Source organism: Diadema antillarum, unplaced genomic scaffold (assembly GCF_040938485.1).
Source record: "Diadema antillarum isolate AM-2024a unplaced genomic scaffold, OU_Dant_1.0 scf00000099, whole genome shotgun sequence".
Taxonomy (NCBI): domain Eukaryota; kingdom Metazoa; phylum Echinodermata; class Echinoidea; order Diadematoida; family Diadematidae; genus Diadema; species Diadema antillarum.
In genome coordinates, this window is record NW_027270988.1 from 1,188,118 (window position 1) to 1,304,674 (window position 116,557).

The window sequence follows — 116,557 nt, forward strand, 5'->3', positions numbered from 1 at the left end:
CGGTTTGCCGGAATGATGAGTCGGTTTGGAGTATTTTGAGAAAAATAATAATAGTAGGAAAACCGACTTTTATTCCAGAAGGCTCCAGACTAGCTCGGTCTCGGGAAAAAGTCGACCCTACTTCAGACAATTCACACGCAGTTCGTGATCGCCATCTACTGGCCACTGCATCATACCAAATGAGGCCTAAATGAATGGACAGGAAAGTGCGTGCTAACGTAATCCTGTACAAACAAAACAAAAATGACAGCGCGCGGTCCTCAGTTGCTGAGACGCGCGGTCTTTGGAGATTTTGTTGTTGTTTATCAAGCGCCTTTGATTGTTTTAGAGGTGCTTGATCGGCGCACACTAATTTTGCATGCGCGCAAAAGAGGTTTTTGATGCGCGCGTTGTAACAACTCGGACCATTACTGCGAGTAGCCAGAACACGAAGCGCTAGTTTATACAGGGCGCTCCCATCGATAGGACAACACTGTACACAGAGGGACAACCATTACAACTCATCCCGCCGTCATCAAAGCGAAGCCGAGTTATCCTCGAGTCCGAGTTTAGCCTGACCCCGTTCGGGTAAGTAGGGTTGACTGAACCTTTTTGGTTAATATTTCGCATTTTCGTCGTTACCCATCGAATATCTTGTTATAACATCGTTATCCTGCACATTTCCTAAGCATACGTTCACATTTGGGAGCGAAATTTGACAACTTTTGCAGTCGTACCAGAACTTTGTTTGGGCTTTAAACACTGTTGTTCTTGGAGGCCCTGCATAAATACATACATACAAGTAGACACATGATAATTATACAATACCAACATCAAAATCAAGTTTGCAGTATCAAATCTGTATATATCTTAAGATATATACAGCTTTGCGTTCCATGATTAAGATTATTTCTTCTTTGTACGTGATATTGCATTTGTATGTCATATCTAGGGGTCAATTTGTTAACTAGCACAAGTCATACATAACCAACATCCAAGCCTGCATCATTTATCAAAATTTAATGAATTGCATTCAATCACACCACTGAGTACACGAGTACACATAATAAAGCTGCAGTCAACTTTCAAACAATTTATCAAGTGTCTGTTGCAATGATGAGCATTATTTCGTGTGCAGTCTAAACCATTTCCATCACGAACAACACAACATTCATGTAACCACTATTTTTCACCCATGGTCTCTTGTGCTGGAATTTGACTCCTACTTACATTGTACTTTTCAATCTCTCAAGATTTTTGTAATCAATACATTTCTTGGCTGAAATCATCTGAAGGGGAAAAAAAGGATGCAGAGCAAAAGTGCACACAACAACTGGAAAGCTGCACTTGGAAGAAAAATCTCATTTAACTCATCCTAATGCAGAGAAGTCACATTTATCAGTTTATTACACATTGCATATACTGTTGAAGGGTATAGCTTTCTTGACAGTAATAATAACAATAGTATTAATAATTATAATCATTGTAATCACTTGATTGATAACCATGATGAAATAATTGAATTCTTAATCATTCATAGTATTATTAGCATTATGATGATCATCATAAAAAAAAGAAGAAGAAAGAGACAATTTAATTTTCCTTCCTTTCATGACACAACACCTCAGTACCTTTAGATCATAATACAGTACAACTTGTACAATATTAAGATGTTAGTATGGCAGGCAATATTACAGTATGTTAATAGTGCATGGCCAACAGACCAAAAAGTAAGAACTTTTTCTTCCTACACAAGGTGTTGCATAACACCCATTTGTCTGTTTTTCATTTTTCTGAAAACTTTTATTCTCAGTAAATCTTGGAGTAACAGATTGAAGCTCTGACTTTTTGATCAGATTATACAGTTACTGTAAAAGTGGAAATTTTTGCGTTGTTGAAATTTTCGCGCATTTCGCTCAACCAGAAACTAGCGCGAAAATAAAAGCACGCGAATATTTTTGCTTGCCATATGTCCCTGTGCGTGATGTCTTGATTCCGCAGAATTAAAAACACGCGAAACTCTTCTTACCCTGCGAAGCGCGAAAAATTAGTCGCACGAAAATATCCACTTTTACAGTAAACAGCAGGAGGGCATTCAGTTGCCAGTACTCTGTATATTCAATTTCACAATAGAACAATTAACAAACTTGCAGTAACACTGAACAGGAAAATGGACAAGATAGCTCCCTCTTGTGGCAAGTACAATGCTTTGAATTTCATCAACTGATTACGGTACATGCATCAAACTTCTTGTGTCCCTATCAATATCAAAACGTGTCTCTATCATCCTTTGTATGTCACATGTTAAGCAGTCTTACACTGCTGCTTGAATATTTATTGCAATGTCTTGCAATCTACAGCACAGGAGCAAGCTACTGTAAAACAAAGAATGTTCGTGGGCATTTTAATTTCCCGAATTTTATGAGAGCCAGGTTTTGTTAAATTAAAATACACGCTAAAGATCTTGTCTACACTATATGCATAGAATGTTCGAGGCAACACGCAAAAATTTCATGCTGCGAATAAGGCCGTCGGCTCCCATTTGCGAAAATTTTGTGCTGCGAAAATATTGTGTTTTACAGTATACAGCATGGATGAATATTGTGTCTTCTGCAAACAGTACTGTGTCTTGAAAGCCAGCAAGTAACAATTGCAGCAGAAGGAATATTCAATTTCTCCTCAGTCCCACACATAGTCACATCTCACGTCTCCACTACGGCAAACACACACATTCTCACATACACTCACACAAACATTTGACGGTACGCATGGATTTTCTCTGTAGACAGCTATAAAAAAATGTTATTCTTCACCTTCAAAATACCTGGAGGGAAAAGACTGAAAGAATTGCTCCATCAGAACTTCAGCTGTGAAATCATTGATTATAACAAACATTCTACAGGCAATAGGAAGATCTAACTGCCTTGCAACATACACTTGGAGTAACTGGATGGATTGATTGTGAAGTGGCAAAGTTGGCATATAAATTAATGAGTGGACAAGATGATGTCACATGACCAATGATGACACATGACAATTGATGTCACATGACGAATGATATCACATGACGAATGATATCACATGACAGATGATGTCACATGACAGATGATGTCAGCATTTTGTGTCTCGGAATCCATTCCTCTTGAAAGTGAGTGGAAAGCCGCGTTGGTGTAGCACGCTGTGGGGTATAGGCTCAAAGTGGACTTCCCCTGTGTGATAATACCTGTAGGAGGCATGGAAATAACCAAAGGAGACCGATACATATACAACATGTACTACAACAAATGTATTATCCTGAGGGCACTATAATTCAGATATTGCCTTTTTAGAGGCATGATTATAACACTTGACATCCCCACAGGATACATTTTTTCCAAAATAGTGTGTTGAGGAGAAAATATGAATCCCAAGGGACTGTCCAGTGTAATAGTACAAAGGCAATTTTGTAAAAACCAAACACATGTAACTGGTACACATCACTTCAGTCTAACCCCATCGGCAACCAGTCAGATTCTTAAATATTACATGTACCAACTGTCTGACAGGACATCACAGCACACAATATAATGAATTTGATTCTCCCTATGTTAGTTATCCAAAATGGATTATGACCAAACACTGACCAATATCTATGTAGATTATTAATGTATACACATAAAATCATTTCCATGATGAAGTGAAAATTGTAGATAAAAGTGTTATATTCATGCCTGAAGCACAATCTAGAGAAAATATGTTGTAATCTAACCCATTTTCTTACACAAGTGAGTCCTTACATTGTAGGTTGGGTTAAGGAGAGGACGTGTAGAGAATTGGCCCTATGATGTGGGAACCACACCCTGTGCAATGCTCACCTGTAGATAAATACACCAGCAATGATGGCAGCTAGTATCACTACACCCACACAGACTGCCACAACAATCCATTTCCATGTGCCTACAGAAAAAAGGACATAAACAAGCCCAGAGAAATAAATGGTTACATTCACATGTATGTCAATTATTTGAATTGTCACTGTCAATAATCACTATCATCTCAACAGTAACACTTTTCACATGATCTGCATATAATTGGGATTCCTACATGACACAATCATCAACGCAATCAACAACAACACCATCAATACCAACAACATCATCATCACTATCAAAGGTAGCAACCCGATCCTAACCATCACTTGTATTAAATTTTGTCATTGTATGTTAAACAGTCACACTGCATTAAACAGTCTAATGAACAATCTGATCACAAGGAAAATGTTTTGAACTTTGACATATGGGAACACTGAATCAATTAGGTTCTGTGAGAGGTGCATGCAAGATCATTCAGACGTTTAGTCTTACCAGTCAAACCCGAGCCAAACAACCTTTACAAGATAAATTGTGTCCTTGTCAGACAGGATACTGAAACAGATAAGCAGCCATAATATGCTATGACATGATACACGTGTAAAGTATGTCACAAGTATGTCTCACATTAAACTATACATACTCATGCTCCATGGCATAGGTACCATCAAATGCCAAGATATTATCTCACAAATGAGGAAGAGTTTGATAATTCTACATATAATCCTCCTACTCACCATCATTATGAGATCACAAACCTCTGATCATGTGTCTTTAAGGAGCATGACGTGATAGAACACACCCTCTTATAACCCGTTGAGGACGAGTCCCGAGTATACTCGGGCAGGGGTCTATGGGAAATGCGTGCAATTGTAGCAAAATCAGTCTGTCCTCAACGGGTTAATCCACCGAGGATGAGCTGATAATGCTATAACACACATTTTCCGTACAAACCTGCCCGCATACAACGTATGCTCTGAACTAGTCTCAGTGAAGTATTGTTCTCACAATTCTACTATTACAGTTTCCCATGGCGAGCAAAGTGCACACAACAGCACAAATAAAACACCATAACTGAGTTCTGTTGACATACTGGTTCTTTCTCACCTTTTCTCCCCAGGAAGGGGCTTGCATTGGAGTCATGTTGGTCCGTGATCAGCCCGTCACTGCTGGTAGAAGTGGGTGTGTTGACCGGAACACATTTTAGCATCCCTGAGAGAAGAAGGGTGGGCATAAAACAAGAACAGGTGTGGCAGGGCTGGTATCACAACTAAAAGTTAAGCAGGATTCAGCAGGTGAGATGGTACCACATACACCATAGTGGCTGGGTATTTCCCTCATCAGTAACTGCATACCCCCTCCCCTTCCCCTTGGGTGTGCCCATTGACATGGCTGGCACAGTACCCCTTGGTGTGTCTGTTACTATTTTCATATGGCATGCAGTACTCCTGCATGCACTCCTGAGGTGTGTTATCTTGAATGGTGAAGTACCCATTCCTACACCCCTCAGTGTCCCTTATCATCTGAAAAGGTGCATTGCCCCTTCCTACACCCCCTGGGCATGTCCATTACCAATAATGGCATAGTACCCAAAGCATCACTTCTTACACACCTGGGTGTCTCTTACCACCAAAGGCACATTACCCTTTCCTACACCCCTGGTGGGTGTGTCCCTTACCATCAATGACATAGTACATGTACCCCTTCCTAAGTCCCTGGGTGTATCCTTCACCATCACTGGCACAGTACGTACCTCTTCTTACACCTCTGGGCATATCCCATACCGTCAATGGCATTGTACCCCTTCCTATACCCCTTGGTGCTATCCCTTTACTGTCAATGGCATAGTACACATCTCTTCCTACATTCCGGGCACACTCCTAACTATCACTGGCATAGTACCCCTTCCTACCAATCTGGGTGTGTCCCTTATCATCAATGGCATAGTACCCCTTCCTACAAATCTGGGTGTGTCCCTTCATCAATGGCATAGTACCCCTTCCTACCAATCTGGGTGTTTCCCTTATCATCACTGGCATAGTACCCCTTCCTACCAATCTGGGTGTGTCCCTTATCATCAATGGCATAGTACCCCTTCCTACCAATCTGGGTGTGTCCCTTATCATCAATGGCATAGTACCCCTTCCTACCAATCTGGGTGTGTCCCTTACCATCGATGGCATAGTACCCCTTCCTACAAATCTGGGTGTGTCCCTTATCATCAATGGCATAGTACCCCTTCCTACCAATCTGGGTGTGTCCCTTATCATCAATGGCATAGTACCCCTTCCTACCAATCTGGGTGTTTCCCTTATCATCACTGGCATAGTACCCCTTCCTACCAATCTGGGTGTGTCCCTTATCATCAATGGCATAGTACCCCTTCCTACCAATCTGGGTGTGTCCCTTATCATCAATGGCATAGTACCCCTTCCTACCAATCTGAGTGTTTCCCTTATCATCGATGGCATAGTACCCCTTCCTACCAATCTGGGTGTGTCCCTTACCATCAATGGCATAGTACCCCTTCCTACACGTGCACTCTCTTTCCTTGCTGCACACAGTGTGTGGGAATGGACAGTGGGAATCCATCACACATCCTACAGCTGGGTAACACGTCCGTCCAGTGCCTGGGGAAAAATATACAAGAATTTCCTTTCTATTCAAAAGATTACGCTCGAGGTACAGTTCACAAGATTTCATGTCATTGTCAACAATAGAATAATCACTCAACAACATGTGCTCTTACTTTGAAAATATGAAATAAGAAAAAGAGTGATCACAATACAGAGAATCTTGATATGTACAGTGTTACTCTGCTTGGGAATATTCTTAGCCAAAGCATGCCTGCTTCACAGTCATATTGAATTCTGCATAGTCATATTGTGAGCAGGGCCTTAACATGTTGAGGACAGGCTGATTTTACTACCACACACATTTCCCATAGATACTTGTCCGAGTATACTACGGACTCGTCCTCAAAAGGTTAATACAAAAAAAAATTAATTGCTGCCCCCCCCCCCCAAAAAAAAAAAGAAGAAAAGAAACAGACAGAAATATGAAAATGCAATTTTATTTTAAGTCATAGTCAATATAAAAATGTGATTAAGTACAGTACAATGAGTTCATAATTAAATTCACTGTCTTTAAAAAAACATATAATTTGATCTGATCTGATCTGATCTGATTTGATATGATTTGTCTTGTTGTTGTTTTTTCTTTAAGTTGTTGTTGATGTATGTGGCCACTTCAAGGATGTAACAAATGCTTGCAAGGAAGCAACAACAGAAAAGACAGCTTTCAAGTTCCTTCCGAAGGGCCAGGCACTGAGGATACAGTGAATGGCCTAGGAAGACAACATCTGCTGCCAGGGGACTTGAACCATAAACCTTGTGATTGATAGTTCGTCGTCATGACCACTGAGCCACTAAGAGCTCCATATCAAAGTCCAGCCTTTGCCGATTCACAGATTCTGCACTTTACCTGTGAAACCGTTGGCACAATGGCATCTCCCATCGTCACAGTAACTTCCCACTGAGGAGCAGTCTGGTACACAGTCCATGGACGATGGCGGCCGAAGTGACTCGTCACAGCCCCCCTGTACAATGAGTACATCAGTCCTCCCTTCAAAGCCTGGAAACACAGATGGACATTGTAGGAAGGGTGCATTAATGACTCCTTTAGCATTTCTTTTTTCTTAAATTACTTTATAACAGTTTACTGATTTCATAATTTCTTCTCTGCCAGGCTTTTCCTGAAGTACTTTTTTTTTACGTTAACGGCTTGATTGTAGACTAAAAGTATTCCGTTTGCATACTATTTTATATAATGTGAACACGCAAGAATATAATACAATGAACACTGTTGAGGCAAAAAGAACTAGAAATGTCGCTATGGCGACTGATGCCTCCGCCATAATGCATGATTCTCCCAATAGGTGTATAGTACAATGTCTTCACAATGTGTGATGACAGTTTCACATAACTGGCAAAATATTGATATGACAGGTTTGTCAGAAATGTCTTGAGTGTTCACTTTCCTCAAACTGGGTTTGCTATAATTGTCTAAGAGTGCAGGTACACATACATGTATTTGGGGAATTGAGGATTTTTACTTGACTTCTGACCAACCCTGTTATCAGTTTATGCATTGTGTAATTTTCAAAGCATGAAGAAAGAGTGTAATTACAGTACAAAATATTTTTTTTTTCATTTAAACCTGACCTTTGATCCTTAACCTTTGACCTCTGACCTTCTGGCTGGAAATTTCCCAGAGAATCTCCATTAGGTATATTAAGTTTTAAAACTAATAATGCAAGCATTGTATATACTAGTATATGAGGGAAACAGTAAAGTTTTGAAGAGTTGACCTTCACCTTTGACCCCCTGACTATTGACCCATGACCCCTAAATTCCCTAGATAATCTCTGCCAGTCAGTACATGCATATGTACCAAGGTCCATGAAGATATATTGAACCATTTGCGAGAAAAGTGAAATTGCAACATCTTCACCTAACCTTTGACCTTTTGACTTTTTGACCTTTGACCTTATGACATGAAACTCTCTCTGGAGAATCTTTACACAGTAGTACATGTCTACACTAAGTTTCAATAAAATACCTTCTGGCATTGCATAGATATGGGGGAAATAGCAAAATTTTTAGCATTTGACCTTGACCTTTTGACCTTTGACCTCTTGCCAATGTCACTAAAATCTCCTCAACTAATTGCCCCATCATACATCATCCTTGGACCAAGTTTGGTGAAAGCTGCTTCATCCAGTTTTGAGTTATCACGTAAACAGATAAATTTTAGGATTTGACCTTGATCTTTGACCTTTGACCTCAGTCCGATTTCACTAAAAAACTAATCATGTAATTGTCCCATCATACATCATCCTCGGACAAAGTTTGGTGAAATTTGCTCGATCCAGTCTTGAGTTATCGCGTAAACAGATACAATTTCATGATTTGACCTTGACCTTTGACCTTTGGCCGATTTCACCCAAAATCTAATCAAGTAATTGCTCCATCATACTTTATACTTGGACCAAGTTTGGTAAAATTCCAGTCAATATTTCTCAAGTTATCGCGTAAACGAATGCGGACGGACGTACGTACGGACGGACGGACAACCCGAAAACATAATGCCTCCGGCACCACTTCGTGGCGGAGGCATAAAAATTACTACGAAACTACTATTACCAGGTACTATTGTTACTGCTACTATTACTACACATACTGCTACTACAACAACAACACCAGCAGCAGCGCCAACAACTACTACTATTAATACTTCCATTACTACTACTACTACTACTACTACTACTACTAGCACTACTACTACTACTACTACTACTACTACTACTACTACTACTACTACTACTAGCACTACTACTACTACTACTACTACTACTACTACCACTACTACTAGTACTACTACCACTACCACTACTACACTACTACTACAGTACATATACCACTACTAATGATGATAACTCTTTTGTAAATCCTGCCTCTGCTGTTACTGGCATGCACACTGGAGTGCTTTCTTTACCAACTGCCACAGATGTTTGGAAGCTACATGTAATTGGTAATAAACCCTTAGCGGACAGGCTGACTTTACTACAACACGCAGTTCCCAAAGACACTTACACAACTACATGTATGTTCAGGACTCGTCCTCAACAGGTTAACTGAGATTTAATAGAGATCTCTCTCATTCCTACTGTGTCACCATGGCCTTCCTGCTAGACTAAGGCACATTGCTATTACATTCAACATACATCTGAATAGACTTGATAAACCATCAACATGGTCAAATTGGGGTGGATTACTGGATGCTGATGAAAAACTTTGGCAGGTTGAACCAATTTCCTGGGCACATCACAATGGGTTATATAGGCTCAGACGTATACTTGTAATACAAAGTTGCTGATTTCAGAGAATTGCTTTGGAAAACAGAAGAAGAAAAAAAAAGATGTTCTTTCCATTCCTTTCTCCTTGTAGAGCGGAAGAAGATGCACCACTTACCTTCCATCTCACACCCCTTACCTTCCATCTCACACCCCTTACCTTCCATTTCACACCCCTTAACTTCCATCTCACACCCCTTACCTTCCATTTCACACCCCTTACCTTCCATCTCACACCCCTTACCTTCCATTTCACACCCCTCACCTTCCATCTCACACCCCTTACCTTCCATTTCACACCCCTTACCTTCCATCTCACACCCCTTACCTTTCATCTCACACTCCTTACCTTCCATCTCACACCACACATCTCTGCTACGGGTGCTGGAGTCCCACTCTCCTGTCATCCATCTAAAGAGGGGGCACTTCGCCTCCTGAGCAGGGCAAGGTCTAAGGGTATGAAGAAAAACCAAAACATTTTTGTTTTTTTCTTTTTGAAGATTGAAAGCAATTCACAAACAAATAAAACAAATGCAGAGCAAATCAAGCAGCAATCCATGCCATGAACAAATCTGAAGTAATTTCCTTGAGACTACACTACCCTGCCTATACGGAAGAAGAAGACATCTCAACTACGTTGATGGCAGTACTGAGTACCCCAGGATGAGATATTGGCCATGAAATGTCCAACACACAACACTAAATGATGGACAGATAAGAGTCTCCCATTAGCTGAGAGGTCCAGGAGGAAGAATCTCCCATTTAACTCTATCAGTGCTACAGTGTAATTTCCCTGTGTTCCCATACTTGTGTTGACCTTTGACCGCTTTCAAATGACATAATTATATATTCTACATGAAAACAATAAGAACAGTAAAGCATAAATAATAAAAACGTGAACAAGTGGTTGTGGGTGGTATAGGGAGCAATCTGACAGACAGTTTTGGGCGGTTCAGTTACTAATGGGTTAAAGACACAATAATTATATACTATAGCTTTTTACTGAGACTTTTATGCTACACATGCTACAAGGGGAATTGGAGGAAAAATTCCAGTAATGTAAATGCTGTGATGTCAATTTTCTGTCAAAGCTATGATTATATATGAAATGTATTTCTTGCAAATGGACAGTAGCTACGCTATTATCCAGGTAAGGGAGGTATGACTTCTGCAGATAATATTGCAACAGACTTTTAGAATTCACTCCCAAAATCTTATCACTGCTGTTCAATGACAAGGATACGCAAGCTCTTGTCATGTGTAAGAGATGGATTCATGAGAGAAGTTTTCATTGGACTATGGCATTTACCGATTTATCTATCAATCAGTTTGGGTGGGCTTTTGTGTTTCATAATAATATGTGAACTTGTATATACACATTGTAAGACCCATATTCTTTGTGCTCATCACAAATGATATCCCAAAGTGTCTGGATGGCAGCCTTAGAACCTCACACTGCACTTGTATCATCGAAGGGAAACTTATCATTCAAAATCTAAAATCATAATAACCCCCTACTCCCACATAAGCAACATACACTCACAAAGGCCAGGCACTATTTGTGCAGCTGTAAACATATACATGTACTTACTAGCAAAATTATGAGGACGGAAAGATGCAAGTACTTTAACCATTTGAGGACGGACTGATTTTGCTACAATACACATTTTCCATAGACACCTGCCCAAGTACACTCGGGACTCATCCTCAACGGGTTAACCCAATGAGGATGAGCTGATTTTGTTATAACACATGTTTCCCATAGCCATCTACTGGAGTATACTTGGAACTACAATGTAGTCATCAACAGCTTTAATAACAGTTTTTGGCATGGCAGGGAATAGTGTGGCTTACTCAACTCACCTACTGTCTATGAGATGTGTAGTACATGGCTTCCCACCCAAGACTGGTGGACTGATCACAACTCTGGTCCTTGTTCTCTGGCCTCCCAGTGTGTCATTGAAGCAATTTTTAAGGCAAGGTGTGAACTGCGACCACTCTGACACCTGGTAGGAAGGGACAACAATACCATGTCAAGTATGACGTGACAGAAAATCTCTCCCAACAAAATAATTCCTTCTGTGCGTCTCTGGTTGAAATATAAAAAAAAAAATTGAGTGTTTCAGGTCGTAATACCATTTTCATGATAATTGCTTTTTTTTAATAAACTGTTACAACAGACTCATTTATTAGCCATTCCCAAGAAAAAACATCAAACAAACAAACAAACAAACAAATAAACAACGTAAAAAAAGTAATACTAACGTCATGTTAACAATATACTGTAAAACAAGGAATGTTTGCATGCATTTTAAGTTCATTTCGCGAGCGCCAAGATTTGCGAAATCAAAATGCACGCGGAAGTTCTTGTCTACACTGTATGCATTGAATGCTAGTGGCAATTCGCGAAAATTTCATGCCGCGAAAAAGGCCGTCGGCTCCAATTCACGAAAATTTCATGCCTCGCATATATCATGTTTTACAGTAACTGACACCAAAAGAAATATTCACACAAGATCATTTGGTATAGTCCACATCTGCATGAATAATGAACTTTGGCCCAGTATGAATGGGGTGCTGTACTGACACACTTACCACACAGTCCCCGGGGCACCAAACTTCACAGCGGCGGTGAGTGTCCAGGTCCAGGGATGTCTGGTTGGGGTGTAGCCCCAGCTGGTTCCACCCCTCTAGAGAGCCCTCATTCCCTTGGGCTGAGGGGTAATATGTACACCCCAGGATGGGGACATAAAGAGGATGAGAGAGACTCCATTACAATGTCAAACACTGTCTTTCCCCCCTTCTGCCCCTTTCTACTTCCCCAACCCTGTCTTTTGTCCTCATCCCTCCCCTCTCCTCTCCTTCTTACTTTACATACCACTTATTGTCCTCATTTATACTAATACTAATTATGATAATTAAATGGTAAGGTTTTATCTATCCAGGGTAGCCTCTTCAGTGTTGTCACTGCTCTACCAGAGGGCCCTGGCTTTATTATCACCCCAGCATTGCCAGGTACCCATTTATACTCCTGGGTCGACAGGGACATTGTGGGTAACTGTTTATTCTTGCCCAAACGAATGCAGTACTGAGTAGATCTCTTGAACCGAATGAGAAACATGGAGATTGTACACCTCCAGTCCAGGACTTGGTTTACACTATTGCACAGGGAAGACAATGATAAGGGTTTCAATTAACTAGTCTAGTTATGTCTTCTTCTTTTTTTACCTTCCTTTTTTTTTTTATTCCAGTGGGTGATTTTTTTCTTCTTTTCTTTTGTTTATTTTTTTGCTTTTAATTTTGTGTGTGTGTGTGTGTGTCTTGGTATTTTCATTTGACTTTTTCCACCTCCTTATCATTCCCTTGTTTTATGCTGTATATGATTCAAAATTGTATTGCTGTTTGTACATATGTTTTATTGTATATGTAATGCAAATTGTGAAAAGGAGAATGCTACTGTTCATCTGAATGATACAATCCAAAAATTTAAAAAAAATAAACATACTGTGGGATGCTGTAAACGTCATCATACATTTTCATTATCACATAGGAATTCTTATGACTCTCACAAGAGTACTGACTAATCAGTGTGATAGTCCATACGTACCTTCCATTTGTATCATCTGCTGTCATGAGCAAGTACAACTACAGTATCCAGTATGACCTCATTACAATACCAGAATTATCCAGACATAACAAGAACTACGTGTATTCTTACTAGAAATCAATATATCATTTGCCATTCATTGTCACAATAAAACATATTTCATACCTTTATCTGAATTGCTTTCCTGAATTTTGAAGAAAAAAGAGATCGAAAAAAAAAGAAAGAAAGCAAAAAAGAGGAAGAGACTATCAAACATTTTGTGATTTAAAATGTAAATGAAAAAGGAAGGATGCCATAGAATGCATAATTCTGTATCAAGTCACTGTATAGAAAACAAGATCATAAGACTTTAAAAGTGATCACTGAGAATGGGAATCAGGGGGACCACGAAAGAATGAAAAGTGAAGCAAAATGATAACTTAGCTATGTGCTAAATAGCTGGGAAGATGATTTTTGTCACACACCATTTAAGTAGCAGTACTCCCAGTCCACAGTGAGTCCGTCACTTCGCTGGCACTCCACCAGACGGGTCTGCTCTCCGACACCGCAGCCTGCCTTGCTGTCAAACTGACAACTGCTCCAGTTGCCTCGGAACCAGCGGTATGTGTAACAGGGTTTGACGTTACACGGCTTGGTCTGGAATGGACAGGACATACACAGATATATCAATTGGATTAAACCTCAGCATTTTTTTTTTCCCTAAAGATCCTACTTGGGTCCCCAAATCCTGATTCTTTGATTCAAGTTGGAATTCTTGATTGTTCAACTTCATTAATGTTAGCACCTTTCCTGCACTAAGCAGTACTGGTAAGCAAGTGTACTTTAATACTTACTAGCTCTACACTTAAAAATATTATTTAGGAAGGTAAAGGATCTAATATTGTTAATCTTGATTTTAATCTGTGGCTTTTATATGCTCTTGTTGTTTTAGACATAAATCTTGACAGAAAATCTTACATTTGCATACACTACAACTGGCATTGTGTTTAACATGATCATACTTGCAAAATGATAATTATCAGAGGTTATATCAAGACTGCCAACTTCTGTGACCCCCAACAATAAAACAAATACATAGAAACACATTGCAGTGACTCAAACCGAAAAACTTCTTTTGAGTGCCAAAATGGGAAAAAAAATAACAGTATATTTTGGTTTAAAAGAAATAGAAAATGTTGTACACAAAGACAATCAAAAGAGATCACAAAAAACTTTTTCTTTCCAAACAGTACATCCTATACTTGGATAATCCAAAAGGAGACTAAACATACAACAAACATAAAATGTACTTGCCAGCACCTCTGTTATATTACCAAATGAACACTCAGTATTAACACCATTCTGTCTCAAAGAAGACAACACTTTAGCCATTAATTCTGATAATTTTGTCTTGATTTGTCTGACCTCATTCAAATTGTGGACTTCTTGGCAGCGACGACCCGTTCCCGACGAGTGGGTGACGATCTTCCTCGTGCGCACCACGATGCCGCTGGTCCCACACGTCTGGCTGCACTCCGACCACGGTGTGAACTCACCCAGCTGGCAGTCCACGGGACACTCCACGAGGCAGGACTCATGGGTCGTGACATTCTCGTGCTGACACTGGTCCATGCCCACGATCTCTCCCGCCAAGTTGACGCAGTTCAGCGTCCGGTGGCGAGTACCTTTGACCAAAGAATAATGTGAAAAAGAAAATCACAAAGGGGAAATGACTACACATTTGAACAATTGATACTGCCGACAGGCAGGTATTACAGGAACAATATCATATGTTATCATCATCACCTTCAACTCACAAAAGTCACAGTAAAAAAAGTGCAAGTTTCAGAACTGACATTGTTGCAAAAGTTTTGAAACATTTTCCAAAGGTAGATGCAGTGTGGATATAAGAAAAGAAAGGCAAAAAGAAAGGTGAAGGGGAAGGAAGATTACATAGTCATGTAGCTGAATAAGGTAGAGAAACAAATTTCATCAGTGAAAAAGCATTGAAGCTGCATGTGTCCACATTCATTGCTATCCAGTGTACATAATAACGAGTTCTTCTAATCACCTGAATTCATGCTGAATAAGTTTTTATTTGAAAATAACATGATATTGTCAGAATATAATTCTTTTCCCATCCATCTCTGTCTCTGACCAATTTACTACATGAATGACCCAGAAAAGTGGTATATAATTCATTAATTGTGGAATGCAGAGAAAAATGTAAAATATTTTTCAGTCAGACCCAAAACTTACCTCTTCCACAGTCCCCTACCACTGCCCTACACTGGCTCCACTCCCCAAGCCTCAGGCGATACGTAGCCCCAGCACAGTCCACTTCAGTGCAGGGAACTGTCTGTCGAAGTGGCAGGCAGGGTTGCAGCTCGGCGTTGGGTCTGACCACGATGCGCGTCCTGGATTTCTGGCCTGACGAACACGGACTGCTGCAGGTCGTGAAGGCTGACCACTCACTGAATACACAATCCCCTGAGATCAGGAAAAATGGTCAAGCGGTCAAGGGAGTTAGAATGGGGTAACGTTTTGATTACTGCCTTCAGTGGTATGAGGATGATGATAATGATGATAATGACACACATAAAGATGATGACCATTAATGATAATGAGAGTGAGAAGAGGAAGAAGAAGGAGAAGCTATTTCTACGGTTTATGAATCTTTTTTTTTTTTTCATGGTAACATATGCATTGGCATGCAGAACATGCAATTGGTATACAAAGTACAGTCCATTCACAATCATGGTTGTCTTCATGGTTTGCTGCTCTGCAACATTTTTTGTAGACATGTACATCTTATTTGCTTATACTCAAGCCAAGACTTGTCAAAAAACCATTGTCACTTATTGCGCTGAAACCATGAATTCACTGTCTAATTATATAAGTATAGAACTGATTGCAATTTGCAGGGCTACGGTGACAAAAGTTTACAGAAAATTGAAGAATCTGACAAATTCCATATCTTTCTGCCTCTACAAGAAATCTTGACTGGGATATGCAGACCTTGGCAGGGTAGAGGGCAGGATTGGCTGTCAGCAGGCTTTGGCGCCCTCTGTTGGCAGAGTGCGTCATTCCCAGCAGGGCAGGTGACGGTTCGTGTCTGTTTTCCTGTGCCACAGTTTGTCTGCAGGTCGGTGGGTACGCAGGGGTTCCACTGATGTGAAGAAGAAACGTGACAAGATAATTAATGTCAATTAATTAAAATGACACGTGAAATATGCTACTAAACCAATAGAAAGAGGTACTTCCATCTGATATTGGTACTGATGAGATAAACAAGGTAAATTATAGTAATGATAAAAATGATAATAATCATTAACATAATAATAATAATAATATTAACAATAATAATAATAATAATAATAACAATGATAATAATGATACAGGATACTCATAATGCACTAATTCAACATGACTAATGTGCTCAAGGTACAGAAACTAGTACTTAGCAAGTTTTACAAGTACAAGCATATAGATTATTATTACTACAAAATGTATAGTAGTAAGAAGAAATGAATTCAAATGCAGCTTACCTCTATTAATGGAATTCAATTTTTCTTTCCTTATACATATTATAACAAAATAAAGCAAGAAGAGTAATCAATTTTGCCTATATGTGTATCACATCTTTGCTTTTCTTTTTGTGACTATTCTTCTTTCAGCCATTTTTGTATTTCCAGTTTAAAAAAAAAAATGGTTCTTGAATATCAACTTACAAGTATCAAAAACATATCAAGATCAGGAATTACAGGGTATCTTCTAATGTCTTACTGCACTTTTATGTCTCCTATCAGCCTATTGCTAAATCTTGCAAAGTGCACAAAGCAATTATGTGTTCATATCTATATATGTCTGCCAATATGTAACTAGGTCAAAGAGATCACATCCAACTTTAAATCATCTAAGATCACAGTCAGCAGATTGCTAAAAACCACAGAGATGACTCTACCTCGGATAGATCCCACTCCAGCTGGTCACATGACCTCTCAAAGCACATCTGTGTCTCGGCCAACAGAGGGCAGGCTCTTCCTCCCTGAATCGGACTGACAGTGCTGGTTCGAGTTCTCGTCCTCTCACCTACAAAAACAAAAGACAAAAACAAAAACAAAAACAGGTGGAAGGGGGGAGAATTAAAGAAAGAGTGATAAAAAAGAGCTCTTGAAAAATCAAGTAAAATGAGATGCAGGAACAGCAAAAAGAAGGTTTTGAATCTAAGACTTCCTGGATGAAGAGCAAAGCATTGTTGTTGTTATTGTTCTTGTTCTTGTTATTGCAGGTGGTGGAGGTGGTGGTATTGCTTAAGAGGTGCATCATTTACATTTGAACAATTTGCACCTTTACCTTATTTTAACCATGTGAAGGAAACAAACCTTAGCCTTTGTTCAAGGCTCTCTTGCAGTAGTGATTGCAAGAGAGAAAAGCATTTCTTGTCACTGAAGAAGTCAAGCCACCAGCATGAGACTTTTTATTTTGAATCATACACCTTTGAAATAAAGAATTAATTTGCTATCAGTGTTTGGGAGCAAAACTTGTGACCAATCAGCACAGCTCTGCTCAAATAAGCTGACAAAAAGCATGGCTTCTTACAGGTACGTCAATAAAGATTTGAATGTGATATGCATCAATGGATTATACACCTGTAACATCAAGTACAGCCTTCTGTACTGGCAGCCAATTGGCTATTCTAGCAATTCCATTTGACAAAATTCAGTAATTGAGCCAATTGGTAGGAACTAAGCTTTGTATTGATTGATTTGTTTGCTGATGGTATCAGGGAATCTGAAAAGAGCTAAACAGACCTAGATAGCTACCATCAGTATTAATCTCAATCAACGGAAAAGATTAAAAATGAGATGTGAATGAAAACCTTGACCACAGGGCTCAGAGCAGGATGACCAATTGGACCAGATGGTCACTTCACAGTCCACAGAGCACTGGACTTTGCAGGCTCTGGTCTCGGTGGGTAGGACCTGGTCAGTTTCTCCGGCCAGACAGAAGAGATCCGCCACCTGGGTGCCATCATTCCGCTCACAGAGGGCGCCGCGATTTTGTCTCCCATTTCCACATTTCAAGCCTGGATAATAACATGAAAGTCAAAAATTTGCAAATTATAATAATTCATAACACTTGATAGCAACTGCAAATTCATTCATTAGCTAACAAGCAATCAAATCTTAATTCAGACTACTGGGATAATACATGTGTCAGCAGATAAACATAATACTTTCAAACTTTTTAGAGTTGTAAACGTGTAGGTATAATCTCTCTTTTGAGCACACCAGGGCCCCGTCAGTGACAACTGCCACATATCTATGACAAATTTGCTCTCAGCCAATCAGATGCAAGGATTTCAGTAGCTTGTCACAACTATGGCAACTTGTCACTGATAACAATTTTATATGAAATGGGGCCTGGATCTGAGTTTGATTTTTAAAAAAAAACAAGACGAACAAACAAACAAACAAACATCCCTTTCAAATGCACCTGTACTGAACTGAAATATGTTTGTGATATTGCTGAACATCAAACCTGAATAACATTAAATATTTTGTCCAGGTTACAGAATCATTTTTCACTTCCCAATTGCTGCCATACCAATTAACCTCTTGTAAATTACATTGTACAACTGTATTCCTAAGACTAATAAAAAATTTGATACAACAGCCCCCTCGGTCCAACCCACTTGTACTTTGTGCGTCTATCATGGTAGGAATTTTCTCTTGGCCTGCCTACCTGCAGGAAGAACACAGGAGGTCCAGGGCCCATAGGACCAGGAGTAGATAGCCTTGTTTGAGTTGCAGGACTGGAACTCATGGAGGTCACTGTCTGCGATGTGAGGACACAGCTGACGTGGATTGTCCCTGGGACCTTGGGTGTACAGGAAAGGATAAGCATAGCATTCACAATCAAACAGGAATATCACTTTAAATTGCCTGAATGCTGATTTCCATGCCAAGTAAAACAATGCACTGTTGGTGGTGACACAGAAAAATTGTTCCGATTGAAAGACATTTGGAGTTTGGTTGGGCACTTTCCTCTTTCTTTTTTTTTTTTTGTATTTCCAGTTAATGAAATAGTTTACACCGTATTACAGAACACATTTACAACACAAATATCATAAATTTAGCAATAAATAACCAGTAAAACAAAAATTTCACTTTTTAGATAACAACATAATTATATCAAAAACATAACTTTAAACACTGTCTCACAAGTCAGCATTATGTATCCAATGTGTTGCTTTATTTTTCTTATCCTTTATTTTTTGTTAAATTCTATTATAGCAATACATTGCAGTTTTGTTCTTCTTCAAAACAATTAAGTAGTATTTTGAATGAATATGAGCATATTTATCTAGAATATATGTGACCCGCTACAACAAAATAGTCCTAAAGTCGGGCGAGGCCGATTATTTGAAAATTGCATGACACGATTCCCTAATCTTTCTGCTTTAAATTGATGTATAACACATCTTCTAAAAATAATCGGCTGTGGAGATATCGATGTTTAAAAGAGAGCATGACGAGACGTCTTGGAAATCACTGTTTCGAGAAAAGCGCCCTAAAAGATCTCCTTGCGACGCAATCACGATCAAGGGACACGCAAGTCAGTATTCACCTCCGGACAATAGAAGGTAAGCCCTAGCAACCCCCGAAATGCTCATTCAAACACAGCGTCGGCGGTCTCCTCACCGACCAATCAGTGACCAGGATGCCAGGAGAAGCGGCTGGGCATAGCGCACCCTGCCAGCACGCACCAGTCGACTGGGCAGTGTGCGAGCTTCACGCTTCGGTTAGCGGCAAGCAGCAAACTGACCAATGAGATCACTCTGGTCGTTGTTAGGGGCGGAGCCTATCTGTGGCGCTCAATCCAAATGTTCGAACCCGTTTCTGCTTCGTTGAAACGCCAAAAAACATGGCCCAGAAAAACGCTATTTTTTGGTCTTTCCTTTCATCATTTTGCTTCAAAATTTCGACAGACGATAGAAGACATGTCAGACTCTAATAATATGTCAAATTCAGAAAATCGTAAGTTTTGACCAATTTTGATGCTCTGACTTCAAACTCGATTTTCACGGCTTTGACCGTGCGCGACTTTAGGACCATTTTGTTGTAGCGGGTCACATATTATGAAGCATAAGAGTGATATGGTGCCAAGAATCAAACACATCTATAAAGTTTTCCATCATAAAGGTGGTGCAGATGTGTGACATAGGGTTTTGCCGATTGCTTGATTGATAGGTTGATTGCTTGATTGATTGCTTGATTGATTGATTGATTGATTGATTGATTGATTGATTATTTCCTGTTTGCAATGGAAATTCTTCACACACTGGATAGTACAACAAAATAAACCTACATTACATATACACCAAAGACTAACAGGGAAATACTGAAACTGAAACATAAACGTATTAACACACAATATCATACACTGTAATAGTGGAAAAATTCGCGGTGTTGAAATTTTTGCGCATTTTGGGCAACAAGAAACTAGCACGAAAATAAAAGCATTCCAATTTTTTTGGGTGCCATATGTTCCAGTAGTTGACATCTTAATTCCATGGAATTAAAAACACGCGAAACTCTTCTTATCCGGCCGAGCGCGAAAAATTAGTCAGGCGAAAATATCCACTTTTTACAGTACACCATATGTGACCGGCGACAACGGTTTCAGGCAAAAGTCGGGAATTTTGAAAATTCATTTTTTCACTGAATCACATTGCCCATTTCCTAAGCTTTGCATTGATATAAAACACTTGTATTCTTCGGCACCATAAGTGGGCATAGCAAGAGAAATAAAATGCACTTTTTAAGTTGTTAGCCTGACAAAATTGCGAGAAAACAGGCTTTGAAGATTCACCTCTTTCTCAAAGACTATGTCCGAGCGTCGATGCGAAGGGTGAATCACCCATCCGTACGATGGTGCCAATCGATGATAAGCTCCGCCTCTAGCAACCACATCGCCTTCTGATTGGCTCACTGAGAGAGTCAAATTTCCCGGGCACCTTCCTCGGAGCTCAGCGCATGGAGCCGAAAAACAATGCGTTTCGCTCGGGTTTGTTTACAGTACGTCTTTCAAGATGGCGAATACGATAATTGCACGTATGTTGTACATGTGTGTGGTGCACGCATTACGCAATGGCATCCACACGCCATGACCGTGTGCACGTAACAGGAGCGGTGGCGAATCCTCACATTTACAAATCGCGTTTTCATTGTGGTTGATTTGTCTATATCATTGGCAACCCTTTTGAAAGCAGAAAATTGCTTGTGCTGGCAAGGGTCACGCTTCTTGTTTGTGTTGTTTTTACAAGACACGCATATGTTGCTTTGTTCGGTGGTGCTAATTAAATCAAAACAAACAAACAAACTCGACTCGTTAGTTTGGTGCGATCTTGACGTGTAGTATTTGAATATAATTAGTCACATGTGACCGCTCCTTTCCTCACATCTACTCCAGTACCTTCATGCTGTCATAATTTCTACTACTTGTACAAGTAGACAAGTTTGAGAATATCTAGTTTTCTTTTCACACGGTTATGTCATGCTACATGATTTTTGTTTCACTTCCGTTGTAGAACATTGCGGTAGATTAGTTTGGATAGAAAGCCAAACGAAGAGCACGCACTAGAGCGAGCGTATATAAACCACTATAGCAAGAACAATGGAGCATGTGCACGCGAGGACAAAGCATTCCCCAAACGCTGCAACTGGTGTCTCGAAAGCCGAATTATGTAAATGTATGCGACGCACCAGCCAATCGCATGCGAGACCCCGCGCCGTAGCAACGCTGGGGATATTGGCGCGGAGTTCGAAAGAAGCTCGAAACTGACGAGTGCGATCCAACATAGGGTGTTTAAAATTCCATTTTCGATAGGAAAAACTTAGTCTTATGCTATGAAATTTAGTGTAGATGTAGAAAACATATCAAAGATTCTATTTCTGCAAAAAACCTAAATCGACAAAAATAATGGTCAAAATCTTTGTACCCCGCCTAGGAGGGAATTTGCTCTTGCGACTTTTGCCTGAAACCGTTGTCGCGGGTCACATATGTAACAATGTGATGTACTAGCCAAACATTTACAACTAACACAAACTCTATTAATATAAATAACTTTTATACGATTATTGAACTTAAAAATATATTCATAGATATCCTTTCCTACTTCATCTTATCCACAATGAATAATAATCAAATACTCAGCACCTTTTTCAGCTATAAATTAACTAAGATACGTTTGAAATACAAATCTTACCAACGCCTACGATCTCCCGCTTTCTCATGCGGCAGTAGCCCCGACCAGACTCCGCCCCACAGTTGGCCTGGCAGGGTCCATACTCAGACCAGGCAGAGAGCAGACAGTCCCCACCGCAGGGGATGTAGCACCTCTGGGTGGGGGAGGGTGGGGGCTGGGTGAAGTCCTGTAAGCACAGACCTAGGGGAGGGGGAGGGGGAAATGAGAGACTCGTAGAACAAGTACTAAGGAGAACAAAAATGAAGCTATGGACACAGCAACCATCACGGATTACTAGCTTACATTGTATACCCATTTTCTGAGCTAATACAATGATGTCTCTTTCACACATACAGAAGTTTGCAATTCTTTGGAAACGATACACAATTGTCATGAGATTTTTACAACTGTGACAAAAATTGTTCTGAAAGGGCAAAAATGAAAAAAAAAAGCTTGAAGTAATAACAGAAAGTAATTAAGTAGCTACATTACAGCTTCCTACCACCAGTCATGTGGTTAGAAAGAATGAATAAAGAGAAATTGAACTAATGCACACACTTATGCTTGGATTCATCACATCATACAACTGTATTTCAAAGAGTTGTTAATACCAGGTGATTCATTTATCAAAGTAATGCTGGTCCTCCCTGGGGATCCACGCAACTATTCATGATGGATACTGGTGCATAGAAGTGTTCATTTCATCATTATCATCATAATCATTATCATTATTATCATCATCATAATCATCATCATCATCACCATTATCATCATCACTACATACTACATACTACTACTGCTACTACTATTGCTGCTATTACTATTTTTTTTTTAATCATTGTTAGTATAATAATCATTACCATCATCATTATCACTATCATCATCATTATTGTCATCATAATCATTATCATCATCATCATCTTCTTCATCATCAACATCATCATCATCATCATCACTACTACTACATACTACTACTGCTACTACTACTGCTGCTATTACTATAATTTTTTGAAATCATTGTTAGTATAATAATCATTATCACCATCATTATCACCATCATCATCATCTTCATCACCCTCATCATCTTACCATCCTCAGCCTCCAGACCATCGCTACGCCCACAGTAGACCTCCCTGGTCTGCAGTCCCCTCCCACAGTTTGAACCCACGACACTACACCCTGTCCACGACGTAGTAACCCACTGGTAGGCATAGCAGGGATCTATGTCTGGGCACGGTGAGTACTCCATGATCAGACCTAGGGAGGAAAGATATGTGTGACCAATAAGTCAGTTTAGCTCAACCATTACTACACTATTTATTATCATAATGCTGATATTGATATTAATGTATAATACACTCTAAAAGTGGACATTTTTGCACAAGTTAATTTTCCTGCTCTGCCTGGTAAGATGAATTTTGTGCGTTTTAAATTCCCAGGAATCAGAACATGAAATAGTAGTATAGAACTTCTACAATTTGTAAGTTTTCTAGAATTTGACATCATGAAAATAGGGTGCTGAATCATAAAAACTTTAGTGATTTTATAACACAGCAATTGCCTTACGAGTTGTCAGCACATTATTGAACTAACAGAGGACAAAACATCAAAATGAAATGAAAATTCACACCTTGGAGGATTTTCAATGCTTCGGGAGAAGGGAAAACAGACGACACTTTCCTGGCAATTTAAGAGATGACAGCCTCAGATATCTACACTCTCTCATTTAATGTATTTCTAACATGCCATGGTTTCTTACTTCTTTTCTATACCTACTTTCTGTGTTCAACTCAAAGTTTTACAACTTGTTTTGATACTATTGCGCACATCAATATCAAAGTCAAAATGAAGTTAAAACACATATGTGAAAAACAAAAGAACTTTTCACATTTGCAACACACACATAACAAAAATGGTTATCTACAATGTATGTAGCTTCTGTATATGAAGCAAAACCATTAAATGTTCTGACAAACTGTAAATTTGGACATAATTTACTTTCATTTTTTTAAAAGAAACTTTGCAATAGTGAGTTTTCACATACACGTGTATAACCAAATTATGCTGCACTGATAAAACATGTGCAATCATACAGTCAGACTGCCAAGAACATATTTATTAACCCTCATATACTTTGAGTGTTAATTGGCATAGAAAATATCATAGCATTGTGTACACTGTCCTAAGTCCCTTGTTCAGAAAGGGTTAAGTCTTGCTCTAGAGTTCTGGTACCGTTAGCATCAGCTTCAGGAGGACAAGGCCTTCCACCGTTGACAGACAGGGTCAGTACATGCTTGGTCCTGGTCCTGCGTGCATGAAGACCACAGGAGGCACTGCAAGAGGACCAGGAACTCCAGGGACTGAGCTGGCAGTCTGTGGGACAGGGCCAGTCGCATACCCGTTCCAGGTCTGGCTTGGAGCCAGCGTCACACTGCTGCTCACTGACAACCTCACCTGAATGGAAAACGAAACAATTAGAACAAGGATGGGCATGGAGGAGTGAGAACAGAGAGATAGATAAGAGAATGTGGTCTGCCATTTATAAGTGAGGTGCACTGAGATCAACGTAACTGTTTTAGAGGTCCTTCAAAATTTTTAAGGTCTTTGCTATGGAGTACTGCAATAACTGTTGATATCGCAGAGAACAACACACAGGAATTATGAAATAAATTTCACAAATCTGTCTTTTTTGTATAGAATGTACACATTAATTTCACCATCTTACCGAGATATGTTAACCCATTGAGGACAAGTCCCGAGTATACTCGGGCACGTGTCTATGGGAAATGCATGTTGGAGCAAATTCAGCCCGTCCTCAACGGGTTAAAGGTACACATCACTTCTCTCCATATGCCGTCATGATAAGACAGGTCAACTTTGTTCTTTATAATGTCATGGAAACATCCAATTCTCTGAAACTTTTTTCACACCTTCTACATCTACTACTTTGGTACCTTTAATTGCAGATTTCCCATCTCAAGAGCCACTTAACCAAATTTAGGATCTGTAGCTTTTGATCATATAGTTTGTAAGATATCTATATAGAACTCTCATCTCATTTTTCATCCGTCTTTCAGCCTTCACTGAATCTACATGAAACATTATGTTCATTTAAACTTAGCTAAGCCTTAACTTAACTTTAAAGAACACTGCACAGAATAAAATTTAGAGTGATTTTTCAATGGATATAATTTGTGACCATGCATCACAAAACGAACAAAAAGTCGCACACACTGGTCTTGCGTGAGGACTGAAAATAGGTGAAATGGGTCAACCCAGCCAATGTTGACTTTTTCATATTTTCTGAAAGAGCAAGTCTTCTTCTACATTATGCTAAAATTTGGGATCATAAAACGGTCAGGAAAGTGTGTTTATTAGCAGTTTATCTCGAACATTTTTGATTGAATACTGTGATTAGATGTGTCTTTAGAGTCCAATTTCCATTTCTACTCTAATAACTTTTGAAAGGATCATGCTCCTGCTTTGAATGTTTGCATTAATTTTGGAAAGAATGTGTTGATAAGGCATGCTCAATTTAAGTTCAATTTGATAATCTCTTCATTATTGTTACTCCAGTGGTTTACTTCCTGTTTTTCGTCCCTTCCATCACACAGGCAGCACGGCTAGGTAAAGATTAAGCGCTTGAATACACACTCTACTTCAGAGCCTCTTTTCTCAGTTCACACTTTTCCTGAGTGTGTGCTTTCTTTCCACTATTTTTATAGGTTAGGGGAATCCATTTGTATTGAGTTATACATCATTTTAAAGCTTAGAGTCTGCTCTTTCGGAATCTGTCCTTAACTAAAAATCCATTGGCGACTTTTTGAGTGTTCTGTGGTGCAGGGTCACATATTACTCTTCCTATGCTCCAAAGATTCTGCATTTTACTTAACTTGTCGAGGATGAGCTAATTTTGCATCAACACACATTTGCCACACACAACTGCCAGAGTATACTCCAAGCTAGTCTTCAATGGGTGAAAACCAAGCCCACACTACACAATCCAACCAGTCACATGACTCTGGAGGTAAGCCATGTCATGTGACCAGTCATGTGACTCAACAGTGAACACCACAGAAGTATGCCATCAGACCACATGGCTGGGCTTGCAACTCTGCTAGCGTCAGTACAGTGTACATGCTGTACTGCAATTTGATTGGCTGAAAGTTCCTCAACCGTTCTTGAAAATTTAATATGCCAAATCTTTATGACTGGCATTGTGACCCTGGCGTGTGACTGCAAACTGGTAAGGCCTGAGACATCACACTTACGGTAACTAGGGGTTGTAACAATGGTGGATTGCGGCGAAATTGTGTGTTGTGTTTGGCGGCATTTGTGGACATAATGGTATCCGCGGATACCAAATGAAAATCAGCCACTTTGTTGAATTATTTTTTTTTAAAAGGTTGTACCCTGGGTTGCCAAAGAGTGGATATTATTTTGGTGGGGGAGCTTGCGGCACTAGCCACTACGCTGCAGTGCACTGAAGCACACACTATTGCTCGCACAGCGTGCCATGCATGCATCGTATAACATGCAGTGGCATGGGAGTGACTGAGTCACACACAGTGCATGCATTTCTCTGCAGCTGTCCTCAAGTGGACGTGAGGTGGCGCTACACAACGCGGTAACCCGGGGTACTACAGTACCCCGGGGTTACGCGTGATGCATCATTTACTCACCTGTCTCCATCTCGCAAACCACTTCCCGCCTCTGGGTCCCCGCCCCCTCCCCACAGACCAACGTGCCATTGGTGGAGCAGTCCGACCAGGGCGTGGCCTGCCAGGAGTAGGTGTGGCAAGAGACGTACAGGTTGCAGGGTTTGGTCTGGGTCAGCTGATCTTCTGGCAGACATGGGTTTAGCTGCCGGTTGAATGGGTAGGCTGTTTGATAGACCAATCACAGAGAGGATGGGAAACCATTAATGCAATGAAAAGGTTACAATTACAAGCACACTGTAAACAAATATAAGTGTCACAATTTAGACAGTAAAGGCAGATATACAACATACATTGACTCTTGACCCTTCATTGCCCTCCCCACAAACCTTCAACAAAAAGAACAACAGGCAACCCTGTTAACCCGTTGAGGATGAGCCTCGAGTATATTCGGGCAAGCGTCTATGGGAAATGCATGTTGTAGAAAATTAGACCGTCCTCAACGGGTTAACAATTGCATTCCTGTGGAATACAAAATGTATACATTTATGAACCATCATGATTGCTATTTCAATTTAAAAACGAGGAGAGAAAGGGGTAAAATAGTCCCTGTCTTACCCACAATCCTGCGACTCCTCTTCTGCACTCCACCGCTCGTCCCACACGACACAGAGCAGGAGCCCCAGTCTGACCACTCGGAGACGACGCACTCCTCGGCGCAAGGCACTCGGCAGGTGCCCTGGCGTACTGGCTTGGGATTGCCAGCGCAGTAGGACGCCGTGAGGTGCTCGTTGCGGGCGCTGATGCAGTACACGGCCCGGTTGCGGGTCCCAGGGCCACAGTCATCATAGCCAAAGTCAAGGAAACAGGTAGACCAGCGACCTGAAATGTAATAAATCAAATCAAATTTCATACCACACTAGCTCACAAATATGTGGATCAACATCACCATCTAAGACACATAAAACTTTTAACTGTAAAGTGCAACCTATACACACAGGAGGCAAACTACATTTTAATACCATGGTGATAACAGGGCACCATTCTGTTCAATTGCCAGGTGACTTCATTCTTCAGCAATGTGTGAAGAACTTGGATGGCACTGTGTACTGTGCTCTTCAGTTTGACGATGAACGATCACTTACTACTAACATTAAAATACCATACACACGTAGGATCATGTACTGTAAAAGTGGATATTTTTGTGTGACTAATTTTTTGCGCTCAGCGAGCTGAGAAGAGTTTATGAGATAACATTTTTAATACACAAACACACGATTGATGTGTTTCTTCATAATCCCCCTGCCTTTTCTGGTTATCTGATTGAGGAGTAATACATTGTATCTGAACAGTCCCACCCAGTAGCATTTTCGGATGAGACTTCGCAGCAACTGGGGAGGCTCATGAAACTTAGATGTACCCTAAATGAAAGTTACCAGGGTATGTGGCAAATATCATGCTCTGTGAATTCTGTTCAGTATTTTAGATGATGATTGGAAGCATTGTTGTTTGTGATAATAGACATACAACTCTTTTATTTTTTACAGATGTTTTATTCATGAAAATGTTTTCAAACTATGATGTGTTAAAAAAAAAACCTCTATTTTTCTGAGAGTGCAGCTCATACTAGTTGATGAAGGTATTTCTGAGGAAGTAAAAAATAGATTTGAGTTCTCCAATAATCTTCTATACTTTCTTTAATCATCCACAGCCTGAATATTTGTTCACATTTCTGTGAAATAAACCTTGATAATGCCTACAGTGTACATCTTATTTTAGGAGAATGCATGAAGATGTATAAAATGGCAATCCAGTGGCATATCATGTGAATTCTAACTCTCACTCTACTCTTTGTCTTGAAATGAAATAATCATCTACCTGTATAAACTAATACATCAAAGATGTATGTTGGCTTCATTACACTGGCATTCATCAATGCCAAAGCTATTTGTACCTGAAGATAATTTCTTCTCAACATTTTTTTTCAAATATAAACACAGAAGAAAGGAATTAATTCAAACTCAATTGAAAGAAAAGGTTGGAGAAAAAGCTATTAAAGGTCCAAGGAAAACTACGTTTTTAGCAAAACCATAAAAACTTTAGATCTGGAGGGCATTCCTAAGAATGAGATCCCCCCCAAAAAAAAAAAAAAATCAAAAATCACAGGTCAATTTCAACTGTTCTCATTTTCTTTTAATTACACTGACAACACAAACATTAAAAATAGATGAAAACAGGAACCATTTTGTCTTGTTCCTATGTTTTTCACAAAGTTGCCTGTATGAAAAGTGTGCAGTTAATTACCCTTTTTTGGTGGTCATACTTATGTGGTTGTTATCTACAGAAAGCGAGGGTGCTAGGGTTACATAAGAGGTGTGACTCAACCCCATGTGGAGTGGTAGGAGAGCTTCCTCTTTTAATGCCATCCTTCAACCTGTAATGACTCCCCCTTTCCTCTCATCATTTCCTTGATAATTGGATGGCAGCAACTCTCAGATAAAACGGCTGGGTTCAGCCACAGCATGATGGCGTCCTTTCTATCATTGTGCATTTGATCTAACCCACATTATTAAACACTGATAATGGCTTTAATTGCGTAAAGAAAACGAACAGAAAGAAAAATACTGTTGAGTTTACATTGAGTTACTAATCACGACTAAAGACTGATGATGGCGTGTTGGAGTTTCCTTTAAGTTATAACCATAAAAAAGGACAGCAAATGGAAAATCTACATGCATTTGGGACATCATATATCTAATCAGTATTTTTATCACGGATTGGTATTTTGTTAACTACTAGTATTTTTGCAGACTATTGGTCTTGATTTGCAAATTTTCAAATGCAGGGCATTCTGCACATATACCAGGGACCCACTTCATAAAGAGTTTATTTGATGACAACTCTTTGCTGGAATGACTATTGTCATGGTAACGACAAGAATACAGCTTCCTAATTGGCTGTTTGCTGTGGAAAGTAGTCATTCCAGCAAGAGTTGTCATCCTAACATCTTTTATGAAATGGGGCCCAGGTCTTGAGAAGAATAGTTACAATATGATTGTATGTTGTTGCATTCCATGTATAAAATATAAACATTTGTTTGCAATCATTATTGCTAAAACCTTGCATGCACTGCCCCCCCCCCCTCCCAAAAAAAAAGGTAGTAAAAAAGTCTCATTATGCACATACCATTGTACATGTATGCGACTGCACTCCCTTCATTTTTTGATAACAAATAATTTGTTCAATATCAGGGGCAAATTATCATCATAACACCAAGTCTTACAATGCAATATATTGTGTTGACACACTCACTCATGTTTTGATGTGAAAAATGCCCATGACAGGTGATAAAGGAAAAAAAAGAAGAAACATCCACAAAGATTTACATAATCCTTTCATTGGCAACAGGACATACTTTGATCCGCTATTTGAAAAAAAAGAGAGAAAAAGATTACATGATCACATGGCATACAATCTCAATTTAAGAATAAGTAAAAAGTTTAACAAAGAAATGAAATCAAACAAACCATTTACATGTCCAAGGATGTTATTATGCCAATCTGAGGGCATAATATGAGCTAAGATTCTTGGATTTGATAAATCCTGACTTTGGGCACAACAGCAGAAAATTAAACAGCCTCAGGTACAGTGCTGTGTTTTGCTGAATATTCTATAACGTGTGATAAAAATCAGTAAGCTAAGATGATACATGAAAGGAAGATTACAACTTCAGGCTAACTACTTGTTACTTTAATTAGTACTGAGAAGTTTTTTATGTTTAGTTAGTCCAGTACCCTGCAAATGTGTTGTGTATGCTGAACTCACCTTTATGCCAACGGGCACACTCAATGTTCTCACACTCGCGAACCTCCACCAGCGACGGACACTCTGCCCCTCCAAACACAGTCTCCACCAGGACCTCCCGACTTCGGATCTGAACAGCGCCCTCACCGCAGCTCTTGGTGCAGGGTGACCAATGGGACCAGTGACCGACTTCGCAGTCCACGGGGCAGTCTTTGTAGCAGGCCCGGCTGGCCACCGGTTTGAAGCGACTGGCTGAACCTGGAGATAGGACACATGTGGTGGGAAAAGAAATCTTGACTAGCAGAGACTGTCTGCAAATTGCTGTGACATCTATAGATAAGATGTTCTTACACTCAGGACTGCCACCGCTCACATATTAAATGCAGGGAGGTTCCTATAAGAAAAAAAAATCTTCTTGAAAGCAAACATAATGTATTTCCTTTTTGAAGATCAGCAGCATTTGATATCTCACTTGTCTGGAAGATTCCAGCAAAATTGGGAACACTTGGTAGCTACATACATTTATATGTACAGTACACAGCACGGAACATCATCATACTGGGATTCTTTTATTCATCTTTCATTTCTGTAAATACCTTTGTTTTTACTTTCGTTTTTGTTTGCGGGTACCATACTTAAAAGGAGCCCTTTTCTTCTTAACCTGTTGAGGATGAGTCCCTAGTATACTAGGGCAGGGGTCTTAGAGAAATGTGTGTTGTAGCAAAATCAATCCATCCTTAATGAGACAAACATGTCTAAGACGATAAAACATTAACATATATGTGCCAAGGAAGGGTGTATGTATTAAAAATGCAACATATAATAATATGAACACTTGTAATGCGCCGGTATCCAACATGAATAGATGCTCATGGCGCAAGAAAGAGAGGTAGAGAGAAAATACCAGTGAAAAGATGTATGAGAAAAAGAATAGAGGAAATGTTACAAAAAAAGGTTGTCTAAATAACCAGGTTTTAAGTGAGCTCTTAAACTCACTTAGAGAAGACAGATTACGAATGTTTTGTGGGAGTCTATTCCATAAGAATATAAAGCTACATTGTACAAGGTATAAAATGAACTGTGTGCTTGACTTTCAGTTTCTTTTTTTGAACATTTGGAAAGGCTTATCTTTTGTTTAATTAAGTTGAGTGGTATTTGATCACATACAAGACAGCATGTACATGTAAGGATCATTCACACATACCTGAAATTTAACGTTTTTCATGATTGAGTTTTGTATGAACATTATGCAGTTGCGTTTGCACAAGAGCATATCCACAGGGTTACACAATGGCCAATAAGTTAGATAGGCATTTAAGCAATTTGTAGATTCAAAACACTTCATTTTAGTTATTGGTTTGGGTTTTTTTTTTGGGGGGGGGGGTGTGAAGGTTGCCATTTGTGAATGGTGGCAAATGATATTCATTTACATAACAATCTAAAAACTGATAACTCCTGCATGTAAATGCAGCTTCAGTGTATACACATGAATGACAAGCTTGTAAACAACCTTGTTTAGCAACACACTGAGGGCTGAAACTTCGGCATATTTTTGCTGAAAAAAAAAAGTATTTCTATCATTCCTGCAATGGATAAGTGTAGTACAGAAATTAGAAACAAAACAGTATTTTCCAAGAGCCCTGCATTATTTTTTGGGGAAAAAGAGATACAAAACACTGCAAAAATGTAACAGTTGTCATGTCTGTATACAAGAATCCTACATAATAGGGTTGCCTAACAGGCATTACCAGGCAGACTGCTAATGGGTATAGGAAGGTATCAATTTGTGGAGGAGTGTTGATCCATAACTTCTTGCTGCTAATCGAGTAATCCGCTGGGAGAGAGGTAAGGTGTCAGCAATAAGTCAATTACCTTTCCCCTCAATGAGTGCCTGAGATGCACCCAGCGCAGTCCGTCGACAAGTTTTGCGGTGAGTGATATGAGTCACATGATTGGTCGTTTGTTCGCGCTGTTAACACGTCAGTAGTCTGCAACGGCTGTGCACCGAAGCACTAGCATTTCTCATCAGTCAATATTTTATGAATGCAGTGCCCTGTCTTATAAAACTTGCGATCGAAATCAATCAATCACAAATCTCTTGAAAGCTGCAATCAGTCGCAACCTGTGATTGATTGATTGCAGTTCTCCGTCTTAATTTCAATCATAACTTTTTATAAGATGAATTTGCAGTCAATCATAAAGTTGTTATCGATTTGAACCAATTACAAGTCTTTACAAGACAGGGCACAGGAGTCTAGCGGGTTATTAATGCTATGACATGTAGAAAGTTTTGATGTGCTATATGGTATTAACCTCACACATAACATAATAAAAACCCTGGTTGACATAATGACCTTGTTGTACATACTCGTCTTGGATGTATCATACTGGGGGATACAGGAAGTGTGGCATGAACAGTATGGGTATTGCTCTACGTATAACAAACAATAACAATACAAAGGACAGGCTCAGTAATGATATTCAAAACAGAAATCAATTTCAATAAACATGTTGCTACGTCCATCTCAGTGGCTGTCTAGAAATTATAACTTGTTGCAAGCTGACAAAAGCAGTGACAAATGTATGCCATGATACTGTTTAAAGTAGCTTCCCGCTTCTGTGTTTTATGCACAACTGTGTCACTTAATGTCTGTGATGTACTCGGGACTCGTCCTCAACAGGTTAATCGATAAATTTCAAGTTTCTTTTTTTTTATACTCAGTATTTCTCCCTGACCCACATCAAATTTATGCTTTAACACTCCAGCACATCTGTCAACAAAGTGTCCATAAATCTTTTATTTTCTTTTTACTTTTGCAGTTTTCCCTTCAGTAGGCAAATCACTGTAACTCTTCTCCCACCGATCTGACCTCCACACAGCCTACCCTCATCATTGGGACTGGAGATAACGATGATGCTATAATTAGAGAGAGCCTGACATGCCCAGGAGAAAGTGTGACAGACATATGGAACAGCTTTGGGCTGTATCTGATTGAAGCCAAGACACAGTGGAGACTGCTCCCATTTATCACTCACTACGTAGCGACCGCCTCCTCAACGAATGCCACTCAAACACCGCATCCCTGCACCAAGGCTACATACATGTATCAACCCTCCTCTTAAAGAATGCCAGTGGGTAGGCCTACTTTGTTAACCCATCTGCTCGAAAACCTGCTGCCTGCTACATAAAGTCTATGGAAATGTCAGAATCTCATATGAAATGGGTTATGTATGCAAAAAACAGGCGAAGTGCAAATGTCTGAGAGTGAATTTCTGCTTTCGCAATCTTCATCATTCTGGATTTTTGGAAGAGCTAGTCTCGACTCCAGGACGTTTCTCATTCTCTGCAAATTTCACAGGCAATCGGGCCTGATGACCATGAGAAAAAAAATTCTACTCATTTGACAACTGAATATATAGCTGATGTACAGGGAAGTAAAATATTAAAGAAATCAAGAAAAGATAAAAGAAATTCAACATATTTTCACTTTTATCACATGATAATAGAGCACTTGGCTTGCCTCTTTCAGAAGGTAGGGAGAATAATATTACTCTTGAAATATATGTCAGTAGCGAGTCAAGGGAATGTGTACTTTTTTTCAAAAAATAACATTTTGTGGAATTCTCTCTAAATTTTCCTTATAATTGTTCTACACATGTGACATCATACACTGTAGTAGTCTTCTCATCCGGCAGTGACTGTGTAGAAACTTTAAAAATTCATAACTTTTGAATGGATTGTCTAATTTTCCTCAAACTTCTGCTGATGTGTTCTACTGATGTTGCTGCATTCTCTCAATCCTAATCCATGTAATATCAAGGTGAAAATTTCCTTTAATGTGCTGTGAAATGAATCTGGTCAAAGATAGATCATACATTAAAGAAATGACTGTCCAGACTTAAGTTTCCATCATGGTATTTTATACAAATGATGCACAGGATAGAGTGTGTTAGTGAAGGTGCGGCGCGCTCGAGAGTATTGACAATGGTGCGACATGCACGAGGCGCAGCCGAGTGCATGTAGCACTCGCTCAAAAGTCAAGATTTCCGAAGATATTCGTCCCAAACATTTACGCACGTCGCACTCGGAAATCCCGCACATAAGTACTGTACAACGTACGTATAAGAGTACGCTACGTGTTATGCACAAGAAAGGCCGCCGGCTGTTGGGGCAGCCTGAACTAGAAGTTGTTTACAGGATTGACAGCGCGTATAGTAGCGCGTGACGCACTTGTAACAACTGATTGAGTGCGCACTGCTAGTGTAAACATTGTGACGTACGTCAGGCCCCGGCCGTGCATTTACTAAGAAATTAATGCACGCACACGTGACTCATTTCAGCGCTTTCAATTGGCTACATTCTTGAACCCATTTTATAATTCACTTTATAGACTCATGAGATTTGAATTAGATCTGTGGCAAAATCTTTTCACATAGTTTTGATTCACAAACAAGAAGAAACACATGAAGTTCAAGAAAATAAAAGTCTGTTGCAAATGACACTTTATACAAAATGAGATGTAAAGGCATTTTTCTACCATTCCTCATACTTCAGACTGGAAGAATGGGCAAAGGAATGAACCACAAAATACTGACAAGCTATGTATCAACCCTTTGTGTGCTTGTGAGATTCTATTGGCACAGAAAACCCCATAGCATTGTAAACACTGTTCAAAAGTCCCTCAGCTGGTCCACAAAGGGTTAAACATACCAGACTCTTGGCAGGTGGAGTCCTCATGTAGTGAGAGGGGTGAGCTGCCGTTCTCCATGCAGAAGACTTGTCTCGTGGCGATTCCGGCACCGCACGCCTCGCTGGAATTCCCCGTCAGATGACATTCTTGCCAGTCCTGGACATAGTGTGAGAGAAACGTGATGACGTGAAAAGCTGTTTAAGAAAATATGTATGGAAAGTTCTTGAAGTGGAGCTTTCTGCAGGTGGGGTTACAAAATTCATGCAAAGTTGAAAGGATTGCCCTCTGGTATGCAAATTTCCTGGTGATGATTAAGGTGTTTTTATTTGTTTTTAGTTTTTTGTTTTTACAGCTGCCCAGTAATCTGTTAGTGTGTACATGATAGTAAGGTTACATTTTTTTCACTGCACCTGTAAAAAGGACCCAACAGCAATTTTTGTTATAATTTCATCACAATTACCATCATTGAAAAAACAGAACACAATCCTCAATTTGACCCATGTCAGGAGCTCATGCAACCTTTCCTATCATGGAGTAAAAGCAATTCACCATTGTTCGATACTCAAAGCCATATAGTCCGTGCATGCTGTATGGGGAAAAATACCTTTAGTATATTCATATAAAACACATTTTGACTGTTGAAAATTCAGAAAGCACTTCTGCTAAAATGGAAGTGAAACAAACAGTGAAAAAAGAAATAGAGTATATGCAAGTGCTCAGTAGAGAGGGACAAGTTCGAAAGGTAGGGAGCAAGGGATAACTTTGACGGGGGGGACAAGATGGGGAATAAAGGGGAGAAAGTGGCAAAGGAAGAAAGAAATCAGAGTTGAAATTTTTTGCTGTGAACTTACATCAGTAATTTGAACAGCATATCATATTGAAACAAAAAAGAGCTTCATCTAATAGGGAAAGCAAATGTCTGCTAATCCCCTGTGGCAGCAGACCTCACCTGCAGAAACCACACATACTGTGGGCAGATTGTCATATTCCGGTCCTCGCACGGCTGGTGGTCTGTGAGGGGCGGACAGGGCACCCCTCCATTGGAAGCCGCCCGAATCACCCTCCTAGATCGTGTCCTTTTCAGAGAACAAAACACACATTTTCAAGACAGTTGATTCTGGACTGATTAACAAATTGCCCTTCATCAAATGTATTACGTAAAATAGACACTGATTGTGTTTTAGTGGTAGCCATGATAAAAAAAAAAAAAAAAAATGGGCATACATATTCAAGTTGGACTCAAAAGCGATGACCTCTAGATTGCTAGACAGGCATCCACCAAAACTTGCCTTGTTCTCAAATAACAATTAACAAATTGCCCTTCATCGATGTATTACGTAAAAATAGACACTGATTGTGTTTTAGTGGTAGCCATAATAAAAAAAAAACATGGGCATACATATTCAAGTTGGACTCAAAAGTGCTGACCTCTAGATTGCTAGACAGGCATCCACCAAAACTTGCCTTGTTCTCAAATAACAATTAACAAATTGCACTTCATCGATGTATTACGTAAAAATAGACACTGATTGTGTTTTAGTGGTAGCCATAATAAAAAAGAAACATGGGCATACATATTCAAGTTGGACTCAAAAGCGCTGACCTCTAGATTGCTAGACAGGCATCCACCAAATCTTGCCTTGTTCTCAAATACATCTTGAATATCTACACTCACATGGTTTATTAATGTTCCTAAACCTGCAATTGTAACCAGATCTGATCTGAATCTATCTCAACTGTGGGTTGCTATTTTGGCTTAATATAGTTCCCATGTTAATGAAACAGGACCCCAATGTCCCCAAAGAGTTAATTCAATTCTTCTTTGCTTTAATTAAGCCACCACCACTGTTCTGATTAACCACTTTCATGTATTAATTAAAGACACCAGCACTCTCCAAAGAGTTGGTCATCTCTTTCATTAGCATATCAACTAGGTGATATTCCAAAACACACAAGTTTGGTCTGAAATCAGAGACTGTCCTAAATTCCTTCGTACAGTGTATAATTTAGATTCTATGACAGCTAAAAGATTATTCCGCATTATAAAATGGCATCACTTTTGTATTAAATCTAACAATTTATTCTCCTTTGATAAGAAAAGTTTTTAACTGTGATTTTGCTGGATAAATTTCTCGCAAAAATGGTTTTCCAGTTTAAAGGGTGTGTACAGTTCTGGTCGAGATGAGGAATTAGCTTTTAACGTTTTGCGAGATATTCAGAAATCACTCTATGAGATGTCAAAGAGCATGCAATTCTAAGGGGTATCAAAAGTTTATTTGATGAAAATCGGTTTTGAAATGGCTGAGATATCCAAAAACAAGGTGAATCAAAGAGATCCTAATAAAAAGCGTGGCCTGTCGCCTTTTATTATTATCACGTTTTTGGATATCTCAGCCATTTGAAAACCAATTTTATCAAGTAACTGTTGAATCTTTCTTAAAATTACATGCTCTTTCATATTTCATTAGAGGTTTCTCATTATCTCACTTAGGAATGTTCAAAACATAAATCCCCACCTCAACCAGTACTGTAAAGTCCCTTTAAATACCTTTCCTTTTCTTTTTTCTCTGCTTTGTTTTGTTGATATTTTGTTTTGTTTTGGTTTTTTTGCTTTGCTTTGTTTTGTTTTGTTTTGGGTGGGTGGGGGTGCTACAGCAGTACCAATGCATGGAGACACAAATGATCTGTAAATGACATACACTTACCTATGACCTCTGACCTCTGGCTGGCTGGTGTCATGGCAGGTCATTGAACACTCGCTCCAGTCAGACCAGAGTGAGACCAGACAGTCACAGGGCACTGTGCAGATCTCACGGCTGGCGGGCCGGAAGTTTGCTGTCTGTAGACTGTTTTCTGAAACTGTGGAGCAGGTGATGAGAAAAAGATTACGATACGAAAATGGAAAGGTACTGGCAAAGACGGAACAGATATCATCAATTTACTATCTTGCTACAGCTTTATGTCTATGACTGCAACAACCTGTTATGAAGTCATTGAATCACAGTAGGTCCAAATAATTGCAACCATCTTGTGACTTATATGTGAGCCATTGACTAACATGTAAACCCAATAAAATTGCAGACATTTGATCCGGATGCAAAAAAAAAAAAAAACAACAACAACCACAAAAGCAACAAAAACAAACTGAAAATTGGAAAATTTGCCTGAAAAAGAGAAGTATTACATAAATATTAAATTCTTGGAAATGTCTTGACTTTTCCAAGAATATACAAAAATGTGTTTTATTGTTGTTGTTGTTTTTTTATGCAACGTGATGGAATGGCATATTGAAAAAGATAATGTGTGTCTAATGGCTGATCTCCAGTAAATTTGACTGCATCTGAACTTCATAGCATATTATTTTCTGAAACTTTGTGAGCTCTTGACTGGATTTCTTTATACCACTTCTGTCTTTTAATAGGCCTTTTTTTAATGAGTAGTAAAAATGGGAAATTCTTGTTTCACTGTAAAGCTGATGGCCTGGAAATTCAGATAAAACATTTCTGAAAGATTATTGTTCTAAATAAACTGCAAGAAATACAATCTGCCATTCACTTTAATGGTCCCAAACTTTAAGAAAAATGTAGAAGAAGAATTGCTCTTTCAGAGAGTAAAAAAAAACTTAAGATTGACTACAAAATAAAAGTTGACCTGTTTCACCTGTTTTGAGTCCTCACATACAGTAATTTGGCGGAGAGTGCGAATTTTTGTTTACTATACTATAACAGCACTAAATGCTTGAGCCAGAAACACATATTTGTGTATGTTAGTGGCAGATCCAGGGGGAGCACACCGGGCGCGTGCCCCCCCCCCTTTATTTTTCGTTAAAACACAAGAAATGAAAGGAAAAAATGGGGAGGGGTGCGCATGCTCCCCCCCCCCTTCATTTTTGTAAACGCACCCCCTCTTTACATAATTCCTGGATCCGCCCCTGTATGTGACAATGATAGAGGATATGTATGACTCATGAGAAGAGAAGATTGTTTACTGACCAGGTGTCCCACTCTGAAGGCAGTGGTCCTCATCTGATATCTCCCCATTCACATCCACACAGTCCACCCTCCTGTACCTCTGTCCCACCATGCAAGACTCTGGAGCTGCTGAGGATGGCTGGAATAGGGACAAGAACAGAGCTTCATTTTAATACCCATTCACATTCACAACTTCAATCTATCTTGAAGATTGGTTGAAAGTGTTTCACTGCCAGTTGTATTTCTATATATGCCTGCAGCTTTGCAAACTACATGTCAGATCTTTAAAAGTATGGCAGAAGCATATATGAAGAGAAATTAAAATGTCACATTTCTGTGTCTGCTGATTCTATACACACTTCTGTCATTACAACTAAAGCCTGGTAGTGGGTAGAATCTTCACACGGTATTTCTGATCACCAATGGCTGATTTCACACTGGCTGAAAAAAAGAAGTAATTAATAATAAAACTTGCTATGGAACATGTTTCATGCTAATCTCAAGTAATTGTGGTCAAATATTCCAATTTGCTTTTTCTATTATTAATCATGTTTCTGAACTCAAGGTTCAGCCTTGCATAGGTCAGAACTGTATTTTGAATAGGTTTTGCTGGATTTTTCAGGCAATTTGACAGTCAAATTGCATTACACATGATGATCAGCTCTGCTTTTGCTGTGATACTCACTTCCAGTAGGGTAAATCCACGTTTAATCATCCAATTTTCAGAAAAGTTGTCACCCAACCCCCTCCGATTTTCTTTAAAATCGCACCAAATTTTCCCCAAAGTGTCTGACAGAAAATCCCACGATATTTTGCCCCAAGGTCAATTATTTGCTAAGATACAGCCTCACATAGCAACCAATGTGCATTCCAAAATATTAGTTAAAAGAAAATTATGCATTTTTGATCGATTGTGGTAGCATGGATATTTATGCAAAAGTGTTCATTATCTGGAAATTGAGAGAACTTTATAGTCTTTGCAACAAAAAGTGACTGTGACGCGAAATTGACTTTTCGTTAACGTGCACGAGGTCACCGAAAATGGTGTTAAATGTTAATTTTGAAAATTTCAATGCATATTTAGAGGCTAATATCTTCCACATTTCATCACCTCAGGTTCTAAGATATTATGCTGTTGAAGGCTTTGACTTGCTCAGTAATCTTGAAAAAAAATCAGCGGATTCGTGCTCACCGTTTTTACGGAGAGCGCCCTCAAAGTTGACAAAAATGAAAAATGTGTCAAATTCAAGGTCACGGATCACCCTTCGTCCCACCTAGGAATGGCATCAATTTTTGTGTATTGATAGACATTTACCTATATTATCTTGGGTTACCAATGAAATTTTGCTACCGAAATGTTAAATGGTAAATTTGCCCCACTGAAAATGGTCGTAAACGGCCAAATTTCTATGTAATATCACATATTGGGTTTAGAGGACATTTCAAATGTCCATGCTTTCAAGATGAAAAGCCGTAGCCCTGTGATATTTGCTGTAGGGGTAGTCTGTAATACATATTTTAGTAATATATACCACACAACATCATTACATAATAATGACCTTGAAATTTAATCCAAAATTTGATAAAAACAATAAGTCGCTCTATTTTCCTCATTGCATTGTATGTAATATGTGTTTTGAATGACTTTTCACAGAGCAATATTTCAAGAATTATGAAAGCTGACAGCCTGCCATATCAAGGTTCTAAACTATTTGCGCTCTTCTTTCTGATTTAGTGTCAATTTGATCATGAATATCATACCCTTGACCTTAAAGTGCTTCTAAAAATAGCTGTAAATTTGTTAACTACGAATTACACACACAACAGGTGTTTTATGGCATAACATACTAGTGATTCTTTCGCAAACACAAAAGTTTTTATGGTGTAAATGTTATCTAGTGGAATAAATCTATAGGTTCTTGTAAGATATGTTCGATTAATTACTTTGTTCTGACAATGACCCTGAATTTATGACCTTCAAAATCAGGAGAAATGTCTATTCCTGCCCATAAAGACCTGTATTTACACTGTAAGTACATAATATACAATGTATATGGACATTGCTCCCAACACATAAGATTCTTATTCTAGCCTGTGAAAAGCAAATTAAAAGCACTGAGAGTCTTCTTTTTGGGGGGATTTGTTCTGTAACTTATGACAATTCAAAAATCATTTCCATTCCTATATATTTTCTTGTTTTTGGTAAATTTGTTATGTATTTCTTTGTTTTTTTAATTTTCTACAGCATTTTTTTTTTATTGGAAATTGTCACAGCCCACTTTTTCTACCATAATTTGAATAGAATTAATCAATCAAAGTGATAGATAGTAAAAATGGTCGAGTTTTTATGACTTTTACCACAAAGCACTGTTTTCCATAGGAAATGCACACGAAATCACAAAATATTACTGTCCCCTTTTGTGATTGAAATTGAGGGTCATTGTCAGAACAAAGTAATTAATTGTAACATATCTTGCAAGCACATATAGATTAATTCCAGTATATAACATTTACACCATAAAAACTTTTGTGTTTGTGAAAGAATCACTAGTATGTTATGCCATAAAACACCTGTTGTGTACGTGTAATTTGTAGTTAACAAATTTACAGCTATTTTTAGAAGCACTTCAAGGTCAAGGGTATAACATTCATGATCAAATTGACACTAACTCTGAAAGAAGAGCACAAATAGTTTAGAACCTTAATATGATAGGCTGTCAGCTTTCATAGTTCTTGAAATATTGCTCTGTGAAAAGTCATTCAAAACACATATTAGTATGCAGTGCAATGAGGAAAATACAATTTTGTAGAGCGACTTATTGTTTTTATCAAATTTTGGATTAAATTTCAAGGTCATTATTATGTAATGAAAGTGTTTTGTGGTATATATTACTAAAATATGTATTACAGACTACCCCTACAACAAATATCACAGGGCTACGGCTTTTCATCTTGAAAGCATGGACATATGAAATGTCCTCTAAACCCAATATGTGATATTACATGGAAATTTGGCCATTTACGACCATTTTCAGTGGGGCAAATTTACCATTTAACATTTCGGTAGCAAAATTTCTTTGGTAACCCAAGATAATATCTATAGGTAAATGTCTATCAATACACAAAAATTGATGCCATTCCTAGGTGGGACGAAGGGTGATCCGTGACCTTGAATTTGACACATTTTTCATTTTTGTCAACTTTGAGGGCGCTCTCCGTAAAAAAGGTGGGCACGAATCCGCTGATTTTTTTTCAAAATTACTGAGCAAGTCAAAGCCTCCAACAGCATAATATCTTAGAACCTGAGGTGATGAAATGTGGAAGATATTAGCCTCTAAATATGCATTGAAATTTTCAAAATTAACATTTAACACCCTTTTCGGTGACTTCGTGCACGTTAACGAAAAGTCAATTTTGCGTCACAGTCACTTTTTCTTGCAAAGACTATAAAGTTCTCTCAATTTCCAGATAATGAACACTTTTGCATAAATATCCATGCTACCACAATCAATCAAAAATGCATAATTTTCTTTTAAGTAATATTTTGGAATGCGCATTGGTTGCTATGTGAGGCTGTATCTTAGCAACCAATTGACCTTGGGGCAAAATATTTTGGAATTTTCCGTCAGACACTTTGGGGAACATTTGGTGTGATTTTAAAGAAAATCGGAGGGGGTTGGGTGACAAGCACTGGATGATATATTGACGTGGATTGACCCAGTAGACACCTCCCAAGTATACTTGGGACTATAGTCTTCGATAGGCATTATCATGACTGACAGGTAATGATCCACTTGTGACACAGCCATAACATCTCTAACTGGGTCAAATTTGTGTCAAAGTGATTTTTTTTTAGGTTAGCTTTAACACCTCCATACGCTACCAAATACTGTACATCAAAAAGGATATTAACTTGTAATCATTTGAATAACAAGTAGCAGCCTACTAATAGACATGGATAATCTGTCTTTCCTTGGTAGATCTGTCATATAATTTGCACGAAAGAGCAATATCAATACACTGTAATTATTTTTATTACCTTGAGGCTGTGAAACCTCTGTGTTTGTATTGTCCCTTTAAATTCTCTTAATATTGTGTGTGTGTGTTTTAACTTCATATCTTCACATTACTATGCCAGATAGCTAGCATCAACTGTTTCAAGGGCATCAGAGAAGGAAACCACTTCTCTACTCACATGCCTAAAGCTGACCTCGACAGCCAGTAAAGTCCAAAAAAGGGAAGGTTTCCCCAACTATGTCTATTCGGCACATAAGGCAGAAAGAATATTCAGTTTAATAGTTTGAGAAGTGGACAGTTATGTTCTCAAGTTTTCATCTGCTATTGAACAGACAGACTGACAGGTCTGAATCAATGAGAGTGGTATAAGTTTAGTACAGGTTTCATCTTTGTAAACGTAAAAACATATCCTAATTATGATGCATCACATTTACTACTGGCGCAGAGGTCCACCAATGAAAATACAGGTCTACTGTAGGTCCAAGGGTAATTTGAGCTTGAAACCTGCTGGCTATTCATGCACTGAATATGTGCACACATTATGCAATAACCACAGGCTATATAGTTACGTAAACTTCCTAGGTTAACAATACGGCCATTTGTACTTTATATCAATTTGTAATGCAGAAGGAACTCGTAAAAAGGAAGAAAAAAGGACTGAAGATACAGACAGGCAGACAGACGGATCGACATACAGACAGACAGGAAGAGATACAAGCTATTCACAGCAAGACTCTATAAAAAAAAAACACACATACAGTTGTAATAAAGCAATGTATGACTCATATGACAGATAAACCAGTAATGTGGAAACCATGTGGCAGTATTACAACTTGGTAAATAGGCCTACTAAAAGGACGACCATTTCAACACTTTTTTATGGCTCAGCGGAAATAAGCACCTCTTTGGCACAAGCCACTCACTGAGAGGAAACGTTACAGACACAATTGCTGTCAGTTTCATGATCAGCACCTTTTTTTTTTCTCTCTCTCTCCCTTTCCTGATATTCTTCAAAGACAGGATTGTTATGGAACGAAAGGCAAAAAGTGCTACACAATTTCAAAGTAAACACAGAAAATGTTATTTAAGCCTAACCTTATACTGGGAAAGGCAGCTTTTGTAGACATATGCTCCTTCAAAGAATGATTTTCCTTTTCAATATTTAATAGCACTTTCAGACAATGGACCTTCATTTTGAACAAAATGGTGTACAACTTCAAGTCTATGCAATGAATCAACAAACATTGCAATTTGAACGTCATGCGTTTGTTTGTTTTTTCACATGATTTGAAGAAAAAAAAACGAAACAAACAATTGTGTTGAAGTTGTTGTGAATTGTTTCATTTTATATTGCTATGAAAATGACATTTTATATCTATACAATTGTAGCAGTCATACCAAAACACATAGCTAATTGCTATGCAATACCACGAAAATTGTTCCAGCTCCTTTGTTACACTGTACCTACACTGTATAACTGGACTCTATGCTGACTTGCACAATAGAAGGGAGTTTTACAGAAAGAGTGGCTTGTCCCCACATGAAACCATGTGGTATACACAAATTAACCTCGTTGATGCTAATTACCAAGGTCAGGCAGAGACTGGCTGGATAATTACTCTGTTCCTTGAGGCATATTCACACTCTAGTCTAGATTGGTAATAAGAAACACCTGTGACATCCCAGGGATTCAGTAAACTCCTTTGGAATCAGTTCTCCACCCCCCCCCCCCCCCCCAAAAAAAAAATACATAGGTCTACCCTGTTACATTGTACTATAGTTTATGACAAATGCAAGTAAAAACAAACAAACAAATAAACAAACAAACAATCATATCAACTTGCAGTGTATTGCTTGCTGGTAAAAAGCAGACACAAGGGGCATTTACAATATTTTCAAAAACTAGATTGGAAACAGAGTGTTTTGATGTGCACACCATTTACACTGCCCCCTCCCCCCCCCCCCCCCCAAAAAAAAAAAAAAAGAGGCTGACCTGAAACATGCATGTGTGAGGAAAAAAAGAACATTCTGGTAAATTGCTGACACTGTCTTTGAGTTGAGGCCACAATCATAGCTCTAGATTAACAGTGTCTATGGCATGGCCATGGTGGGCAGGAGATCCCCCTGCACTGAGGGTGGATGTGACATCACCAAAAATCAGAATAAAACTGGTAATGAGCCTGGGAGTGATCAATTACACTTGGGGAAAGAAACTGGAAAAAAAAATGTAGGGTTTCAAAAAACTCACTTCTCCAGGAAGATGTTTGTTGTTGTTGTTTTTTGTTTTTGTTCTTGTTTTTTGTTTTTGCCTGGCTTATTGCTGACATGCCTGCATAGTTTGTCTGTTTGTCTGCCTTTGAGCTGTAATACTTTAATATATAAACAGGCCCTTCATAAATTGTTTGGAATAGGTCCATAGTGGTATTGAAAAGGAACAGATAAGGTGCTCTGGATCATAATCAGGATGTCATAATGTTTTTGAAAGGATGCACATAGCTTTCTATGGCATTGGTGACCTTATGACCTTGGCAAAGGTTTTCGTCCCCTGCATGCATCTCCCTTCATCTGAAGTCTCCTCCTACTATCACAAATGTGTTGACAGGTGTGACTTATTGAGCTTCTACAAGAAAAACCTCTACTGATCCTAAATTAGACTTCGTCAGGAGAGTGCACAGTCTAAGCACGGAATTTGAGTTCACGATCATCAGCAGGTAATCTATTAATGAGTACGGATGGATGATACAGCATTAAATAACAAGAGGCCCTTATTATCCTCCTTGTAGAATCCTTCTTCAGATGTTATACGGCTGTGAGATTTGGGATTAATCAGAGAATGAAAGAATCTAGACCATTTTTTTGTGTAATGCATGGAAGTTTTACCCTCATTTTCAAATTAATGACAGACAATACATCTGTTAAAGGGGAAATCCAGTCCAAATGTAAGATCGTCTGATAAAAAAGAGTAAAATATTATGAGTTCAATGGTATAACTTTGATAGAAATTGGATGAAAAATAAGGAAGTTACTATGGCATTTTGGAGTTTTGCTTTTTTTTCGGGGGGGGGGGGGGACAGTTCTTGAACAGTCAATATGAATATTACCATAGTTTGTACATAAAATGTTGACATTTCAAGTTTTTCATTCAAACACAATTATGCTGAAGGCTCAAATCATTGTATAACTGATCACTATTCTTAAATTCAACCAGGACAAATGTCATGTTTCAGACTTCAATGACAGAAACAATGAATTTTCATCATTTGTTGCTGTTGGGGTTTTTTTTGGCACATGATCAACGGAAAATTGTGGGGGTATGACATGGTTGCCTTACTCATTTGCATATGATCCACTGTAAAAGAACTGTTTTGCAGAAAATTAGCAAAACCTCAAAAGTCATAACATAACTTCCTTATTTTTCATCCAATTTCAGTCAAATTTTTACCATTGAACTCTTAAGAATGAATTCTTTTTTATTAGACTAACTAATATTTGGACTGGGTTTCCCCTTTAATACCTGAATATAAAGAAGAGTTTCATCAAGCATCAATACACATGTAAAGATGGAATCCAAGTATTGAAACAGTGTAGCAAGGACAGGTGGATTGAGATGGTTATTATCAAGTCCTCTGGGGCAGAATATCCCTAACTATACATAGAACATACTCTGTAAGTACCGTAAATCAGTATTAAATGACCCTAGCTGCACCCAGCAAGAAAGTATTCTGAATCACAAAGAATCATGTGATTCAAACCAAAAGAGAAAGAAAAGAAGAATAACATCAGATTGATTCATTAAAGGACAAGTTCACCTTCATAAACATAAAGATTGAGAGAATGCAACAATATTAGTAGAACACAGCAGTGCAAGTTTGAGGAAAATTGGACAATCGATGCAAAAGTTTTGAATTTTTAAAATTTTTGTGTTGGAACCGCTGGATGAGGAGACTACTACAGCTTGTGAGTCATATGCGTACAACAGTATAAAGAAAATGTAAAGAAAATTCAACATATTTTCACTTTTTTCGCATAATAAAAGAGCACTTGACTTGCCTCTTTCTAAAGGCAGGGGGAATAATATTACCAATAACATTTGTCGGTAACAAGTCGGACGAATGTGTACTTTTTTCAAAAGATGAAATTTTGTGAAACTCTCTTTATATTTTCCTTATATTGTTGTACGCATGTGACATCTAAGTTATTCACACACTGCAGTAGTCTTCTCATCCAGCGGTTACTGCACAAAAACTTCAAAAATTCATAACTTTTGAACAGATTGTCCGATTTTCCTCAAACTTTCAATGATGTGTTCTACTAATATTGCTACATTCTCTCAATCCTTATGTTTATGGAGGTGAACTTGTCCTTTAAGTGTGCTTCATGGAATCTATATGTGTACTTTAAAGGAGTTGGACAGTGTACAGTGTACATGTACATCACAGGGAACACCTGGTGCAGTGAGTAAGCTCATCCTACCCCTCATGAAATAAAATTGATTTATTTGCATTGGTGCATCAATCCCTGTGATAAATGCTTACAGATCAAACCAGTAAATGTGCAATGTGAGTTTGTAATTGTATGAAGTGATTTTTTTAGTGTAAACAAGTTTGTTTCAGTTTCAGTTTAGTTCTCCAGAAATTTATCATATGACAAATCAACAATGACATTCTTATAGAAATATTCAAAATAATCCTGATTGCTTTATAGAGGAAAGTATAAATATGTGGCGGATATCAAGTGCCCTTTAACCCATTGAGGATGAGCTGGCTTTGCTATCAAACATGCATTTCCCACACACACCTGCCTGAGTATACTCGTGAATAGTCTTAAACTGATTAAGGGTTCACTTGTTACTTTTAATTGTAGTGCAATCAAAGTGATGTGATATGACTCAATTTCTGAATACTTTAATCAGGAAACAAAGGTCTTATTATCACAGCAACATGGCAAATATAATCCACATCTGACTGAAATCAAAGTTCTATAAAGCATATGAAGGAGGAGCAAGAGAAGCAGCAGGAGACGGGGGAAGAAGGGGAGGAGAGGGAAGAACAGGAAAAAGGAGATGATAGAGAACAAGGAGGAAGAAGATGATAAAGAGGAGGAGGAGGAGACAAGAAACTAGAAAAAGCTGGTACAGTAGGTGTCTCAGTGTAAACACTGTTTTCACAAAGAATTGTGTCACTATGTGAATTAATTAAGCATCCCAAACATTGTGAATGTGTACATGTGTACACCAAGGTCTAGCAGGCTGTGATCCAACTTTAGATCTATAGGAAACCATCTCTAAAAGCATCCACACCAAGTAGCGTACCACAGTAAATGCTCACAGCTCCAGTGACAATTCAAATGTGTGGCTGATGCGGTGATAGCTGGAAATTACATGTACACAGTAGGGCTGCCTATGTGATACTGATCCCATTAACTCTGCTCAATAAGCCTTTTCGCAGTTGTAACTGCGCATGCGCGAGAAAATCGGGTTTGGAGATAAATTAACCAAACAGTCAATGCGTGCGCGGCTCGGGCCGGGCGATCGAATCGACAGGTGATTCGTGAATGCATTGTGGATGTTGGCGGACCAACGAACGGTAATTTTTGCCGACATTCTGTGAATCTTGACTCTAGGCCTTTGATAATCTGTTTATCTATATATTCCTATATTAATGAATCATGTATTTTTTTTTTATTTTTTTTATTTTTTTTATTTTTTTGCGTTGTGAGATTTTAGACGATCTTCAATCATAGTCAGTTTTAGACTAGGTCCAGGCTAACTGCGACAGCCGTCGCACGAAGCGGCGCGGTCCCCGGGGCTAGGTCCAGGCTAGGACAGGTAGGCCGGATAACGTGGCTTTCAGACAAAACATCACATATTAAAGATAATGGATGGGACTGTTAGTGTTGTTAAGAATGAGGTTCTAACTTCTATAAATGGCATAGATTTCTAGGCCTAATGTTGAATATGTTTTCAGGTGCAATATTTATTCATGGTTACGTACAGGCCAGGAACTGATGTTTGAGATTGCATTAATTGGATTTTTGACAAAAATACTCTTATGTTTGAATTCTGAATTCTGTCGATTTGATTGTTATGTAGACTGTTAGGTCTAGAGCACTCATAGAGCACTTACTATACCCAGTAATGGTAAATGACACCACCTTTTCTTCATGAATATTTGCTTCAAATATTTACTCTTTTAAATTACTTTTTGCAAATTCAAATTCATTGTATAATGTTAGTTTACATCAATGTATCAAACATCCAGAAAGTGCTGAAAACATAAGCTAACAGTAACATCCAAATGTTAAAAGAAAAAAAAATTATACCTACTTTAATTCCATAGTCACCAAAATGATCCCGTACGGTTTTGGGACTTTTGTACACGAGTGTGCACTCAAACAAATGCCACTGTATTTTACGTTCGTGCCCGTATAAGGTCATATTACTTGTAATTTGACCTTGTACTTGTAGAAGTGGTCTAGAGAAGACTATAGATCTACGTGTAAACTCAGCCTATAGTATGAGTATGACATGTTATTGTAAAACCTTAATTAAATGGGAGTCTTTGGATGAGAGAGCACATTTTTTTGTCACTGTGAGAAAGATGTTGAAGGTGTGAGTGTAAAGTTGTTATGTTTAATATTGTGTACGGTGTGCGTGTATGTCTTAGCATCTTGTTTACATTTGTGGAGAGTGAGTCATCAGATCTATGTCTAGCGTCAGAGCATGAAAGAGGCTTGCAAGTAATATTGCATAACCATGCACAGTGCCTGATTCCCCCATTCTGCGGGGAGCAGTCGATTTGGTTCACAATTCCAATTGTTCTAACTTCTCCGCAGGATGGTGGTGGTGGATTTGACAAGCACCGGCATGGTACTGTGCACTGTTTCTTTATGCAACCTACTTTTTGGTCTTTGCTTCCTTCATTTTTTTTTCAATTGACAGAACCCTTTCCGGTGTAACTATCGAAAATCCTTACATGTTGGTCTATATTGCTATATATTTTTTTGTGTATCGTTATATTTCTTTCATGTTCAATGCCCAACTAGCTACGCATTAATTCAGTTGGGCCTAGAAGATGATTAATTATGCCTACTTTTGTGTGCTGGGCAGTAGAGCCAGCACATTTTAGTTTTTACACATAAAGATGGTTTGGATAGATAGTATCGTAAATTATTTTGTTTCCTTTTCTTCCACTTCAGCTCGAATCACCATGAAGCTGTGTGCAGTTGTCGGCTGTAGCAATGGATCTTATCAGCTGGATAAGTGGAAGCAGGGAAAATGCTCCAAGCATCAAACTTTCAATGGACTAGGGTGTTGTGATTGTGATCCTCCATTTCATCTCTTCCCATTTCCCACTGAGAAGCAAGATCAAGATGGCAGAAGGCGATGGAATAAGCTTATGAACCAAAAGGATCAATCAACTGGTAAAAACTGGATAAACAAACCTCATGATAGAGTGTGTTCGAAACATTTCCCGGATGGGAAACCAACCTTGGCGCATCCTGATCCTGTACTTCATCTTGGATACAAACTTTCACCGCAAATAGCACCAAAGCGTGCACCACCAAGAGATCGTGAAGAGCCAACCAAATCTAGGAAAAGAGTTTGCCGTACTCCCACTACATCTTCAACACCAAGTCCATCTATTGGCATGGCTGCTTCAGTGAAGGTTGAAGAGGATCACAGGTACACTTACAAGTGTGATTGCAAGCCTAGTTGTGATTGTGTAGGCTGCATCCAAAAACAGGCAAAAATTATTTCTCTTGAACACAGAGTCAAGGAGTTACAACACAAATTAATTTCAAGACAAACTGAAAACAAAGGACCAAAGAGCTGCAGAAAGAAACTTATATGTGCAGAGAACATAAGTACTGACAAAGATGTTAACCATTGTACAGGTATCAGCTCCAAACAAGCATTTGAGGACATGTACAAATTTGTAGAGCCTCATGCAAAGACAATGAGCTACTGGAAGAGTGCTAAATGTAGCAGGAAAGGCCGTCCATTCAAGGGTACCCCAAAGAAATCTGGTCCAAGGAGAAAATTGCAACTCAAGGATGAATTTCTACTTGTTCTGATGCGTCTTCGATTAGACTTGACTGTCCAGTTTCTAGCATTGCTGTTTGGAATTGTATCCAGCACATGCTCCCAGATAATTACAACTTGGTTAAGGTTCCTTGCAATGACCCTAAAACCTCTGATTGTGTGGCCAAACAGATCATCCATCTCTCTTAATATGCCCATACAATTTAGGAAGCACTGCCGGAACATTAGATCCATAATTGACTGCACGGAAATATTCATTGAGAGGCCACGATCACTTGACCTGCAGGCATCAACTTGGTCAGATTATAAGAAACATAATACCATTAAAGTATTAGTTGGGATCACGCCAAATGGGCATATTTCCTTCTTGTCAAAAGCCTATGGAGGAAGAGCATCTGATGTTGCAATCTTCAGAGAAAGTGGGTTTCTAAGCCTCCTAGACCCAAATGATGTTGTAATGGCCGATAGGGGATTTCCAATACAGGAAGAATTACTCTTGCACCATGCTACGCTTGAAATACCACCAGCTGCACAAGGCAAGCGTCAGATGACAAGGAGTAAAGTGCAAAAGACAAAAGTTATTGCCAATCTTAGAATTCATGTGGAGAGAGCAATTAATCGTTTGAAAGATTTTAAAATCTTAAACAACACAATGCCTCTCACACTTGTACCCAGCGCAGATGATATATTGATTGTATGTGCAGCTCTAGTTAATCTGCAACCAGATCTTATTAAGTGATGTTCAGGTGGACTACAAACTTTTGTGGTAGTTTTATGTCATGACTATGATTCAAAATATTTTTGTGAGGTCAAATAACTGAAAAAAAATTGTAATGGAAAAGATGTACATATATTTCCAAAACAGAGTAAAGTTTCAATTCTTCAAAGTGATGTCTTACTGCTTTTGTACTTAAAAAAAAAAAATTACATATACTACAAAGTATTTCTTCGAAAATATTTTCTTTCATATCCTTTTCCCCCCTCTCGTGCTTTGAAAGAGACAGCAAAACAACACAGTGGTGGATCCAGGCAGGGGACAAAGTTGATGCGCGCTCCCTCTGTAATTTTAAGCCACAAGATAGTTATGGTAAATTGCAAAAATTGAATGAAATCAAATTTTTTTATAAATGTGCTATTTTGTGGTGCTGGGTGAATAATTTTAATGCTTTGTTAAATCATTTTCAAAAGAAAATACCGAAAACTTTGGAAATATTGAATTGTTCCCATATAGGTATTGTATGTACTACATGTAGGGTCCTATAGTGATATTTTGCCATTTGTCATAATTATAAATGAAAATATGTTGTACAAAATGATTGCAAGTACTAGTAGGTTTAATTGTGTTTTGGGACAAAATCCAGCACTTTCTGTAGATCAAGTAAAAAATTTTTGAATTCACCAAAACATTGAATGTGTACACTAATATAGCTAAATCTAATTGTCATTTTGTGCCAATTTTATATTTGCTCTTTGTGCCCCCACTCATTCCAAATCCTGGCTTGTGTAATAGAATCAATGCTCAATCCATTCTAAATTTCATCTCACATTGTCTTAGGTGCTGTTGATGTAATGCACCTAACATTGCTTTTAGGTGCTAAATGGTTTCTAATGTGTTTATCATTTAACTTTGACCAATTGTTATACAGGGTGGCCCAGAAAAAATGGCCTAACCTATTTCCCACGGATTGTTTTTGCAATGAATGGTATCAGTGGATGAGGTAACGTCTTCTGAGAAAAATGACACCAAGATCAGAAAATTTGGTTCAGCAGTTTTCATTTAATAGTACATTGTGTGGGGCAAAGTCACGCCTTAGAATTGTTCTCTTGTCGGCTACCCCTGAACTGAAAATGGTGGAAATCCGGGCGTACCACAGCTAGAAAGAGTAATCAGATTAAGTTGATCAATTCTTACGAGTAGTCTCTAGTCAATACAATTTATCAACTGAATCAGATTACCCTAAACAACTGTGGTACGCTCAAATATCCACTATTTTCAGTTTAGGGTTAGCCGACGAGAAAATTTTTAGGGCTCGACATTACCTGACAAAATGTACTAGAAAATGAAAACTACTCAACCAAATTTGCTCATCTTGGTGTCACTTTTCTAATCAGATGTTACCTTATCCACTGATACCATTCATTGCAAAAACAATCCGTGGAAAATAGGTTAGGCCGTTTTTTTCTGGGCCGCCCTGTATAGTAAATAAAGAAGCTTTAATAGGAGTGAACTGTAATTTGTTAAACAAATTTCGGCATTACTCTCATGTGGTGAAGGTCGCATGTTCGATCTGTAATGAATATCGCAAGTCACCAAGTCACAAAAAAACTGGAAGTGGGATTCGAACCTGCCATCTACTGCATGCAGGGCAGGAACTTGCCCACCAGGCTGTTCTGGTTCAAGGCCAAGTCACAATCTTCGGCACGTGGGAGTAATGCTGAACACTTGTTTGAAAATTATTGTAATATTCAGGCGCGGTTCTACGGGGAAGAGGGGGGCTTAATTGTACATTATATGTCAGTATACAGGGAAACCCCGTTATAACGAGCTCGGATATAGCGAGATATCGCTTTCAACGAGGAGATTTTACTGGTCCCATTTTCATTTGCACATATCAAAATGGTACAAAAATGCATACGTTTATAACGAGGTACCGGTTATAACGAGGAAAAATTGGCGGTCCCTTGGACCTCGTTATAACGGGGTTTCCCTGTATAATGATTATAATCTTTGGCTCTAGGTCCGCACTTGGTAATACATGTATGTATCTTGTGATTCCATGACTACTGAGAGTCTGTACAGAAATTTATACAAATGAAACAAAATGTAATTCAGTTACATGTTCAGGTGTTTTCTTTTATTAGAAGTGAGCCAGTCTTCAATGCATTGAAGCTCAGACATTGAGGAGGTAGATCTTTTTCTGTATACATAAGTACACCCGATAAAATTTAGTAAAACACATAACCTTAATGCCCGCTGAACACTACACGATGGTCTTCAGCCATGAAGTAACATGAAATTGCATACATTTTCTGCACAGTGGGTCAATGGCCAGTCTTAAAAAATTTGACATGTCAAATCCTTAAGACTGGTCTTAAGACCGAGTCTTAAGACTGGAGACTGACAAGGTTGTGACGTCACACTTCTGGTCTTAAGACCGGTGAATCTTGGCAATAGTACGCGGTGGGCTTTAGTTACAATTTGATGAAAAACCTGATAACCTTTACCATCATTTTAAAGGTTTTAAACTTTGTTACAGGCTACTAGTCTTGTACATTAAAGTTTGTTGCTTTAATTATATCTAGGGAGCACACAGGTCTAGTACTGATACTGGATGGAAATAAATTAAGAATGAAGAATACACACACATTTACCTACATGTACATGTAGGTGTAATACTGACATTGTATTGAAACAGCTATCAAGAATGCAGAGAAATTACATGTACATGTAACCTCATAGATCACTCATGATTTTCCCAGTCTACTTGTTTTGTCACGTTTATCCCACCATCACTTGTGCTTGCACATTGAGTAATTCCCTTTAAAAATGGTTACATGAATGATGAATTTGAATGTAAAGAACTATTTGAAAGATGTTTTTTTTAATATGGCCATGTCATTAAAAGAGAAAGATGCATGTAATGAATATGCACCTGTATTTGAGTCTTCAAATTCTTATGTGCTGTACTTACACAAGTTATCTTTTAAAGTCATAAGTAGCTGCCTGCAGTAATAGAGTGAAAGGGTTGAGAGGGTGAAGAATGCATGAGAGAGATTGAGAGAGCACTAAAAAAAAGTGAGAAAAGGGGGAGGTGGGGGGGGGGAGAGGTAGAACAGTACACGAATACGTGCAGTCAACCTCGCTGAAATTGAATACAAATGAACAAGAAAAAAATCCTTTCACAAATGTTGCTTTACACAATAAAATAAATACTGGTTTACACCTATCTGAACCAGAATTTTTCTTTGACTTATACGATTATTCGAGTTGTGTGAAGATTCGGAGTAGCATCTCTTAAATTCCATATCTCAGACTAGCGTCTATTAAATTCCATATTAAAGCAAATACATCGTTCTCATCAGGGTCATTGTGAATAACTCTTGAAGCATAAAAAATGGCAAGCATAATTGCATTTTGATATTAATAATCTATGAGAAAAGAGTGTGAATCTGTATGCAGTCATTTAGGCAAGGCACAGGTATTTCCCAGTGATGTACATGTACATGTATGTAAGTACATGTACATGTAGTAGCAGGTATAGCAATGACGATTTTTGTTTCCTTGAACAGTGCAAACTCACAATATGCTTACGACCAATAAAATTACCTCGATATTTCAAGTTCACGTATCTTTTCATTTCATCTATGAATAAAATCAGAAAATTAATGATACTAGCAAAAATATCTTAAAGATAGAGACATTTGCAGCCTAAAACCTGATATGTTCATACACCTTGAAAAGTCACAAAACTTTGCATGAATAAATGTTAACTCTTCTCAAAATGTGTGTGAAATCTTAGAATCATACCTTTAATACAATATTTGTAAAGTATGAAAACTAATCAACTAGTGTCGCCTGATATCGCAATATACATTTTAACCAGATAAAATTTAAAATGATGAGACTTTGTCATGTCCCCTTGAACTAGCTCAGACAAAATATTACAAAGTACTAATTCAAGGTTCTAGATTGATAACTGCTTTATGTGAAAGACATAAATAACCGAAGAAATCTCACATTTTAGGCTGCAAATGTCTCTGTCTGCCATTAACCCTTTATGCGTTACGTTCGCAATTTTGCACAATTGTCATGAAATTCAAAGGCAGGAAGTACTGCTCATTGTTCTGGGAATGAACAATCGAAAAAATCAATACCTTTCTCCCAAGGTGCTGGGTCTGTTGGGGGACCAATTCAATGCACTATTAACCCTCTCATTACCATAGGCATGTAGATGTCTAGTAAGTCAATGGAGTTTGCAAGGTCTGGTACTGAGAGGGTTAATGTGCTCAGAAAAGTATTTAAGTTCATTTTCTTGGATATCACTCTTTAAGTAATCTTAAAGTAACGCATAAAGAGTTAAGGGGTAAAAGGTAGTGTGAATGATAAATATTTTCCAGATATTTTAAGTTATATTCCATTCATAGTACTGTCAATATTCAATACAGTTGCTGCACACACTATGCTACGGTTCATGGCTTTTACTGACAAGTTCAGGGGCAATGTGTTGGCAGAAGAATTTCTCGGCCACATCCATCGCTTTGTTCCACATTTCTCTATTAAAAAAAATGCGCTCTAGATGGAATCCTGATTGGGTGTATACAAAGAAGTCACACCACGTGCGTCCAGTGATCCCCATTTGGCACTGAACTTGATAATAGTACTGGTGATTGTTTTTCAGTTTTGTTTCTCCATCTACCATGGTGAGATAGTCGAGATTCTCAGCTGTTGGTTCCTCAAAGGCAATGGTCCGAGGACACTTTATCTCTAGGACTCCAGGCTCATCACAGCACTTACAAGAAACCAATCCATCAGGTGAAGCTCCAAGAAACACCTTGATTGGATGGACGAATAGACCACACTCCTTTACCTGTACACTTTGGTGGCCATTTTCTTTTTGGATTGTTTCATATGCATTCCTTGCGATTGGCTCCATTATCCGTCCATACTTCAGATTCGGTAAATTTCGATCAATAGTAGAACGACCCATCAGTCTTTCTATGATAGGTTTTGTGTCCTGACTTTTGGAAGAACATGGATCATCGAGCGTAGCTTGCCTTGTAATGGCTGATTTCAAGTTAGATGCTGTTATCATTCCTGCACGAAATTTTGCCCACTGTATATTTTCTGCTTGGCCTCTTGTATGTTCTTCCACGACATTAACTTCCTCCTGTGTATACGTAGGCAAACCATTCAGGAACGACTCTACAGTCTCATACCTGCCACCTAAAGTTGTCAGACAGTCGGGATCGACTGAATTCTTTGTTTCAACTTCTACCTCTTGTCCCAGATTGAAGTCTACTTCAGGAGAGTAGTTCACAGATGGTGACACATTGTGGCTTTCTTCATCCTGTAAATACTTAAATACTGTTGATCTCTCACAAGTTGGGTACATGGCATTCGCAAGTTGTCTTGCTGGTGGTATTGCCTTGCTTCCCATTGGGTTGAATAGCCTCTTTACTGCTGTGTTGACTGGCTGTTTGCGTTTCCCTGTATTAGAGAAAAAAAAATGGAATCAACATTGAACCCCAAAATACATAATAAATAATTTTGATAATTTCCTTCAGAGGCCTTTCAACCTAAATATACTTTTTTTAAGTTCATTAAATATCAGAAGTTATTAAACAAGTAGTAAAAATTTACATCCTAGATTCATACTTTATTGTAGTTTTTTGTTTTCCAATTCTTTTGATAAAACACACGGCTTAAAGCCACTGTTTAACATCGTAACTGATCGATTTAAAAAATTCTAAAACTGTGTAGCCTGACCTCTCTAATCATGTTCAGATGGATGAAAAAACAGCCAAGAATGCAAAAATAATGAAAGAAAACCAGTCATTATCAAGATATCTATGAAAGTTGTAGTTATTATCGCTAGCTATAATAACTCCAGTACTGTAGTCTATGGGGTGATCTTTTAGGTTTTCACTCTTTTGAAGCACTAAATAATAACATTGAAGCCTAATTTTTTCACAGGTGCATTTTTACACCCCATCACATACTCTGATAGCATGTAGGACCATGCAGCTCAGATTTTTTAAATCTAGAAACTGTTAAACTATGCCTTTAATATACATGTACAATAACAAAATATTGGCCTATTTATCGAGGGAGAAAGATAATTCAATTCTAAACAAAAAAGTTACCTTCTATTACTCCTCTCCTTTATCATAAATTTGGGGTCTAAATCAATTCTTGATCATGCTAACCATCAGGCATCAGGCACTGGCATATTTTCCACTTTTGGTCATATTTCCCGAACCCTGTCCAAACAATAGAAAGTCAATGGGAGAAATTTATATTTCCCGGACAATTAGGTGGGAAATAAGATTCTGATCGGGAAATATGCCATCCCTCCTAACCATTACTCATAATCCATGGATGAATTAATGTAATGATTAAAAAAAAAAGAAAAAAAAGGGGGGGGGGGGTATTGAAAATAGGAAGTAAAGTATGCTTACTTTTGTTTCCATAGCTTGGTTTCACCCACTGCATCTCACACACTGGCTTGCCATGAAGAACTGCAGCTGCACCCCCACTGTACACATTCCAACTGCAGACTTTCGATGTGCATGGTAGATGTCGATTTTGCGACACTCCAGTCATGAAGGCATGATCCAACTTGAAAACCAGTGCAGCAACATGGTTGCATGAAGATCCCAGACTGTAGAAAGTAGAATACAAATCATAATGTAATTAACATATATAGACAACAATATAATAATAGTTTTAAACTTCAAAACGGAGGTATCATCCTACTCTTACCCAGTCGGGGAGCCATTGGTATGAGCTGTGCAAATTTACGTGTCATGCAGTTTCTATAGTTGGAGACAGAAATGAACATTATCGAACTTGTGGAAAATATTGTCCTGTACACCCTAGTGATAAAATATCCTTTTTTTCATCCCACTCCTTCAATTGGATACATGTTACATGTAGACTCTATATCTTGATGATGTGCTTCACATCATGCTGATCACTGATCTTGTTCATATTTTATTAAAATATACTAGATCTCGACTCGAGGGATTAGCACTGGCGGACCCCCCCCCCCCCCCCAAATTAAATAAATCAATCTGTCAGATAGAGGGCAGTGCTGAAATTTGTGTTGGCCATAGAGTTACATGGTGTTTGCAGGAGTGTGTGTAAGTTGCTTATTCAATTGGATAGGAGAAAAAAATACAGTGCGCTCATCAAAACCTAAATTTTCCACAACTGGACGCAAGAAGAGACAAGGTAAGTATTTTGGGTTTTTAAATCAAACGGTTCATTTAGATGCCCATTTGTACGGCACATAGATCTAGACCTAAATCACCTAGTCCCAAACAATATAGTCTACCTTCGTATTAACTATTATTCAGCAATTTACTAGAGTCTAAGTGCAAGTTTATCTGGCAACAACATCATTGCATAATTTGTGTGATTCTTACCCAGCAAAGCAACTACAGTAGGCACTGTAGATTTTTCCGGAGGACTTGTCAATGGCAACCCACACGCTGTGAGGTATGTTTTTTACTGCCAATGAGGGAGTACATTGTGCTTTCAACACAGAAACTTCACTTTCCGCTGAAATTGGGTGGTAGAATATTTCGTGGAGCCACTTGCTGTTGAAGTAAGAGAAGGCCTTTCCCTCTTTGTAGTCTGAGAGTAATCTTTCTTGCAACGTTTTTGGTCTAGTACCACGCGATTTCCGTTCCATCTTACTTGCTTCACTGGGGCAGGGCGCCTCGCTTAACAACCACTCGGCTATTTCAAAATAACTAACGGGTGGCCAAAACTTCACTCCTTCTTTTTCTGGCAACCAGTCATCTTTCAGGTCCGCCAACGGATCTGGAATTTGTTTTCCGTTTATGAACAACAATTCTGCATACTGTTTTGACCGCGATCGTTCTTCTTCAACTTCGCTTGGTTTCACACTGTATCCAAATCGCACTGCGCTGTAGACTAACGCTTGCAGCTCCGCTTTCAAACCCGTCGTTTTTAGTCCTCTTATGCGAAGAAAATCCTTTAAAGCGTCCACTTTCCAAAATTTGATTTCTTCCAAGGTTAGCTGACGTTCATTTTCCGTCCCATTTGCCTCCATTTTCGATAAATAGTTAAATATTCATTTCTGAATTCTAATCGTCACTGTACACACGTACGATTCAAGTGCAGACTACGATTATTATAAGTTTGTTTATCTCCAATGACCTTTGACATAAACCCACAATGCAATGCGCGCCGAGATTGCGAATCGGCTTATACCGCAATGACAAGCATACAGATCGGATCTGGATTGTGCCCCTCCCCCTCCCCCCCCCCCCCCCCCCCCCAATACCCAGGAGATGATGCTCATGTCGTAATCTCCACGACATTAACATTCCCCCTGATTACGGTTCAGTCCCAGCTGATTATCTCATCTGCCTTTCAGACCGGGGATGGATGAGTTGAAAAATAAGCAGGATGCAAGGCCTGAAGGGGGCAAGATGGTATCTGACATTTGAGACAGATACAGTATGTACATGTGGCGGACAGGAGATCAGACTGATATATCACATACAGTTGAACCTCTATTATCCGGCCTCCCTTTATCCGGATCTCTCTATTATACGGATGCAATCTCGCCGTGATTTTTTTTTTTTAAATAATTACAGGAGGAAAGGGGGATTCCCAACTCCTTGAGAACTCCTACACAAACACACATGAATTACATATTACTTCCAACATGATTAACATATATTACATCAAATTTCCTTCCATATTGCTTACCCTCAGACATTTTAACATTCCCAAACATCCCCAAATGTAACAATGAAAAGGTTGCAGTATACACATTACTACATGTGGTACTACAATGGGCTACATCAGTACATGTGTACGTATGTATATGTACATGTATAAAGCATTGAGTCTCCCGTATCCGGCCAAATCCCTTATCCGGATGAGCCCCGGTCCCGACTTGTCCGGATACGAGAGGTTCAACTGTACAGTACATACAGTAACATCATAAGACTCCTTTCAGACTAACAATATTGTAGCTTGGAACTCGTTTAAAAGATGACCTGCATATTGTACCAGAAACAAGTTTTTAAAAATGTTCATAATTGCATTTTGATCCTTTCTGTGCCGGGACAGCACTGTGCAGTGCTCTGAAAGCACTCAAAGTGTCTGAACAACAACAACAACAACACCAAAAACAGAATTACATCACATTTCTGGATGTGAGTCTGCAGTCTGAGAGTTCACCCAGGTCTTAAAACATGGTTGAGACGGTGAAGCTGAATCTTTGAATAGTCACCTAGATATAAAGGTCTGTACTTTCTACATACATTGTACTCAGGCACTAGCTTCTAAAGTTTATGAAGAAATGTTCATGTATGATTGGCAGGTCATGAGGTTTTATAACATGGCTGTTGTATGGAGTTCTGTCATTTATAATCTAGCTGTCAGTAAATGGGATACTCATATGACTGTCTGAACACTGCACAACTCGACATCATCTTTGAAGAGCTTTTCAAAAGTGAGATTATAAATGGACCTGGTCTTTTCACATGCGTCAAACATTTCAAGATTGCTTCGGAGTTGGGGAGATAATGACAGTGCAGGTTACATAGTACATTGTTAGCATCTCGAGTTTAATCTACATGTGTATTTGCAAAGAAGCAAAGCATAACATCACTCCTGTGTTGTATGATCATTGTATCCTATATTGACTTATGAAATACTTTGATGCATGGATGTACCTTTTTGATGGTCTGCTAACAGACACTAGATTAAAGGGATCATTATAGTTTTGGTTGAGACCTAACTTCAGGTTTCTATCATTTTTGGTAAGATAAAGATCTCAAAGCTCTTATGAGCATGTGATTCAAAAGGAATTTACTTTTTATTTGATGAAAATTGGTTAATTGCAATTGCTGAGATATCCAAAAGGGAGTGATCTTAATAAAAGGTGAGACCCAGCTTTTATTACGATCTCTTTCTTTTATCTTGTTTTTGGATGTCTTACCAATTCCAAAACCGATTTTCTTCAAACAAACTTTGAATTCCTAGCTTAGAAAAATATGCTCTGTACTATTTTGTGAGTGATTTCTTGATATATATCTAACAAAAAGTTACAGCCCAATCCTCATCTCTACCAATACTATAGCTTTACCATCCCTTTAAAGTGAGGTCTATCAGAAAGATTAGATGAGATATTGGCCCCAAAGCTGGCAGTCTGTATGCCGTTCCACATCATCCAGTCCTGCAGGTTTTGTCCTTCTGCGATGGCTGGATAAACACAGACTATGACTGTGCACAGTGAATTGGTCGTCACAGATAACAGCTAAAATGGCTTCTGAGCTCCCACTTATCTCATTTCAAATCCCTGACAAAATAGACACACTTCACGTGCCTACAAACACATCTTCTACACAGTGATCTCATAACGAATATTAATTTTACAATATTATAATGAAAGTGAGGGTGAGAAAAAGGGGGGGGGGGAAGAAGAAAAAGAAGAAAGGGAAGAAACAAAAAGAACAGTAATGATTACCTAATTTGAAATCTCTGACAAAATAGACAAACTTCATGCCTAAAAACACAACTTCTACAAGTGATCTCACAACAAACATTTAGATTTTTTTATATTAAAAAAGAGGGTGAGAAAAAGGGGGAAGTAGAAAAAGAAGAAAGGGAAGAAAGGGAGGGGAAAAAACAGTAATGATAATTTGAAATCTCTGTCAAAATAGACACACTTCATATGCCTAAAAACATAACTTCTACATGGTCACAATGGTTATATCATAAGAATATACAGGAAAGGGTGAAAAGAATGGGAAAAGATGAAAGAGAAGAAAGTGAAGAAGCAATGTAAGAATGATAACAATTAGAAGAGAAGATGAGAATATGGTAAGGAAGTTCTAACAAGGAGCAGTACCTAAGAAGAAGAAAAAGAGAAGCAGCTCAGGATTTGTCTGCCCTCAATGAATCCATGCTTGGGGAATTACCTGCCCCTTTAAAATTTTCAGATTTCCCCCTCTAAAAAAAAAGCGATGGTATAGTTCTGGTTGGGATGGGGCTTCACGCAGGTTTCCAACTTCCTTGTGTGTGATAATGAAGAGCTCAAGAAATATGAAAAGGCATACAATTCTATATCATAAAAGGGAATTTGTTTAAAAATAACTTTATTTGATAAAAATCGTTTTTGAAATGACTGAGATAATTTACAACTCGAGACTTGTCCGAGATAAAAGGTAGGATTCACTTTTTATTAGGACCACTTTGTTTTACTTTCTTTAAGATAATATCTCCACCATTTCAAAAGTGATTTTTATTAAAATGAATTTTGAATTCCTCTGAGATTGTACAAAATGTACACTGTCAATATTTCACTAACTAGTGCTTTCTAGTTATTTTGCAAAAAGTTAAAACTGAATCCTTCATCTCAACCAACACTACCATTCCTATTAAAAGCGAATTTCATTTGTTCCCAACCAAAAATCTATTTATTTTGTGTGAGCTTCGCTTTTATTTGAGAATTACCAATCAGATGAACCTCTTCCAAGAACTGTACCCAGAATTCCTTTTTAAAAACTTGCAGGTTCTCAATTTTACCACAATGCTTCACACACCATTGCATCATCATACTCCACCACTGAACCATCATGCTGTTTTCCTTGTAGGCATGTAGTTACACCATTGAACACTGATGTGCCTAGGGAGTCAGGTCCAGCCGTTTCTAAATTGGGATTTTACTACTTCCCTGTCAATTAGATACATCTCCCCCAATAGCTGAAAGGAATGATTCTACAGTATATAATGGCTGTAAAATTTGTGTCTTCTGCTCTTTTTTCTTTTTTCAGGTACCGGTAGTGACATTATGACAATATAGGTGTCATTTTTATGAGACCATAATGAGAGGAAAATCTAATTCGCTGGGTCCTCCTGGCCACTGATAGTGAACATTTCAAATCACTAATCATTCTACCACCTTGTGACTGGAAATGTGGTGGTTTGTTGGGCGTAAATCATCACAATTATACTTGTCAATTTGCAACATCCTCATCATCTCGAGCACTTCGGGGGCACAAATTGTCTGCTACGTGTATATCACATCAATATGGCCTTTTTTACGATCAGTGGTGTAACTTTTGTACTCGGAGGGTCAAAATTTCAAACAAAATATTTTTTCATTATTCTGTTTGATTCCTGTTTGAAAGTATTCAAATTTTTGAAAAAATAACATTTCAGACCTTAAAGCTGAAGGGTGATTGGTGTAAGTTAAGGAAAACCCTGGCACCTGAAGTAAATTTAAGCAAAATTTTGCTTTCATGAATTGCACCATATTGACAAAATTCTGTAGTCAAACTTCACCATGCAAAGTTTATATGGTTAACAACAATATATAGTTTGTGAATCAAAACTATTTGGGGGTTGAATATAAAGTGAATTAAAAAAAAATACATGAGATTTATAAATTTTTGCTAAAAAATACCAATTGACATGTAATTTTTAAGATTTTAACTATTTATTGGAGGGCAGGCCAGGTCAAACTCTTACTATAACAAGTCTTTAAGAAGGGCTACCTTCCTATGTAGGTTAAATGAAATTCCAATCATTTCTTTAAAACTTGGATTTTTCACACATGGATGTTTCGGAGGTGACAGTTAACATATTAGAATGTTTCGGAGGTGACATTAATATTAACACTCACTTATTTTGAGAATAAGTGACAATAACACAAAAACTTCTTCTTTTTATCAATGTTTTTAATAATTATAACTCGAGAACAAGAAATTAACTCCTGTTTCAAGCAGATAAACCACACAGAACAAGTGTTTTTTTTTCCACTTCATTAATTAGCATGGGTACCGGTAGTTTGCCTTCCATTTGTACGAAGGATGTAAGCTAAATATTGTAATCTGAAGAAACATGGCATTCCATTTTCTACCTTAACTTGAGATGAGGGTGTGAGATCATTTTAGTAATGTTTCTTTGCTCTCTGAACATTTTATTCCACAACACCATGGAAGAATCACTTCGTTTCGGAGGTGACATTCAATGTTAACATTGTGTTGAAATATTAATTTACAGTAAGAATATGATGGACATAAGCTAGATATTGTAACCTGAAGAAACATGGCATTCCATTTTCTACCTTAAATTGAAATGAGGGTGTAAGATCATTTCAGTAATGTTTCTTTACTCTCAGAATATTTTATTCCACAACACCAGGGAAGAATAACTTTGTTTCGGAGGTGACTTTCAATGTTAACATTGTGTTCATGTATTCATATAGTATGTCCCCCCAAAAAAAATTACAATTAGACTTTTGCATTGATAGCACCCAATATGATTAAATCAACTAAATTCTACTTTGGGGTCTTAAATTATAACATCTTAGCTCTATTTTGCAGAAAGCCCCAGTCAATTTGGTTAAGTGATCTCAAAGAAATGTGGATTGTTATAAAGGATGTCAGGAGTCTGATTCTTCCAAGTTCAGCACTTGGATGCTCTTTGAACTGCATATTAATGTGTAAACACATGCAGAACTTGGAGGGAAGGGATTCCTCACATGCTCTACAAAAATCCTCAATTCTCTTTGACCTCTGAAGCAAATTGAATAGGGTTTTCTGTAAGGCGTGGGCAATGAGTTATAGTTTCAATCCCTTACATTGTATTTTAGATTGATTCACTATCTTTAAAGTTATTGTTGCGGAGGGACATACGGTATGAATACCAAAAGCAAAAATTCTTATTTGACTTGTGTACGTTTTTGTTTGCACATAGTTTTATAAATAGATTAATTCAAGGATGTTCATGAATTCTTCATCATCCTTGATAGCCACCATACAAATGTTATAATAACTGGTGAAAGGTGTTTGGTTCATCTGGGATAAATTTTCTATACACCAGATTCATTTAAACTGTTGACATTACTAAAATATATTTTACATATCATATTGAATTGATTGAAAATTACCTGCAAATAATGCATATTTAACAGTCACTTTTGAGAGTAAAAAGTATATGATAAGAAAAAACATTTTATTGTTTTTGAGGTGACACAACACAGAGACAACCCAACTTCTCAGGTGTTAACTATTTAGTGAACATTCATGTCTTTCCTCATGGCTTTAATTTTCAAATATAAGCTCTTTCTTTCAGTTCTTACTTGTTATTTTGTTTGGTTTTTCTCTTTCATGATAATGGATACCAGCTCATATCTTGTTTGAGATTGTAATTCATACTAATCTTTAACAGGTTTTTACAGTTTGGTTAAGACAACAGTTTGTGTTTCCCAGCTGAAGAGAGCAGCATAATGCTTTTCTGTGAACTTGAGGGGAAAATTTGTTTTTGTTCAGTAATTTTCCCCATCAACTTCACAGAAGGTCCCGGACACAAACTGGTCTCAAATAAACTTATAAGGGACCGAAACTGGAAAAGGACAAGTTCACCTCAATAGACATGAGGGTTGAGTAAATATAGCGATATTAGTAAAACACATCAGTGAGAGTTTGAGGAAAGTAAGGCAATCCGTTCCAGAGTTATGGAGTTTTAAAGTTTCTGCTCAGTCAAAGCCGAATGAGAAGACTTCATAGCTTGTGATGTCACATGTGTACAAGGATGTAGAGAAAGTATCAAGAAAATTCAACATTCTGTATTTTCACTTTTCTTGCATAACAAAAGAACACATGACTTCTCTCTTTTGGAAGGCAGGGTGAATAATATTGCCCTAAAATACATCAGAAGCAAGTTGAAGAAATGTGCACTTTTTTCAAAAAGTGAAATTTTGTGAAATTCACTTATATTTTCCTTATATCGTTGTATGCATGTGACATCATACACTGTCGTAGTCTTCTCATCCAGCAGTGATTGCGCAGATACTTAAAAAACCCATAACTTTTGAATGGATTGTCCAATTTCCCCCAAACTTTCAATGATATGTTTTACTGTTGAACATTTGCATTCACTCAATCCACATGTATATGAAAGTGGACTTGTCCTTTAAGAAACTTTTCTTTTCCTTGAAATTCCAGTACTTAAAGCCAAATTCTAAGATTAAACATAATAACAAAACAAGGTAAACACCTCATCAAAAGTACTGAAATAGAACTACAAATCTTGTTTGTTTGTTTTTTTTATCTTTCCCTTTCCAGTCCTGGGGACTTGTTCCTCTGTTCACTTTAGTTGTCACATAACTTCAATAATCTTAAAAAATACAATGTCATAAACAGTTGGTTCAACTTGGAAAATGTAATAATTATTGTTATATTAAAAAAAAAAAATCACATAATTTTGTTTATGATTACCACATTGTACATGGAAAAACAACAACTATGAATTCAAGAACAAGTTGTGCACCAGCTATAGGCATGTGGCCTTTTTGTGGAGTTTGATTATTTGATGATTTTTTTTTTTTACATTCTTTTTTTTTTAAAGATTGTGGACTATGGCATGCATGAACTGCCACATGTATTACTTTGGTATCAAGGGAATTCTGGTGAGCTATGTATACAAAAGTCACTTCTGTTGTGATGATTTTGTAGATATTAAATGTATTAGAAAATGTTAATAGATAGTGAAAAGGAACTGAAGTCTTGCCTTTCACTATCACATAACAATATGGTGTTAACAAACAATGTCACCTCCGAAACACAAGAAAAAGCAACCTACAAGGAAAGCTGTGATTGGTAAATCTTCACAACTAAATTGCTTGTTGGAAATCAAGCTTCTAAGATGAAAGCATCTATATGTTTACTTAACTAAAGCAGGAGAAATGATCTTGATTACAATATTATATATACAACAGATGGGTGTATTTTGTGCATTCTCATTGTTAAAAAAAGGTGAAAAATGTACATTTGCCCTAAAACGTACAGTCTAGTAATAAAAAAAAGAGTGAGAGTGTGGTAGTTGATTTCTCCACTTTGAGACTTATGTTGCTAAAATAAATGAAACCATTGGTGTACATGATATGGTTTCTCTTCAACAGAAATTAACAAAAAATCTTGTTAACAGTGTTTTGTCACCTCCGAAACAGTAATTTTTAGTTTTTATTGAATCTTTTATTAATCCCTAGAAAATTCTCACTTCCTGTTGCCATATTACTATTGTCATCCAAAAGAGATTCCTGTCAATTGGACAGAATCAAACAAAATTGCTTTGTCTTCGAGAAATTATCAAATATAATATGCCTGTTGTTTCGGAGGTGACAATTGTTTCGGAGGTGACAAGTGTTAACGGAAAATTGTAAATTGCTCCGAAATGAAAACAACAGGCTATATTTCTACTACCTTCCTTCAGAGATAATGTGAGGGGATATGTTACATTTTTGCAAATGTAATGTATAACTGATGTCAAGAATAAAAAAATTAAATACATAAATCTGTTGTCTCGGAGGTGACAGAAATGTTAACGGAAAAGTTACATAAATTTATAAACGCTCACCAAAAAATGATAAGTTATTTGAATTAAATAATCTTTGGATCAAAGTTAAGTCAGATTGATTACTATTCTGTTTTGATGGAAATTAGCAAAGTTGAATTTTATAATTGTGAACAAGAGCTAACTCAAAAGAGGGGTTAATTTTTAACGGAAAATGTCACCTCCGAAACATAAAGTTTGGACAATTTCAGTATTTAAAGAAGACAAAGCAGAACCTGGTAAACATAACAGTTCTTAAAGTTGGATACCTGTCTATCACAACAGCAACAAAAATAATGAAAAGGAATAAACAATTTAATATGCTAGCTCTGACAAAAATACTATGTCAGAGTGAGTACACCAAAAGTGTTGGATTTCAAGCATGTAAGTGCCTGCCACATCTGAAAGAAAAAGAGAGGAAAGTTCATTAAGGTACCCAAGGTAGACACTGTGGGTGGTAAGTTTATGAGAAAAAATAATGCATATCTGTCAGTGTATAAGAAAGTTATACACCAATTAGTGCCAATACTGCATTTTACACCACTGATTGTAAAAATGGCCATATGCATGCCATACAATACAACACAAACATGATACACACCCAAACACACAAGCATACGAGATTTAGCAGTCAAACTCAGAATTTACTGCACTCCCTCCACCCCTCCCCTCTTAAGACATTTTGTGGAAGATGAGAGGTCCTACTTATAGCCTTCAAGACTACAGGCTTGTAATTATCCTTTTATTACCAACAATAGTTCACCCAGATTACAACATTATACATTTGTAATTAAACACTAGCTTTTTTAACTTCCTTGATTTTTGCTCACACCTACGGTATATTACAAGTGACAATAAATGTCCATGCCATTCAAAATAGAACCTATCGAGGAGAGAATGTTTTAAAGCTCACATTACCGACTCTGAGTATAATAACAAACATGACGTTTACAGAGTATGGACAAAAAGAGCTTGTTTGCTAGATATACAGTAGGCCCTACAGGCAGCACCTTGACAAGGATGGATAGTGAATAATAATTTACCCTTTATAATTTTGTATGAACTTTGCTGGCCGAGATTTTTCATCCGCAAATTAGTAATCCATCTAATTTTGACCCAGACTTTGTAAATCACCAAGCTTTCTCAAGTGTAATGTGCCTTTAATAGTCCATCACGAAGGCCATGGTGACATTATGGGGATGCTCAAGGGAGATTAGGGAATCTCTATTCATTGACAATTATCCTCTGATAAGTTCTAAACATTTGTACCATTCCACAAATCAAGAGCAGTTCTAGGGCCCATTTACACCAAAAATTTATCATTTCTGTTGTTGTTGTTGTTGTTTTTGTTTTTGTTTTAAATTGCGTCGCCAAAACTTATCAATTAGCTGCAAGCAAAGTGCTTTACAGGGATGATACAGTACACAGTTTTTGTTGAGATGGGGGCTTCAGGTTTCAAACTTTTTTGCATAATAATGACAAACCTCGCATGCAATATGAAAGAGCATACATGTAAGAAGCATTCAAAGTTTATTTGATGGAAATTGGCTTTGAAATGGCTGAGATATCCAAGACAAATGGGGCCTAATAAAAGGTGGGATCAAACTTCTAATATTAGGACCACTTTATTTTACTTTGTTTTTGGATAGCAAGTATACTGGTAAGCTTTAAATTCCTCTTAGATAAGGTATGCTCTTTAATATGTAATAAAAGATTGATCTAAAAAATCAAAATCTGAATCTGAATTTTTCTTCAAAGTACATGTCACTAGCATGACTGTTGATGGTGCATCTAGCAGTTTTAGGTGCCCAAACTCAACCGATATCTAACAAAAGCTTGAACCAGGGAGTACCAAGTATCTATTCTTCACAGGCTGGGAAAGTATGTCTGTTTATGCTATCAATCAATTATGAAGGGGACCAATTTGTGAATTTTCACTCATAGCTTTGCCATATGGAGGAGTCTGATCTGTGTAAAGGGTTTGTGTGAACACACCTTTATGGTCCAAACAACATCACAAATTATATCATCCCATCTAGTTGTATAACATTACTAGGGTGTCTGGAGCATTTTTGTAACTTTTGAAATTCTGTGAGAAACGAATTGTGAATTATTTCATATGAAAGAGACTTACATCATTAAGACATATTTCAAATTTCATGGCGAAATGATGTTTCTATCTTGAGAAATTTAACTTTGAAATCACAGCAATATCACCCCCTTTTTTACGAGCACGCATGAAAATGTGACCCAAATCATGTTTGCAAACAACGCCGAAAAGCTGCATTCGCGTGTGGATCTCCAGCGATCAGATAATGAGCGTACAGCGGTTAGAAAATACGCGTAACAAGCGCAGAAGCCACTCCCCCTATGTCTTGTCATACCCTGTGTGCGCCGCGTGCGTACGTACGTGCTCGGTATTCAGTTTACATTCGATTCACATGTACCGTATTGAGCGCCCTACAACACGTACGAACCCCGCGTATGTATGCAGGCGCAGCTAGCTAGCAGCAGCTAGGCAGCTAGCGCAGCCCCGCCGGTAAAGTTCGGGGAGCCGAGCGGAGAGCATCGCGATTGTAGGCCAGGGGAGCCGGCATGGCGAGCATGGTTCGAAGAAATATGCAGTCGATTGTCGAGAGCAGGTGCACGCAGCTCGCGTGAAATGCACAAGCTACAACCTCTACAGCCACAGGCTTGGAATTGATGCCACATTACCACTATTCGTACATGCAAAAATGGCCAAATAAGAGTCTTCCGAAATCTTTTCCACGCCCTTTTTGTCGATCGGGTGTTCGTAATACACCGCTGCCGCTACCACCACAGTAACGTTAGCTAAGGCCTACTTCGTTCGCACTTGGCTAAGCGGACATGATTGTATTCACAACCGATTTCTCGGCTTAGTGCCAGTGACTCGAGCATTGCGAGTGCACTTTCGAAATATAAATGAACGATAAGATCATAACCAATCCACAAGTAAACTAATAGTAGTAGACAGAAATTTAGTAGAGTCTGGTTGTTTTGCAAGACGTACGTGATTTGTGAGCGTGACTGTATTCGATATGTACAGTACAGAGTGCATGCTATGTGATGCGTGTTGTAGGAGCTATCGCAAGCGACAGCCCAGTTTCCTGCCTCGTGATATGCACATCATACACAACACATACACACACAAACGTACATGTAGTGACACACACACAGTGGTAGCTCTCTAGCTCTGCTGGCAGCATCTGGCGCGCGCCGCATGCACACGCGATCCATCCCCACACAACCGTAGAGGCCATGTGGTTTTAGACGGCGATGCGTAATCAAATTTACATATGCATTAGCCCCTTCGCGCGAAGTTACTATGGATTCTTGCATACGAAGCCCCGCCTAAAACGTTCGCTGTGACCAAAAAATTATTGCAAGGGGTATCTTCAAGGCGATATCCCCACACCTAGGCGTGGAGCTAGCGAAAAACTAGCGGCACCATCGGATTCAGCATGTCCTCAACTACTAGTACTAGTATGTCTCACGGCAATACAAATACCGAAGCAGACGCTGAGATATGGGGATAGATGTGCTTCTATCGATTTTTACATCAATTTATCGTCGGATTCATGTACCGCCGTTCTGATAGGATATGGAGAAAAACTTCCTCTTTCATATGATACCAAATTTGTTAGGATTCGTTAATGGCATGGTCTGGGGATTTGGCAGTAAAGGCGAAATTTTGCTCAAAAATGCTGGGTCAAAACGGCGTAGGCGCGCGGCTCCATTGCATTCTATGGGACTTGCGTGTTATGAGATAGGGGCGCGTTTTGGTCGAGGGTTAGCAGTGCGCGATCAGACACCCTAACATTACCTCTCGCTCTCCATCATGAATTCAGTGTGAATACATCATGATTAACCTGTTCTATACTGAATTCTGTAATATCCATAGACTTAATACACAGGCCACCAGGTTCCCGTATGGAACGGGTTAATTTATCAATCACATCATCACTGTTTATAAAACTATTCCAGATTGATTCCATATATTGAGACTGTGAAGAATTTATTCTTAGCAGAAATTTTGAGCACAGTATGGGTACATCAAAACTGGTTCCATCAGCTATTTTTCTGAATTTTGTACTGATTGTATTAAAAACTAAAAGTACATTTCTACAGTACATTTTTATTAAAACACCATCCTCATCATCAGTTTCATTGCAATCGTTACCGTACTGTTGATGTTTTGTTGTTTTATAATAAAATGTGTAAAAAAAAAATAAAACATTAATAACAGTTCTAGAGCAGAAAGAAAATGGGGGTGAAAGGAATGTAAATCAAACCTGTCGACAGCTGGTCCATTCTCCAATTCGCCATTTGTATGATGGTAGTGACAACTCAACTGTACAATCGGGTAGCTTGAGATTTTTCTGTGCCTGAGACAACTCGCCGCATTCTCTCCCGCCGAAGCGAGGAGAGCGGACCACCACTCTCGAACGGTACCGCGCCGCTGGCTTGCAAGTACCGCTCCACTCGGACCAAGCAATCCACGAATCGAGCACACAATCTTCCGGGCAAATGGCACATTTCTGATAGGATGACGGACGTGATAAGCCACTACAATAATGGTATGGAACTCTTGTTCTTTCGTCGTCCAATTTTTCGTCTACATAAACACAAAATACAGCCCTCGTTTGGCCACAGAAAGTTTTGTTTTGGCTGCTCCCACACGCAGTCCACGGGCTAGCAGCCCATTCAAACGGGATGGAGGTCGGGAGGATGGAGGTAGGGGTATCGTGGGTCGTAGAGTTCACAGTCGGCGATCCTGCCTGGGGAGTCTTTTGTGCCCCTACGAAATCACGGTTCCTAGGTCCAAAGAAGAAAATCAATAAGTGGATGAATACCCTGATTACGGACATAGTACTCCTGTAAGAAAGTGTGTGATCCATTGGACTTCTTGTGAACAATCCCCAGTGAATATAGGAAAATCAGAAAAATAAGTCATCCGGCGATCCAGCAAACGTGCCGCTGCACAGGGTAAAAGACGGGCAATCGGTACGGGTACGGGTAACAGGTACGGCGATCGTATTATGCAGGCCGCCGCTAGCGCGCTGTGCCGCTGCCTGATGCCGCAGCCTTCTTGCTGTCTTGTTTTGGATGACTTGTGTGTGAGGTTGAAGCTTCCCATGTGTGTATGCATGCGTGTTATGTGTGCTCCGCTGAGAGCTGCGAGTACAGTGCACTAAATTGGGAGGGGGTTGTTGTTGTTGTTGAGTTTTTTGGCGCTTTTCAGTCAGACTTGACTAAGTACTGTATTTACGGGAGGGGGGGGGGGCGGGGGGCGGGGGGGGGGGGGTCAGCTTTTTGTCACAGCTCTGGTGCCTGTAATGCACTATCAACATCATTATTTCGCACCTCTGCCTTTATCAGATGACTAAACAACATTTATCTCTTTTATTTTCTTTTTTTTATCGTTTCTTTTTTCTTCTCTCCCCCCCCCCCCTTGGCCCTTTCTTTGGAGTCAGTTTTTGTTGATCACTCAAGCATATCATGGACTTAAAAAAAAATAACTGTGTAGCAACAGATAAAATGAAGACAAGGTTACAGCTCTAATCTTGGACATTTTATACACCGTGAAAAAGTATAAAAATGATGATAGGCCCCAATGATACATTGTGATGATACTAATAATTTTTAAAAATACTAACTATTTCCTATAATTATTAGCAATGGTTCTACTTTGGGGACTGGAGGCTAACAGAAAGATCAGGCAAGTTTAATCGTTTTCATAATTTCTCATTAAAAAGGAAAAGAGAGTATAACGCACAAATTCTGAACGCACACATAGGTTTACTGCCAGTGATTAACCCCATGAAGCTCAGCAAGGTGACAGCAAATAATTCAATTGCACACGTGCGATAATCGATGTGATCATATCCGGTTTCTTGTTTTCTTGGACGTCTGACCCTCACTGACCACAAACAACAATATCGTCAACAAAACAGGGATTGTTAAACTGGATCCGAGGCTTTCACAACTCCATTCACCTTTCTCGAACGTATATCTCGGAAACCCTAATTACATCCTTCACTTCCGAAGCCTCCTACTGTTCCGAACCGTGATAAAGTGATAATGGTTTTATCCTCCGGTCAACAGGATTCGGTAAGCAACTATAGTTCTACGTCGATTATTTAGTCTGAAATTCGCAAGTGAGCGATTATCAGTTTTGTTGCACGCGAAGAGAACCCAATAGGAGTATAAATTGATGGAACAATTTTACCAGCACTGACCATTGTCTGAGTTCGTATTTTTCTGCTATACATAGTATCTATAATATCCACATGTTCTGGGATTTTGATTTTTTTTTAACTGTCAGTGTTATCATTTATATGAGCATGCATCTTAATTATGAACCATCCATGATGTTTAACCCTTAAAGGACGCACATCTTTGTCAATTACAACTTGATTGGGTTTTTAACGATGATAAACAGCCTTAATCTTATGCTTATATAGGTGAAAATAAGAACACTGTCCAGAGCCGGTGTGACAGAAGGGCACTATGATACGGGAAAATATCGCAGAACTCGCAAAGCTCTGCTATATACCAGCAACAGTTTATTGCTTTAATCATAAACCGGGTGCAAATGGGCCATCAATCTCTCACCCTATACAAAAATAAAACAACTTGAGGCGGATGTGAAGATCTCTCGAGTTTCTCTTGAAAAAGTACGACGGCATATATACGTGAAGGTCTGTGCCGCACCGGTTTACAAAATCACTGCGAAACTGCAAATTAAGTCATTACGAATTCATTTAAGCGATTGAAATCTGTTTTACTACAGTAAAATGAAATGTAAACGAAGAGCAGATATTTCCCTGAAATCGGATTCGAAACATAAAAAATCCATGTCATCTGATAATCGAAAATTGTTTGCTCACAATAAAACGCAACTACATAGCCTTATAAGTTTGGCATGAAGTAAGGCCCTATGGGAGGGGGATGCTATGGAACACAGAATAGGTGAGTTGATTTAGCCCCAAGTCTCTCGGAACCAATACGTGTTCGATTGGGTTCCACTGACACTTGCTCCTGCTACAAAATTGCTCCCATGAATATCTGCACGCTAAGCAACATCAAATTCTGTTCCAACCAATCCTCATGCACCTCAAACTAAACCTAAAACCCTATCACAGCCTCAACCCTATAATCCTACAACCTATATTCTCTATTAAAATTTGAAGGCAAAAACATCGGAACAATAATCATCATATCAGGGGCTGCGAATGTCGTGTCACCGTTCGATTATATAAGAAAGTCACACTTTGGATAAACTCCATTATACCGATGCCCCCCCCCCCCCCCCCCGTAAAAAAAAAATACAACGGAACCCTCTGCAATGATAATTTATCTTTAAAAGAAGTGAATCAATTCAAATACAAATCTAGGGTATAAAACTATAACTCATTCAGTTTGTCATTGCCCACATCTTACAGGAAACCCCATTCAATTTGCTTCAGTGGTCAAAGAGAAATGAGGAATTTTGTAGAGCGTGTCAGGAATCTCCTCCCTCCAAGTTCTGTCTATTGTGTTCACACACAAAAACATCGAAGTGCTAAACTTGGAAGAATCCGACTCATGACATGCTTTACAACATTCCACTTTTCTCTGTGATTGCTTAATCAAATTGAATGTTGTATCGTCAGTGATAAATTCTGCATTGTTTTCTGTGTTTGATTTACACTATAAAATCCAGTAAATTTTGGAATGATATCACCTCTCTTTTTAGAAAACAATCTTCCCGTCCAGGCACCAGAATAAGCAATTTTGTTTTGTTGTTGATGATGTTGTTAATGTTGTTGTTTTTTCTTTAATAGGGCCTACGTAGATCAACTGACTGTCTCTCCATGAATGCTAACCTACTCGCGACAAGCCCGTATAGGTTTTATCCGAAGAAGGAGGAGAAGAAGAAGAAGAAGAAGAAGAAAAAAAGAAGAAGAAAAAGAAGATCAAGAAGAAGAAGAAGAAGAAGGAGAAGAAGAAGAGGAAGAAGAAGAAGAAGAAGGAGGAGGAGGAGGAGAAAACGGAAGAAAAGAATTCAGAAGAGGAAGAGTCACACGAATGTAAGTTGTTCTGAGCCCTCTGCGGTAGAAGTCGTATAGTCACATTCGGTGTTTCGTCAGTCTCCCCGCCCAGTGGGGATCCAGGCGGGGCGCACAGGGCGCTCCCCCGCCCCCTTATTCTTTGTTGAAACAAAATAAATGAACTTTTGTTTTACGGAAATCCTGGATCCGCTCCCTCCAACAGATCGTACATAAACAATGATACATCATTCTACAGTGCTGTGAATACCAGCATTGCTAGCAGGTTGTCTCGGGGAATCAATGATTGGCTTAAACCTCATTGGTTCCTACCGCTAATCTCTTGGTTGACCCTATATTCCACCTTAACAAAACTTTCACCTTTCCACATTATTTTCATTTGTATATTTATTTATTCTAAGCAGGCATCTATTTGAGCACATCAAATTTTAATTCTCTTTTGTTTGTTTTGTTTATTAATTGATTGATCGATTTTATTTTTTATTTATTTACTTATTTTTGATTGATTTTTTTTGGGTGGGGGGTCTATTACAAGCAAACATCGACTCTTATACTTAAATGCAACACATTTTACCCATTGCCATAGTCAGCCTGACATAAGCTTGTGGTAGACATTATTTGCTCCTCAACCTTACACAATACATTGTACTGCCCGGTAATTTTCAAACACAGGTCAAACTGACAAAGTTTCAAAAATGGTATGATACGTTTTGTGTCATCATGCCTAGTACTCTCACAATAATTTCATTTTTTTATTTTTATCATTTTTTTTTTAATTTGTTGTGGTGGTGGCTTCACCAAATAGATCAAAGTAAGACAAACATAGAAGTATAGAATTAAGAGAAATAAACAGTATGTTCACTTTGCTAATAGAAATGAACTACATGTGAAGAGTTTGTTCGTATAAAAACCAATAAGTCCATTTTTTAAGATTTTGAAGTATGGTCTCTGTCATACAGTACAAAATAATATCTTTTAAATAATAAATTGATCACTACATATAAAGGTACATTTCTTAGGTTATGGTCAAAAGAAGCAAACATTTTCTTATTATTCTCTTTATTTTTCTTGACCTTTAATCGCAAATATCTCCATTTGGCAATATGGACTTATCGGTTTTTGCGAACAAACTCTTCATATTTTTCCTTACTCCAAAGCAATGGACAAAAATTACTTGAAAGAAAACCAATGCAATGTACTGGTACTCACACCCACAAACACTATCAAAGGGTGTGTTTGAGCGCTCTAAATCGAACCAAAGCATACCGTACTGAACTGCGCCAGTTTTGGAGCATTTGAGCGCTCTGTCGAGAAAGCATACCTCACAAGTTATTTTTAGAAAAAGGTCACGCTTGTTTGTAGCAAGAATGTCATTCACCTGGTGCTTGAACTACTTACAGCTGTTCTGAACAAAGAGAATGATGTCTTTGCATGGTGGCGTAAGCGCATAATGCGCACATGCTTTACACCGAACTTTTAGTACGCTTTGGTACGCTTTTGGAGCACATCGGGAAGTGGTCCACTTTTGGCTCAGTACAGTACGGTACAGTACACTTTAGGAGTGTTCGCACGCTCCTCTGTTGCGGGTACGGTATGGTACAGTTCGCTTTAGGAGAGAGCTCGAACACCCACATAATTACACACACACACACACACACACTCGTGTACTTACACACAAATGTGATTACTGTGTAGGTTTAGAGCGTATGGTTGAGTCTTTCAACACTTTAACTGACTGGTGTATATTGCACCTACTCCCCAGCACGTTTCACCAGACTGCAAATATGGAAAATCTGGGCACTGTTCAATGAAAAGTTATAATTGACTATATACTGTAGTTGATATCTATCATAAGTCTATGGCAGCATGTTTGGTAAGGATATACAGCTGTACACTGTAGTTGATTTCTATCATAAGATTTTTATCATAAGGCAGCCTGTGTGATAAGAAAATTTATAATCAATTACATCTCTTGATAAAACAGGGCCCTGAGCTACTATTTTTGTCATATCGAAGACAAAGTGACAAAGTAGAATAAAGAGAATTTAAATGCTGTTCATATATCACTATAAAGGAATGCATTCATTGCAATATGTCATAATTAGGAATAATAACAGGCACAGAAAAAAAACACACATTATTTTGTAATTGTTCACATATCCAGAACTACCAAGTCTCACGCATTCTGAGTGAGACTCAAGCATTTAGGGGTCGTCTCACGATCTCACGCATGGCACCCATTTTTCTCACGCATCAGGCAAAGTCTGCAATTTGGGCCCATAATAAGGAGCATATGTAGCTCATAGGATTAAAGTGATTGTTACAATTGAAGGTATATTTTCCTTTTGTCTTTCAAAATAACTAAAAACTAGTCACTTAAGTATGCACCTGATCGCATTAAGAGCTAAAAATTGAAAAAGCTCCCTACCGTGGGAGGTCACGGGGAACCCCTCCCACACCCTCGCTTGCGCGCACATTCGCTCGCCGAGATGCTGAGTTATGAACAACTCACTCATAATATTTTTTTGAACTTGGCATCCCTGGATATCACACAACAAACTCATTGGCAAAGAGAAAACAAATGTAAAAGATAGACACACAAGTGGAGAAAGAATACACTTGGATAGGAACTCTTGTGAAAAAAAAAGAAGATCTCATACGAGCTTTAATGCGCATTCATCAATTTGTTTCTTTCATTTGAGATAATATATTACAAAGCACAAGACAACCACAGAAACCAACTGTTTTGTGTCACACAAGCTCATGAATTGGATGAGGCTTTTAAAACTGAACTACGCATAAAGTCATCAAATGGTTCTACTAAAGGTACCGTATGTAGTAGCATTACATACATTATACTCAGTATGATACAACTCATCCACTTTCAGCAATTACAGTACACAAATGCAGAATCAAGCTACACCAGTTTCTGTACGAACTTTACAATAGGAGAAATTGCTTATTCTCTGTTTTTCTAATTCTTGGCAAATATGTAAAGGCGTAAAGAAGATTCCATCAAGCATAAAACTTGGACAAGATGAAAATATCAAACCAAAAAAACTTCAGCTATGAAATAACTTTACTTCCTGAAAGCATTGAAACAAAATTTGATGGCTATGTATCACTTTGAGGAAAATTTTACGACCAAAATAAATGGCAGCAATTCAAATACATAGCATACAGTGTAGATACAAGAGAGTAGAATCTTATTGTCACAGTATGACAGGGTAGGACAGTCCATTCTATAAAGAGGATCTAGAACAGATTGGAGACTGGACTACATGACGAGACCTGGTCTCAACTTTGACAAGCTCAACAAATGTAAGGTGCCGAGTACAGAAAAGATATAGTGGACTTAGAACTCCATAAACTGAAAGTAGCACGGGGGAAGCATGGTACAATCACAAAATGGATTGCATAACCTGTACTGTTGCCATGCCCCTGCGCAAGCCACAGCTCTAACTAAAGAGCATACACAAACATTGCATATATGGGACTATGTATGGAGAGTGCACATTGTGAGATCAAATACTAGTTTGTCCTTTGTTGACAACAGAGCAATATAAAGCAGACCCAAATCCCCAAAGCACCATCCTAAATCTTAACTGCAAATGTGTTTTTGATATTGATTTTAAAAACAATTTGAAGAAATTATGAAATCACACTGTAATTCTGACATCACAACAAAACTCAAACACAAAAATATGACAGGCATGGAAAATGACTACATTGGTCATTACACAGATTTTGCTGCTGTGTAGAGTTGAGGCAAAGCATCTATGCCACTTACTGTGTTTTCATTTATAAGTGTGGATGATCTGCCTTAAAAAAAAATAATAATAATAATTTGCTATTGTTGCTGTTGTTAGGATAATTACACTTACAGATTTCTGGTGGTTTTATCATTAATCAAACATAAATTAGACATACATTTGTCAGGAAACAAAATTCATTCAGAAATTTACAGACATGTTGATTGACACTTCTGTAAAATGTGCCACAAATAGAATGCTTAGAGCTAACATGCAAGGTAAAGGTAATCTTCAGTAACTGAAGTTAATTACAGAAATTCACAAATGCATTCATTCAAGATCGGCAAATGTATCTTCACAACTGAAAGTGAACCACAAAAACTGGTTTATCTCAATGGCTGCTGAAACCTGCTGTGTCCAGTGAAAAGTCCATAGTGATGTCAGAATCTCATCGGCAACTGATCAAGAAAGGAGAAAGTTGCCGAGAGATCACAGGATTGCCATGACCACAGATGTAAACAATTACATTTTCCATGATCCATATTTTGATTGAATGTCATTCACAAACACTTTTGTTTCTTCTTTTTAGGCTGCCTTTGTGGTATGCCCCAAAATCAAGTACACAATCTGTTGCCATAATGCCTAAAGGTCAGAGCTGGGGAGGGGACAAGGAAAACGGCGGTCACGTTAAACTGATATTTTGGATCTCAGGAGTGGTGGAAAGCTCAGTTTTTTGAGTGGTGGGGAAAGATGCTTCTTCTTTTCTTCAAACATGCTGAAAGAAAAGGGGGAAAAAATTGCCATATTCAGAACCTTGGGAGTGGTAGAAAGGCTTAACTTTTTGAGTGGAGGGGGAAAGTATTGAAATTTGAGTTTGTCTTTCTTCTTCAAATACGTAAAACAGAAAAAGAAAAAAGGAACTCCGGCACCCTTCGGGCGGAGGCATAAAAATCGACCCCCACTCCCAGCTGTTTCCAAGATACAGCTTCTGGTTAAGTGCTTGTCATTTTTGGCACACTGTGAAAATGCAGGTGATCATGGGAGGGGAAGAGGAGGAGATGTGGGGGGGGGGGGGGGGGGAGGAAGGAGGAGGAGGCCCAAGAGGTGGTATAAGATGCTGATGGATGCATGGGGAGATGGTCTGGGTCTTATTTGGTGTGGAGTTTGGTCAGCATCTTCAGCTTTTAGCACACTGTACAGAAACAGGTGATGAAGGAGATTTGAGGGGAGGATGAGGAAGAGGAGGAGGAGGAGGAGGAGGCCAAAGGGGGGTAAAGGACTTTGGTGGATCCATGGGGAGGGAGTCTGGGCCTTATTTGGTGTGGAGCTTGGCCAGTGTCTTCAGCTGGAGGATCTTGATGTCGGCCGCGCCAAGGTCCATCTTGACGATGCCGTCCTCCGCATCGATGTTGATCAGGGTGCCGGTGCTCTCCCGGTCCTCGCCGATGATGACCTTGACCTGAAAGACAACCATACAAGGAGATAAGGTCACATCCAGGGAAATTACTGACAAATACATACTGACAGCTTTTTGTAGTCTGCTACTATTGGTCACCCCCCCTCCAGATCTCGGATGTTGACCGCGCGATCGCGATGAAAATTGGCACACACATTGCCTATGATGTAATCTAAAGTACCACGAAGTTAGATTACAAAAATAAAAAATCATTTATGCTAAATTATGCTAATTTATGCATAATGATGCATGAAATCAGACAATTTGGTATAAATCACTAAATAAAGCTCAAATTGGGCACATTTTTTGTGTAAATATTCTTTTTAGTGTCTTGAACAAATATAAGAGAAAAAAAATTGTGCCATCAGAAAAAATTTCTTAGGTATTTTATTGTTTTTTGAATTTCTTATGTATTTCTTTGTTTTTTCAACTTTATGTGTTTTTCATTGTTTTTTCGATGAAATTTGTCCGCGACATTGTTCCGAACAAGAAAATATGTTACTAATTGATTTTAATCAATAAAACCCCCAAATAATCATGCTTTTATGAAATTTGCCTGTAAGCACAGTTTGCATTGAAATTCTACACGAATTCACGTTTTTGAGTAATTTTTGGTCTGACATGCACGTACATATTTATGCGCAACTTCGGAACCGCGCGCCCGGGCATCGCAAATTTGGTGTCAAAAGATGCGGGAGACTCGAAAGAAAAAAGTCATCACATAACAAGAGGTAACATTTGTTCTTGATTATTTTGGGTAGTTTTAAGGCTTCGTTAATGAGATTACTGTCATTTCCATGCATGAAATAAATGGGAAAATGTGAGAGCATGACTTTATCAACTTGCTGATTCGGATATTCATAAAACGACTGGTCAAGTACCAGGATGGACAGCGGGGGTAACTTACCCGGTCAGTCTTGGAGGGCATGACTGGCTCGAGATGCTGGGCCTGGACATTGACCACTCGTTCCTCCTTCAGCAGGAAGACAGAGCACAGAGGTCCCTAGGAAACAGACCAACAAGTTACAATAGTTGTTACAAGCTACTGAAATCCTTGCATCTGATTGGCTGAGAGCAAATTTGTCACATAAATGTGGCAGTTGTCACTGATGAAAAGTTTTATGAATCGGCACCCAGGTGTACTACTTAATGAAGTATGGGTACTACATGGTAATACTTTTTATTTTTAATTTCTTTAGTATATCCCAGACACGTAACAATGAAGCATAATGTACATGAATCAATCTATACGAGCAAACTGTAAGAAAAGGTGGATCATAATCTCAACCGTACTGAATCCTCTTTCATCACCACTTATTGGAATTTCCCACTTAACAGATATCTATGAAGTTCATTAGATTGACTCTTCAATTTCATTCAACAATTGTTAGTGTTGATACATATACAAACCAAATTTGGTGTAAAGAAAACTACAAAGTATCTTAGATTGTTTATCATTTTCTGTAGAGTGTTGAATGAATGTCGTCCGATTTGAAGTTCCACAGAATGTTGATTTCATGTCAATACCACATATGAACATACATATGTCTTCTGCAACACTGGTGGTTCACCTGCCTACCTATGCAAGAAAATGATGCTAGCCCCTGTGGTTGGCCCCAGGTAGCTAGCAATGGTCAGCAAACAGTATCAACCACACACATTGTGCCAAACAAAGTAAAAGAAGGAGAAGAAGTAGGAGCTAACTGGTTGCATCACACATGTGACTATGATTACTGCAACCATTGACATTTGGAATGATTGTTAGTGATTCGTACACAGGGTAAAGATTCACTATGCCTCTTGGCCACACCCTCTTACCTGCAAGCCTCTAATCACGCCCTCCTTGAGGATCAGGGAGGGGTCATCGGAGTCTGTGATCTTGACGACGATGTCGGTGGTGTGCCAGTCGGACTGGGAGGGGTGCATGGCATCGCCCCCAGGGGTGTGCGGGTTGTAGCCCAGTGGGGAAGGGGCCATGGGAGTCATGGCATAACCAGAGGGGCTGGGGCTCGCCTGGAAGCTGTTTGGCGATGGGGTGTGGTAGGTACCCGAGGGGGACGGGGAAGGCTGATATGATCCAGGACTTGGTGCTGGCTGGAAACTACTTGAAGGGCTGGGTGTGGCTGGACAGAAAAAAAGAGATATATTAAAAAATTGATGAAAATGCACAAAAACAACAACAACAACAAAACCAACAAGTTTGGATACTTGTAAACAAAAAGAAAATGAAAACTGGACTATAAGGATCTCATATCATTGGCTGATTAAAAATATTGAGGAGACAATACAAGAAAGAAACAACAACAAACAATGAGAAATCTAAATAGAACCTACAATAATGTGCACAATGGAAATTGAACTTCAAAGAAAGACGTCATTTAGGCTAAAGAGTATGTATGCGACAGTCACTGAAATGCACCAGAAAATCTGTATGAATGAACACAGCAAAAAAGAAGAGAAGTTTCGGCAGGGAGAACTTACCTTGAAAGCTCCCAGGGGAAGGTGACTGTGTCTGGGCATAGGGTGAGTAGGAGGACTCGCTCCCATACATTCCTGATGCACTGTTGGGTGTGGCAGGGGTGTAAGGACCCTGACCGGGCGACTGAGGTTCCCCTGAGTAGCCCGGTGTGCCTGGGGTGGTGGAGCCATAGGGCTGGGGGGAGGGTGACGACTCGTCAAAGCTGTAATCGTAGTCGCTGTTCCTGTAAGTTATTTTTTTTTTTTTTTTCGAAAGGGGAGAGCCAATGATGAGAGTGACAAATGAGTGCAAACCATTCAAATTTTATCCCCTGTGAAAAAACTAATATTCACAGATGTTTCTTTTGTTGTTGTTTGTGTCAACATTAAAGGTTTCCTATCCACTTCAATTCAATTCAATATGGTTTATTGTGCAAATATAAAATAACAATCCAGCAGCTCGAAGGCTGATACGGTTGCTTTACATCAGATTCATCAATGAAACTAAAATGACACTGATAATAAAAACATACATGAGAATAAAATATGTGATATTATACACATCAGACCTGAGCATCAGTAATGGGAGAGGTGAGAGTATTGCACAAAAATGTGATACCTGATGTATGTATGACAAACTTTACACAACAGACTTTCCAGCATGCCTTTCAGATTATATACAGAGCAAGTGAAGCAACAACCCAACTTATGCAGTATGCTAGATGTCAGAGACAAATGCATGCAAACCATTCACGTTCTCTGAGTAAAAGCTGATATTTGCAAATATTTCTCCTGGGTTTCTTTGTTGTTTGCATGAACATAGATGGTTTTAATATCAGACATGTGATTCCTGATGACTGTATTGTAAACTTTCAAGCACACGTCTCAGCTAACACTGCATTTGTGCTTCAAAAGCGTGACTTCAAGAACATAACTTTTTAGCCTCAGCCCGTTCTTCTTTGTTAATGCACTCATTTTGCAATTTTTCGTCAGTCAGTGCATGCATTTGAATACTGGTACTGAACAAGAGAATATCTCCCAGGTTAGTTCAACAAACATTAGTGTTCATAAACATACACACTAATGTTAGACCTTTTAAGCCCCAGTCACACAGACATCCCTGGATCTGATCCGGGGTGATCCGAGGAGAGATCCATGTTGACGCCTTGGACATCCGTGTATGTCTGTGTAGATCCAGGGACATCCGGGAGGCCAACACGGCAACTTTTGGAGGTCAAAAACATCTGGCATCATCCGGGGATAGCCGTGTTGGCACAGCAAGCCAGGATGGTCCGTGAGGCTGCCGTGTAGCTGCCGTGTTGATCCGTGTAGCTGCCGTGTTGATCCGTGTAGATGCCGTGTTTGTCCGTGTAGACGCCGCGCTCTTCCTGCCTTATCCGTGTAGCTGCCGTGTTGATACCGTGTGTACAGTCATATCAACGCTCGTTGACACTTCATCGAGGTCGAAACTATCCCGGATCTCCCCAGATCACCGTGTAGATCCTTGAGGATCCGTGTTTATATGTGACTGGGGCGCAAAGTCATTCCACAATGTTCGTAGTAAATATCAATGGAGGAGAACAGGTAAGCACAACCTTTGCACTGGCAGCAAATACATAATACCTTTGATAATGACTTATCTTTAAAAACATGTCCTTGAAGGACTGAGAGTCATCATATCAACAGTACTACAACAGAAAACAACAGATCAAAACAAACAAACAAACAAACAAACATAGTTACAACTGTTGCCAAAGAGACTAATTTTTCTCTACTTACCTCATTGGAGTGTTGGGTGCCGTAGGATCCCAGGCTCCTGACCGCGAGGGCGTCATACTACCGTCGTGTGAAGGCGTCATGGAACCGTAATGAGGCGTCCTGCTACCTGTAGATGGCAAAAGGCAGTCACCGATATAAAGCAAAACGTTATCAGGTCTGCCAACATTCCCGCATCCAAGTCGGGGAGATTCCACTCAGCAATCAGGGAGATATCTGTGTTTTACATGCATTTCAATGGGCAAAAATAATTCCCAAATCAGGGAGATTTTGATATTCTCTTATTCAGACATGAACAGAGTTGAAAATTTTCAGGGAGACTCCTGCAGAATCAGGGAGACTTGGCAGTTCTGCATTATCACAGGATTTCCCCTTTTGCAAATTCTCTCCAAGTCCAACAGATAAAGTTGGTGCCATGGGAAACTCATCTACTATTAATTTTCAAAGATAAATGAAATGAAGCCCTTATTTGTTATGAAGAGATAATTTTTTTCTTTGCAGTTCCCATTATTTTCTCTGAGTGCCTTTTCAGCAACCTCAAACAGTCCCAGAGTTACTTATAACAAAACAAAATATTGCATGGACATTTGAATCGCTGATGAATTGCTTGCATCATAATGTGTCTCTTCTGGTAGAGTGAACCTACATGACTGTCTGTTCACAGGTTCCAAATATGTTTAACTAATGAGTGTTTTCAAGTTCGTGTGTCCCTTGAATTGCAAACTCTGAAAATACACTCTGGTGAATTGTAGAGGTAGGTAATTTAGACCTTTCCCCAGAATAATAGAACTTGAAACTTCTTTATGATAGGAAGGAAAACAATACTATAGATTTCCAGTGAATTTATTCGAACCCTGAAAATAGCCTGTTATTCTCGGTACAAAAGAGGAGCAATCAGTGTAGTCTCAAGTGACAATGGGTTAGTTTTTTTTCAAAATCACTGGAATACATAACTCTGATAATTTCATAAAAGATGTTGGAAGACATTATTCTTCAATAATGCACAATTTTGTGAAGTTTAAAAAAGGGATATACGACCCTGAACTGCTGCACTGTACTCACCATCATGGACTGGTGTCTGGGAGCCATACATAGGTGTCTTTGAGCCTGCTCCGTACATGGGCGTCTGAGATCCGTACATGGGTGTGTTGCGACTGTAAGCTGTTGTCATCCCGCTACGAAGCTGAGAGCTGCATACATGACATAACCAAAAGAGTATGAATTGATGAAACCTCCTTTGGATACCTTATACATTTCACACTGGACAGACCTTTGCAAAACTAACATGTCAAAATATTGCCTTTTGGAACACACATGCACTGAATACTGTACGAGCTGAAATTTTCGCGGTAGTTTTATTTTCGAGAATTTCACGAATCGCCTTTGAACCGCGAAAATAATAACACGCGAAAATAACAACGCACCAATAACTAAGTTCAGTTAGACCCTCGCAACTGCGAAATTAACAACACGCCAAAATGTCCTCCAAGTAGCAATTTGCGAAAATATCTGTACGCGAAATTTTCAGCTCGTACAGTATTGCCTATATGGTGGGAAACTGCAGTTTCCTTCTACATATATGAGCTGATATCGTTCTGACCCTGTGGTTCTTATTCGGGAATTTAAACTCCTGTTGAAATGTCTTTCCAAGTCTGCTTTCATTGATATCAAACTTCAAACATATTTGACATACAGCTTATAATGTCAACTGCCTGAGTGTCTACATTACATTCAACACACAAGTCACACATGCCTACTCATTATCCAATTTGCCAAAGATCGCTTTACTGCATGAGCTGTTATTTTTGTGAGGGTTAAATTTTCTTGAATTTTGCCGATCACTTTTGGACCACGAATCTAATAACATGTGAAAATGTTGTCATGCGCCAGGATAATAGTGCACTTACGTTAAGTTGTCAATTTGCAAAAGCAACGTCTCGAGAAAATGTCTCTGATCTCCTCATTTGCGGAAATATATGTACGCAAAAATAACAGCTTATACAGTAGCACAACCTCTCAACGTCACTGATTGTGTATTACTCACCCAACGATGTTCATACGAGTTCTGTCCACATTAATTGTCTTACACGTTGCATGAAGCTCAATACGCGCCGTAGACTCTGTTGCATCCTTGACAATACCAATGTGACCTACGCCATGGAGAGAGTAATGCACACCATGCATATCGTCAATGGGGTGACAAGACCTCGTATCTCAAAAATGTCAAAATTTTTTTTTTTGGCTTAATGGTCAAATAATGGGTCAAGTGATGTCTTGGCCAAATCCCAACTTTCTTACTCCAAAAATGAAGCCACCATGACATGTCAAAGGAAAGGCTTTCCCATTCACTACAGTGCTTTGGCCGCCATGTTTTTTTGCTCTCCTGAACATTTGTCATTTTTGAGATACGTGGTCTTGTCACCCCAGCGACGATATCTCAATTTAGCTATTTCTGCACAAATAATGGGGAATTTAACATTATGTGATGTTAGAGAATGAATAGAACAAAGATGCCACATTAAAAGACATTGGGACAAGCTGATTTTTAAGGTTTTGTTCAAAATATTTCGATGAAAGGTATACATTGCCTAAACTTGATATTGACAAGTATTGTTTAACATGGATTACAGTTTCCCCCTTTCTGGAGGAGGCAAGTCAAATGCTTTTTCATAATGCCAGTAAAAAAGAAAAAAAATATATATTTTGGTTTCAAGTCATACACAGTATCTAGTATTAATTAGGTTCAATTTTGATCACGAATGACAGGCATAAGATCTTTGAGGTGTTATGAATTCCCCATACTTACATATTATTTCAATCTGGACACTTTTCTCAGGTGGTCACCATTAATGCTCACAAAATAACACTAGGCTACATATTGATCATTAACCTGCAGTCTGTCTTGGTGATTCAGCTCTCTAAAAAATATTTGAATTTTTAACCCTTTGCGCACCAGAGACTTTGGACAGTGTGTACAATACAGTGGGGTTTTCTGAGCCAATCAGCACTCAGAGCACACAAGGGGTTAATTGGAAATGTGTAAATTTATCATTTTAAGAGCATCATGGCATGTTACAGCTTCCCTGCTAATGTCACAGAGAGCTTAAGACAATAGATATCAACTGACCTTTAAATGGTCCTTTGGTGATGCGGACTGTCTGACCAATCATGTCGCGGTCTCGTCCGACACGCCCCCGTCCACGCCCACCAGGGCCCCCAGCAGGCTGAGCTGAAGGTGGGAAAAGAGTTAAGTATTACATCATTAGATATAGAATATTAACGCACACTGCTATCTTGAAAAAAACTTGGAAAATCAATCTTTAGTCAAGGGTGGAAGGTATTTGTTCCAAAGCTTCGTGAAATTTCAGTCTACTACATGCCTTAGGATTGACTGGTTACTTTGCATACTCTTTCATAATCATGCACCAATTACCATGGCTTACGTGTGTGAGACAAAACCAAACCAAAAAAAAAAAAAATGTGTGAGACAAAACCACTAAGGTAAATACACTGACAAATGCTGACAAATACTGACAATCTAATGCAAATGAAACAGTTTAACCTACTCACTTTCCTCCAAATAAAAACCTACGCAAAACAAAAAGCTAAACCCCACCCAAAATAAGCCAAATCAAAATAAAAGAATTCAAGGCAACCTACAAACAACAACCAAACAAGCAAACAAGACAAGACATACCAAATCAAATCACATCAAAAATGGAAGAAAACAAAACAAAACAAAATTGCCAGTTTGAGAAAACTTACGGCCTGAGCTGGGATGCATCGGGCTTGAGATGCGAGGACTCATCGGGGTGTAGCCTGGACTGAAACCCACGTCAGCTTTCTGTGGGGACAAACACATAAGCAGCACACAAATTGTGATTTGAGCTGGCACAAAGGGTGGACTGGGGTTGAGTGGTGGTAAGCCTCATCTGTTTCTAACATGGAAGGTTCTCAGTTCACACCACTAAAACCCAGAAACATTCGCAGCACAAGGCTTTCGCCAATGGCCTCTTTCGCAACATGAAATTTTTGCGAATCGGCGCTAGCATTCAATGCATTGTGTAGACTAGACACTTTTGCACATCTTAGCTCCTCACCAAATTTGTGAAAGTTTCATGCAGGCAATAATGTCTGGTTTCAGTGTGTCATTGACATGTACACAAATGAGCAAGCAAGCAAGTTTAAAAATACTACCCAGGAAACGGTTTGTTTATATGATGTTCAAATAAAGCATATATGCCTTGATGCCAACACATTCTGTCTATCAATCACAGAGAAGAATTTCAGGAAAAGAGTTAAAGAAGAGACTTCTCTAACCTTTTCTTTTCTACAAAAACAAAACAAAACACAAAAACACAAAAACATGTGACTACTAGACTACTTAAGCTTCTAGTTTAAGATAAGGTTTTCTTGCAAAGGTACCGGCCACAGTTTGTTTTTATCATATTTCTGAGAGCTTACCCGTGAGCCACCAGCAAGCACAATGTGCCTGTTCCTGACCACAAAGATCCCTCCATTCTCAGTCATCAGGCGGGAGTGTAAGAAGGCGTAGTTACGGTAGATGTGCTTCACCTCGCCCTGGCGACCCTGGGGTGTAAGAGGGGTAAGGTGGTTACAAGAGAGTTGAACTGATCAAGAATAAAGTGAGTTAATCTATTTCTTTCTTTGCTGTTATTGTTGTTGTTGTTGATGGTGTTGTTGTTGTTGTTGCCAATATCATTTTCTAGTTTCCAAAAATTTCAGCTCGCTGATAAAGCCATGCAACAGTATGTACATTTCAGCTCATCTGCAGTCTCAAACATACAGATAACACAGACTACCTCTTAACAACATGGTTCTGAAAAGTTTGTTATACTTTCGAATAGAATGTGCTCCATGAGTGTGGCACATTTCAGCTGAATCTGATAATCTCTTCATTGTGGTTGGTTCAGAGTTTTCTTCATACTGTTTTTTGTCCCATTCATTGCACATCAGAGCTTAGCACAGTGAAATTAAGCACTCAAATAGACCCTGAGTTTCAAAGCCTCTTTTCTCAGTAAACACTTTCCTGAATGCATACTTATCCCCCATTGTTTAGATAGGTTAGGAAAGTCCATTTACATTGAGTGATACATCATTCTAAAGCTAAGAATTTGGCCTTTCAGAATCTACCCTGAGCTGAAAATCCATATCCGGCGACTTTTTGACGGTTATGTGATGCAGGGTCACAAATATACACTAAAGGCGTCTCTTCATCAGCCCGAAGTTTCAAAATAGCACGCTATCTTGCGGTTACCAAACTAGTCCGATGTCAAAATAGCGCGCTATCTGTGTAGTGAAGACGCAAATAGCGCGCTATTTGATCGGAAAAATTTCCCTCAAAATCTTGGTCTAGTTCGTCAACTAGAGCGCTAATTCGTGAAATAGCGTGCTATTTTTAGGTGCGTCTCCATCAGCCCGAAATTTTCTCGATCCCTCCACGCTTCTGGTTAGCCAGCTGGCAATGGAAAGCGCATGTACAAGCTAGTGATTGTGTATAGTACATTACACGCACGGTGTATTCAAGGATCACATGTGTGTACCATAGGCCTACTGTTGTCACAAGGGAGGTGATTTCTCTCACCTCCCTATTAAAACTCAGTGTCGTGCATGCTAGCTGTTTTTTTGTAGACTTCTTCTTCTGGTCCACTCTACCTTAGCTGAAGATTCTTGCAGATTGTGTGCATTTTGGATTTGTTTAAACATTGCAATTCATTAATTTCATATAAGATGCCTCACTGGACAGAAGAAAGAGTAGCGTTATTAATATCCCTTTGGAGAGAATTTGCTGTACTGCTCACCTCCCTGGTTGTAGAATCGTACATACGGTGATACAGGAGATTTTGAGCGGGAAAATCCACTTTTGAACCACGAGCCAGGCAGAGTAATATTGCAAAGTGCGCATGCGTCAATTTTTGGACTAATTTCCCGAAGCAGGCTGTTCAAGCTGATGAAGATGCACATTCGCTGTATCGCGCTATTTTCTAAGACCGCAAAATGTCCCGCTAGTTTGAACTTCGGGCTGATGAAGACACGCCTATACATACCATATCCACATCATCTTAGTTTGCATCACACTTGGCTACTACTGCCTTTAATGCAGCACTCTTCACTCTGTATGCTCACCGAGTGTGGCCCATCAATGACCTTCACAATGTCCTTGGTCTGTAGGTTGTTCTGCTCAGCATCAAGGGCCACAGCGTTTCTTGAGTCCTTCTTGCGATTCACCGCCTGGGGCTTCACATGCACCAGCTACAGGCATAGACAGAGAATCATGTTTGCAGAAGAACTACAAGATGGTCATGGGTACAAAATGAATGCACTAAAAACAGAGATTGTTATCAATGGCTTATTGGACTCTGCACCTTCATATCTTGTTAAAGGATTTGGTATAGTATTGGTGGAGATGAGAATTGAGCTTTCAACTTTTTGTGAGATACTAAGAAACCACTTACAAAAATGTTATAAAGCATACCATTCTAAGAGGAATTTGATGGTTATTTGATAAAGATTGGTTTTGAAATTGCTGAGATATACAAAAAACACAGTAAAACTAAGTGCTCCTAATAAAAGGTGGGTACCATCTTTTATTAGGATCTCTTTGTTATATCTCAGCCATTCTAAAACTAATTTTCATCAAATAAATGTTGACTCCCTCTTTGAATTACATGCTCTTTCACATTTCATAAGAGTTTTCTAAGTATCTCACCAAAGAACATTAGAAACCTGAAGCCAGGTTTGAACCAAAACCACATCAACCCTTTAAGCATCCAAGAGAAAAATCATTTTGTGTTCATCGACATTCCAGAAATTTTGTTAATAACTGGGCAAGAGTGGTAGGTCAAAGCTCATATTTCAGAAATTAGCAAAAAATCTTCCTACAATGATAATGTAATTCTAATGTGGTGGACCAGAGAGAAAATTGATTTGCTGCCTGCAGAGCTGGTTCTTTTCAAATGTCGCAGCTGAAGTTGAGTAAACTATCTAAGCATAATCGGCAAGAGACCTGGTGACTACATAAGTTGGCAAGTAAATACTTGCTGCTTACTGTAAAAGTGGATATTTTCACACAATCATTTTTTCACGCTCGGCCTAAGATAAATGTCATGTGTGTTTAATTCTGCGGAATTAAGACATTAATTAGTGGTACTTGTAGCTAGCAAAATTATTTGCATGCTTTTATTTTCTAACAAGTTTCTGGCTGCGCAAAATGTGAGATAAATTTCCACACAGCAAAAAATTTCACTCTTACAGCACAGGATTTTTACCTGAGGTCATTGACACAGGGAAATTTATATAATTCAAGGGAAAGGTGACCTGATATAGATAGCAAGCTTACCTTATTGTGCATGTTGAGAACCTGGAATGTCTCCTTTTCTAGCCTGACAATGACACCCACTGTCTGGGGGCTGCAGAGAGAGTGTCAAGACGTAGTGTTAGGTGTCAAGTGTCAAGAGGTGTCAAGTAGTGTTTACACTACATCACTGACAGAGATGCCAGCATTTTTAACGATATTCTTCCAATATGCAAAGAATTGGGCAAATCACCATTTCAGCTCACAGAAACTTTCTTGCATGTCAGTCACATCTCAGCTTTAACTACTCATTGATGCATGGAATTACTGGTTTGTTTGTTTTTTTCTCTCTCTAAATGATACTTTATTTGGTACTCAAAACAAAGCATTCTTTGAAGTCATCACAAATGAAAGTACCTGGAAATGAAAGGATCTTTTTTGGCTTCGTTAATCATACATTCAAGTCATTTCGATGCTTGTTGCCTTTGTGAACTTACAACGGGAAGAAATTTAAGAAAGCATAGCCCAAAATGTATTACAGTGATTCTGCTGTCATGCCCAAGTGAGGTTTGAATACATGGTATGAAAGCCTACCTTATCAAAGGTAAACAACAATCTTTTCACACAATAACTATGGTGATGCATGGAGTCACGAAATTAGCATGACATGGCAGTGAATGATCTGTGCACATTAACAGCAACTTGGTCTAGGTATTTTTTATTTGCTAACTTCAGTCAAAGATTGTATTGCAAAGAGACACTCACTCCAGCTGAACTAAGTCACCGAGTTGGTACTGTCCAAGCGAGTCCACTCCCGAACTCATTTCTTGACACAGCTGAAGATCTCTTGGGAGGACTTTCATCTGAAGTGGTGAGTGAAGAAAGAAGAAACATAGCAATAACACAAACTGAAAGTTATTTTGCTCAAACTCTTCCATCTCAGTAGAATTCAGCAAACTTTAAAGAGATAGCATAGTTTTGGTTGAGATGGGGATTCAAGTTTACAACTGTTTTTTTGGTGAGATAATGAGATTTCTTAAAAAAAAACAGATACAATTCTAAGAGGGATTCAAAGATTATTTGAAGAAAATTTGTTTTGAAATGGCTGGGATATCCAAAAACAAAGAGGTCGTAATGGAAGGTGGAACCCACCTTTTATTAGGACAACTTTTCCCATGACATTTCAATGAAGCATAAATTGATAAAACCTTCTAAGTGTTCTCCTTGCCTACATTTGCAAAACCTTGTGGCAGAAGTAAAGAAAAGAGAGAGAATGTGAAACGTTTGCTACAACTGGACTGCCTTTGTTTTAACTCCTCAAGCGATGTTTGCTCATGACTGTTCACAATATTTATACTGTTTACACCATATGTACAAATGTGTTAAGTGAGTTTAAATCTGGGTGTTTCTGGAATTCCGGAAAATTTCGCGAGTGGTTAGATTAATCACATTAATCTTCACTGAGCTACGAAATGCATGGAGAAATGTATGTGTGCATGTTCCATTCATATAAGGATCAGAGTGAATATTTTCGCCTGTTGCTAAATTCCCAATAGCATCTGACTCGTGAATTTTTCGTAAACAGAAACCCTGTAGAACAAAGGGCACCTACGGAAGGACAACTCTAATTGCGTTTGAGCATATTACACACTCTCCATGTCCCACATAATATGTTTTATGGTTAGGTGTCAGAGGTGTACCTAGATGACCCAAAGCATTAACTACAGTGGGACTTCAATATGACTTGGCTTGCCTCATGCATGAAGAAAAGATGTTCCAGAAGAAATATGTTTCATAACCTTGCATTTCACTATTAAGTATAGAGGAGGGCAATATAATACACATTGGCCTCCACAATTTTCTCTTGCACTGTATGATGTATAATAATAATAGTTATATTGACTGGCTCGTTGACTGACTGCTTGATTGATAGGCTTACCTCGTGCATGGTGAGGTCAGAGAAGACAATGGCTAGGTTATCCTCTACTCTCAGGACCAGTCCAGTGTCCCCCTCAAAGCGGCCAGAGATGACCCGCACATGGTCGCCGATCCGGAAGTGCTTCCTTAGCTCATGGGAGGGGAACTCCAGGATGTCCTGCAATGTGTCAGATCACACAAGATGAAGAGATATGAAAGAAGGAATATGTTTTACAATATGTCGCACTTCACTTATACGTAGAGAGCAAATTATAATGTATATTGCCCTCTACAATATTCATGTGCACCATATAATGTTTGCAATAATAGCTGTATTGACTGGTCTTTATGGTGGAATATAAGAAAATATAAATCTTCTTTGATCAAATAGCCTTTATCTTTAACTCAAGCTATATACATGCTTTTGTTGGTCAGGAACATATATATCCTTGTGCTATGACTACACCAATATATTATGCATATAAGTTAAGAAGAGATATGATTTGTTTAAACTTTCCTTTGGCATTTACTTGAATTATTAAATGAACAAGACAGGATATAAAATTTACTCTTCCATGCTAAATGCAAAAATCCATATGATGCACAACAGTGAAACATTGCCAGGCAGTTGCACTAGTACTTCTGACAGTAGCATTTTGCAAGGCAGTCCATATAAAAACAACAGCAGCATTTTCCATCAGTTCATTGTTAAACTGCACTATTCTAATCATTTGATTTTGGGTCAAAAGGTACAATTTCTGTGTCTGCAAGTGTCTGTACATAATGTCATAGGAATGAACAGTCATACTTGAAAGAGAACAGGTAAGAAATGTTGCAAAGAAAATTAGGCCACTACGCAAATATTCTTCTTTACTACCTCTAACAATGAACATACTGCAGCACTTACATGGAGCGTGCTAATCAGGGATAAAAAATTGAAGTGGGGGGGACTTTGGCCCTACCTTGAGGTCCTCGTGTTTGGGGAGCACCATGATGGTGTTGCCGTCGACACTCTTCACTTTGCCCTGGAGGTGGATCAACTCACCCTCCACCACTTCCACGTTGTCACCTGGGGCAAAGCTGTGACTCTTCTCTACTGAAGACTTTGTCTTGGTCACCACTGTTGACACCAGTCCGGGATGGCATCGATGTCAAGGAAAACACTCTCTTCTTATACATGTATATTGTAAAACAAGAAATTTTCATGTATTTTGTGAGGAGGTAAGATTCAAGTAAAATGCATGTCAAAGTTTTTTGCCCACACACATTGACTGCCAGTTGCCAATTTGTGAAAGTTTTATGGCACAAAAGGCCATCTGCTCCAATTCACTTTAGTTCCATGCTGCAAATGATTCTGGTTTTACAGTACATCTTCTCTTTCATAAATGTGCTTTTACCCATTCTCACGTAAATGGTACATTCTGACAGTTTGTCAACAAAATCAATGCCCAAAACTGATGATACTATGCACTTACTGTACTGATTGTACATGTCAGTGGGTGTTATCTTAACCCCTTGAAGACGAGTCCCGAGTATACTTGGGCAGGTGTCTAAGGGAAATGCGTGTTGTAGCAAAATCAAACCATCCCAAAATCAAACCATCCTCAATGGGTTAACCATGACAGATATGAGAAATGGCAGATGTAAAAACAAATGTAAAAACACACCAGCCCAAACACCATTCAAAAACAAGTTGTAAATACATAATCATAAAAATGATGTTATTGAAAATTTACAGAGCCTTGCACTAAATATATGCTGAGTGTATGGTAAAAAAATATTAAACATCAAAGAGTCCATACTAATAGGGTTCAAATATAAATGTGTGAATGGACTCCCAATTGTCAAATATGTGGAGAGATAATGAAATGGAATTGAAAGGGGCCTGAGCCTTCAATTCAGCAGATTCTTTGTCAGAGGCAACATGAAAAAAAAAGTAAGGAAAGCAATTACATCTATGGACTACACAAAACAAGCACAGTCTGAGGAGGGCTAGGGACACAGTACAATGAAAACAAAAGGGATGGATATGAAGTCAAAAGCAGGGAGCCCAACAGGTAAGGAGGGGGGATTAAAGCAAGGGGGGGGGGGGGGGTGAACAGACAAAAGACAAAAGTTGACCAGTAATGATCCCAAGGATCATAGGAGGCAACTTGAAAAGGATAAAGATGAATAGGGAGGCATCATCACAAAAGATAACAACAAAAGAATAAAGAATAGGAAAAAATTAAAATACCAACAGCATATGTGACCATGCATCACAAAACAAACACAAAGTTGCAGCCCTTGATTTTGCGTGAGGACCTCAAAAGGGTGAAACAGGTCGATCAAGTCAATCTTCAGTTTTTCATACTATCTGAAAGAGCTATTCTTCGTCTACACTATACATAAGTTTGGGGTCATAAAACCAACAGGAAAGTGTGTTTTCAACAGTTTTTCTACAACCCCTTTCTTGGAGAGTAGTGCGATTAGGTACGTCATCAGAGGTCCCTTTTCATTTCTTTAAAATCCTTTACACACCCTTCAGTTTCAACTCGAATAACTTTTGAAATGATAGTGCTACCACCTTGAAAGTTAGCATTTATCATGGACAGAATATGTTAATTGAGCATGCTAAATTTCAGCTTAAACCGATAATCCCTTCATTGTTGTTGCTATGGTGGTTTACATCCTGTTTTTTGTCCCTTTCATCGCACAGCCAGCACGGTTTCTAAAGATTAAGCACTTGAATAGACCCTTTACTTGATTGAGAGCCTCAGTTCAAACCTTTTCAAAGTGTGTGCTTTCTTTCCACTATTTAGATAGGTTAGGGGAGTCCATTTCATTTGAGCTTTACATCATTTCAAAGCTTAGAATCTGCTCTTTCAGTATCAGCCCTTCACTAAAAATCCATGTCTGGCGACTTTTTGTTGGTTTTGTGATGCAGGGTCACATATGTTAACCCACTGAAGGCAAGTCCCGAGTATACTCGGGCAGGTGTCTATAAGAAATGCGTCTTGCAGGAAGATCAGCACATTCTCAATGGGATAAGGGGGTGAAGCTGGGGGATTAAAAAGGATACATTCTACATCAATGTCCTCTGGCTTGTCTTCAAATCTCTCCAGCTCAGACAGGGTGGGCTTTACTCCTTCAGCAATCTGATGAAATTAAAATGTGAGTTTCATTATTTGTTACTATAAATATGTATACACTACATATTTTACGTAATGGAATATCAACACTTTCTGTCATGGTAGAACAACAGGAAACAGAAATAAATATAACTCATGCCAACGACAACAAGAAAAAAAAAAACCACACACTTCAGATCACTCTCAATGTTCAATCTCAAAGAGAATCGCATGAAAAGTTGGATGTTGAGATCCAACCAATACACAATCCAAACTTCAAAAGAAAAGCTATGTGTATCAATGAGGAACAGCAAAATACCAACTTACATGTGGGTAAACTTCCTGAAAAGAGTTCCTTTATTTTCGATTTCTTTCTATTCATGGACATTGTGCTGGCAATCACGTGTCTTTACTACAATAATCAATCTTCAAATCAAGGCAAGGTACTTACAATGGCACTCATCGCAAAACTCTTGAAGAGAAACCCTTTGCGACTGTAGCGGTTGCCCTCAAAGATGAGGAAGTCTCCGTCGGTGGTGACCTCTCCCCCGATGCGCCGAATCGCTTCCAGGTCAAAGAGCTTCTGCTCGGGCCGGCGCCGCTTGCGCTTCTCGGCGGGCGTCTGGGCCATGCGCTGGATGCCGCGAGGTCGGTTGTAGTCGACGCGGGGAAGGAGCTTCAGGGTTACTTGGTTCTGGGTCTGGTCCACGTAGTCTACCTGGCCCAAGTCATCCTTGAAGACACCTCGTCTGGGGAGAGAGAATTATCAGGGATCATCTTTATATCACCATCTGAATTTCCTGTATCAGACTATGCTAGGGACTCTCCAAAACAGCTGCTACTTGCCGATGAATCAAGAATGTAACAATGAGTTCCTACATGTACTTCTGAAAGGCTGTCAACATTTAGTCAATAAAGCAACTGAGGATCCAAACAGCATGCAACAAAATATAATTATGTAATTGTGTGCTATTTTGATCTCAATAGATTTTAAAATACCCTAAAGCAGAATGGTATCCATCACTCTCTCATGAGGACATATTGAGATTGTTAACTTTTCAGGAGTTTTTGACAGGATCAAGGAAGCCTGACTGCTCTGCCTGCAACATACACACTCACTATTTCTATTATAATATACAAGATTATCAACAGAAAGTCACACACCCTAATTTCAATGTGAGGGCTAAAAAAAGCTAAAAATAAGTTAAACGGGTCAAACCAGTCAATCTTGAGTTTTTCCTACTTCCTGAAAGAACACATTTCTTCTTCTACATTATTCTACAGTTTGGGATAAAAAAAAAAAAAGAAGATGAAAAATTGTGTTTTAGCATTTTTTCCCTGAACAGTTATTTCACAGAATGGTGTGATTAGGTAGATCTTAGAGGCCCCTCTCCATTTCTTAGAAATCTTGTATACACTCTTCATTTTCCACTCTAATAATTTATGAAAGGATAATGCTACTGCTTTGACAGGTAGTAAATAGAATGTGTTGATAGAGCATGCTCAATTTCAACTTAATCTGATAATTCCTGCACTGTCGTTTCTATGGTGTTTTTCATCCTGTTTTTTGTCCAATTCATTTCTCAGCTGACACAGCTTGGTAAGATTAAGCACATGAATAGACCTAATACTTCAGAGCCTCTTTTCTCAGTAGTACATACACTTGTCCAGAGTGTGTGCTTCCTTTCCAATGCTTTAAAATAAGTTACGAGAGTCCCTTTTTTAATTGATTTACACTTCACTCTAAAGCTTAACGTCCACTGTTTCAGAATCTGCCCTTAACTAAAAATCCATGTCTGGCAACTCTTTGCTGGTTTTGTGATGCAGGCTGACATATCATGGAAATAATTCATTAATACATAGGGGCCTGTTGCATAAAAGTCACTATTGTGGTAACTTTGCCATCCAATGGTTCCTACCATGGCAAAAATACTCAACAGCCATCAAAATCAAGAGTTCCATGGAAGTTACCATTGGATGGCAAAGTTACCATAATAGTAACTTTTATGCAACGGGCCCGAGATCATACTGGGTTGCATTTGAAATTTCTTCAGGGGTTACATTGGCAATTACAAGGCAAGATGTCTCATGATGTGGTCTGATACGATAAATCGAACAGATGAGCATGGCCATTGAAGAATGAGTGCAAGGAAATGAATGCATGTAGGTGTGTCGGACGGAATGTGGTGGAGATTGAAGGTGCGGTCGGCACATGACTCACTTGAGGCGGACCCAGGCGCCCCTCTTGAGGACGGCCATCTCCTTGACCACCTTGAGGACGTCGGTCATCTCCTTGATGGGCACCATCTGCTGCTGCCACTGACCCATCCGAAGGTTGCCCACCCCATTGATGGCCTGCTTGACGTGGGTCTGTTTGAACGACTCGATGTAGATGTAGCCTTTCAGGCCCTCCACGGCCACTACAGACTTGATTTGGAGAGGCTGTGGGGTCAAAGGTTACAGGATCACCAAGTTTATTTCGGGTTCAGTTTGATGACTGCACAAATTGGGCTGCCAACCTAGGCATACAGAAAAATACTGATATGCACTAAAAATTTATTTTTTGAGCAATACAAATATTTTGGCTAACAGAAACAGATGAAAAATAGGTACACTATAAGCCAGCTGAATAAATTTTCTATGATTTGTTCCTCTCCCCCTCCCCCCCCCCCCCCCCCCCCCCTTTACTCCTTATTCCAAGAGGATCACACAGAGCTACAGAGCTAAAACATATGTTGGCTCCTTTTAGCTTGCCGTTATCATTAACGAAGTGTTCTTATCTAATTTGCCCATGAGATGATTTCTTTTGCCAAAAATCTGCTGTCTTTGCACTCTGTCAAATTGCACCTAAACTATTCTTTAGTAAAGTGAAACTGAACATTGGGTGGTGTTTTCCGTTAGCTATACATTGATGCTGGTCACGACTAAGGAGTGAATAAGGCTTAGGTAATGGGCAAAGTGGTGCCCTACACCTGACATCTTCCCAGAATAAAATGATTTTGTTCAGTATTAATTCTTCATCTGACAAGATGGCATGACAAAATATATTCAGCTGCACAGCTGGTCTTCCATTGGGTCCAGTTGTGAGTACTTAGGGAGTACCACTTCACTGGATTATGCACCCTGCTCCTTGCAAGGAATGAAGCAGTAGCTTTTACGTGTGAGCGCTGTGAATCTCTCACACATGGGATTTCCATTTTACGTCCTATCCAAGGGACAGACTGTTCCGCCTGCTTCAGTGGATGGCATGACAACACACAACATTGCTCAGTAAGACTTACTCATCATGGTGTCAATTCTAATTTACTTTCCTTTTCAGTAAAATGTTAAAAATCAAAACCACAAAGGCACTATTTTACCCAATATTTGGAACAACACTTGTAAATCTATGCACTTTTGATTAGGTGAATTTTTAATTTCATGAAAATTGATTGTTTCATGCTTTTATTGGAGGGGGGGGGGGGCATCATGCTCAAATCTAAGAATGCGATAGCGCCCTTCTGGTTCTCAGCAGACTCTTACTGTAAAAGTGGGTATTTTGGCGTGAGTATTTTTTTCGCATTTTGCCGGGTAAGATAGATTTAGCAGGTTTTTAGTTCCACGGAATCAGGACATTACCTACTGGAACATACAGCATGCAAAAATATTTGCGTGCTTTTATTTTTGCACAAACGTCTGGTTGCACAAAATGCGCAAAAATTTCCAAACTGCGAAAATTTCTTCTTTTACAGTACAACAGTATCTGTTTGTTTCATAGTTTGTTTGTTGTCTGTACCTCTTCCTGGTTCTGGTAGGCAATGAATTTCCTCATCAGTTGAATGGCAGTCTCCTTCTCTTCACCAATCCTACACTTCACCATCCACAGGTTGGGATCCCTACAAACACACAGATTGAGTGGCATGAGAAGGGAGACATTATCAGCTGTCACTAATTCGGCACTACCGGTATTTATTTACTGTATACGCCATATATTTAGTGAGTCTAAATTTTCGCGAATTGGGACTTCCCAACAATTTCGCAAGTGGTTAGATTCGTGATCGTGGAGTACTATACTGAACGGAGAAATGTATACATGTGTGTCACATTCATATCGGGATCAGAGTCATTGTTTTTGTGAATAGCACCTTACCTGTGAAATAAACGAAAATAAAAACCTTGCGAAATATTCAGCGTAAACAGTAACTTTGTGCAATAGGCCAGAAATATGCATATAGGCCTATATACTCTATATGCCAGATATTTTGTGAGGTTTTTATTTGCGTGATGTTTGCGAGTTGGGTGCTATGTACGAATTTACAAACATGCAAATATTGACTCCTGTCATGAATGTGACATGCAGGAATACATTTCTCCATTCAGTTCTGTCCTCCACAATGGCGAGTGTAACCACTCGCGAAATTGTAGGGAAGTCATAATTCAACAAAAATTAAACTCTCTCTAAATATATGGTATATAAGGAAGTTTCATTGCCATATAGGGGAATGCTATGAAGTCCCAACTGTACTAGAATCTCATTCAAATCTAATGCTGCCCATACCGGACATTTTCTTATTATGTTTAATAAGTGACATTGTCTCATATTCTTCATTCAATTTACAATGGGTGACACATTACAACAGTCTACCATCAAGTTCATGTTTCTACTTCTGTTTATTTGTATTTCTATCATCATTATTTCTGTTATATCTTTATTCTTATTGTCATTATTTCTTTTTTTTTGTCAGCCAGCCTGTAGAAACTCTGACAATTGTCATAGATGCATGTATAAAAGCCTATTACACAGAAATGCTGGTCCTTGGAAGTATGAGGAAATGAGCATATGATGATATCAAACAGAGAGAAGAAAGCAAGCAAAGAAAGAAGCACTGACTTGACGCCTGGAAGGAGACCCTGCTGAGTGATGGAGTCCGGTAACTCGTCCTCATCGGCCAGAGCCTTGCTGGACGTCTCAGCGTACTTCCTCTTGTAGTACTCCTCTAGCTCCTCCTCCTTCTGGGTGCTATGGACCAATCAGAGATGAGAACAATAGTTACAGCCCCAGTACAGTGATACAACTATGCACTGTAAACAGGGGTTGATAGTACTTGCAGAAAACATATTATATGCCATCCCCTTTCCACACTCACACATTCCTACTTGGTATCATCTGAAGACTACCAAAACAAATAAATGACCTTCATAACACAAGTCATCATAAAGTCATAAAGCAGAAAGCATGAGGCATCATTTGCAATTAAAATACCTACTCACACATTTATCAGTCTCACTCTGTTTTGGTGGTTTGTTATATTTCGGTGGGGGTCATTTCAGCAAGTGTGATCATTTTCCTACTACCTATTGATCTCTCATATTCATTTCGATACACAGGGCCTTGTTACCAGTAGCCTACTTGCCAAAGTGCAAACATCTGACTAATGCACGGGTACAAGCAAAACACAGACTGTACAGTGCCCTCCCGTTGAATAAACATGGTTACAATGAAATTCATTTACGACAAAATTTTAGGTCCCGTACAATTGTCTATAGATGTATCTTTTTTATACTATACTTGTTTGGTCATATTTGAATTTGATCAAAAGAGAGAAAACTGCCAGCCAAGAGAACCTCATTATAATGGGAGTCACAGGTACATGTATCTAGCACACCACTATTTACAATATACAGGGTGACCTTCCCTGACCACAAAGCAGACCTACCTGAGGAGCTGGTGAAGTCGTCGAGCTCCATGTTGGTCGCTGTCGTTGTACTCTGTCTGTGTCTTGTCGATCAGGGCCTGGGCACCGTCCTCCCACTCCTCTTCCTCATCATCCTCCCCATCGTCATCATCGACGTCTGTTCAAAAATAGCGCGGACAAGCGCAACAACCCAACATGCCGGTATTATACAAATGAGTGTAAATAGGGACTTTTTATTTTCATCAGCTTAGCCAGTTGTTAGAACTGTGTGTCATGACATTATGCAGAGTTGACTGTACTCACTTGTCAGGATAAGAAGACATAAAGAATTTCATGAAGCCGGATGCAATATTAGGGGGAATTGAGAGATTGGCAGCAAACTGTGAAGACAGAGTTTTCACAGCAAAAATGTTTGTGAATTGGAGCTGACGGCCATTTTTGCAGCATGAAATTCTTGCAAACTGCTGCTGGCATTCAATGCATTATAGTGTAGACAAGAACTTTCAAGTGAATTTTTGTTGCATGGTGTATAAATTCATCGAATATGATTAGCGTTGTTTTGATGGACATGCCAATTACCTGACCAACAAAAAATAAAAGAAAAAACAGTAAAAAATAAAAAACAAAGAACTTACGGGTGAGTCTGTATTTTCTGAAATAAAAATGCTGTATAAAATATTGTATTTTACAGTACAACTACAAGCCATTTCCCTAATCGGACAGAGAGAATATGAAGTCTTCTTTAGCATCCTTCAAGCTAGGACTCTAAAGGCGCAGTCAGACTGGCAAAAGATCGAGAAGTTTAACATCTCGATCTTTAAGATCTTGAAATGTTTAGCCAGTGTGACCGCAAACATCCCGCCAAACTTCTCGCCGAACTTCCCGCTCCCACTAGGGATATTTCCATCACCCCTGACAAACTTCTTGATCCGTTTGCGGGCGGTGTCTCCGAAGCGCAAGGCCATTGTCATGTAAAGATGTGCATTGTTACGTCAGAATCACTAGTCATCGGATGGCGTGCTCTTTGTTCTTTCTTGCGCGCGTACCAATGACCCAAACTTCTCGATCCAAGTCTGGCTGCCAGTGTGACTGCACCACGAAAGATAGCGAAGACTTCACGATCACTTCACGATCTTTTGCCAGTCTGACCGCGCCTTAGAGTGCCTTTCTACAACTCTCCCCAACTCACCGGCCTCTTCTATGATGAAGCTCTCCACTTTCCTCTTCTTTATCTTCCTGCGGTGATCCCGCTCCTCCTCCTCTTCCTCCTCGTCCTCATACTCGTCCTCGTCGTCGCTGCGTGGTTCGCTGATGAGGTCCTCTCCGTCTTCGGGCTCTTCGTCTCCCTCGTCAGGTTCCTCTCCCTCCTCCGCCTCCTCAGCTTCCGGGCTTCCCAGAGGACTCCCTTCCTGGAAGGGGGAAATAAAAAGGAGTTGACGACTCACATTACTTTGCATCCTAAACACGTCACTCAATTCCGACTTTAACAGGGATGCTAACCATGTAAACAACACTGCAGTATTCTGAAGGCAGAAAGGCATAATATTTTTAAAGATAAAAGGAAAAATTTTACCTTTCTTCCAAAGTCTGGCAATGGACATACTTTGTGTAGTTTTACAAAATGGGAAAATCACTATTTTCCATTTTCCACTTGAAGTATTTTTGGGGAAAAAAGGACAAAATTAATGCAAAATTAAGGACCGGCATTCTTTGCATAAAACCAATTGCAAGAGGACCATCCCCAACACACTGTATGTACTGCCATAAAAGAAAAGCATTCTCTCACCTGTATAGTTTTGTTTCCATGAGTTTACATGGCAAGTGAGTTAAACTGAATAAAACACATCACAATTTGAACTCTTGTTGGTTGTTCAATAAGTTCAATAAAAAAAAAAATTATGATATCATTTTCGTACTCTTTACGAAATACAGTACACAGGCAATTGCCACTCAAATGACCAGAATTACCCAAAGCAAAGGTAACTGCTTTAGTTGCTGGAGTAGTACGCAGGTGTTTGTTAAAACAAAAACAGTCCATGAATGCAAGTCTGTAAAATATTTCCTAAAAAAGAAGAGAAGCCAAAATTGCAACCAATTCATATTACTGTTTGCCCCCCTCTTTTTAATAGTATACACCATAGCGTAAATTAGATAAACACAGAAATGTAGCATTGTATATTCACATTACAACTGCCATGTACATATTTTGACAAAAAATTTTATATTCATCTATCCATTCATCTACTGTATTATGTGCCTACAGTTGTATGTAAGCTTGTCTGTGTACACCATTATGCTGCATGTTGGACAGCTGCAATCCTTATGTCCATCTAAAGGTCAACAATACCTCGGCATCGCTGTCCTTTTGGAAGCTCTCCTCTCCTTCCTCCTCCTCGGAGAAAATACTCCCCTCGCTGTCTGACATGGCGCCCTCTCGTGTCCTGACTGCACAGTGTCACCTAGGTCCAGTGCAATCACTGTTCTTCTTCATACACGGACGGCGTGTGGTACACTTTCACAGCGATGACAATCTGAAAGACAATACATAAGATTACATAGTACAAAGCTGATTCTATCTACAGAGTACATATACATGTATGCACACAGCTAATACCCTTATCATCACTTGCACAGTATATGGCCAAAAGAATCTAAATTTAAAATATGTGCCATACATTGTATTAACAATTTTTCCAACTATTTTTTTCTGCAAACACACGTGTTTTGATGGGCGCTCTGCATCGGTTGATTAAAACTCGATTTTTGAAGAAAAAAAAACCCAGATAGGATTTTTTCTTCTTTTCATCATGGATAGTGGACATGTGTGTGTAACAAAAAATCACCGTGCAAAGTTGCGACAATTTATACGTCAGATGTGAGATGAATAGAAGTGAATAGGGGGCCTCATGAGGCGTTCCCCCCTGGGCCTCATCCCTCATGAGGCGTGGGGGCGGTCCTCATGAGGCGGGGCAGTCCTCGTACGCGGGAGCGGTCCTCATGAGCGGGTTTCCCGGACTGAAGTGGTATGAATATCTACTCATTGGTACAGTAGCACTCTTTAGCAGGATAGGGAAACCACTGTGACTGATGGGACACAAAAACGTGACTTATGGGACGCTATCAACTACCACATTTTGAGATTGCGAGAATAATATTTAACAGTGTGTTACTGATGCCGGACGCTATCAACTACCACATTTTGAGATTGAGAGAATAATATTTAACAGTGTGCTACTGATGCCGGAACAAGTTTTAGAACATCATAAATTAGAAACCAATCTATGAGTTCAGAGTCTATGTTCACAAATGAGGTAGATCTAGAGTGTGCGCGCTCGGTGTGAACGGACGTGTTTTTCGTAGCTCCGCAATTCACAGGATTTCCTCCTGTTTTTAACCTTACATTTTTATATTTGTGGATTTTTTCTACCTTTGAACGTGTTATCAATGATTCAAGTATCAGTTTGATCGGGAATTTTGTATTTTTATTGAGCTTTCAAGCAGGATTGACAAACTTTGAATCGCATATTTTTACCGCATCATAAATGTGGGAGCCGCCATCTTGCCCCATACGGCTATGTGTGGAGTTTACAGCATGCACGGCACTCGATTCTTGACCATGTTGAGCAAGCCACCACGCGTCCACGGATCGTTTGGAGAATAAAACATCGCCAGTTTTTATTTTTCTTCATCAATATTTTGAACGCTGAACGTTGTGTGATTTATCAGACAATTTTGTAGCTCTAGTCATTTTAATGAGATTTTAATTAGGAGTAGCATAGTAGGCTTAGCAGAACTTCACTGCATTGTGGATTGTTTTGCATCGCAACCGCGGGAATCGCCATCTTGTCTTTCATACACGCGGGAATTTCAACACTGCACTGCACCAAACTGAACAATCAAACTGTGTTCATCACTTCAGAGTCGCCAGTTTTTAGACTTTTTTTAATTTGGAATTTCATCGACCACTCAGCATGGGCAACAAAAAGGATTTTTTGATCACTTTGCTGGCAGGAATTGGGATCTTATTTGCACACAATATCTACATGCATTCTGAGCATCTGAAAGTACCTCAACTTCACCCCAGCGTCAGGGACCACTGGGCAGCGCCCTTTTTCACTCCAGCCACCTGTCACACGGCGAACCGGGTGAGCTCGTTCCATTCTTCTATTACATTTGGCTCTTACAAGAAGAACATTACCACCTTGACATCTACGCCCAGAACCTACATGCTTCTTGTCTTAATTTTGGCAAACGACATCAGTGTGAACCCAGGGCCCTACAGGCCAAAGTTTCCTTGTGTAGTATGCAAAAAAGCAGCCAGATATGGGCAACAAGCCATTGAGTGTGAATCTTGTAACTCATGGTTTCATCGTACATGTATTGAAATGAATGAAGAGATTTATAAAGTTCTAGTTGAGCACCCATCGTACTCGTGGACCTGCTGCAACTGTGGCCTGGTCAACTTTAACTCTTCCTTCTTCACATCTGATATTGAAACCCAAAACAAATTTGAGCCTTTGGCATCACAAATGTTTAACCTAGATCACTCCACATCACAATCTAGTGATGCTTCTGAAATTGGATCTCCCTCCAAAACTTCCACACCAAACAAAGCCAAAGAGAAGAGAAAAAAGAGTATCCCAAGGAAGGGCAAGTTACAGAAGCCGAAGACTTTGAAAGTCTTAAACATGAATTGTCAGAGTCTCAGAGGTAAAAAAGCCAATTTTTTATCTGTGATTGAAGAAAAGAAACCAGATATTATCGTAGGAACTGAATCATGGCTGAACAACGATATTGCTTCAGGGGAAATATTCCCACCACAATTTCAAGTGTTTAGAAAAGATAGACAAACCAGCTCACATGGTGGTGTGTTTATAGCAGTTAAGAACACCCTTATAGCCACTGAAGAGAATAACCTGAATACTAATTGTGAAATAAAATGGGTCAGTATTTATATTTCAGGCCAAAAACCAGTGTATGTAGGAGTATTTTATCGTCCCCCATCAACTGATACCGAATATTTGAATGAATTGGATTTATCGTTATCTAAAATACCTAAATCTGCAGTTGTATGGTTATTTGGAGATTTCAATGTGCCTAGTGTAGACTGGAGTACAAACTCTGTACGCCAAGGGGGCAGCTATGCAGCAGTATGTAAGCTAATGCTTGACATTGCCGCTGATTTCAACTTAACTCAAGTTGTTAATCAACCTACCAGAGAAGAAAATATTTTGGATTTATGTTTTGCATCACATCCTGATTTAGTATCAAATCACAAGGTCATTGCTGGAATTAGTGATCATGACATAGTAGAAGTTGATATAAATTTGACTGTTAGATTGATCAAACCTCCCAGGCGGAAAATATTTTTATATAAAAAGGCAGAATTTGAAGAAATTTCTGAACTCATGAATGAGTTCAATAGACTTTTAACTGAGGAACATCTTCAAGTTTCAGATGTTAATAGTTTATGGGCTGATTTTCAAAGAACCCTTCAAGCAGCTATAGATAAATATGTTCCATCCAAATTAAGTTCTATCAGATATAATTTGCCATGGGTAAATCAGTCCATCCGGCGTGAAATACGAAGGAAACAAAGGCTTTATAATAAAGCTAGGAAATCTGGAAGTAGCAAGGATTGGGAAAGTTTTAAATCACTCCGCCGATTAATTGATAGAAATATTCGGAAAGCCCACAATCGGTATGTGAATGATGTCATAGGAGAAAGTCTCAAGAGTGATAACACCAAACCCTTTTGGAAGTTTATCAAGAACACTAGACAAGAGGTTTTTGGAATCTCCTCTCTTCGTTCTGGGGGTACAATGGTATCAACTGCAAGAGACAAAGCACAAGCACTCAATCAACAATTCTGTTCAGTTTTCACCAAGGAAATCCCAGAAGAATATCTTGATATAGATCACCACAACATACCGGATCTACCAAAACTCACCATATCAGTAGCAGGAGTTCAGAAACTTCTAGAGGAGCTACAACCGAATAAAGCAACCGGACCAGATCAAATTCCAGCCAAAATACTCAAGAGTTGTGCCTCAAGTTTAGCTCCAGTCTTGCAAAAGATCTTCCAGAAATCTGTCGATACAGGAACTCTCCCAGAAGGATGGCTTAAAGCCAATGTAGTCCCAATCTACAAGAAAGGGGAATGTACAAATCCTGAGAACTACAGGCCGGTTTCACTCACTTCCATCCCATGTAAAATTTTGGAGCATATCATCTTCCGTCATATCAAGGACCATTTGGATGCCCATGATGTCATCACTCACCATCAACATGGATTCCGACAAGGCAGATCATGTGAAACGCAACTTGCAGGTCTTAATTAATGACCTAGCAAGAACCCTTGATGCTAGGAGTCAAACCGATCTCATCATACTTGATTTCAGCAAGGCGTTTGACAAGGTCCCCCATGGGAGATTACTACGCAAGCTTGAACATGTTGGTATTAACAACAACAACAACAACCTCCTTCACTGGCTGAACATGTTCCTTACTAACAGACATCAGCGCATTCTCCTGGAGGGAGCAGAATCCCAGGAATCTCCGGTGACATCAGGGGTACCACAGGGAACGGTTCTGGGGCCTTTACTGTTTCTCATATACATTAACGACCTACCGAACGTACTTCAGTCTAAGGTACGACTTTTCGCAGATGACTGCATAATATGCATAATATGCAATGCAATGATATAATACAATGACTTAATATGCGCAGACATAATATGACTGCATAATATTATGCAACTGGCATAATATGCATAATATGCATATGATCATTGCATAATATGCAATGATCAGGATGCAAAAGCTCTTCAAAAAGACATTGATTTATTATGCTTGTGGGAGTCACAATGGCAGATGTCCTTCAATCCGTCAAAATGCTTTGCTATGCATGTTAGCCACAAAGTCAAACCTATTATCACGCCATATACAATGAAAGGAAAACAGCTACAGCAAGTAAGCCACCACCCATACTTAGGTGTTGAGATAAGTAAAGATCTCACTTGGTCACACCACATTAACAAGATTACTACAAAGGCAAACCAAATGCTGGGTGTCATCAGAAGAAATCTCCATTCGTGTAATAAATCAGTTAAAGAAACAGCCTACAAAACGCTGGTTCGCCCAAGGCTTGAGTATTGTGCTTCCATTTGGGACCCTCATCAAGCTACAAGAAAGAGGAGCATTGAGGCCATTCAACGCCGGGCTGCTCGTTTTGTCGTAAACAATTATGACAAACGATCCAGTGTCACATCCATCTTATCCAAACTCCAATGGGAAACCTTGGAAAACAGCTGTACCAAGTTCCGATTGATTGCCATCTTTAAAGAAGTACACAATATTACCCCATCAAATGTTCATCTACGTCAGAGACCCGGCTCAACACGGCGACAAACAGGTCCCAACATTTTAGAGATGCCTTCATTCAACAAGACATGTTACCAGCACTCATTCTACCCAAGGACAACCAGAGAATGGAACTTCCTACCACCAGAGATAAGAGGCGTTACCAATTTAAAGGATTTTAAAATTATGCTTGACGCAATCAATGTAGAAGAGCTGGTCAAAAAAGCTCACTTCAGAATTTAAAATTTTAAGAAATAAATCCGTTCACACCGGCTGCGCGGGATAACAGCCTTCAGGCAGTGATTGCGCAGAACCCAACCAGAACCAGAACTAGAGACTATCAAAATATCCGTTGTGAAAGGCTGCTTTGAGTCAACAATACCATGAATACCAGATCATCTAATTAAGCTTCATTAATCATCTATACTCAATAGTTTGATTTTCATAAAATGCAAACTTTCCGTGGAATTGACAAAAAGTCTCCTCCGGACAGACGGATTTTTCTGTTTAGTTAGAACCTACCTACCGCAGATTTCCTCTGACGCGACACGACGTAACGTTAGATTGAATGAATATGAAGAGCCACCTATAGAAACTCGTGTTGTGTGATGCGGGTGATGCGAGCGAGTTGACTGTACTGGGCCCCTGCCTGCTAGCGAATTGCCGCTGGCTTGCCAGCAGCTAGCCGAGCGTGGTTGAACAACAGAAGACGTTGTTACCGGAAGATTCAGCCAATGTATCACAATCAGATTGCTGTCGGAATTCTCAGGGTAGGCCGTGCTGATCTAACACATTTTACGGTATTTCATACGAATATCCTGATATCACTCTGTAGAAGGTGTAAAATACGATGAAATCTGGCTGTGTTTGTTAGCTGGCAAGTATAGTCCTTCGCTGCTTCTTTTCCGCGCTCCCACTCGCTACCTAGCTAGCTAACTGCTCGTAGCACATATTTGTATGGGGGATGCACGCTGACATGGGGATGTACGCACTTGGTACGCACGCACATCACTTTATGCTAGTCTTAATCCAAAGCGCAATGATAAAAAAAAAATCATACAAATCTCAAGCCAAGTTTCAATGCTTATATACTGTATATTTCATGGGATCAAAATAGAAACAGCAGCAGAGTGTAGTCTGTATGGAAGTCAATGGCTCCATGTGAAACACTAGAAGCAGAATTGTGGATTAATCTTAATTGAAAATTGAAAAATAATTGACCTTCTATACACGATATCGATACAAGACTACGAAACAATACTAGTAACGCACACGAGTACTTGCACTTTAAAAGCGCAACCGGTATTACAATGTCTTGTGCTCCTACTGAAAACTCTTAGCTGGAATTCACGCTTTTCATACGGCGCGGTAAAATCTCGTACGTACAAGCTGTTACAAAACAAAAAAAAAAAAAAAAAAAATGGTGGTGATAATGGTGATGATGGTGGTGATGATGGCAGGGTCCTGGTAGAGCAGTGACAACACTGAAGAGCCTACCCTGGGTAGTCGGTGTATAAGACCTTATGATGATGATGATGATGATGATGATGATGATGGTGGTGGTGATAATGATGATGATGATGATGATGATGATGATGAGGAGGAGGAGGAGGAGGAGGAGGAGGAAAAGAAGGAGGATAATAATAATGATGATAATTATCATGTCCATGACCCGGGATCATGATAACAAGTCGGGAATAACTATGAATTATGCAGTACTCATCAGGGCCGACGCAGTGTTTTCAAAAGTGTGGGTCCTACTTCCGGGTTTCATGAGCCCTCAGCTCATCTCTCCCCGTCCCCGTCCACTTCCGAGTTTCTTCAGCTAACAAGCAAAAACCCACAAAAAAGTGTGGGGGCCCGAGCCCCCACGGCCCCACGGCTGCGCCGCCCCTGCTCATTCCCCCCCCCCCCCCCCCCCCCCAACCTAAATATTGACGTTCATTGATTTATAGGCCACGATATCTGGCGTAATTATACACAGTTGTTACAATAGAAGTCAGACAACCATTCGATGCGCATTGAACAATCATAGGCCTATGAAGTAAAATGGCTAAGTTGAATCACGTCGAAAAGTCAAACCATAGGTAGGCCTATGGGGGCCCCGCGATTATATTTTGTTAAATTCAAAGACTGTCCAGAGAAAGTGAATGAAAAAACGCACACACTATACAACACTGTATGAACAGTTACGCACCACACAACATGTGAAAAAATGGTGAATGGCATTGATTTAGGCATCCTTATATAGATGATACCCCAACTGTTAGGCAAAATAAATGTTAATATGCATTACCTACAAAAAAAAATTATCGGCAGCTCAATTGTGGTATAATAGCTACATTTTGATCCTGCATATGCCTTTGTAGAGGCCCCTATACTATCATTATGTTCATGTTATCGCTGAAATGCTCACAATTTCATCAAAACACTCTTACGTTAACTGAAAGGATCGAGCAATCCGCTGTATCTGAAGCGATAGTGTGATGTGGACTTACTGATCCAGTAATCGTATAGGAATTTGAAGCCCAAATATGAGTTGTGCTTTGAGTGAATACAGCATATCAGTTGAAACATTAATTGGATAGAAAGTTTGAGGAAAAGCGGACAATGCATTCAAAAGCTTTGCATTTTTTAAATTTCAGTGCCGACAGTGCCGAGAAGCCTACAGCAGTTCGTTACCCTACGTCACTGCAGGACAACAATAGACTATACCCTACGTCACCTGCAAGGACAACAATAGACTATAGAGAGCAACATGCACTGCATTGTCACTTTTAGGCCTATAGCATGAGAGCAGAACAATATTAAAGAATATGAAAATTCCTCTTCATAACAATTTGAAATTGTGAATAAAGCCTAACGTAGGCCTAAGTACGATTCAACGCAGTTAAAAAGTTTGAACCCTAGATGAATGTCTTTTTTTTCTATTTTATTATAATAATTTTCAGATTTTAGATTTTCCTACTTGAATATTCGTAATAGGTCCTATAGAGGCATGAATATTCACAATATCAAGTATATACGTTATATAAGTACCGGACTTTTTAAAAGATAATTTTGCAACGTCCGATAAAGTTTACAAACGTTTTGTAAAGGACGTTTCATTTAGTAACGTCCATTGACGTTCTAAAAAGTCCCCCCCCCAAAAAAAAAAGCCTGTGCTTTGCTGTAAATGGTATATACGGTATAAGTCAAAACTTTGACGTTATTATGTATCACTTTTTAAAAACGTCCGTTTTAGACGAAGACATACGGAAGTTCATAAAAACTTAGTTGAGCCGGGAAATTAACGTTCTGAAAACGTAATGCGTTTGCTGGGGACTTGTATTCATTTGCTTTCAGAAAGCAAGGTGAATAGGATCTATTACCCTTAACATAATCACATTTTAGTAAGTACAAGTCGAGGGAATGTGTACATTATTTTAGATGTAAATTTTTAAAACTTTCTCTTTCTACGTTCTTTATTTTCGTTGAAAGTATAAGGCGCTCATACGTTTGGTTGTTGTTTTCTTTGTTTGTATGTTCATTGTATTATTTGTTTTAAACAGAATGGACTATAAATCCTTGAAAATAATTGCCAGGGCGCATGTATTAGAATAAGAATAACGGCCGATCTTGTTATGGTATGGTGACTTGCTCAGAACTGTGGCCTATCTTTCTGAAAGTACAGGGGGCGGTAAAACCTTTTTATTGAGAAAAAAAAATATGACAAGCAGGACAAACCTACTGGTAAAAGCAAAAACAGCACACGTGTACACACAAACACACAATGTATATAGGAATGATCATTATCATCGTTTGCATTCACTCTATAACCAAGCACAAGTTGTCTAACGCAAGAGGGCGCCAGATCACTGCAATTTCTCGAAAAACACATACACACACACACACACAAACACACACAAACACACACAAACAGTAAAGAATCAATCGGCGTACGAACTTGACTAATGAAAAATATCATAGGAAATTCTGTACAACCAGAAATTTCCACGTGTATTAAAAAAGTTTCGCAAATTTCGTGAGGAGCCAGAATTCACGAAAATGCACGAAAAATTCTCGTGTACATTATACGCCTATGAATGACTTGAATGCTGCATGCATTGGAATTTCGCCAACATTTCATGCCGTTAAAAAAAGGCTGTCGGGTTAAATTCGCGAATATGCTGCGAATATTTCTAGGCCATAATGAATATATACAGTATCCGTATAGAAGGCAAAAAAAAAAAAAAAAAAAAAAAAAGGGGGGGGGGGGGGGGTAAGAAGCCCTGGATAAGGAACTTACGAAGTCGATCACTCGGCAACACATTTTACTATTATGATTATTATAACAATTGTCCCAGGTGCCCGGGACCACTGTTTGTCGGACCACTCTGAATTAAAAAAAAAAAGACAAAACTCAGGGAGGGAGGGAGGGAGGGGGCTATAAGGTGACAGCATTAAGAAAATAAAAGAAGAATTCCACTAAAACCAATTTTCATGAGAATTACACATTCTATCAACTTAATTGTTACTCGGGTAATATCATTCCCCTGCTTTGTGAAAGAATTAGGTCAAGTGCTCTTTCATTAAAGGTATAGAAAAGTGAAAAATATGTTGAATTGTCTTTTGCTTTTAGGCTTATATTGTTGTCCACACACGATATCATAAAAATGAAATAGTGAGTCTACTTATCCAATCATTTCAGCACCCAAACGCTACAAATTTATATCTTTTACATCGATTGTCCCATTTTCCCAAACTTTCACTGATGTGTTCTAAAAATTAATATTGTTGCTGCTCTCACTCAA

The 116,557-nt window shown here is 38.9% G+C and overlaps 3 protein-coding genes across 3 annotated transcripts; all 3 read right to left on the reverse strand.

Annotated features, from left to right (window-relative positions):
- Positions 1 to 3,090: 3,090 nt before the first annotated feature.
- LOC139718769 (thrombospondin type-1 domain-containing protein 7A-like) lies at positions 3,091 to 73,791 on the reverse strand. Its single transcript, XM_071630233.1, has 26 exons — positions 73,186 to 73,791; positions 39,726 to 39,843; positions 38,439 to 38,592; positions 36,683 to 36,809; positions 35,754 to 35,889; positions 31,064 to 31,300; positions 27,857 to 28,120; positions 27,263 to 27,463; positions 24,813 to 25,034; positions 23,670 to 23,837; positions 22,602 to 22,781; positions 19,076 to 19,210; positions 18,210 to 18,416; positions 17,292 to 17,419; positions 16,346 to 16,496; positions 15,587 to 15,817; positions 14,753 to 15,012; positions 13,813 to 13,984; positions 12,337 to 12,449; positions 11,605 to 11,747; positions 10,084 to 10,191; positions 7,311 to 7,447; positions 6,335 to 6,457; positions 4,935 to 5,039; positions 3,834 to 3,915; positions 3,091 to 3,202 (listed from the first exon to the last, which is right to left on the reverse strand). The coding sequence occupies exons 1-26, from the start codon at positions 73,789 to 73,791 to the stop codon at positions 3,091 to 3,093; spliced, it is 4,620 nt and encodes a 1,539-aa protein (XP_071486334.1).
- LOC139718731 (uncharacterized) lies at positions 55,631 to 60,704 on the reverse strand. The gene is made up of 3 exons (XM_071630195.1): positions 59,914 to 60,704; positions 58,945 to 59,147; positions 55,631 to 57,973 (listed from the first exon to the last, which is right to left on the reverse strand). Exons 1-3 carry the CDS (start codon positions 60,564 to 60,566, stop codon positions 56,949 to 56,951), a joined length of 1,881 nt encoding a protein of 626 aa, XP_071486296.1. The 5' UTR covers positions 60,567 to 60,704; the 3' UTR covers positions 55,631 to 56,948.
- An 8,055-nt stretch (positions 73,792 to 81,846) lies between the features above and the next one.
- On the reverse strand, positions 81,847 to 112,641 carry LOC139718695 (transcription elongation factor SPT5-like). Its single transcript, XM_071630154.1, has 24 exons — positions 112,287 to 112,641; positions 106,750 to 106,933; positions 105,592 to 105,811; positions 104,424 to 104,559; positions 103,598 to 103,726; positions 102,503 to 102,602; positions 100,949 to 101,169; positions 99,179 to 99,476; positions 98,679 to 98,754; positions 96,580 to 96,737; positions 95,640 to 95,795; positions 94,466 to 94,563; positions 93,746 to 93,815; positions 92,533 to 92,658; positions 90,850 to 90,975; positions 90,151 to 90,229; positions 89,513 to 89,614; positions 88,430 to 88,535; positions 87,448 to 87,575; positions 86,389 to 86,494; positions 84,634 to 84,854; positions 83,971 to 84,275; positions 83,060 to 83,155; positions 81,847 to 82,155 (listed from the first exon to the last, which is right to left on the reverse strand). Exons 2-24 carry the CDS (start codon positions 106,825 to 106,827, stop codon positions 82,009 to 82,011), a joined length of 3,282 nt encoding a protein of 1,093 aa, XP_071486255.1. The 5' UTR covers positions 106,828 to 106,933; positions 112,287 to 112,641; the 3' UTR covers positions 81,847 to 82,008.
- Positions 112,642 to 116,557: the final 3,916 nt, after the last annotated feature.

Excerpts from the sequence above, each read along its gene's own strand:
- LOC139718731 (XM_071630195.1), bottom strand. The coding sequence starts at position 60,566 with ATGGAGGCAAATGGGACGGAAAATGAACGTCAGCTAACCTTGGAAGAA. Across the intron at positions 59,148-59,913 it reads TACTGTAGTTGCTTTGCTGG|TCTGGGATCTTCATGCAACC; the intron begins GTAAGAATCACA and ends TACTTTCTACAG. Across the intron at positions 57,974-58,944 it reads ACCAAGCTATGGAAACAAAA|GGAAACGCAAACAGCCAGTC; the intron begins GTAAGCATACTT and ends TCTCTAATACAG.
- LOC139718769 (XM_071630233.1), bottom strand. The coding sequence starts at position 73,791 with ATGGATCACACACTTTCTTACAGGAGTACTATGTCCGTAATCAGGGTA. Across the intron at positions 27,464-27,856 it reads GAGGAGTCGCAGGATTGTGG|CCTACCCATTCAACCGGCAG; the intron begins GTAAGACAGGGA and ends TCTATCAAACAG. Across the intron at positions 3,916-4,934 it reads CCCCTTCCTGGGGAGAAAAG|GCACATGGAAATGGATTGTT; the intron begins GTGAGAAAGAAC and ends TTTTTTCTGTAG.
- LOC139718695 (XM_071630154.1), bottom strand. The coding sequence starts at position 106,827 with ATGTCAGACAGCGAGGGGAGTATTTTCTCCGAGGAGGAGGAAGGAGAG. Across the intron at positions 95,796-96,579 it reads CCAAACACGAGGACCTCAAG|GACATCCTGGAGTTCCCCTC; the intron begins GTAGGGCCAAAG and ends GACACATTGCAG. Across the intron at positions 87,576-88,429 it reads ACTCGTATGAACATCGTTGG|CTCTCAGCTTCGTAGCGGGA; the intron begins GTGAGTAATACA and ends TCATGTATGCAG.